The 142,982-nt window shown below is 43.4% G+C and overlaps 2 protein-coding genes and 1 pseudogene across 3 annotated transcripts; 2 read left to right on the top strand and 1 right to left on the bottom strand.

Annotated features, from left to right (window-relative positions):
- Nucleotides 1–9,762: 9,762 nt before the first annotated feature.
- On the top strand, nucleotides 9,763–52,400 carry LOC139159993 (zinc finger protein 84-like). Of its 2 annotated transcripts, XM_070737481.1 has the most exons (3): nucleotides 25,997–26,052; nucleotides 33,957–35,745; nucleotides 49,685–52,400. In XM_070737481.1, the coding sequence occupies exons 2-3, from the start codon at nucleotides 34,738–34,740 to the stop codon at nucleotides 51,521–51,523; spliced, it is 2,847 nt and encodes a 948-aa protein (XP_070593582.1). In that variant the 5' UTR covers nucleotides 25,997–26,052; nucleotides 33,957–34,737; the 3' UTR covers nucleotides 51,524–52,400. The 2 variants fall into 2 exon arrangements, with proteins under 2 accessions (XP_070593581.1, XP_070593582.1); XM_070737480.1 differs by lacking the exons at nucleotides 25,997–26,052; nucleotides 33,957–35,745; nucleotides 49,685–52,400 and adding exons at nucleotides 9,763–9,832; nucleotides 14,560–18,308.
- Nucleotides 52,401–55,992: 3,592 nt separating this feature from the next.
- Nucleotides 55,993–94,544, top strand: LOC139159994 (zinc finger protein 850-like; annotated as a pseudogene).
- A 31,663-nt stretch (nucleotides 94,545–126,207) lies between these two features.
- On the bottom strand, nucleotides 126,208–129,773 carry LOC139159260 (BOLA class I histocompatibility antigen, alpha chain BL3-6-like). Its single transcript, XM_070736598.1, has 2 exons — nucleotides 129,650–129,773; nucleotides 126,208–127,358 (listed from the first exon to the last, which is right to left on the bottom strand). Exons 1-2 carry the CDS (start codon nucleotides 129,771–129,773, stop codon nucleotides 126,832–126,834), a joined length of 651 nt encoding a protein of 216 aa, XP_070592699.1. The 3' UTR covers nucleotides 126,208–126,831.
- Between the last annotated feature and the right edge of the window lie 13,209 nt (nucleotides 129,774–142,982).

Below are 142,982 nucleotides of genomic sequence, written 5' to 3' on the forward strand. Positions count from 1 at the left end.
CTTTCCCTCCGCCTCTTTCTCCTCATGCAGCCTGAGCCCGCCTTTGTGAGTCCGCCCTGGCTTTCGCTTCGCCCCATGATTTCCCCGCAATTTCATCCAGGCCACCTCTTGCGGGAAAATCTGCGGGCGAAGCAAAAGCCAGGGCAGGAGAGAAGCGCGGGGGTGGGGAAGGAGGAGAGCCCCTCAGCGCTTCCCCTCCGCCAAGCTGCCTGCTTGTCCTCGCGCCTCGTTGCTACCTCCTGCCTTTTTCCAGGGGCCTTTGGAAGGCACCCAGGGAAGGGGGGGATTGGGGTGGCTGCAGCGGCTTCTCGTCCTCCTCATCCGGCTGCTAACGCCCGCCCGGCCCCTCTTGCAGTCCCTTCACCGAGCGCTTTTGTCCCAGGCTGTCAGCGAAAGGGCTACAGGACAGGCGGGGCAGGCGTTCTTCTCACAGCTGAGGCAGGATTTGGAATGTCGGGGGTCTGTGCGTGCGGGCTCCGCATCCCCCTGCCACCCGGAACGTTTAAAATAAGAAAAACCTTCGCCGGCCTCCGCAGAGAAGAAAGGAAGAGAGAGAAAGAGAGAGAGAGCAAGAGAGATAGAGAAAGAGAGACAGAGAAAGAGAGACAGAGAAAGAGAGGCAGAGAAAGAGAGGCAGAGAGAGAAAGAGAGACATAGCAAGAGAGAGAGAGAGAGACAGAGAAAGAGAGAAAGAAAGAGAGCTAGCAAGAGAGAGAAAGAGAGACAGAGAGAGAGAGAAAGAGATAGCAAGAGAGACAGAGAAAGAGAATGAAAGAGAGATAGCAAGAGAGGCAGAGAGAGCAAGGGAGAGAGAAAGACATATAGGGAGGGAAGGAGGGAGAGAGAAAGAGAGCAAAAAAGAGAGGAAGAAAGAAAGAGGGATGGAGAGAGAGAAAGAAGGGAAGGAAGGAAGAGAGAGAAAGAGTGAGGGAGAAATAGAGCAAAATGGAGGAAGATTTTTTTTTGTCAACACTTTTCTTTAGCCGCCCCTCTCCCCCCTCCCCCCCCCCCCCGGTTCAGTGTTCCCCAGGATTTTGAAAATATGAATAAGGTTGGGAAACACTGGTTTAGTTGATGGGACCCGGAGAAGGCCCACTCTGTGGGACCTAATCGGTCGCTGGGATTCGTGCGGCAGAAGGCGGTCTTGGAGATATTCTGGTCCGATGCCATGAAGGGCTTTATAGGTCATAACCAACACTTTGAATTGTGACCGGAAATTGATCGGCAACCAATGCAGACTGCGGAGTGTTGGTGTAACATGGGCATACCTTGGGAAGCCCATGACTGCCCATGTATTCAGGGATGAATAAGAGGGGAAAAGAGGAAGTAGGAAGGGAGAGAGAGAGGAGGGAAGTCAGAAAGAGGTAGAGAGGGAGAAAGAAGGTAGAGGGAAGAGAGAGAGATAGAGGGAGGGGAGTACCAAATATAGAAGGAAAGCAGACTGGAGATAAAAGTATAAAATGAGAAAACCAAGGACATATGTTTATGATATTTTGGCTGTATAACTATGGATGTCTCGATAATATGGAATATTTATTTATTTGTTTGTTTGTTTGTTTTGTCAAGTATATATTGGTGGTATACAAAGATATAACAGTGTTTATATACATGATACTGGTAAGAGAGAAATATTAGGATAGGGAACAGAAGCCACGCTGGTGCACTTATGCATGCCCCTTACTGACCTCTTAGGAATCAGGAGAGGTCAACAGTGGATAGTCTAAGGGAAAGGTTTTGGGGATTAGGTGATGATAACACAGAGTCAGGTAAAGAATTCCATGCATCAACTAATTGGTTACTGAAGTTGTATTTCCTGCAATTGAGTTAAGAGCGGTTTACTTTAAGTTTGTATCTGTTATGTGCTCGTGTGTTGTTGTGGTTGAAGCTGAAGAAGTCGTTTACAGGAAGGACTTTGTAGCAGATGATTTTATGGGCTATGGTTAGGTTGTGTTTAAGGTGTCGTAGTTTTAAGCTTTTTAAACCTAGGATTATAAGTCTAGTTGCGGAGGATATACTGTTGCGAGTGGAGGAGTGGAGTGCTCTTCTAGTAAAGTATCACTGGACATTTTCTAGAGTGTCGGTTCCGGACAGATGAGCTGTATTTGAGGATTGGTCTGGCAAACATTTTTTATGCTCTGGTTAGTAGTGTGAGATTACTGGAGCAGAAGCCATGTAGGATTAGGTTAACAACTCTTGAAGCCTTTTTGGCAATGTTGTTGCAGTGTGCTTTGGCACTTAGGTCATTTGATATGAGTATTTCATTTATTCGATTTGTATGCCGCCCCTCTCCGGAGACTCGGATTCGATTCCAGGGTCTTTTACGCAGTGGGGGTTGTCTGTAAGGTCTTGTTTGTTCAGCTTGTATTTGGTGTTCTGATTCTTTTAGCCAATGTGTAGGACGGAGCATTTCTTGGTTGAGATTTGGAGTTGCCAGATGTTTGACCATTCAGACACAAAGTCAAGCTGTTTTTGGAGAGTAGTTGTGTTATTGCTGGTATTGAAAAGTTATACATTATCTGCGAAAAGAATGCAGTTGCTTGTAATGTGATCACAAATGTCATTTATATAGAGTATGAATAGTGTTGGTCCAAGAATAGGAATGCAGTTATCCAGTTATGGAGGCATCCTAAGATGCCGTAGGATTTTGAGTTTTAGAAGTAGTTTGTCGTGAACCACTGAATCGAAGGCTTTTACTTCTGAAATGTAAATTGAATCTATTGATTTGCCCTGATCGAGATGTGTAGTTCATATATTTTTGCAGTGAAGGAGCTGCTGGTTACAGGATAATTTTTTTTCTGCAACCAAATTGAATGTTAGAGAGTAGGTTGTTAGTTTCTAGGTGGAGGGTAATCGATTGGTTAAATGATAGATTCCATGACTTTGCATGTGACATAGCATAGAGAGATTGGTCCGTAGTTTTCAACTAGACTGGGATCTCCTTTTTTGAAGATGGGGATGACCGTTGCTTGCAACCATAGCTTTGGTAGTGAGCTGGTCCTGAATGATTTTTAAATATTATGCTTAGTGGTTTGGCTAGGGTTGTTGAGAGCTTTTTTAGGAAGATTGCACATAGACCATCAGGCCCACAAGAATGTCCAGATTGTGTGAAACTTTCATTGGAAGGTCCCACTTCATGAGATAACAGAGGATTCAAATACGAGAGGGGGGGGGAGGGACATTTGAAGGAGAAAAACTTTTTGAATGTCCTGATTTTGGAAAAAGTTTCATTAGCAATTCCCATCTGATTAGCCATCAGAAGATTCACACAGAATGGATATCCTTTGAATGTCCTGATTGTGGAAAATGTTTCAGTGAGCATTCTAGCCTGTTGAAACACCAGATGACTCACACAGTAAAGAACCACCCCTGTCCCACTCTGCTCCAAACCTCCCATGCTACCACCCCCAAATTACACTAAACGTCTGTCTACCTGTATTATTTTTGCGGAAGCACAATAAATATAATAATAATAATAACAACAACAACAACAATAACAACAACAACAACAACAACAACAACTTATTAGATTTGTATGCCGCCCCTCTCCAAAGACTCGGGGCGGCATAATTATATACTGCTCAAAAAAATAAAGGGAACACTCTGAATGAATTACATATTCTCACTGAATACTTTGCTCTGTACAAAGTTGAAAGTGCACAATGGCATGTGAAATTGATTGTCCATCTATGTTGCTTCCTAAGTGGACAGTTTGATTTCACAAAAGTTTGATTGACTTGGAGTCATATTGTGTTATTTAACTCTTCCCTTTATTTTTTTGAGCAGTGTATAATCTATCCCCAGCACTTCAAGATATATTTGATTAAAGTCTTTTGTATTGCTAAGAATTCTTGATTGACCCAATTAAACAACTGAATTTGAATGGATATTTCAACATGCATCTCGGTAGTCTTCTATGAATTATAAATAATGTAAGTGATCAGCATTGGCGCATATTTGCTTTTTCATTATACAGTGGTACCTTTACTTAAGAACTTAATTCGTTCCGTGACCAGGTTCTTAAATAGAAAAGTTTGTAAGTAGAAGCAATTTTTCCCATAAGAATCAATGTAAAAGCAAATAATGCGTGCAAACCCATTAGGAAAGAAATGAAAGCTCGGAATTTGGGTGGTAGGAGGAGGAAGAAGAAGAGGAGGAAGACAGTCGCTGCCCAGAGTGAAGGGAGCATTTCTTTTCTCTGGGCGCTGGCCGAGGTTTATTCCCTCTCCAAGCACCTAGAGAAAGGAAAATGCTTTGTTCGCTCTGGACTGCCAAAGCCTCTTTAAGCACCACTGAAAGGCTTCTCTGACAGCCCAGAAAAGCCTGAGATGGCCGGGATTAAAGTGGGAATGGCAAGAAACTGGCCTGGCCTTCATGCCACTCTCAAATTTCCTGGGAAATTTTTCCGGGCTTGGGTTCTTAGAAAATGGTTCTTACGAAGAGGCAAAACAATCTTGAAAACCCGGTTCTAAGCAGAGGCGTTCTTAAGTAGAGGTACCACTGTATATACCTTTTTTTCTTTTTTCACATCATCTCTAACTACTTTATAAACAATTACATTTCTACTTTTCTTTGAATCTTACAGACAAAGAAGATGGCAATAAGAGCAGTTGGGAAAATTGTAAATAAGAACCAACGTTGAAAAGGGAAGAAAAACGAGCGAAAATTCAAAATATTTTCCATTTCTTTGAGAAAACCACGCAATTCTCCTCCACTTCCAGCAGCTGATGGACAAGAGAGAGAAAATCAAGAAAGATTTCAAGCTTGAATAAGCAGATTATGAAGAACTCAAGGAAAGGTTACATGAAAAGTCAAACGATATTATTTTTCAATCAGGAAAAAAAGGGAAATATCTGGAAGTCAGTGGGGAGGAAAAGGTCAATAGTAAACTCCCGTAGAGTAGGCAGGAATGCAGGAGTCCCACTTAAAGGAAGAAAATGGTTTGAATGAAAGCATCACTAAACAAGGCATTTTCCATATTTTTTTGTGACCTCAGCTGTGGAAAAGCGACATAAATTTGCCTACTGTGGGAAAAGAAGAGATTGCAAATCACAGAGGGAAGCCACAAAAGTTCTCCCAAATACAAAGTGCTTAGAGAAGCTAGACAGGAGAAAAGCCATACACACTATTTCAATGTAGCAAAAAACTTGTCAGAACAGCTGCCTTGTGATTCATGGAAGCAACCACACAAGAGGGAAGTCACAACACTGCTCCCAATGTCCTTTAGTCAGCATAGCAACATGGTGGTACACCAGAAGGCATACACAAGGGAGAAAACATATGATTGTACAGATTGTGTAAATGTTTCACAAAAATTCTAAGGTCATGTTCCAAAGAGAATTCTAATCTGGTGAAGCAGCCAAGACTCGCAAAGAAGGGAAAACATTTGAATGTGCTGACTGAAAAAATTCTATCACAATTTCAGTCATGAAACACCAGAGTATTCACACAGGAGGGAAACCCTTTCAATCTCCTGACCATGGGGAAGGTTTTAGTCATAATTCCCTCCTGGTGAGACACAAGAGGACTCACACAGGAGAGAAACCATTTGAATGTCGTGATTGCGGGAAAGGTTTCAGTTGTAATTCCCATCTCGTAATACACCAGAGGACTCACACAGGAGAGAAACCCTTTGAATGTCCTGACTGTGGGAAAAGTTTTAGCCAGAGTTCCAGCCTGGTGCAACACCAGAGGACTCACACAGGAGAGAAACCCTTTGAATGTCGTGATTGCGGGATAGGTTTCAGTTGTAATTCCCATCTCGTAATACACCAGAGGACTCACACAGGAGAGAAACCTTTTGAATGTCCTGACTGTGGGAAAAGCTTTAGCCAAAGTTCCAGCCTGGTGAGACACCAGAGGACTCACACAGGAGAGAAACCCTTTGAATGTCTTGACTGTGGGAAAAGTTTCAGTGATAGTTCCAGCCTAGTGAAACACCAGAGGAGTCACACAGGAGAGAAACCCTTTGAATGTCCTGATTGTGGGAAAGGTTTCAGTGATAGTTCCAGCCTAGTGAAGCACCAGAGGATTCATACAGGAGAGAAACCCTTTGAATGTCTTCACTGTGGGAAAAGTTTCAGTGATAGTTCCAGCCTAGTGTGGCACCAGAGGAGTCACACAGGAGAGAAACCCTTTGAATGTCCTGATTGTGGGAAAGGTTTCAGTGATAGTTCCAGCCTAGTGAAACACCAGAGGACTCATACAAGAGAGAAACCCTTTGAATGTCCTGATTGTGGGAAATGTTATGGTCAGAATTCCAGCCTGGTGCAACACCAAAGGACTCACACAGGAGAAAAACCCTTTGAATGTCCAGACTGTGGGAAAAGTTTTAGTCGGAATTTCCAGCTGGTGCGACACCAGAGGACTCACACAGGAGAGAAACCCTTTGAATGCCCTGATTGTGGGAAACGTTTCAGTCATAATTCCAGTCTTGTGATACACCAGAGGACTCACACAGGAGAGAAACCCTTTGAATGTCCTGATTGTGGGAAACGTTTCAGTCATAATTCCTGTCTTGTGATACACCAGAGGACTCACACAGGAGAGAAACCCTTTGAATGTCCTGAATGTGGGAATGATTTTAGTGATTATTCCAGCCTGGCGGCACACCAGAGGACTCACACAGGAGAGAAGCCCTTTGAATGCCCTGATTGTGGGAAATGTTTCAGTCATAATTCCAGTCTTGTGATACACCAGAGGACACACACAGGAGAGAAACCCTTTGAATGCCCTGATTGTGGGAAATGTTTCAGTCATAATTCCAGTCTTGTGATACACCAGAGGACTCACACAGGAGAGAAACCCTTTGAATGTCCTGAATGTGGGAAAACATTTAGTCAAAATTCCAGCCTTGTGCAACACCACAGGATTCATACAGGAGAGAAACCCTTTCAATGTCCTGAATGTGGGAAATTTTTTAGGAAGAATTCCAGCCTGGTGCAACACCAGAGAATTCATACAGGAGAGAAAACCTTTGAATGTCCTGACTGTGGGAAAAGTTTTAGACATAATTCCCACCTGGTGGAACACCAGAAGATTCATACAGGAGAGAAACCCTTTGAATGTCCTGACTGTGGGAAAGGTTTTAGTCGGAATTTCTACCTTATGAAACACCAGAGGACTCATACAGGAGAGAAACCCTTTAAATGTCCTGACTGTGGGAAAACCTTTAGTTGTAATTCCGCCATGGTGACACACCTGAGGACTCACACAAGAGAGAAACCCTTTGAATGTCCTGACTGTGGGAAAGGTTTTAGTCAGAGTTCCAGCCTAGTGAGACACCAGAGGACTCACACAGGAGAAAAACCCTTTGAATGTTCTGACTCTGAGAAAAGGTTTAGTCGGAATTTCCACCTTGTGAGACACCAAAGGGAAAATATATAAGAAATGTAATTTGGGAGAGTTCAAAAGAGAATGGGTGATGGATCATTGATATATTTTTTCTTTTCCTTCCTAGAATTAGAATAATTGTGCTATTATAATTGTTTTAACAATATTAGTGTACATAAGTACATATAATTAATCAACATAATTATGTCAAGAGATGTTTGATAAATTAATAAATTTAGATTAAATGGGTATATATTGGATTGAGTAAAATTTTGATGCTCTTTATAAGATTGGCTCTCTATATGAGATATGCATAATTTATAAATTGAGTTAATGTTGAAAAAGGTTTAGAAAACTATAGATGTAATTTGGAATATGATAAGACTTGTATAACTATTAATTGTAATGGGTTGTATATAGGAGTATATATTTTAAATGTTGGTTTGAATTAAGTTTTGATGAATAGAGATATGAAGAGAAATTAAACAGATTGAAAAGGATTTAGAAAATTGTTGACATTGTTGGTATGTTATAAGATTTGTGTAATTATTACTTATAAAGGTCTCCATATAAGACTATTTTACAATGAACATTGCATTGTAAGTTACATTCCTGCGATTCCCCAGAGCAATTCGTCCCCTAATAAGTGAGTAGTTCCCTGGTGAAAAAGACTAATTCCGGATGCCAATTGAGTCCTCCCCTACCAAGAGATTCTTCCCGGAGCCAAGACAGCAAACTCCTGATGCCCAGCCAAGTTCTGCCCCAGGAAGAAATTTTCCCCGGACCCCAGCATACGAATTCCCGATACCTGATCCCCCTGCACCCAGCAGATTGCCCCGATGGCTACCAATAAATAGATACAAACCTTGGGATTCAAGATAATAAATCTTACCTGGATGAATATTTACAATTGATGTATTGTGAAAGAACATAGGACCATTAATTATTACTTCATTAAGATTTGATTGTTTAGTTGATAGAGCAGTGTTTCCCAACCTTGCCCACTTGAAGATATTTGGACTTCAACTCCCAGAATTCCCTGGCCAGGGAATGCTGGCTGGGGAATTCTGGGAGTTGAAGTCCAGATCTCTTCAAGTGGCCATGGTTGGGAAACACTGGTCTGGAGGACAGAAAGAAAAGGGGGGACATGATCGAAACATTTAAATATGTTAAAGGGTTAAATAAGGTTCAGGAGGGAAGTGTTTTAATAGGAAAGTGAACACAAGAACAAGGGGACACAAGTTAATTGGGGGAAAGATCAAAAGCAACATGAGAAAATATTATTTTACTGAAAGAGTAGTAGATCCTTGGAACAAACTTCCAGCAGACATGGTTGGTAAATCCACAGTAACTGAATTTAAACATGCCTGGGATAAACATCTATCCATCCTAAGATAAAATACAGGAAATAGTATAAGGGCAGACTACATGGACCATGAAGTCTTTTTTCTGCCATCAATCTTCTATGTTTCTATGTTTCTAACTGTAATTCATAAAATCATCTGATACAATGTTTTCCTGTCAATAAATACAACACATGAGCACACAAGAGATTCCAACTCAATGTAAACGGCTCAAAAGTTGACAGCAGAAAATACGACCTCAGCAACAGATTGATCATTGCCTGGAATACACTACCTGACTCTGTGGTTTCTTCTCCAAACCACAAAAACTTTAACTTTAGACTGTCTACAGTCGACCTCACCCCTTTCTTAAGAGGTCTGTAAGGGGCATGCATAAGTGCACCATAGTGCCTACCATCCCTGTCCTACTGTCCAAATTTATTTATACCTATTTTGCTTGTTTCTGTTTATACCTGTTACCGTGTACACATTTTGATAAATAAAATAAAAATTCCTATAAAAAATAAATTTAGGGGAAAGTATTTCCCCACCCCACCCCCTTTTTGTATGTTGGTCTGGTAGATATGTATATTTTTCTTTTTTGCATTTTGGTTTGTTTTAAATTCAATTTTAAAAATCATTAAAAAATAAATTGAGGGGAAAATATTTTCCCATCCTTCCCATTTTTTGCATGTTGGTCTGGTAGATATGTATATTTTTCTTTTTTGCATTTTGGTTTGTTTTAAATTCAATAAAATATCATTTAAAAAAATAAATCTAGGGCTCAGTACATATCTAATCTTGGTAAGCCAAGTAGCATCACATTTCAGTGTTTCACTAGGCTCACTTATAAAGGTCAGTTGCTAGAAGTGAAAAACGATTTGATAGCATTTATGCAGTGAAATCATCTTGCAAACGCCTTAGATAGAGACGGGACAAGAGTGGTTTTTAATCGCTATCAGGTGACGGCAGTCAAATAAGCAACGACTGTGCCTGAAACGTGCCTAATGGAGGAGTAAAAACCATCGAGTACTCAATTGCTAGAAAAGATCAGAGAGAAGAAACGCAGAGGGACTTCCTCTTCCGGAAGACTCATGGGTGGAAGGTGGGGTGCAGAGCGGCTCTTGTGTTCTTTCCAGAATCGAAGCAGCAGCTGGACGGTGAGTTGAGAGCAGGTGGTAGGAGACTCCGGGAGCAAATCGGGCTGTTTGGTTCCCTCCACGGCCTGGAAACAGAGAAGCAACTGGGCTGAAGCGTGTCAGCTGCACCTGCTCCTGCAGATTCCTCCCCTGCCCAAATTTAAGCCCACTGGTGCTGCACGCTGTGAAAGTGGGGGCTGCAATTTTCTACAGGTGGGAAGGTTGAAAATGTCTCTTTCAAGTTAAGGTTGATTCTTTGGGAATGGCTTCCCTGCAGAGGTTGTGGGTGCTCCATCACTGGGGGTTTGTGAGAGAGATGGAAGGGACCTTGTGGGTCTTCTATTCCGACGCCCTGCTCAAGCAGGAAACACAATACAATTTCAGACAATTGGTTGATTGTTCTCAGTATCAGGAAAATTCTCCTTAGTTGTGGGCTGCTTCTCTCACTGATTAGTTTCCATCCACTGCTTCTTGTCTTGCCTTCTGGTACATTGCAAAATAAGTTGGCCCCCTTCTTGAGTGTTGGAAGAGAGCTACCATAACGTACCTAGTGTTGGAGGGTGGCTACCATGTCATACCTAATCCTTCCTTTCACTGGACTAGACATAACTAATTACAGCAACCCTTCTTTATATCTTTTAGCCTCCAACCCCCTAATCATCCCTACTTCTCTTATCTGTGCTCTTTATACTGAGAGCATATGCACCAAAGAGAAATACCTTCTGTGTGTAATCAGACTTGGGCAGTAAAGAATTCTATACTATTCTATTCCATAGAATGTGTTCTACACCTTTTTAAAAAATATTGTGGCGATCCAAACTAGTTGCAGTAATCCAAATGTAATCTTACCAAAGCATTATAAATTGATACTAACACTTCACGTTGTCTTAATTGTATCCCTCAGTTAAGGCAGCCTAGGATTGCATTAGCTTTTTTTAGCCACAAAAGCTAATGCAATCTTAGGCTACAATCATACTGTTGGCTCTTTTTAGGTGATTGTTCACTATGGTAGGACTTCAAGATCTATCTCACAGTTACTACTATTGAGCCAGGTTATATCTATTCTGTACCTTGCAATTTGGTTTTTCTTGGCTAAGTGTACAACCTACTTTCCCCCCTCTATTTAATTTCATTTTGTTGGATAGGGCCCAGTGTTCAAGTCTATAGCTACTTAAGTCCAAAGTCCACAAGGAAAGTCTGAGGTTTACAGTTCAAAAGCAAACCACAGTTCAAAAGATAGGATCCAGCAAAGCTGGGAAGTTACACACCAAAATAGCTCTTTCTTGTGTGGAGGAGTGTAGCTGCTTCCTCTCAAGCAGCCTCACTGACATCTGTGCTTCCCTCTATTGTGCTTTCTTCACACAAGAGCCTATATGGATTTGTGATACTGCTATTGAGCCAGGTTGTACAGTATCTATTTTGTACCTTGCAATTTTGTACAACCTACTATTTTTCCTCTATTTAATTTCATTTTGTTGGAGAGAGCCCAGTGTTCAAGTCTATATCTACTTAAGTCCAAAATCCTACCCTCAAAACGTCGCTACAGAGCACTGCACACCAAGACAACTAGACACAAGAACAGTTTTTTCCCAAACGCCATCACTCCACTAAACAAATAATTCCCTCAACACTGTCAGACTTTTTACTAAATCTGCACTTCTATTCTACTAGTTTTTCTCATCATTCCTATCATCCTTTTCCTTCCACTTTGGACTGTATGACTGTAACTTGTTGCTTGTATCCTAATATTTTTATTAATATTGATTGTTTCTTCCTTGCTTATTTGACAATTATTAAGTGTTGTACCACATGATTTTTGACAAATGTATCTTTTTCTTTTATGTACTCTGAGAGCATATGCACCCAGACAAATTCCTTGTGTGTCCAATCACACTTGGCCAATAAAGTTCAATTCTATTCTATTTTAAAGTTTGTGTAATTTATAAATTGGATTTTCTGTATTGGGAATTTTAAAAGTTATCAAGCAATGGATGGAATAGTAATGATAAGAATTGTATTTGTTTAAATATAAGAAAATAAGTTAAAATAATTTTTTAAAAAGTTAGAATGTTGGAAGGGAGATATGAAAGGGGAGAAGAAATGAAAAATTTAGGGCATCTATAAATGATAGAACTGAAAAAAATGATGAGTAAAGATACCAATTGAGGGGAGGGAGAAATACAGCCTAAAATCAAGAGGCATAGGAGAATGACTATTTTTGGAAGTTAAGTTATAGCGATTAATTAGGAAGAAAGTTCAAAATTAGAGGTGGTAGACCCAGGCGACAAAAATAGGAGGAAGAAGGCAGCGTTAGAGCATTAGGAAATATACCTGGAAGAATATATTAAAAATAAAAATATATAATATATATATTAATATAGATAAGAGGAAAGATATAAGTTTAAGAAATAGCCCCAGTGTTGAAAAGAAATTAAGGCTTCTGAATTGCTAGTCTGCTAACGATAAAATGGATTATGATTAGATGTATTCAGGGATGAATAAGAGGGAAAAAGAGGAAGTAGGAAGGGAGAGAGAGAGGAGGGAAGTCAGAAAGAGGTAGAGAGGGAGAAAGAAGGTAGATGGAAGAGAGGGAGATAGAGGGAGGGGAGTACCAAATATAGAAGGAAAGCAGACTGGAGATAAAAGTATAAAATGAGAAAACCAAGGACATATGTTTATGATATTTTGGCTGTATAACTATGGATGTCTCGATAATATGGAATATTTATTTGTTTGTTTGTTTTGTCAAGTATATATTGGTAGTATACAAAAATATAACAGTGTTTATATACATGATAATAGTAAGAGAGAAACATTAGGATAGGGAACGGAAGCCACGCTGGTGCACTTATGCATGCCCCTTACTGACCTCTTAGGAATCAGGAGAGGTCAACAGTGGATAGTCTAAGGGAAAAGTTTTGGGGATTAGGTGATGATACCACAGAGTCAGGTAAAGAATTCCATGCATCAACTAATTGGTTACTGAAGTTGTATTTCCTGCAATCGAGTTAAGAGCGGTTTACTTTAAGTTTGTATCTGTTATGTGCTCATGTGTTGTTGTGGTTGAAGTTGAAGAAGTCGTTTACAGGATGGATGTTGTAGCAGATGATTTTATGGGCTACGGTTAGGTCGTGTTTAAGGTGTTGTAGTTTTAAGCTTTTTAAACCTAGGATTATAAGTCTAGTTGCGGAGGATATACTGTTGCGAGTGGAGGAGTGGGGTGCTCTTCTAGTAAAGTATCACTGGACATTTTCTAGAGTGTCGGTTCCGGACAGATGAGCTGTATTTGAGGATTGGTCTGGCAAACATTTTTTATGCTCTGGTTAGTAGTGTGAGATTACTGGAGCAGAAGCTATATAGGATTAGGTTAACAACTCTTGAAGCCTTTTTGGCAATGTCATTGCAGTGTGCTTTGGCACTTAGGTCATTTGATATGAGTATTTCATTTATTCGATTTGTATGCCGCCCCTCTCCGGACACTCGGATTCGATTCCAGGGTCTTTTACGCAGTGGGGGTTGTCTGTAAGGTTTGTTTGTTCAGCTTGTATTTGGTGTTCTGATTCTTTTAGCCAATGTGTAGGACGGAGCATTTCTTGGTTGAGATTTGGAGTTGCCAGATGTTTGACCATTCAGACACAAAGTCAAGCTGTTTTTGGAGAGTAGTTGTGTTATTGCTGGTATTGAAAAGTTTTACATCATCTGCGAAAAGAATGCAGTTGCTTGTAATGTGATCACAAATGTCATTTATATAGAGTATGAATAGTGTTGGTCCAAGAACGCTGCTTTGGGATACGCCGCTGTTAACCAGAATGGGATTATATATGGCGCTCCCTATTTTGACAACTTGTTGTTTGTTTGATAGGAATGCAGTTATCCAGTTATGGAGGCATCCTAAGATGCTGTAGGATTTTGAGTTTTAGAAGTAGTTTGTCGTGAACCACTGAATCGAAGGCTTTTACTTCTAAAATATAAATTGAGTCTATTGATTTGCTCTGATCGAGATGTATAGTTCATATATTTTTGCAGTGAAGGAGTTGCAGATTACAGGATTTTTTTTCTGAAACCAAATTGTTTGTTAGAGAGTAGGTTGTTAGTTTTTAGGTGGAGGGTAATTGATTGATTAAATGATTGATTCCATGACTTTGCATGTCACATAGCATAAAGAGATTGGTCTGTAGTTTTCAACTAGACTGGGATCTCCTTTTTTGAAGATGGGGGATGACCGTTGCTTGCAACCATAGCTTTGGTACTTTTCTACTTAAGAACTTAATTCGTTCTGTGACAGGTTCTTAAATAGAAAAGTTTGTAGAGGAGGCGGACAGTCACTGCCCAGAGTGAAGGGAGTGTTTCTTTTCTCTGGGCACTGGCCGAGGTTTATTCCATCTCCAAGCACCTAGAGAAAGGAAAATGCTTTGTTCGCTCTGGACTGCCAAACCCTCTTTAAGTACCACCGAACGGCTCCTCTGACAGCCCAGAAAAGCCTGAGATGGCCGGGATTAAAGTGGGAATGGCAAGAAACTGGCCTGGCCTTCATGCCACTCTCAAATTTCCTAGGAAATTTTTCCGGGCTTGGGTTCTTAACTAGAAAATGGTTCTTAAGAAGAGGCAAAACAATCTTCAAAACCCGGTTCTAAGTAGAGGCGTTCTTAAGTAGAGGTATCACTGTATATACCTTTTTTTTCTTTTTTCACATCATCTCTAACTACTTTATAAACAATTACATTTCTACTTTTCTTTGAATCTTACAGACAAAGAAGATGGCAATAAGAGCAGTTGGGAAAATTGTAAATAAGAACCAACGTTGAATAGGGAAGAAAAACGAGCGAAAATTCAAAATATTTTCCATTTCTTTGAGAAAACCACGCAATTCTCCTCCACTTCCAGCAGCTGATGGACAAGAGAGAGAAAATCAAAAAAGATTTCAAGCTTGAATAAGCAGATTATGAAGAACTCAAGGAAAGGTTACATGAAAAGTCAAACAATATTATTTTTCAATCAGGAAAAAAAGGGAAATATCTGGAAGTCAGTGGGGAGGAAAAGGTCAATAGTAAACTCCCGTAGAGTAGACAGGAATGCCGGAGTCCCACTTAAAGGAAGAAAATGGTGTGAATGAAAGCACCACTAAACAAGGCATTTTCCATATTTTTTTGTGACCTCAGCTGTGGAAAAGCGACATAAATTTGCCTACTGTGGGAAACAAAGAGATTGCAAATCACAGAGGGAAGCCACAAAAGTTCTCCCAAATGCAAAGTGCTTAGAGAAGCTAGACAGGAGAAAAGCCATACACACTATCTCAATGTAGCAAAAAAACTTGTCAGAACAGCTCCCTTGTCATTCATGGAAGCAACCACACAAGAGGGAAGTCACAACACTGCTCCCAATGTCCTTTAGTCAGCATAGCAACATGGTGGTACACCAGAAGGCATACACAAGGGAGAAAACATATGATTGTACAGATTGTGTAAATGTTTCACAAAAATTCTAAGGTCATGTTCCAAAGAGAATTCTAATCTGGTGAAGCAGCCAAGACTCGCAAAGAAGGCAAAACATTTGAATGTGCTGACTGAAAAAAATTCTGTCACGATTTCAGTCATGAAACACCAGAGTATTCACACAGGAGAGAAACCCCTTGAATATCCTGACTGTGGAAAAGATTTTAGTGGTGAATCCAACCAGAGGACTCACACAAGAGAGAAAACCTTTGAATGTCCTGATTATGGGAAAATATTTTGTCATAATTCCAGCCTGGTGAAACACCAGAGGACCCACACAGGAGAGAAATCATTTGGATGTCCTGATTGTGGGAAAGGTTTCAGCAATAATTCCCATCTCGTGATACACCGGAGGACTCATACCGGAGAAAAACCTTTTGAATGTCCTGACTGTGGGAAAAGCTTTAGTCAGAATTCCAGCCTGGTGAAACACCAGAGGACCCACACAGGAGAGAAACCCTTTGAATGTCCTGACTGTGGGAAAAGTTTTAGCGATAGTTCAAACCTGGTGAAACACCAGAGGACTCATACAGGAGAGAAACCCTTTGAATGTCCTGATTGTGGAAAAAGTTTTACTCAGAGTTCAGACCTGGTGCAACACCAGAGGATACACACAGGAGAGAAACCCTTTGAATGTCCTGACTGTGGGAAAACTTTTAGTCATAATTCTAGCTTTTTGAAACACCAGAGGACTCACACAGGAGAGAAACCCTTTGAATGTTCTGATTGTGGGAAATGTTATGGTCAGAATTCCAGCCTTTTGAAGCACCAGAGGACTCATACAGGAGAGAAACCCTTTGAATGCCCTGACTGTGGGAAAAGTTTTAGTGATAATTCCAGCCTGGTGACACACCAGAGGACTCACACAGGAGAGAAACCGTTTGAATGTCCTGATTGTGGGAAATGTTTTAGTCATAATTCCAGTCTTTTGAAACATCAGACGACTCATACAGGAGAGAAACCCTTTGAATGTCTTGACTGTGGGAAATGTTTCAGTCAGAGTTCCAACTTGATGAAACACCAGAAGACTCATACAGGAGATAAACAATTTGAGTGCCCTGACTGTGGAAAAGCTTTTAGTGATAATTCCAGTCTGGTGACACACCAGAGGACTCATACAGGAGAGAAACCCTTTGAATGTCCTGACTGTGGGAAAAATTTTAGTCATAATTTCAGCCTGGTGCGACACCAGAGGACTCACACAGGAGAGAAACCCTTTGAATGTCCTGACTGTGGGAAACGTTATGGTCAGAATTGCCACCTGGTGATACATCAGAGGACTCATACAGGAGAGAAACCCTTTGAATGTCCTGACTGTGGGAAAAGTTTTAGCGATCATTCCAGTCTGGTAACACACAGGAGGACACACACAGGAGAGAAGCCCTTTGAATGTCCGGATTGTGGGAAAAGTTTTAGTCATAATTCCAGCCTGGTGCAACACCAGAGGACTCACACAGGAGAGAAACCCTTTACGTGTCCTGATTGTGGGAAAAATTTTAGTCAGAATTCCAGCCTGAGGAAACATCAGAGGAGTCACATAGAAGAGAAACCATTTGAATGTCCTGATTATTGGAAAGTTTTCAATTGTAATTCCCGTCTCGTGATACACCAGAGATATTTTAAAAATTGATGAGGAGATTAAAAATTATCTCCTGGAAACCACTGGTGAAAAGAAAGTAGAAATGATGTTGGTATATAAGATTATACTAAACATAATGAGGAAAAATGAAGATGAAGAAATGAAAACCAAGGAGGCTGCACAGATTAAAAGGAAACAGAAAAGAGAACAGACTGATAACGATTTTAAGATTTATAGTGACATGAAAAATAAAAATAAAATTGAAAATTATGGACAAACTGATGATTACACTGGTATTTACAATGACAAGAATAATGAAAAGAGAACTGATAATAATAAACTGATGATTACACTGGGATTTACAGTGAAATGAAAAGAGCAAGAGGGGATAATTGGTTTCAGAGGAAGCAATTTAAAAATAAGAGGGTTAATAGGGAAAAGAGATGAGGAAAAACTATGTTAAAATTATGCAAACAAGTTACATAAAAGGAAGGCAAGAAATTCAAAAGAAAATTAATTATTCATATAGCAACAATAGAAAGAAAAAAATAAGAGTAGAGGGGGGAAAGGAAAAATATATAAGAAATGGAATTTGGAAGAGTTCAAAAGAGAATGGACGATTGATGGTTGATAAGATTTCTCTTATCAGATTTCTTTTCCTTCCTAGAATTAGAATAATTGTACTATTGTAATTCTGTTAACAATATTAGTGTAGATGTATATATAATTAATCAACATAATTATATCAAGAGGTGTTTTATAAATTTAGTTTGAATTGGTGTATAATTTATATATTGAGTTAATCTTGAAAAAAAATAGAAAACTATTGATATAATTTGGAATATGATAAGACTTGCATAACTATTATTTGTAAAGGGTTGCATATAAGGGTATATATTTTATATGTTGGTTTGAATTAAGTTTTGATGAATAGAAATATGAAGAGAAATGAAACAGATTGAAAAGGATTTAGATAATTATTGATATTGTTGGTGTTATAAGATTTGTGTAATTATGACTTATAAAGGTCTCTATATAAGTCTATTCTACAGTGAACATCGCATTGTAAGTAAGGTGAGCAATTCCCCAGTGAAAAGGACTAATTCCTGACGCCCAGCTGAGTCCTTCCTTACCAAGAGATTCTTTCTGGATCCCAGCCACTGAATTCCTGATGTCCAGCCAAGTTCTGCCCTAGCAAGAGATTTACCTGGACCCCAGCATGCGAATTCTTGATACCTGATCCCCCTGCAGCCAGCAGATTGCCCGATGGCTACCAATAAATAGATACAAACCTTGGGACTCAAGATAAGAAATCCTCCTTGGATGATAAATTGGGACTAATAGATTGGAACTAATCACAGACTGTTTAATTGACTATTTTAATTGACTGAAAGATTGGGAAATGTGACAATAAAAAGAAAATAAAGTTGGAAAGGAGATATAAAAAGGGGAAAGATATTAGAAAGTTAGGGCATTTGGTAAGGACACAATTAAAAAAGAATCAGTTAAGATATAAACTGACGAAAGGAAGGAGTAAGGTCTAAAATTAAGAAGTGAAAAGTAAAGTAAAGGTGGCAGCATTAGATAATACAGTGATACCTTGTCTTACAAACTTAATTGGTTCCGGGACGAGGTTCTTAAGGTAAAAAGTTTGTAAGACGAAACAATGTTTCCCATAGGAATCAATGGAAAAGTGATTAATGCGTGCAAGCCCAAAACTCACCCCTTTTGCCAGCCAAAGCACCCGTTTTTGCGCTGCTGGGATTCTCCTGAGGCTCCCCTCCATGGGAAACCCCACCTCTGGACTTCTGTTTTTTTGCGATGCTACAGGGGAATCCCAGCAGGGGAATCCCAGCATCGCAAAAACAAGCGCTTCGCTGGCAACGGAAGTCCAGAGGTGGGGTTTCCCAGTGAAGGGAGCATCAGTGAAATCGCAGCATTGCAAAAACACCGAAGTCCTCGAAACCCCACCTCTGGACCTCTGTGTTTTTGCAATGTTGCGATTTCACTGAGGCTCCCCTCACTGGGAAACCCCACCTCCGGACTTCCGTTGCCAGTGAAGCGCCCGTTTTTGCATTGCTGGGATTCCCCTGCAGCATCACAAAAACACAGAAGTCCAGAGGTGGGGTTTTCCATGGAGGGGAGCCTCGGGGGAATCCCAGCAGTGCAAAAACGGGTGCTTCGCTGGCAACGGAAGTCCGGAGGCAGGGCATCCCAGCGGCGGCGGTGGGTTTGTAAGGTGAAAATAGTTTGTAAGAAGAGGCAAAAAAATCTTAAACCCCAGGTTTGTATCTCGAAAAGTCTGTATGACGTGGCGTTTGTAGGACGAGGTATCACTGCATTTGTTATATCTAGAAGAATATATTACACACTTAAATATACTTAAATATAGATAAGGGGGAAATCTTTATGAATAGCACCGATGTTGGAATTAATTTAGGGTTCTGAAATAGGAAAGGAGAAGGAGGAGGAAGAGGAAGCAGGAAGGGGAGAGAGGTAGGAGGGAAGAATGTTAAGAGGGAGAGAGGGAGAAAGAAGGTAAAGGGAAGAGAGGGAGATAGGGGAAGAAGAAGAAGAAGAAGAGAGTAACAGATATACAAAGAAAACATGGAAGATAAAATTAATGATGCAAATTTAGGATATTTGTTTATTATATATTGGAAAAATGTATGTTTATCATGTTGATATGGTATATGTATAAATAAATGTATGGGTTGATGAAAAAAATAAAGGAAACACATGAATGTTCTATCTGTGGGAAAGGTTTCAGTTGGAATTTCAACTTCATGGTACACCAGAGGATTCACACGGGAAAGAAACCATTTGAATGTCATTTTTGTGTGAAAGGTTTTTAGTTATAATTCCAGTTTGGTGAGACACCAGAGGACTCACACCATGGAGAAAGTTCTCCAGTGTCCAATCTGTGGACATTACTTCAAGCATAAATCATCCCTTTTTGCACACAAGGAAATTCACACGAGGAAACATTTCAAGAGTTTGGAGAAGTCTTGAAATTCATTTGTGATCTCCCATTGAAAGTGTAGGTGAGAATTTTGGAATTTTGGCCTGATTCATTTTTACGCATTTCTCAGGATTAAACTTGTAGGTGGAGAAAAAAATGAAAGTGGAAAATGGCCTGATTCCTATCTCAACAGATCTCACACCCTCCTATCCTTACCTGTTGAAGATCTCTGCTCTTCATCAGTGATGGGCTGCTACTGTTATGGTCCAGTGCGGCGCACCTGCTGATTAAATCACTGACTCCCATGCCGACCCCAGGGAGCCGTCAATTTTTTTGCGTATTGTTTGAATATTTTTCAAACTTGGGGGAATTATTTTAGCTTTTCTTCTTCTGAGCATGTGCAGAAGCTGAGTTTTTGGCACTGTGCATGTGTTGCTATTTTGGGGGGAGAGAGGTTTTTTTTTTTTTTTCATTTTGAGCATGTGCAGAAGCCGCATTATACTTGTGGCAGCTATCTGTTTTTTGGTTTCGTGGTGTGCAGGAGCAATGTTCCCTCTAAGCTGCGTGAGCGCGCGCCTGCGCAGCTATCAGGAACCCCCCCACTCACTAACTTTTGAAGTGGCGCAAAGCCACGCTGTCCCAGATCGCTCGCTCGCCTCTAAGATCTGCAGCTAAGATCGAAGAGGAAGAAGATCCAGATTGAGTGTGAGGGGGGAAGTGACGGAGAGGAGAGGTGGTGGGGATCCCAGGCTAGGGATGGCACGCGCGGGGAGGGTTGTTTGGGTTTAAAAGGCTAATTGGTTAAAAACATGGGCTCTCCCCCCACGTTGCTGGGAGTCCCGCGGGGGCAGAGCCTGGCCAGAGAGAGATTTCACAGAAGCAAAAGACCTCTCTGGCTGGGCTCTGCCCCTGCAGGACTCCCAAGATGTGCCGAGGGGACACCTTGGCCCCAGGATCCCTGGCCACTACTCCAAGTGCCTTGGACTCCCTTTGCAAGCCAACCCTCAGCAAAGCCCCAGCTGCATGGGGGTGAAGGGGTGGGGGAGGGGATCTCATCCCCAGCCAGGCGACGGCGAGGTCCTCCTGCTGCTCGCCCGCCGTCCAGGCCCCACCACCGGCTTGCTGCGTTCCTCCCGCTGCTCGCCCATCGCAAAGGCCCCGCTGCCAGCTCGCTGAGTTCCTCCCGCTGCTCGCCCATCGCAAAGGCCCCACTGCCGGCTCGCTGCGTTCCTCCCGCTGCTCGCCCATCGCAAAGGCCCCACCGCTGGCTCACTGCGTTCCTCCCCCTGCTTGCCCACCGCCCAGGCCCCACTGCCGGCTCGCTGCGTTCCTCCCGCTGCTCGCCCATCGCAAAGCCCCCGCTGCCGGCTCGCTGCATTCCTCCCGCTGCTTGCCCATCGCAAAGGCCCCACTGCCGGCTCGCTGCGTTCCTCCCGCTGCTCGCCCATCGCAAAGGCCCCACCGCTGGCTCGCTGCGTTCCTCCCCCTGCTTGCCCACCGCCCAGGCCCCACTGCCGGCTCGCTGCGTTCCTCCCGCTGCTCGCCCATCGCAAAGCCCCCGCTGCCGCCTCGCTGCATTCCTCCCGCTGCTTGCCCATCGCAAAGGCCCCACTGCCGGCTCGCTGCGTTCCTCCCGCTGCTCGCCCATCGCAAAGGCTCCACCGCTGGCTCGCTGCGTTCCTCCCCCTGCTTGCCCACCGCCCAGGCCCCACTGCCGGCTCGCTGCGTTCCTCCCGCTGCTCGCCCATCGCAAAGCCCCCGCTGCCGGCTCGCTGCATTCCTCCCGCTGCTTGCCCATCGCAAAGGCCCCACTGCCGTCTCGCTGCGTTCCTCCCGCTGCTCGCCCATCGCAAAGGCCCCACCGCTGGCTCGCTGCGTTCCTCCCCCTGCTTGCCCACCGCCCAGGCCCCACTGCCAGCTCGCTGAGTTCCTCCCGCTGCTCGCCCATCGCAAAGGCCCCACTGCCGGCTCGCTGCGTTCCTCCCGCTGCTCGCCCATCGCAAAGGCCCCACCGCTGGCTCACTGCGTTCCTCCCCCTGCTTGCCCACCGCCCAGGCCCCACTGCCGGCTCGCTGCGTTCCTCCCGCTGCTCGCCCATCGCAAAGCCCCCGCTGCCGGCTCGCTGCATTCCTCCCGCTGCTTGCCCATCGCAAAGGCCCCACTGCCGGCTCGCTGCGTTCCTCCCGCTGCTCGCCCATCGCAAAGGCCCCACCGCTGGCTCGCTGCGTTCCTCCCCCTGCTTGCCCACCGCCCAGGCCCCACTGCCGGCTCGCTGCGTTCCTCCCGCTGCTCGCCCATAGCAAAGGCCCCACCGCTGGCTCGCTGCGTTCCTCCCCCTGCTTGCCCACCGCCCAGGCCCCACTGCCGGCTCACTGCGTTCCTCCCGCTGCTCGCCCATCGCAAAGGCCCCCGCCGCCGGCTCGCTGCGTTCCTCCCGCTGCTCGCCCATCGCAAAGGCCCCGCCGCCGGCTCGCTGCGTTCCTCCCGCTGCTCGCCCGCCGCCCAGGTCCCGCTGCTGTCCAATCACACTTGGCCAATAAATTTCTATTCTATTCTATTCTATTCTATTCTATAGTAAATGCATATTTTTGTGTGTCTCTGTGTAATATGTATGTACACATATGGTATATATACATAGAATTAAATAGTATATTTTAGATGTTTAATAATAGTAAATAGAGAGGGAAATTGTATCTCTTTGAGATGAGGAGAGGCCAGGCAGCCTAACCCAAACCCTTGACGTGAATGATGTCAAGTTGACCACCTTTAATCCTGTCACATAACCTTTAAGCCACCCCATAGTCACATGATAGTCAAGCCACTCCCACAAAATAATCTACGCCCACCGAGTGGTAGTAAAAAATTTTGCAGCCCTTCACTAATCTTCATGTTGGGGAGAGAGGGAAGGACACTCATCCTTGGGCATCATGACACTGTCCTGGAATCAACCACCATTTTCAATGAGCCCTGGATTTGTCCCTGGGCCATGCAGTGGAGTTTTGGAAGTGGCTGCCATTTTGCCACACTGTCACATAGAAAAGGGACAAACCTCTCTGTTTTGCTACCTTAATATGAGGGGGGAGGGGAAGTATAATAGAAAATGTCTCATTAGAATTATCAGAAGCATTCGACCTATTAAAATGGGTATTGTCAGTGTTGCTATGAACATTATGGCAAACCAAGAAACTCAGAGTTGCCTCAAACTGAAAAACGAGCAGTGATGAAGTTTAATAATAAATGAATTTAATAATAAAAACATAATATAAAGGCTCATTTCCCAACTCTTGCTCAGTGGTGAGGACTCCACACATGCAGTGGATTTCTAACACGCTACGATTGTTAACTTGTAATCTCTCTCTCCTGCATTTTGCATCTCTATGACCAATATGTCTTCCTCAGCCTCCCTTCCCTCCTCATTATAAATTTAGAATTTCAGTTTCAGTCATATATCAATCCATACATTCTGTAACTCTGATGATATGAGCTGCAATTAAGCTCCTGCCTCTTTAATCTATTTGTTATGTTGCTGCTTGTTCCAGTCCTATATTCTATGAAATAATGACATTTCATTAGGCACAATTAAGTTAGAATGGCTAAACTGGATCTGTTTTGATTGGCATTCTTCTCAGATACTATATATAGAGCGCTGGTGAGACCACATTTGGAATACTGTGTTCAGTTCTGGAGACCTCACCTACAAAAAGATATTGACAAAATTGAACGGGTCCAAAGACGGGCTACAAGAATGGTGGAAGGTCTTAAGCATAAAACGTATCAGGAAAGACTTCATGAACTCAATCTGTATAGTCTGGAGGACAGAAGGGAAAGGGGGGACATGATCGAAACATTTAAATATGTCAAAGGGTTAAATAAGGTCCAGGAGGGAAGTGTTTTTAATAGGAAAGTGAACACAAGAACAAGGGGACACAATCTGAAGTTAGTTGGGGGAAAGATCAAAAGCAACGTGAGAAAATATTATTTTACTGAAAGAGTAGTAGATCCTTGGAACAAATGTCCAGCAGACGTGGTTGGTAAATCCACAGTAACTGAATTTAAACATGCCTGGGATAAACATATATCCATCCTAAGATAAAATACAGGAAATAGTATAAGGGCAGACTAGATGGACTACGAGGTCTTTTTCTGCCGTCAGTCTTCTATGTTTCTATACAGGGTTGGCTTTCTCCATCACTGCCAGTCTGAGAGAAGGAAGTTCAAACTGGACAACTAAGCTACAGTCCCCCTTGTAAATTTTACAGCCTTTAAAGCAGCCATTGGTTGTGACAGTGGGTTTGTAGGCTTTTGAAAATCACATGATTACAAAGGATCTATCTGGCTTCCCTGATGACTCCCCCCTTTATGAATCAAATTCAACAGACATCATAAATGTTGAGTTCCCCATGATGGAGTAGACACAAATGTTTTGAGAAGCCAACGAGACGTAATAGTACTGCATCATGCTATGCCAGTGAGACTACAATTAATACCTCAGCTTCAACCGCAACAACACACGAGCACACAATAGATTTCAACTCAATGTAAACTGCCAGAAACTCCACTGCTGAAAAGATAACTTCAGCAACAGAGTGATCAATGCGTGGAATGTACCATCTAACTCTCTCTCTTCCCCAAACCCCCAAAACCTTAACCTTAGACTGTCTACTGTTGACCTCACCCCTTTCCTAAAGGGTCTCTAAGGGGAATGCATTAAGTGCACTATCGTGCCGACCATCCCTGTCCTACTGTCCTATTGTCCAAATTTACCTATATCTATTCTGCTTGTTTGTGTCTATACCTGTTATCATATGTACGTTTTGACAAATAAATAAAATGAAAGTGTTTCCTATAAAAAATAAATTTAGGGGAAAATATTTCCCTATCCCCCCCTTTTTTTTTGTATGTTGGTCTGGTAGATATGTATATTTTCTATTTTGAATGCTGGTTTGTTTTAAATTCATTAAAAATCATTTTAAAAAATAAAATAAATTTAGTGCTCAGCACATATTTATTCTATTTATTTATTTATTTTTTCCAATACACAATGAGAGTTTTAGTGTGTATATATATATATACACACACATAGTAAAATACATGATGAAGGTTATAGAGGAGATACTCAGTAAAATATATCTATGAAAGAATAGAAGAGAAGATATAGGAATAAAACATATCAATGAAAGAATAGAAGAAGAGAATATAGGAATAGAAGAAAGGCATAGGAGATATAGGAGAGCAATAGGACAGGGGACGGAAGGCATGTTACACCAACACTCCACAGTCTGCATTGGTTGCCGATCAATTTCCGGTCACAATTCAAAGTGTTGGTTATGACCTATAAAGCCCTTCATGGCATCGGACCAGAATATCTCCGGGACCGCCTTCTGCCGCACGAATCCCAGCGACCGGTTAGGTCCCACAAAGTTGGCCTTCTCTGGGTCCCATCGACTAAGCAATGTCGTTTGGCGGGACCCAGGAGAAGAGCCTTCTCTGTGGCGGCCCCGACCCTCTGGAACCAGCTCTCCCCGGATATCAGAGTTGCCCCCACCCTCCTTGCCTTTCCCAAGCTCCTTAAAACCCACCTCTGTCATCAGGCATAGGGGAATTGACATGTTCCCTCCCCCTAGGCTTATAGAATGTATGAGTGGTTCTTTAAATTGGGTTTTTTTAGATTGTTTTAATATTAGATTTGTTTACATTGTCTTTTTATATTGTTGTTAGCCGCCCCGAGTCTTTGGAGATGGGCGGCATACAAATCTAATAAATACAAATACAAATAGTGCACTTGCACTCGCCCCTTACTGTGACCTCTTAGGAATCTGGATAGGTCAACCGTAGATAATCTAAGAGTATCTACTTTTGGTAAGCCAAGTAGCATCACATTTTACTATTTAACTAGGCTCACTTGCAAAGGTGTGTTGCTAGAAGAGAAAAACGTTTTGACAGCATTTATACATTGAAATCATCTTGCCTTAGGTAGAGACAAGAGTGGGGTTTTTTTTACCGCTATCAGGAGATGGCAATCAAATAGGCAGCATCTGTGCCTGAAATGTGCATAATAAAAGAGTTAAAACCATCGAGTACTGAATTGCTAGAAAAAATCGGATGGAAAAAACGCGGAGGAACTTCCTCTTCCGAAAGATTCATGGGAAGACGGTAGGGTGCGGAGCGGCTTTTGTGCTCTTTCGAGGATCGAAGCAGCAGCTGGAAGGTGAGTGGAGGGCAGGTGGGAGGAGAGTCCGGGAGCAAGTCGGGCTGTTTGTGTTAACTCCACGGCCTGGAAGCAGAGAAGCAACCGGGCTGAAGCTGCACGTTCCCCTCCTGCCCAAATTTAAGCCCACAGGTGCTGCACGCTGTGAAACTGGTGGCTGCAATTTTCTGCTGGTGGGAAGATTGAAAATGTCTCTTTCAAGTTAAGGCTGATTCTCTGGGAATGGCTTCCCTGCAGAGGTTGTGGGTGCTCCATCACTGGGGGTTTGTGACAGAGTTGGAAGGGAACTTGCGGGTCTTCTATTCCGACGCCCTGCACAAGCAGGAGACTCAATACCATTTCAGACAATTGGTTAATTGTTCTCAGTATCAGGAAAATTCTCCTTAGTTGTGGGCTGCTTCTCTCATTGATTAGTTTTCATCCACTGCTTCTTCTCTTGTCCTCTAGTACATTGCAAAATAAGTTGACCCCCTTTTTCTTGAGGGAAGTGTTGGAGGATGGCTACCATGTCATACCTAGTCCTTCCTTTCACTGGACTAGACATACCCAATTCCCGCAAATCTTCTTTATATCTTTTAGCCTCCAACCCCCTAATCACCCTACTTCTCTTCTCTGTGCTATTTACAGAGTCTCTACTGAAAGAGTAGTAGATCCTTGGAACAAACTTCCAGCATATGTGTTTGGTAAATCCACAGTAACTGAATTTAAACATGCCTGGGATAAACATAGATCCATTGTAAGATAAAATACAGGAAATAGTATAAGGGCAGACTAGATGGACCATGAGGTCTTTTTCTGTTGTCAGTCTTCTATGTTTCTATTGTGGCAATCAAAACTAGTTGCAGTAATCCAAGTGTGATCTTACTAAAGCATTATAAATTGATACCAACACTTCACATGATCTTAATTCTAGCCTTCAGTTAAGGCAGCCTAGGATTGCATTAGCTTTTGTTAGCCACAAAAGCTAATGCAATCTTAGGCTACAATCATACTGTTGGCTCTTTTTAGGTGATTGTTCACTACAGTAGAACTTCAAGATCCGTCTCACAGTTACTGTTATTTAGCCAGGTTGTATCTATTCTGTACCTTGCAATTTGGTTTTTCTTGGCTAAGTGTACAACCTACTTTTCCCCCTCTATTTAATTTCTTTTTGTTGGAAAGGGCCCAGTGTTCAAATCTATAGATAGTCAAGGGCAAAGTGTACAAGGAGTGCAGTTATCCAGCTATGGAGGGATCCTAAGATGCCATAGGATTTGAGTTTTAGAAGTACCAAGTACCAAATACAAGCTGAGTTGAAGTCAATGCAAATTGTGTCTATTGATTTGCCCTGATTGAGATGTGTAGTCCATATGTTTTTGCAGTAAAGATTTGCAGGTTCCAAGATAATTTTTTTCTGAAACCAAATTATTTGTTAGAGAGTAGGTTGTTAGTTTCTAGGTGAAGGGTAATTGATTGGTTAATGTTTGATTCCATGACTTTGCAGGTGACACAGCATAGAGAGATTGGTCTGTAGATTTCAACTAGACTGGGATCTCCTTTTTTGAAGATGGGGATGACCGTTGCTTGCGACCATAGCTTTGGTAGTGAGCTGGTCCTGAATGATTTTTTGAAGATTATGCTTAGTGGTTCGGCTATGGCTGTTGATAGCTTTTTTAGGAAGTATGCACATAGACAATCAGGTCCAATTGATAAAGATGGTTCAAGGTCGCATAGTGCCTTTCAACATTGTGTTCTGTTAAGTCTATTTGTGTTAAGTCATTATGGGGAAATACAGAAATTGCAAATCGCAGCTGATTATGCACAAGAAGATCCATGCAGGAGAAAAATCTTAAAAATGTTCCCAATGTGGTAAATATTTTAGTGAGCATGGCAACATGATGATACATCAGGGGAACCATATAATTGATATAAGAGTGTCCAGATTGTGTAAAACTTTCTTTTTAAAAAAAAATTTTTTTTTTATTATTCAATACTGAGCAGAGCTACAATTGCTCTGCTCAGTATTGAAGTCTTCTTAATACAAAAAGGAAAAACTAATTATAGTTTAGATCAGAAACGTAAACATTTCTATAAAATATCTTTATATAATATATTCTGTCTAATAAATTTAACTATTAAACTCTTTGTTTTAACATCTTTAAACATTTCTTTTATTCCACCAACTATAAACCTTTTGCCAAGTTTTATAAAATTCTGTTTCTGCTTGGTTATTCAACCGCCTCGTCATCATATCTAATTCTGCACATTCCATAAACTTACTAAAGACCTCCTCATCCTTGGGGACTTCCATTTCTTTCCATGTATGTGCAAAAACAATCCTTGCAGCTACTAAAATATGAATTATTAAATAATATATTTCTTTTTTATATTTAGTATTTGTGATACCTAATAAAAAAAAATTGGAGTCTTCCTAATTTCTTGTTCTGTTATTTCTCTTAGCCATCTTTCCACCTTATTCCAATAATTCTTTGCTTTCGGATTTGCTTTTGGATCCAGATTTCAAAAAAATGTGAGAACATATATATTTAAGATTGTGTGACACTTTCATTGGAAGGTCCCACTTCATGAGACAAAAGAGGACTCATAGATGGGGGAGGACATTTGAAGGAGAAAAACTTTTTGAATGTAAAAAACTGTGGTTTTGAAGGTGCAGGAAAATGAGTTATGCGAACTTGGGTTTTGCCAATAGTTGCACATTTATGATGAACAATAGTGGTCCTTCAAAGCTTACAAAGTCTTTCAGCATCATTTCATCGGTTAAAGACCCCCACATGTGTAAATTTAGCTCAGAAGGTTTCACATTAACCATTTTCTGGCATTTTATTAGGCTTGGAAGACATAGTTTTTCTCCATATATAGATGTGTGGGTGTTTATGTGTAGGTGGATGTATTTGTTTTTCCTCTCAATGCGTATACTGTGTTTCCCCGAAAATAAGATGTATCCTGAAAATAAGCCCAACAGGGCTTTACAGGACATGCTTTGAAATGTTTGTGTTTGTGAGTGACATAGGTGAAGGTTTAATAGGGTTGATATTCCTGAAGGCCTCTGTAATATGGTAAATGATTTAGCTTTACTAGATAAATGGTCAAAGCAATGGAAACTACAGTTTAATGTTTCCAAATGTAAAATAATGCACTTGGGGAAAAGAAATCCTCAATCTGAGTATTGTATTGGCAGTTCCGTGTTAGCAAAAACTTCAGAAGAAAAGGATTTAGGGGTAGTGATTTCTGACAGTCTCAAAATGGGTGAACAGTGCAGTCAGGTGGTAGGGAAAGCAAGTAGGATGCTTGGCTGCATAGCTGGAGGTATAACAAGCAGGAAGAGGGAGATTATGATCCCGCTATATAGAGTGCTGGTGACACCATATTTGGAATACTGTGTTCAGTTCTGTAGACCTCACCTACAAAAAGATATTGACAAAATTGAACGGGTCCAAAGACGGGCTACAAGAATGGTGGAAGGTCTTAAGCATAAAACGTATCAGGAAAGACTTAATGAACTCAACCTGTATAGTCTGGAGGATAGAAGGAAAAGGGGGGACATGATCGAAACATTTAAATATGTTAAAGGGTTAAATAAGGTCCAGGAGGGAAGTGTTTTTAATAGGAAAGTGAACACAAGAAGAAGGGGACACAATCTGAGGTTAGTTGGGGGAAAGATCAAAAGCAACATGAGAAAATATTATTTTACTGAAAGAATAGTAGATCCTTGGAACAAACTTCCAGCAGACGTGGTAGATAAATCCACAGTAACTGAATTTAAACATGCCTGGGATAAACATATATCCATCCTAAGATAAAATACAGAAAATAGTATAAGGGAGGACTAGATGGACCATAAGGTCTTTTTCTGCCGTCTATGTTTCTAAATAAGCCATGAACCAAAAGTACTCCTCCCCCAAATACTTTCCAGGAAAAGGGAGGGACATATCAGGAGCCACTCTTTCTCCAGCAGGCACTCTTTTGGCTGGGAGAGCAAGAGGCAGATGGACAGAGCCCCCCCCCCCCCCCCAGGGGACCAATTAAGCTCATCTGAGCACTGCCTACATCAGTTTGAAACATGTCCTGCTTGCTTGCTGGCTTGGGCATCTTCATTCTTCATCTCCCTCCCTTCAGACAGGTGATGCGGGCAAGGGCAGTTTGAAAAACCTCCTGCTCTCTCGCTGGCTCAGGCCTCTTCGTTCTCCACCTCCCTTCCTTCAGATGGGGGATGCAGGCAAGGGAGGTGCATTTGAATGCCCTGCAGGACACGGATCCTCCTCCAACTCTGGAGCAAAGCAGGAGGGAGAAGACACTCTTGCAGGCTGTGTAAGAAAGCCGAACTGACAGCTGTTCTGTCGGGCTCTCTGGTAGACTCCTCCCAAAAATTCAGATACAAATTTCAGACAGACACACGTTTGAAAATTCAAAACAATATTCTTTATAACGAAAATTCACTTAAACCATGCCCTCTTTTGGTATAGCAAAGAGCACTCGTCTCCAAACAGACTGGTAATTGGTACAAGTCCCTTATCAGTTCTGAGATAATTAGCTTGCAGCTGTGAGGCAATTCACAGTCCTTCTTCTTTCACAAAGTGAAACACCCTTTGCTCTGCTTTAGTTTCAAAACGGGGAAAAAGCAACACACCAAGGTCGAAGTCAGCAAGACAGGCATGAAACACAATGATCAGATAATCCTCCACAATGGCCAAACCCACACGCTGCTCTTTATAGCAGCCTCACTAATTACCACAGCCCCACCCAACCACAGGTGGCCTCATTTTCTTTGATAATAATCTCTCAGTTGTCGCTGCCTATGCATCGCTCTCCGCATGCGTGGCTGTATCATTAACTCTTGTTCTGAATCCAAGGAGGAGCTGGATAATTGATCTCCTTCTGAGCTGTCTGCCACACTCTCCTCCTCCCTGTCACTCATGTCTTCTTGGTCAGAGGAGCCTTCATCAGCAGATTCCACCGGGGGCAAAACAGGCCTGCAGCATGTGGATGTCTCCCCACAGCCACGCATGCGGAGAGCAACAACTGAGAGATTATTATCAAAGAAAATGAGGCCACCTGTGGTTGGGTGGGGCTGTGGTAATTAGTGAGGCTGCTATAAAGAGCAGTCTGTGGGTTTGGCCATTGTGGAGGATTATCTGATCGTTGTGTTTCCTGACTGCTGTACTGACTTTGACTTTTTGTGTGCTGATTTTTCCCGCTTTGAAACTAAACCAGAGCAAAGTGTGTTTCACTTTGTGAAAGAAGAAGGACTGTGAATTGCCTCACAGCTGCAAGCTAAGTATCACAGAACTGATAAGGGACTTGTACAAATTACCAGTTTGTTTGGAGACGAGTGCTCTTTGCTATACGAAAAGAGGGCTTGGTTTAAGTAAATTTTCATTGTAAAGAACATTGTTTTGAATTTTCAAACGTGGGTGTGTCTGAAATTTGTACCTGTGAACAAGGTTCGACAAACCCAGGCGCCTGGTCGCCAGTGGCGCCTAGAAAATGTTGTCTGGCGCCTAGAAAATGTTGCCTGCTGTACTGTATGTCAGCGTTTCCCAACCGGTGTGCCGCCTGGGCAGGGCGCTGCTGTGCCTCTGACCTCTCCGCTCCTGCCCGATGCCGGGGTTTCTGGCGCTCTCCTGCTGGGTCCCAAAGAAGGCAGGCAGGAAGGAGAGCTCCATTCTTCGCGCCTTTTTCCCGCCTTCCTTCTTTGGAGCCCAGCAGGAGAGCGCCAGAAACCGCGGCATCGAGCAGGAACCGGGAGGTCGGAGGCACCGGCACGGCAGCGCCCGCCCAGCTGAAGGTTCCCTGTCGTCATCGGCAAGTGTCCTTTGGGGCCCGGCGGGAGGGCACTGGCGGTGGGAGCGGGGGGGGGGGCCGCGGCTGCAGCGGCACAGGCAGTCGTGGGGAGATGGCGGGGGGAGCGGGGGGCGGCTAAAGCGGCCCCGGGCACCGTTCCCTGTACGCTTTTCCAGGGGCGCGCAGGGAGCCGCGGCCACCCGCCCGCCTACCGGATTTCCCTCCGCGCGGCTGGGGAGGTGGATTCGCCGCCCCCGCCAGCCCGATCTCCCTCCAGTGGCTGGTGACGTAGTTCTACCGCCCTCGCCAGCCTGATCTCCCTCCGTGGGGGGGGGGGGGCGACGAACCGACGACCGGGGGCTGTCCGTCCGTGTTGGGTGGTGCAGGGCAGGCACAGGCAGCCCCAGGGGAGAACAAGGGAGGGAGAGAAAGGAAAGAGAGAGTAAGGGAGGGAGAGAAAATTGAATGAAGGAGGGAGAGAAAGAAAGAGTAAGAAGCAGAAAGGATAGAGAAAAAGGAAGAGAAAGGGAGGGGGAGAAAGGAAAGAGGGAGGAAGGGGGGGAGAGAAAATTGAATGAAGGAGGGAGAGAAAGAAAGAGTAAGAAGTAGAAAGGATAGAGAAAAAGGAAGAGAAAGGGAGGGAGAGAAAGGAAAGAGGGAGGAAGGGGGGGAGAGAAAATTGAATGAAGGAGGGAGAGAAAGAAAGAGTAAGAAGTAGAAAGGATAGAGAAAAAGGAAGAGAAAGGGAGGGAGAGAAAGGAAAGAGAGAGAAAGGGAGAGAAAGGGAGGGAGAGAAAATTGAATGAAGGAGGGAGAGAAAGAAAGAGTAAGAAGTAGAAAGGATAGAGAAAAAGGAAGAGAAAGGGAGGGAGAGAAAGGAAAGAGAGAGAAAGGGAGAGAAAGGGAGGGAGAGAAAATTGAATGAAGGAGGGAGAGAAAGAAAGAGTAAGAAGTAGAAAGGATAGAGAAAAAGGAAGAGAAAGGGAGGGAGAGAAAGGAAAGAGGGAGGAAGGGGGGGAGAGAAAATTGAATGAAGGAGGGAGAGAAAGAAAGAGTAAGAAGTAGAAAGGATAGAGAAAAAGGAAGAGAAAGGGAGGGAGAGAAAGGAAAGAGGGAGGAAGGGGGGGAGAGAAAATTGAATGAAGGAGGGAGAGAAAGAAAGAGTAAGAGGTAGAAAGGATAGAGAAAAAGGAAGAGAAAGGGAGGGGGAGAAAGGAAAGAGGGAGGAAGGGGGAGAGAAAGAAGATATGAAGGAGGGAGAAAAAGAAAGAGAGATAGGAAGGAAAGAGGGAGAGAAAGGAATGAGAGAGAAAGGGAGGGAGAGAAAGGGAATGAAAGAGGGAGAAGGGGTGAGAGATAGAAAGGATAGACAGAAAGGGAGAGAAAGGAAAGAGAGAAAGGGAGGGAGAGGAAGGAAAGAGATGAGAGAGGAAGGAGGAGACAGAGGGCGTGAAAGCGATGTCAGGTGGAGACTCGGCAAAAAACCAAGTTTGCTTAAAAAAAATTCTGGCTCCTAAATTTTTTGGCTGGCTCCTAGATTCTGAACAACTTTGTCGACCCCTGCCTGTGAATTTTCGGGAGAAGTCTACCAGAGAGCCCTGTGAGGAAGAAAATGGTTTGAACACCACTAAACAAGGCATTGCTCATATTTCTGTACCGTGCAAGTTTTTTTTCTGTAAAGAGACCAGCTGAGAGACACACTGAGCTGCCAAACTCCAGTACCAGTAAGATGCCCGTCTCATGCCCACCCCCACCCCCGCCCCACTCTGCTCCACCTCCCCTATGCTGCCACCCCCAAAATGCATCCTACCACTCGACGGGCCCTTGTCTCATTTTCGGAGAAACATGATATCTACAATTATATAATCTATCCCCAGCACTTCAAGATATATTTGATTATAGTCCTTTCAATTGCTAAGAATTCCTGATTGACCCAAATAAACAACTGAATTTGAATGGATATTTGAACATGGATCTAGGTAGACTTCTATAAATCATAAATAATATACTGTAAATGATTAGCATTGGGGCATGTTTGCTTTTTCACTATACATACTTTTTTTTCTTTTTTCACATCTTCTCTAACTACTTTATAAACAATTACTTTTCTTTTAATCTTACAGACAAAGACAATGGCAATAAGAGCACTCTGGACAATTGTAAATAAGAACCAACGTTGAAAAGGGAAGAAAATCAAGCGAAAAATCAAAATATTTTCCATTTCTTTCTGAAAACCATACAATTCTCTTCCTCCTCCAGCAGCTGTTAGACAAGAGACAGAAAACCAAGAAAGATTTCAAGCTCGAATAAGCAGATTGTGAAGAACTCAAGGAAAGGTTACACAAAAAGTCAAAGGAGAGGGGTTTTTTTCAATCAGCAAAAAAGGGAAATATCTGGAAGTCAGTGGGGAGGAAAAGGCCAATACTAAAGTCACATAGAGCAGACAGGAATGCAGCCCTCTCCCTGTGAGGAATAAAACGGCTTGAATGAAAGCACCACTAAACAAGGCATTGTCCATATTTTTTGGTGACCTCAGCTGTGGAAAAGTGACATAAATTTGCCTATTGTGGAAAACAAAGATATTGCAAATCAGAGAGGGAAGCCACAAAAGTGCTACCAAATGCTAAGAGCTTTAGTGAGCATAGCAACAAAGTAGTATAGCAGAAGACACACATGAGGGATTAAACATATAACTGTGAAGATTGTGTGAACATTTCATTAGAAATTTTCAGGTCATGAGACACTAAGGGACACACACACAAGAATAACACCATTTGAACATCCTTTCTGTGAGAAAGGTTTCAAAGAGAGAATTCCAGTCTGGTGAAGCAGCCAAGACTCGCAAAGAAGAGAAAACATTTGAATGTGCTGACTGTGTAAAAAAATTCAGTCACAATTTCAGTCATGAAACATCAGAGTATTCACACAAAAGATAAACCCTTTGAATGTCCTGACTGTGGGAAAGGTTTTAGTCATAATTCCCCCCTGGTGAGACACCAAAGGACTCACACAAGAGAGAAACCATTTAAATGTTCTGACTGTGAGAAAAAATTTAGTCGAAGTTGTGACCTGGTGCAACACCAGAGGACTCACACAGGAGAGAAACCCTTTGAATGTCCTGACTGTGGGAAAAGTTTTAGTCAGAATTCCAGCTTGGTGAAACACCAGAGGATTCACACAGGAGAGAAACCCTTTGAATGTCTTGACTGTGGGAAATGTTTTAGTGATAGTTCAAACTTGGTGAAACACCAGAGGACTCACACAGGAGAGAAGCCCTTTGAATGTCCTGACTGTGGGAAAAGTTTTTGTCAGAATTCCGGTTTGGTGAAACACCAGAGGACTCACACAGGAGAGAAACCCTTTGAATGTCCTGACTGTGGGAAAAGTTTCAGTTATAATTCCAGCCTGGTTCAACACAAGAGGACTCATACAGGAGAGAAACCCTTTGAATGTTCTGACTGTGGGAATGTTTTTAGTGATATTTCCAGCCTGGTGCGACACCAGAGGACTCACACAGGAGAGAAACCCTTTGAATGTCCTGACTGTGGGAAAAGTTTTAGTCATAATTCCAGCCTTTTGAAACACCAGATGACTCACACAGGAGAGAAACCCTTTGAATGCCCAGATTGTGGGAAAGCTTTTAGTGATAATTCCAGCTTGGTGCGACACCAGAGGACTCACACAGGAGAGAAACCCTTTAAGTGTCCTGACTGTGGGAAAAGCTTTAGTCATAGGTCCGACATGGTGCAACACCAGAGGACTCACACAGGAGAGAAACCGTTTGAATGTCCTGACTGTGGGAAAAGTTTCAGTCATAATTCCAGCCTGGTGCAACACCAGAGGACTCACACAGGAGAGAAACCCTTTAAGTGTCCTGACTGTTGGAAAAGTTTTAGTCAGAGTTCCAGCCTGATGAAACACCGGAGGATTCACACAGAAAAGAAACCCTTTGAATATCCTGATTGAAGTAATACCCATCTCGTGATACACCAGAGATATTTTTGAAAATGATGAAGAGATTAAAAATTGTCTCCTGAAAACTACTGGTGAAAAGAAGGTAGAAATGAAGTTGGCATATAAAGGTTATACAGAATACATAATGAGGGAAAAGGAAATTGAAGGGAAAAAACGAAGGAGGCTGCACAGATGAAAAGGAAACAGAAAAGAAAGAACAGCCTGATAACAATGTTGAGATTTATGAAAAATGAAAAGAAAATTTAAAATGATGGAAAAACTGATGATTACATTGGGCTTTACAGTAACATGGAAAAAGCAAGAAGGGATAATTAGTTCCAGAGTAAGCAATTTAAAAATCAGAGGGGTAATAGGGAGAAGAAATTAGGAAAAAACTAAGGTAGATTTATGCAAACAACTTACATAAAAGAAAGGAAAGAAATTTGGAAGAAAAAGAATTATTCGTATAGCAACAATAGAAACAAAAAAAATAAGATTAGAGGGGGGAAAGGAAAAATGTATAAGAAATGGAATTTGGAAGAGTTCAAAAGAGAATGGATGATTGTTGATAAGATTTCTCTTTTCCTTCCTAGAATTAGAATAATTGTTCTATTATAATTATATTAACAATATTAGCGTAGATAAGTATGTATAATTAATCAACATAATTACGTCAAGAGGTTTTTTTATATAAATTTAGTTTAAATTGGTATCTGTTGGATTGAATCAAATTTTGATGCTCTCTATAAAATTGGCTCTTTCTTATATATTGAGTTAATGTTGAAACGATTTAAAAGTATTGATGTAATTTGTAGTATTGATGTAATTGATGATAAAACGTGCATAACTATTATTTGTAAAGGGTTGTATATAAGGGTATATATTTTATATGTTGGCTTGAATTAAGTTTTGATGAATAGAAATATGAAGAGATATGAAACAGAGATTTTCCCTGGAACCCAGCATGCAAATTCCCGATACCTGATCCCCCTGCACCCAGAAGATTGCCCAATGGCTACCAATAAATAGATACAAACCTTGGGATTCCAGATAAGAAATCCTTCCTGGATGATAAATTGGGACTAATAGATTGGAACTGTATCATTGACTATTTTAAGGGACTAAAAGATTGGGGAAGATCATTGGACGAGCAATTATTAGTTGACTAAGTGATTATTTACAATTGATTTATTGTGAAATATCATAGGACCATTGATTATTAATTCATTGAGATTTGATTGTTTAGTTGATAGAGGATTATCTGGACCAGTGATGGCGAACCTATGGCATGGGTGGCACACAGAATCATATCTCCTGGCACACAAGCTGTTGCCTTAGCTCAGTTCCAACATGCATGTCTGTGCCAGCCAGCTGATTTGGCTCACGTGTAGGCTCTGGGAGGACATTTTTTTGCTTCCAGAGAGCCTCGGGGGCGGGGGACGTTTTTACTCTTCCGCAGCTCCAGGGAAGCCTTTGGAGCCTGGGAGGGCGAAACACGAGTCTACTGGGCCCACCAGAAATTGGGAAATAGGCTGTTTCTGACCTCCAGAGGGCCTCCTGTGGAAGCTGTATTTGCCCTCCCCAGGCATTGAATTATGGGCATGGGCACTCACGCATGCGCGATAATGCACGCCCACGCTCTTTTGGCAACCAAGGGAAAAAAGGTTCGCCATCACTGATCTAGACTAACAGCCAGATTAATTGAACAGATAACTCCAATTGATGAAAAACTATCCAACCAATTAACTAATTTGTTGAGTGTCCCACATATTGAATACCTGCAAATAAGGGATTACGGTAACTAGATACAGTTCCACATAAAGAGCTGATAGATAAATTAGTGAAGATTGGACTTAATCCCTGGATAGTTCAGTGGATTTCAAGCTGGCTGAAGCATAGACATCAGAGAGTTATTGTTAATGGTGAGTATTCTGAGCAGAGACAGGTTACAAGCGGTGTGCCACAAGGGTCTGTTCTGGGTCCTATTCTTTTTCATATGTTTGTGAGTGACATAGGGGAAGGTCTGGTAGGGAAGGTTTGCCTATTTGCCGATGACTCTAAAGTGTGCAATAGGGTTGATATTCCTGGAGGTGTCTGTAATATGGTAAATGATTTAGCTTTACTAGATAAATGGTCAAAGCAATGGAAACTGCAGTTTAATGTTTCCAAATGTAAAATAATGCACTTGGGGAAAAGGAATCCTCAATCTGAGTATTGCATTGGCAGTTCTGTGTTAGCAAAAACTTCAGAAGAGAAGGATTTAGGAGTAGTGATTTCTGACAGTCTCAAAATGGGTGAGCAGTGTGGTCGGGCGGTTGGAAAAGCAAGTAGGATGCATAGCTAGAGGTATAACAAGCAGGAAGAGGGAGATTGTGATCCCCTTATATAGAGTGCTGGTGAGACCACGTTTGGAATACTGTGTTCAGTTCTGTAGACCTCACCTACAAAAAGATATTGACAAAATTGAACGGGTCCAAAGACGGGCTACAAGAATGTGGAAGGTCTTAAGCTACCCCACTGCGCCCCCCCCCCCACTCACCCTCATCCGGGCAGTAGCCCACCACTGTTGGTAAAGTGAAAAATGACACGATTGCCTTAATCAGTGAAAACATCTTCCACACTCTAGGTAGATACTGTACAAAATTAAACGGGTCCAAAGACGGGCCACAAGAATGGTGGAAGGTCTTAAGCATAAAACATATCAGGAAGGACTTAATGAACTCAATCTGTATAGTCTGGAGGACAGAAGGAGAAGGGGGGCCAGGATCGAAACATTTAAATATGTTAAAGGGTTAAATAAGGTTCAGGAGGGAAGTGTTTTTAATAGGAAAGTGAACACAAGAACAAGGGGACACAATCTGAAGTTAGTTGAGGGAAATATTAAAGGCAACATGAGAAAATATTATTTTACTGAAAGAGTAGTAGATCCTTGGAACAAACTTCCAGCAGATGTGGTTGGTAAATCCACAGTAACTGAATTTAAACATGCCTGGGATAAACATATATCCATTGTAAGATAAAATGCAGAAAATAGTACAAGGGCAGACTAGATGGACCATGAGGTCTTTTTCTGCCGTCAGTCTTCTGTTTCTAGAAACCAAAGCTTCAAATGGAATTATAGTACTTGAAAACCTGATACTTGGTGCTCGTTAGTCACTTAAACTTTAAACTTTAACTAGGCTAGGGTTCCCCAAATTCCAAATCTCGACTGAACTGGGGGAACACTTGAATCCCCAATTGGACAACCCTCCCTTACAAAACCAGGATAAAACACGCGACACCCCACTCCCCCACTCTTAACTAAAATCATACATGGCAGATAGCACAGACACCACTGTGATCTGCAGAACATGTTCCATGTATATGTTTATGCTCACAGAATAACAAAACTACATATGCACCAAATGCAATTTAAACTAGTAGAAGAAAAAGTAGAAGACCTAGAGAAAACTAAGCACCGTGAAATGTAACAAAATGAGAAACCCCAAACCTCACGAAAAGACCACATACAAAATTTAACACACACATGAACAACTTCTACTAGAGCTAATCCCTTGGAGGAAGAAAATAGATGGAAACATATCCATAGAAAAAAACACAAACCAAATACAGAACCACTGTTCAAACCAACCCACCCAGATCCAACTTCACTGGCTCTAAGCAGCCAATACCACACACTTCCAATAGAGGATAACACAGAGACACACAAAAAAAAGCAAACACCAGGAAGAACACTCAACAAAGCAGCACTACCAAACACCACTACGAGAAAGATAGAAACTCCCCAAATAACCCTAGGCAAAAAGAAAAGGTGAATAACCATAATAGGAGATTCAATCCTCAGAGGAACCGAACCCATCATCTGTAGCTCAGACAACCAACCCAAGGAGGTATGCTGCCTCCCTGGATCCAAAATCATAGATGAAGCAGAGAAAGTAACTGAAATAATAAAACCCACAGATGATTACCCCCTACTGTTACTCTATGTAGGAACAAACAACAGAAAACATTGGACCAGAGTACCTCCGGAACCGCCTGCTACCGCACGAATCCCAGCGACCGATAAGGTCCCACAGAGTTGGCCTTCTCCGGGTCCCATCGACCAAACAATGTCGTTTGGCGGGCCCCAGGGGAAGAGCCTTCTCTGGCAGCCCCGGCCCTCTGGAATCAACTCCCCCCGGAGATTAGAACTGCCCCCACACTCCTTGTCTTTCGTAAATTACTCAAGACCCATCTATACCGACAGGCATGGGGGAGTTGAGACACCTTTCCTCCAGGCTTTTTTATATTGATGTTTGGGTATGTATATGTTGTTTGCTTTTTAAAAATATGATAGGGTTTTATGTGCTTTTTCATATTAGATTTGTTTTTCGCTGGAATATTGTTTTTATTATTGTTGTGAGCCGCCCCGAGTCTTCGGAGAGGGGCGGCATACAAATCTAAGAAATTGAAATTGAAAAAAGGACTTGAAAAGAGTTTTTTTAATGGCGAGTATTCTGAGCAGAGTCAGGTTACAAGCGGTGTGCCACAAGGGTCTGTTCTGGGTCCTATTCTTTTTAATATGTTTGTGAGTGACATAGGGGAAGGTTTGGTAGGGAAGGTTTGCCTATTTGTTGATGACTCTAAAGTGTGCAATAGGGTTGATATTCCTGGAGGCTTCTGTAATATGGTAAATGATTTAGCTTTACTAGATAAATGGTCAAAGCAATGGAAACTGCAGTTTAATGTTTCCAAATGTAAAATAATGCACTTGGGGAAAAGGAATCCTCAATCTGAGTATTGTATTGGCAGTTCTGTGTTAGCAAATACTTCAAAAGAAAAGGATTTAGGGGTAGTGATTTCTGACAGTCTCAAAATGGGTGAACAGTGCAGTCAGGCGGTAGGGAAAGCAAGTAGGATGCTTGGCTGCATAGCTAGAGGTATAACAAGCAGGAAGAGGGAGATTATGATCCCGCTATATAGAATGCTGGTGAGACCACATTTGGAATACTGTATTCAGTTCTGGAGACCTCACCTACAAAAAGATATTGACAAAATTGAACGGGTCCAAAGACGGGCTACAAGAATGGTGGAAGGTCTTAAGCATAAAACGTATCAGGAAAGACTTAATGAACTCAATCTGTATAGTCTGGAGGACAGAAGGAAAAGGGGGGCCAGGATCGAAACATTTAAATATATTAAAGGGTTAAATAAGGTCCAGGAGGGAAGTGTTTTTAATAGGAAAGTGAACACAAGAACAAGGGGACACAATCTGAAGTTAGTTGGGGGAAAGATCAAAAGCAACATGAGAAAATATTATTTTACTGAAAGAGTAGTAGATCCTTGGAACAAACTTCCAGCAGACGTGGTAGATAAATCCACAGTAACTGAATTTAAACATGCCTGGGATAAACATATATCCATCCTAAGATAAAATACAGAAAATAGTATAAGGGCAGACTAGATGGACCATGAGGTCTTTTTCTGCCGTCAGACTTCTATGTTTCTATGTTTCTAAAATTATAATGGGGGACTATGACCAGCTGGGCAAGAAAATCTAAGACATAGGTGCACAAGTAGTTTTTTGTCTATATTACCAACGAGAGGACAACATCTGGCAAGACAGCAAAGAATTCTACAAGTGAACCATTAATTAAAGCATTGGTTTCGCTAAAAAACTTTAGAATCCTGGACCAGAGTGTACTACCTCCAAGATGGACTTTTGGCAAGGTATGTGTTATACCTTACTAAGACTGGGAAGAATGTCCTTGGAAAATGAATGGCCCAAGTTATCAGGAGGGCTTTAAAATAAAATCTAGTGGGGAAGGTGACCAAATTACAGGATCTCCAGGACCTAACTCCAAGCAAGGACTTTGGTAAACAAGGAAAATAATGAATTAAAGAGGGATGGGGAAGAAGACAAACTCAAACGCCAATCAGGAGACACAGAAAGCACACCCACAATCAGCCACAAAGAACTCAAATGGTGAGGTCTCCAGAACTGAACACAGTATTCCAAATGTGGTCTCACCAGCACTCTATATAGCGGGATCATAATCTCCCTCTCCCTGCTTGTTATACTTCTAGCTATGCAGCCAAGCATTCTACTCGCTTTCCCTACCGCCTGACCGCACTATTCACCCATTTTGAGATTGTCAAAAATCACTACCCCTAAATTCTTCTCTTTTGAAGTTTTTGCTAACACAGAACTGCCAATACAATACAGTGTTCCCTCGATTTTCGCGGGTTCGAACTTCGCGAAAAGTCTATACCACGGTTTTTCAAAAATATTAATTAAAAAATACTTTGCGGGTTTTTCCCCTCTACCACGGTTTTTCCCACCCGATGATGTCATATATCATCACCAAACTTTTGTCCACCTTTAATAAATATTTTTTTAATAAACTTTAATAAATAAACATGGTGAGTAATAATCTAAATGGTTGCTAATGGAATGGGAAATTGCAATTTAGGGGTTTAAAGTGTTAAGGGAAAGCTTGTGATACTGTTAATAGCCAAAAATAGTGTATTTACTTCCGCATCTCTACTTCGCGGAAATTCAACTTTTGCGGGTGATCTCGGAACGCATCCCCCACGAAAATTGAGGGAACACTGTACTCAGATTGAGGATTCCTTTTCCCCAAATGCATTGTTTTACATTTGGAAACATTAAACTGCAGTTTCCATTGCTTTGACCACTTATAGTAAAGCTAAATCATTTGCCATATTACAGAGGCCTCCAGGAATATCAACCCTATTGCACACTTTAGAGTCATCGGCAAATAGGCAAACCTTCCCTACCAAACCTTCCCCTATGTCACTCACAAACATATTAAAAAGAATAGTAACATGAGATATACAAGAAAGAAAAACATGGGAGATAAAATTAACGGTGCAAATTTAAGATATTTGTTTATGGTATATTGGAAAAATGTATGCTTATAACATTGACATGGTATACTGTATATATAAATGTAAAGTTGAAAAAAATAAAGGAAACCAATGAACTATCTGTGGGAAAGGTTTCAGTTGGTATTGCAACTTCATGGTAAGCCTGCTGCGAGCTCTCTTACCTCCTTCACTTGTTCCAGCCCCTTTCACCAAGATTGTGGCGCTTTTGAGAAGTCACAGGAGGGGAAGGGAAGGGAGGCAAGGAAGGAAAAGAAAGAAAGGGGAAGGAAGGGGAGGAGGAAAGGACTGGAACAAAGGAAAAGAAAGGAAAGAAGGAAAGGGGAGGAGAAAGGAAGGAAGGAAAGGAAAGGAATGGAACAGGAAATGAAAGGAGTGGAAAGGAAGGAAGAGATAGAAAGAACTGATCCAGTTCTACAGAGGAATCATTGAATCTGTCATCTGCACCTCTATAACTGTGTGGTTTGGTGCTGCAACCCAACAGAACCAACACAGACTTCAGAGGATAATCAGAACTGCAGAAAAAACAATTGCTGCCAACCTGCCTTCCATTGACGACCTGTATATGGCACGAGTCAAAAAGAGGGCAGGAAAAATATTTACTGACCCCTCGCATCCTGGACATAAACTGTTTCAACTCCTCTCAAAACGTCGCTACAGAGCACTGCACGCCAAGACAACTAGACCCAAGAACAGTTTTTTTCCCGAACTCCATCACTCTACTAAATAATTCCCTCAACACTGTCATACTCTTTTTACTAAATCTGCACTTCTATTCTAGTTTTTTTCTTCATAATTCCTATCCTATCCTTTTCCTCCCACTCAGGATTGTATTACTGTAACTTGTTGCTTGTATTTTTTTCCCATCTGTTCCATTTATTGTAGAAAAAAAGCAGTTACGAAAACATTTTAATATACAAATGATTTTCAAAACAAGAAGTTCCAAATCAGACACTTAGAAAGCAGAATGCCAATTATTTTTGGAAGGCAAAATAGGTTTGATTCAGCTACATGTAACTGCTACTTAGCAAAAATGTAGATGTATCTGATGCTAAGAATTTACAATATGATATTGTAACCATTAACCATATTTTTTGTTCCTTGTTATGTTTACACAAGCAACTACTATCCTGATTGATTGTTTGGTTGTTTGTCAAACAAGTATAGGAATAGTAGTAATTTGTAAAAACATAAATAAAAAGTAACGATAAAAGAGGACAATAGGATAGGGACATTAGGCACAGTGATGTACTTATGCATCACGGTGCATTATACATGTTGGACTAAACAAACAAACAAACAAATAAAAATATTTCACTTGGCTCAGTTGCAAAAGTTGGTTGCTAAACAGTGAAGGGCTACCAATATTTTTACCACTATACTGTGGGCGTGGCTTATGCAGGATGCCCTGCATTTTCTTTCAACATCTTTCAATGCAAATTTTCGCTACCCCACTGCGCCCCCCCCCCCATCCGGGCAGTAGCCCACCCCTGTTGGTAAAGTGAAAAATGACATGATTGCCTTTAATCAGTGAAAACATCTTCCACACTCTAGGTAGATACAAAATTGAACGGTCCAAAGACGGGCTACAAGAATGGTGGAAGGTCTTAAGCATAAAACGTATCAGGAAAGACTTAATGAACTCAATCTGTATAGTCTGGAGGATAGAAGGGAAAGGGGGGACATGATCGAAACATTTAAATGTGTTAAAGGGTTAAAATAAGGTCCAGGAGGGAAGTGTTTTTAATAGGAAAGTGATCACAAGAACAAGGGGACACAATCTGAAGTTAGTTGGGGGAAAGATCAAAAGCAACATGAGAAAATATTATTTTACTGAAAGACTAGTAGATCCTTGGAACAAACTTCCAGCAGACATGGTAGATAAATCCACAGTAACTGAATTTAAACATGCCTGGGATAAACATAGATCCATCCTGATAAAATACAGAAAATAGTTTAAGGGCAGACTAGATGGATCATGAGGTCTTTTTCTGCCGACAGTCTTTCTATACGGCACGTTTTCTATCCGGAGATAGAAGTCAACGGGGAAAAACAGCTTATCCCCTTATCTCATTTATCTTTTCTTCCTTTCAAATATGTTCACCTATACTTTTATATCTTTTCTTCTATTCTTTTCTTTACTTATATTATTACATGTCTATTCTCTTCAGTGTATTATGTATTGGGCAAAATAAATAAATAAGTCAATGGGGAAAAACAGCTGTGCTTATAAAGCTGACAGTACAGTAGGCAAGCTCTGTGTTTAAACTCTTTAAAGAGTTAAAAGCATCAAGTACTGTACTGCTAGAAAGGACGGGAGGTTGGAGGGGAAGCGCAGATCAACTTCCTCTTCCGGAAGACTCATGGGAGGAAGGTGGAGCGCAGAGCTGCTTTTCTATTCTTCCGAGCATCGAAGCAACGGCTGGAAGGTGAGTTGAGGGCAGGTGGGGGGAGAGTCCGGGAGCAAACCGGGCTGTTTGGTTTTCCTCCACGGCCTGGAAGCAGAGAAGCAACCGGGCTGAAGCATGTCAGCTGCTGCAGGATCCTTCCCTCCCCGAATTTAAGCCCACTGGTGCTGCACGCTGTGAAACCGATGGCTGTAATTTTCTGCTAGTGGGAAGATTTAAAACGTCTTTTTAAAATTAAGGTTGATTATTTGGGAATAGCTTCCCTCCAGAGGTTGTAGATATTGAATGAGCCGAATCACCTACTCGTTTTAGATAAATGGCTGTGCTGTCTCTTCTAAAACCCACCAGTGATGGAGCACCTACAACTTCTGAAAGTAAGGTGTTCAGTTGGTTAAGTCACTGTTTCCCAACCTTGGCAACTTGAAGATATTTGGACTTCAACTCCCAGAATTCCCCAGCCAGCGAATGCTGGCTGGGGAATTCTGGGAGTTGAAGTCCAAATATCTTCAAGTTGTCAAGGTTGGGAAACACTGGGTTAAGTGATCTCACTTTTAGGAAGTTTCTTTAAAGTTCTAGGTTGCTTCTCTCCTTGGTTCGTTCCATTCATTGCTTCTTGTATTGCTTTCTGGTGCTTTGGAAACTAAGCTGACACCCTCTTCGTCAATTCCTCCAGCAACTCTTCAACAGTTCAATGTTTTGTTTTTTAATTTCTATGTCTTGCCAATAAGTATGATATTATCCTATCCATGTAGTAACCAGGTTCAATTGTGCTTAATCCGGCACTTTCTAAGAAATAGCTATTGAGCACCTTCTAGCATCTTTGGTTGCACAGGTAATCCCCACTTACCTCTTATTCCCTGAGCCTTCAATGTTACTATGGCACAGTAGAAGAAGAGGTACACCTGATGCACAAAATTTGTAGCAATCCTAGCAATTTATTTATTTGTTTGTTTGATTTCTATGCCTCCCTTCTCTTTGGACTCAGGGCGGCTCACAACAAAGTCAATACAAACCGTGTAAGAAATCTAAATTAAAATACACTCTAGAAACCCCAACACTTAACATTAATCAATCACATTTCATCCAATCTTGCAGCATACATTCAGTCATTGATTGGCCAGGGCTAGATGTTACGACTCAGTCACCTCTGTCGGCAGCTCATTCCAAAGGGCTGGGGCTGCCACAGAGAAGGCTCTTCCCCTAGGCAGACGGCATTGCCTGGCTGACAGGACCTGGAGAAGGCCAACTCTGTGAGATGTGACCGGCCGCTGGGACACATGAGGCATTGTTCAGTGGCCACACTTCAGCACTGACTGTGGTTTTGAAGGTGCAGGAAAAGGAGGTGCACCAACTCGGTTTTGCCAATAGTTGCACATTTATGATGGTGGCAGCCTACCACACTCATGATCTCCATTTGTGACCTCCCCAGCTAGCTTCTTACAAGCAGAATCAGTGGATATACTGGCAGGAAATTTCAAGTCAGGGTCATATGAAATTGCCTTTAACAACCCACAGTACAGTGGTACCTCTACATAAGAATGCCACCATTTAAGAACTTTTCTTGATAAGAACTGGGTTGTTCAAGATTTTTTTTTGCTTCGTCTTAAGAACTGTTTTCTACTTAAGAACCCAAGCCCAGGAAAATTTCCCAGGAAATTTGAGAGCGGCACAAAGGCCTGACCAGTTTCTTGCCATTCCCCCTGGGTTTCTATCTCTGGTGCAGTGTATGGGAGGCAGCCTCGCGCCTGGTATATGGGAGGCGTATGCTACTCCTCGCCGCCTCAGAGTCCCTCTTTTTTTTTTAAAGCCTTAAAGTTTTGGATTTTTTTGATTCCCATTACCTCACCTTCTTCCTTTTTTTAACAAAAAATTTTTTTAATTGGTTTTGCACATAAAGTTACATAAACAAACATAAAACAGTGCAGTGCATGTGCCCATCACCCGACTGACAATCCCACCACCACCACCACCAATTGCGGGGGGTTCAAATATTTACTAGTTTATTTTTATTATTATTATTTCCTTAGCTCTACTTTGCATTTGTTATTAGTAAAAGAGTGATTGCAGTTTATTTTTCACATTTTCGTCACAGATTCTACTCAGCATATAACCTTTCACCTTATTTCATCGTGCCATCAGCGTCTCCAATTTATTTTCATCAAAGTTGTTTAATCTTGTTTCCATGATTTCAAAATGAATGTGATCCACCATGTACCAGTACCAGTTCTGTAGTGTCCATTTTATAGACTCTTTCCAACCCAATACCACTACCGCTTGAGCGCTTTCCAGTGCTGCAGTTTTTATTTCTTTAAAATCTCTTAGTTCTCTTTGTTTAATTAATATCGCTATTTATTTTGTAATTATCCAGTTAATATTTAGCATTTTATTTATTTCGTTCTGCACTTCCTCACCTTCTTCCTTCGGCAGCGACTGTCCTCCTCCTCTTCTTCCTCCTCCTCCTCCCACCCAAATTCCTTTTATTTCTTTCCTAATGGGTTTGCACGCATTATTTGCTTTCACATTGATTCCTTTATGAAAAATTGCTTCTACTTACAAGCTTTTCTACTTAAGAACCTGGTCACGGAACAAATTAAGTTCTTAAGTACAGGTACCACTGTAATTTGCTTAATAATTCCAGAGGATCAGATGTAAGTTGGCACTGTCATGTTATCCCCAAAACTTCAATATATATTTGATGATAGTCCCTTGCACTACTAAGAATTCTTGATTGACCCAATTATACAACTGAATTTGAATGGATATTTGAACATGGATCTTAGTAGTCCACTATGAATCATAAATAATGTAAGTGATTAGTATTGGGGCATGTTTGCTTTTTTTATAATATATATATATATATACAGTGGTACCTCATCATACAAACTTAATTGGTTCCAGGAGGAGGTTCATAAGGTGAAAAGTTTGTAAGATGAAACAATGTTTCCCATAGGAATCAATGTAAAAGCAAATAATGCGTGCAAATCCTTCAGGAAAATCCCAAACTTTAGAAGGGAGGCGAACAGAGGGCAGGGAGGAGCAGCTAAAGGGGGCGGGTGGAAGAAGCAAGGCTAGGCTAAAGGGTGAGTGGGAAGGAAGAAAGGCAAGGGGGCGCCCCTCCCTTTTCTTTCTTCAAAAGACACCCTTTCAGTGCCTGTGCAAGCACGTTGTTCTCTGCAAAATCTTTCCTCCCCCAAGCTGCCCCTCCCTCCTCCCTTTCCTTTCTTAAAAAGACACCCTTTCAGTGCCTTTGCAAGCACGTTGTTCTCTGCAAAATCTTTCCTACTCCAAGCAGCCCCTCCCTTTTCTTTCTTCAAAAAAGGGGAAAAAAGAAACCCCTTCATCCCAGCAGCAGCGGCTTGGGTTCGTAAGGTGAAAATAGTTCGGAAGAAGAGGCAAAAAAATCTTAAACACTGGGTTCGTATCTTGAAAAGTTCGTTAGAAGAGGCGTTCATAAGATGAGGTACCACTGTATTTGTAAATTTTCACGGGTACAGGTATGAAGGTCTTGGCATATTCGGGTATCTTCCTGTGTAGGTTTCAGAGATTTCTGGCACAAGGACTAAAGCACCAGCCTGAAGATGACGAGTAGGACCTCGTCGAAATGTCACCAGAAATCTCTGAAACCTACATGGGAAGAAACCTGAATATGCCAAGACCTTCATATATATATGAACCTTCATACTTGTACCTGTGAAAATCTATGAAAACAAATATATATACATCTCTAACTCTTTTATAAACAATTAAAGTTCTATTTTTCTTTGTATCTTACAGATGAAGAGGATGGCAATAAAAGCACTTGGGACAATTGAAAATAAGAATCAACGTTAAAAAAGGAAGAAAATCAAGCGAATAATCAAAATATTTTCCATTTCTTTCAGAAAACCATGCAATTCTCCTCCACTTCCAGCAGCTGATGGACAAGAGAGAGAAAATCAAGAAAGATTTCAAGCTCGAATGAGCAGATTATGAAGAACTCAAGGAAAGGTGACATGAAAAGTCAAAGGAGATTATTTTTCAATCAGGAAAAAAGGGAAATATCTGGAAGTCAGTGTGGAAAAAAAGATCAATAATAAAGTCACGTAGAGCAGACAGGAATGCAGGCCTCTCCCTGTGAGGAAGAAAATGGCTTGAATGAAAACACCACTAAACAAGGCATTGTCCATATTTTTGGTGACCTCAGCTGTGGAAAAGCGACATAAATTTGCCTATTGTGGAAAAAGAAGAGATTGCAACGAGGAGCTAAACAGAGGAAAAGCAATAAACACTATCTCAATGTAGCAAAAACTGGTCAGAACATCTCCCTTGTGATTCATGGAAGCAACCACACAAGAGGGAAGCCACAAAAGTGCTCCCAATGTGCTACATGCTTTAGTGAGCATGGCAACATGGTGGAATACCAGAAGACACACAATTTCATTAGAATTCTCAGGTCATGAGACACTAAAGAAAACACACAAGAAAAAAAGGTATTGAATATCCTTTCTGTGAGGAAGGTTTCAAAGAGAGAATTCCAGTCTAGTGAAGCACCCAAGACTCGCAAAGAAGAGGAAACATTTGAATGTGCTGACTGTGTAAAAAATGTAGTCATCATTTCAGACATGAAACACCAGAGGACTCACACAGGAGAGAAACCCTTTGAATGTCCTGACTGTGGGAAATGTTTTAGTTGGAGTTCCAACCTGGTGCGACACCAGAGGACTCACACAGGAGAGAAACCCTTTGAATGTGCTGTCTGTGGGAAATGTTTTAGTCATAATTTCAGCCTGGTAACCCACCAGAGGACTCACACAGGAGAGAAACCATATGAATGTCCAGACTGTGGGAAAGGTTTTAGTCAGCGTTCCAACCTGGTGGAACACCAGAGGACTCACACAGGAGAGAAACCCTTTGAATGTGCTGTCTGTGGGAAAGGTTTTAGTCTGAGTTCCAACTTGGTGACACACCAGAGGACTCACACAAGAGAGAAACCCTTTGAATGTCCTCTCTGTGGGAAATGTTTTAGTCAGAATTTCAACCTGGTGAAACACAAGAGGACTCACACAAGAGAGAAACTCTTTGAATGTCCTGTCTGTGGGAAAGGTTTTAGTGATAATTTCAGCCTGGTAACCCACCAGAGGACTCACACAGGAGAGAAACCATATGAATGTCCAGACTGTGGGAAAGGTTTTAGTCAGCGTTCCCACCTGTTTCAACACCAGAGGACTCACACAGGAGAGAAACCCTTTGAATGTCTTGACTGTGGGAAATGTTTTAGTCAGAGTTCCCACCTGTTTCAACACCAGGGGACTCACACAGGAGAGAAACCCTTTGAATGTCCTGTCTGTGGGAAATGTTTTAGTCAGAATTCTAGCCTGGTGAAACACCAGGGGACTCACACAGGAGAGAAACCCTTTGAATGTCCTGAGTGTGGGAAATGTTTTAGTCAGAATTCCACCCTCGTGACACACCAGAGGACTCACACAGGAGAGAAACCCTTTGAATGTCCTGTCTGTGGGAAAAGTTTTAGTCGGAGTTCCAACTTGGTGACACACCAGAGGACTCACACAGGAGAGAAACCCTTTGAATGTGCTGAGTGTGGGAAATGTTTTAGTCAGAATTCCACCCTGGTGACACACCAGAGGACTCACACAGGAGAGAAACCCTTTGAATGTCCTGTCTGTGGGAAAAGTTTTAGTCGGAGTTCCAAACTGGTGACACACCAGAGGACTCACACAGGAGAGAAACCCTTTGAATGTCCTGTCTGTGGGAAAAGTTTTAGTCAGAATTCTAGCCTGGTGAAACACCAGGAGACTCACACAGGAGAGAAACCCTTTGAATGTCCTGTCTGTGGGAAAAGTTTTAGTCAGAATTCTAGCCTGGTGAAACACCAGAGGACTCACACAGGAGAGAAACCCTTTGAATGTCCTGTCTGTGGGAAAAGTTTTAGTCAGAATTCTAGCCTGGTGAAACACCAGAGGACTCACACAGGAGAGAAACCCTTTGAATGTTCTGTCTGTGGGAAAAGTTTTAGTCGGAGTTCCAACCTGGTGACACACCAGAGGACTCACACAGGAGAGAAACCCTTTGAATGTGCTGAGTGTGGGAAATGTTTTAGTCAGAATTCCACCCTGGTGACACACCAGAGGACTCACACAGGAGAGAAACCCTTTGAATGTCCTGTCTGTGGGAAAAGTTTTAATCGGAGTTCCAAACTGGTGACACACCAGAGGACTCACACAAGAGAGAAACCCTTTGAATGTCCTCAATGTGGGAAAAGCTTTAGTGAGAGTTTCCACCTGGGGCAACACCAAAGGTCTCACACAGGAGAGAAACCCTTTGAATGTCCTGACTGTGAGAAAACCTTTAGTTGTAATTCTAAACTAGTGATGACCTACCAGAGGACTCACACAGGAGAGAAACCCTTTGAATATCCTGACTCAGAAAAGTTTTTGTCATAATCCCCTCCTGGTGCAACACCAGATGTAGCCTTCGCACTCAAGTATGTGACCCGACTGATCGCCCACTGAAGTCGAGCCTTTGCTCTGAGAATGCCGCGCACCCTCTATTTTCCAGAGCTGGGGGCACGAAAAGCACTTCCTGCTTCTCCTCTATCTGCATGCTTTTTCCAACTCTACCTGGGTAGATCCAGCCCCTACCTGGGTGGATCCTGGGCAAAGCGGCACTGCAACAACAGTCCCGGCTATGTTCTGCCAGCCAGCCAGGCATACCGCCCCAACCCTGTGATAGGGTGGCCTCAGATAGCGACATCTTGTTGGCAGAAAATGTTCCCTCTATTTTATTGTGCGGGTTGTTTGTGCAAAAGTACAGTAGTACCTCTAGATACGAGTTAAATTCATTCCAGAATGGAGCTCGTATGTCGAACAACTCGTATCTGGAACAAATGGCTTTAGACTTTGTTTTTCCCCTCCGAGATAACCAGAAGCAAGGATTCTTGCACCACCTAGTGGACGCTCGGCTCGTATCCCGAATTTGAGATCGGGTCTTGGAAAGAAATTTCTCTCCCTTCCTGGCTCGTAACTTGGAATACTCGCATGTGGAGCAGCTCGTATCTAGAGGTACTACTGTATAGTGTTTGAGCAGCACATTTTCATGCCTGAGTACCTGAATTTTTTGGATGAGGGGCTCATCAGGTTTCCATTGGGTTGGCGTGGCGGGACACAAAAATTTCCATTGACTGTCATAGGGTACAAATAAGCAATCAGGAAACAAGGAGTAAAGTTTATTTTCTGCATGAGTTACTGTACTTATGAGAAATAGAGGTGAGATAAAGTGATTGTAAAATGTAATACTATCAAATAAAACTCCTTAAGCAAGAGGTCTTTCTCAAATTGAATATTACACTGTACTTTTTTTGTCTTTATTTCGGAATCCAATGGCATTTGTCTTCCTTGTAAGACTAATTTTAGGTTTCTGAGTCTTCGGAGGGTGACGGCATACAAATCTAATAAATTATTATTATTATTATTAATTATTATTATTATTCCCCCTTTAAAAGGTTATTAGTGAGAAGACACAGGGGTAGATAATGGAAAAAAATTCTCCCCACCTGCAGATCGGCTTGAACAATTCCCATGTTCCTCTGCTGGCATAGTTGTACACGCAAGCATGTAGACAGGTACATATAAATTAAGCACAGATGCAGTGTAACCAGAGTTTTTAATGACTGAATTACAAACATGCTTTATAGTTGCCTTCACAAAAGCAATAAGGAAGGTTAACCCTTTACTGACTAGCCAATATATAGTTGAGTTCATGGAGTTGAATCAAAATGAATGTTTAATAATAATAATAATAATAATATTTGTATGCCGCCCCTCTCCAAAGTTTAGCCCACTGAAATACCTGCAGCTCTGATTTCTTGTACTCCCCCCCCCATAAGAATAACCTCACTGACCTTAACTTTTCCCAGCAGATTTTCCCAACAGACACTTCAAATTCCTGTTTTACATTGTTCACAATGTTGTGTTGTCCTACACCCCATTTTCTACATCCTGCTGCATATTTTTCCTCTCTCTCTGACAGTGGTGGGCTCCTACGGTTATGGTCAGGTATGCAGTGACGGTAGTTTTTTTTCCCTTTTTTTCCCTTTTGGGCTCTGGGTAGGTTTTTCCTACCACAGTAAATGAGGTTGAACGTGTATAATTTTAGAAGAGCTGTGCGTGCGTGTATGTACATACATTTTATATAGTAGATAATCAGGCTTGAGCTACTGCCCGGATGGGAGAGAATTCAGTGGGGTAGCGAAAATGGAGCTCCACCCCAGAACACCCAATTTGCACTGAAAGGTGTTGAAACAAAATGCATAAGCTACGGCCACAGTGTGGTAGTAAAAATTTTGGTAGCCCATCACTGCTCTCTGACCAAATGAAGCCTTCCTTGCAGACCAATTTACAGAGGAACATGGCATTTAGCAGTTATAAAATTTCCTCCTTCAGGAGTGGACATGGCATGCTGGTTGCTCTTGGATGCAGCCCACAGGAGTGAAGCTGGCCTGATGGTGCTCCCATGTAATAAATCCTTGGGAGCCATGGGAAATCAGTCTTGAAGTCTTCGGATATAGAGGCTTTGATGTCCACTGAGAGTGACCCTTAACAAGGATGATTGTGTCATTCTTCAAATCTTCTTGAACTTTTAGGGCTCAGCATATATGTAATCTTCGTAAGTATCACATCTGGCTATTTCACTAGGCTCATTTGCAAAGGTCAGTTGCTAGAAGTGAAAAACGATTTGGTAGCATTTATATACTGAAAACATTGCAAACCTCCTAGTAAGAGATGGGATAAAAGTATGTGTGTGTATGTATGTATGTATGTATGTATGTATGTATGTATGTACCCCCAACAATTTACCCTTAGATTATCTACGGTTGACCTATCCAGATTCCTAAGAGGTCAGTAAGGGGCGAGTACAAGTGCACTAGAGTGCCTTCCGTCCCCTGTCCTATTGCTCTCCTGTATCTCCTATTCCTTTCTTCTATTCCTATATCTATTCTTCTATTCTTTCATCGATATGTTATTACTATATCTTCTTTTCTATTATTTCATAGATATATTTTACTATGAGTATCTCCTCTATAACCTTCATCATGTATTTTACTATGTGTATATGTGTGTGTGTGTGTGTGTGTGTGTGTGTATGTGTATATATATACCCACTAAAACCCTCATTGTGTATTGGACTAACTAACTAATAACTAAATAAATAAACAAACAAACAAACAAACCAATCAATAAAATAAAATAAATAAGTACTGTATTTACTTCTTACTTAGTTACTTACTTATTTATTGGACTTCTATGCCACCCAATCCCAAAGGGCTCAGGGCGGCTTACAACAACAGTATAAGTACAATATAGATACAAAACAGTAAAAGACGTCGGACATTATTTAAAGCTAAAACATTAACAAAATTAAAACCCCATAAAAAATGTTACTATAGGAAATGGCAGTCACACTCACATACATACACACCATTCATGCAATAGGCCATTGAGGATGTAAATTTATGACCCCCAGGCTTGCCGACAAAACCAGGTCTTCGTGGCCTTGCGAAAGGCCAGCAGGGTGGAAGTACAGTGATCCCCCGGGTATCACGATCCCGATCATTGCGAACGGCTATATGGCGATTTTTCAACCCGGAAGTAAAAACACCATCTGCGCATGCGCGCCCTTTTTTCTATGGCCACGCATGCGTAGATGGCGCCGGGCAGATCAGCTGCTGGGCGGCTTCCCTGGGTCTTCCCCCTCTTGCTGGCGGGAGGGCGAGCGGCGGGCATCAGCGAGGAGTTTCCCCACCGCCCACACAAACTCCTCGCTGCTGCCAGGCCCGCCGCTTGTCTTGTCCGCCCGCCGCTTGTCCGCCGCCTGCCTGCCCACGCGCCCGCCGCTCGCCCGCCCTTCGCCCGCCCACGCCGTTCGCTCGCGCCGCTTCCCAGCTGAGTCCTGAAGCCAGAAGGCAAAGGCGAACTTCCGCGTTTGGCTTCGGGACTCAGCTGGGAAGCGGCGCTGGGGTTTCCCCACCGCCCACGCAAACTCCTCGCTGCCGCTCGCCCGCCCTTCGCCCGCCCACGCCGTTCGCTCGCGCCGCTTCCCAGCTGAGTCCTGAAGCGAACTTCCGCGTTTGGCTTCAGGACTCAGCTGGGAAGCGGCGCGAGCGAACGGCGTGGGCGGGTGAAGGGCGGGCGAAGGGCGGGCAAGCGGCGGGCGCACGGGCAGGCAGGTGGCGGACAAGCGGCGGGCGGACAAGACAAGCGGCGGGCGGACAAGACAAGCGGCGGGCGCGGCAGCAGCGAGGAGTTTGCGTGGGCGGTGGGGAAACCCCAATCTTCGGCTCCTCGCTGCTGCGGCGGAAGTAAAAACACCATCTGCGCCTGCGCAGATGGTGTTTTTACTTCCGCACCGCTACTTCGCGAAAAACCGATCATTGCGAGGGGTCCTGGAACGGAACCCTCGCAATAATCGGGGGGCCACTGTAGTACGGATATGGGTGGGCGGGTTCCATAGATTTTCTGCCACTATCAGGAAATGGCAGTCAAACAGGCAACGTCTGTGTCTGAAACGTGCATAATAGAGGAGTTAAAACCATAGAGTACTAAATTTCTAGAAAGGGTTGGAGGAGAGAAGAAATGCAGAAGAACTTCCTCTTCCGGAAGACTCATGGGAGGAAGGTGTCCTGTAGAGCGGCTTTTGTGCTCTTCCCAGGATCGAAGCAGCAGCTGGAAGGTGAGTTGAAGGCAGGTGGGAGGAGAGTCCGGGACAAAGTCGGGCTGTTTGTTTCTCCCCCACAGCCTGGAAGCAGAGAAGCAACTGGGCTGAAGCGTGTCAGCTGCTGCTGCTTCAGGTTCCTCTCCTGACCAACTTTAAGCCCACAGATACTGCACGCTGTGAAACTGGTGGCTGCAATTTTCTGCTGGTGGGAAGATTGAAAAATGTTTTTAAAAGTATGGCAGTCAAAACTAGTTGCAGTAATCTTACCAAGGTATTAAACTAACACTTCACATGATCTTCATTCTAGCCCTCTGTTAAGGCAGCCTAGGATTTGCATTAACTTTTGTGGCTGCTGTATCACACTGTTGGCTTTTTTTAGTTGATTGTTCACTAAACTGTTCCATCTCACAGTTACTGCTATTGAGCCAGTTTGTACCTATTCTGTACCTTGCCATTTGTTTTTTCTTGACTAAGTGTACAACCTCTTTTTTTCCCCTCCACAAAATTTCATTTTGTTGGCTAAAGCCCAGTGTTCAACTCTATCAAGATTCTTCTCTATCTTGAATTTGTCTCTTGGGGTGTTGGCTATTCCTACCAACTTGGTGTTTTCTCCCAATTGTTCTCTGGGAAATGGGAGGCATATACTGCAAGTCCAAACAAGGAAATGAACAAACAAACAATGAGTTTCCCCTTCTACTCATTCACTGAAATTGTTCATGAAGATACTGAAGAATACTGAGACATAGAGCCTTGGAGTACTTCACTGCTTACTTCCTCCATATAGATGTAGTTCCGTTGACTTATGGTTGACTGCTTAGTGATGCAGATGCCAGTCTATATTAGGTGAGGTGAGGGGATCAGGTTCTGGTGCAACTCACTCTGGGGACAGCGTCAGGTGGGGAGATTGACCAAGGCAGTACACTTGTCAAACCAATGTGTCCTAATGCGAGTTCAAGGAGGACAGAAACTTCCTTTGGAGGTTCCAGCCAGAAATAAAAATATTTTCCATTTCTTTCATAAAACCACATAAAATCTTCTTGCCAATCAGGTGAAAGTTAAAAGGAGAGGAAAATTAAGAGTTTGGACTGGAAAAAAATATTTTAAAAAAATATCGATAATTTTCCCTAATCTATATATAATCTTCCACTGTTGTTCTTAGTGTAATTATCTTCCCTAATCTGTAGGTTCCACTGCCAAGCCCAGTGTAATTATCTTCCCTATTCTATGTGTCACTGTCATAGCAGTGCAATAATCTTCCCTATTCTAATTGCTTTCACTGCCAATTGCAGTGCGATAATCTTCCGTAATCTATATATTTCCCTAATCTATGTATTTTCCCTATTCTATGTCCTTCCACTATCAAACTCAGTGTAAATAATCTTCCCTAATCTACTAGATTCATCTTTCCCTTACTCCATCAATTTTTACTATCATACCCAACATAATAAAGATTGATATCCCATATTAATCCTCCTTTAATAATCCTTTTTTCCTTTCCTCTTATTGTTTATCAGTGTAAATCACATAATGAATTTATAATTCAAATAATCAATAAATAATCAATTCATAGTTCAAATAATCAATAGAGACTGTCAAAAGTGGAATCTATAATCACAACCACTTTTGAATTTCTCATCCATAATAATCATAATCATGACCTTTTTCAATTTTCTTATTCATAGCCATTCTTAGAAACATAGAAACATAGAAGTCTGACGGCAGAAAAAGACCTCATGGTCCATCTAGTCTGCCCTTATACTATTTTCTGTATTTTATCTTAGGATGGATATATGTTTATCCCAGGCATGTTTAAATTCAGTTACTGTGGATTTATCTACCACATCTGCTGGAAGTTTGTTCCAAGGATCTACTACTCTTTCAGTAAAATAATACTTTCTCATGTTGCTTTTGATCTTTCACCCAACTAACTTCAGATTGTGTCCCCTTGTTCTTGTGTTCACTTTCCTATTAAAAACACTTCCCTCCTGGACCTTATTTAACCCTTTAATATATTTAAATGTTTCGATCATGTCCCCCCTTAACCATTTAAATTACCCCTCCTTATTCCTTCATTCCATTTTAACTTTTTTTTAATCTCTAATTTTCTTTTTGGTAAATAACTCCAATAAAATTAAATCATGAATAATTCCAATTCATTTAGTTCCATAGTCAAGTCTTTTTATAATTTATAGCTTTATAGGAAAAAAACTCAGTCCTTTCCTCTTCTTTGGAGTACTAGTATCTTCTGCAATCTTCTGAGTTTTCAATGTCAATGTTCTTAAAATGTCTCAAACCTCCTTTCAAATTGCATTATCCAATATGTTTTCAAACAATTAAACCAATTCCATCTTGAATAGTTTTTTCCTTCCAGGCCACAGCTGATAACCCCTCTTTTCATATAGAAAAACAACCAATGTGAAAGCCAAACAAGCGTTTCCAAGCCATATACACAGGTTAGCTGCTATATTTCCTCCGACCACTAGATGGCACTAAATAACAGGTTTGTTCAAATCTTCCGTTATTTTTGCATTTCTGCTTCCTCTTTCATATATGTAAATGGGGGGGAAATTAAGAAAAACAGAATAGCCCGCAGAGCAAAAATTTAAAAGGTCCCAATTAAAAAAAAACCAAATTTTAAAATGATTAAGAATCTTGAAAATCCAGTCCTGGACAATTGCTACTTTCAAAACCCATCACCCTTTGCCTCCTTGCAAGAGCAGCTGCTTCCTGCCTCCATTTTGGGCTATTTTAGCTCCGTTGGAATCAAATTGTGCAGGAAAAAAAAATCCAAAATCCCTTCGGCAGCCTCAACTGACCAGCACAGCTTTAAATCCCTCCTTTCTCTGAAAGTTAAGTTATAGCGATTAATTAGGAAGAAAGTTGAAAATTAGAGGTGATAGACCCTGTCAACAAAATTAGGAGGAAGGAGGCAGAAATACAGAAACTCTTCTCGTGAGGGCAAGCAATTAACAACTTCTATATAGCGAGAAGAGTTTTTGTGGTGTGCAAGGTTTTTTTTCTGTAAAGAGACCAGCCGAGAGATACACAGAGGTGTCAAACTCCAGTATTGGTAAGACGCCAATCACGCGCCTCCCCCCCCCCCCCCCCGCTCTCGCCTCTCTACCACCCCAAATTGGGTCCCACCACGAGACGGGCCCCTATCTTGTTTTCGGGGAAACATATCAAGAGCTTGCATTTGCGAAATCTAGTCTGTTTGTGCCCAAGCAGCAAACCAGGCCAGCCAGCCAAACACAGACCAGTAGAAATGGAGTTGAAGTCTTCAGTGAAACACAGCAGCAGTAGGAAGTTGTGGAAAAATATATTTACTTCTTTATACTACTACTACTACTGTCTATACTATACATACAATAAACCAGTCTCTTACTAGTACCTTGCTACAACTATCTTAGTTCAGTACCTCACAGGAACCAACTTGTACAGCATTTCAGCTGTAATGCCCTTGGGGAAAAGGAATCCTCAATCTGAGTATTGTATTGGCACTTCTGTGTTAGCAAAAACTTCAGAAGAAAAGGATTTAGGGGTAGTGATTTCTGACAGTCTCAAAATGGGTGAACAGTGCAGTCAGGCGGTAGGGCAAGCAAGTAGGATGCTTGGCTCCATAGCTAGAGGTATAACAAGCAGGAAGAGGGAGATTATGATCCCGCTATATAGAGTGCTGGTAAGACCATATTTGGAATACTGTGTTCAGTTCTGGAGACCTCACCTACAAAAAGATATTGACAAAATTGAACGGGTCCAAAGACGGGCTACAAGAATGGCGGAAGGTCTTAAGCATAAAACGTATCAGGAAAGACTTAATGAACTCAATCTGTATAGTCTGGAGGACAGACGGAAAAGGGGGGACATGATCGAAACATTTAAATATGTTAAAGGGTTAAATAAGGTCCAGGAGGGAAGTGTTTTTAATAGGAAAGTGAACACAAGAACAAGGGGACACATTCTGAAGTTAGTTGGGGGAAAGATCAAAAGCAACATGAGAAAATATCATTTTACTGGAAGAGTAGTAGATCCTTGGAACAAACTTCCAGAAGACGTGGTTGATAAATCCACAGTAACTGAATTTAAATATGCCTGGGATAAACACATATCCATCCTAAGATAAAATACAGAAAATAGTATAAGGGCAGACTAGATGGACCATGAGGTCTTTTTCTGCCGTCAGACTTCTATGTTTCTATGTTCTTCAAAGCATTCTTCCATCAACAGCTACAGCACACAAGCAGGCAGAGAGAACAGACAGAGAGCAAGAGCAGGGAGCTCTTACCTAGCTAAATACTTTACAGATAATTACTAGGTTGCTGCAGGCTGAACTGCCTCTGAATGACTCAGCATTCTTAACAGAGGCCTACTTTCTACATTAAGATATTACCCAGGGATTTTTAATTCCTGACAAAACACGGAATTATATAATCTATCCCCAGCACTTCAAGATATACAGTATTTGATGATAGTCCCTTGCATTACTAAGAATTCTTGATTGACCCAATTATACAACTGAATTTGAATGGATATTTGAACATGGATCTCGATAGTCTTATATGGATCATAAATAATGTAATTGATTAGTATTGGGGCATATTTGCTGTTTCTTTTTAATATATACTATTTCTCTTTTTTCATATCTATTTTATGAACAATGAAAGTTCTATTTTTCTTTGTATCTTACAGACAAAGCGGATGGCAATAAAAGCACTTGGGACAATTGAAAATAAGAATCAACGTTAAAAAAGGAAGAAAATCAAGTGAAAAATCAAAATATTTTCCATTTCTTTCAGAAAATCATACAATTCTCCTCCTTCTCCAGCAGCTGTTAGACAAGAGAGAGAAAACCAAGAAAGATTTCAAACTCGAATAAGCAGATTGTGAAGAACTCAAGGAAAGGTTACACGAAAAGTCAAAGGAGAATTTTTTTCAATCAGCAAAAACGGCAACTCTCTGGAAGTCAATGGGGAGGAAAAAGTCAATAGTAAAGTCATGAGACACTAAAGGAGGCACACAAAGGAATACTGTAATGTCATTTGAACATCCTTTCTGTGAGAAAAGTTTCAAAGAGAGAATTCCAGTCTGGTGAAGCATGCAAGACTTGCAAAGATTAGGAAATATTTGAATGTGCTGACTGTGTAAAAAATATAGTCATAATTTAAGACATGAAACACCAGAGTATTCACACAGGTGAGAAACCCCTTGAATGTCCTGACTGTGGGAAATGTTTTAGTAATAATTCTAGCCTGATGACATACCAGAGGACTCGCAAAGGAGAGAAATCCTATGAATGTCCTGACTGTGGGAAACGTTTCAGTCAGAATTTCAATCTTGTGCAACCTCAGAGGACTCACACAGGAGAGAAACCCTTTGATTGTCCTGACTGTGGGAAAGCTTTTAGTGATACTTCCACCTTGGTGAGACACCAGAGGACTCACAGAGGAGAGAAATTTTTTGAATGTACTGACTGTGGGAAAAGATTTAGTCAGAGTTCCGACCTTGTTAAACACCAGAGGACTCACACAGGAGAGAAACCCTTTGAATGTCCTGAATGTGGGAAAAGCTTTAGTTGGAATTCTAGCCTAGTGATCCACCAGAGGACTCACACAGGAGAGAAACCCTTTGAATGTCATGACTGTGGGAAAAGCTTTCGTCAGAATTCTAGCCTAGTGATCCACCAGAGGACTCACACAGGAGAGAAACCCTTTGATTGTCCTGACTGTGGGAAAGCTTTTAGTGATATTTCCACCTTGGTGAGACACCAGAGAACTCACACTGGAGGGAAACCCTTTGAATGTCCTGACTGTGGGAAAAGCTTTAGTCGGAGTTCCCACCTGGTGACACACCAGAAGACTCACACAGGAGAGAAACCATTTGAATGTTCTGTCTGTGGGAAAGGTTTTAGTGATAAGTTCAACCTGGTGACACACCAGAGGACTCACACAGGCGAGAAACCCTTTGAATGTCCTGACTGTGGGAAAAGCTTTAGTCGGAGTTCCGACCTTGTTAAACACCAGAGGACTCACACAGGAGAGAAACCCTTTGAATGTCCTGAATGTGGGAAAAGCTTTAGTTGGAATTCTAGCCTAGTGATCCACCAGAGGACTCACACAGGAGAGAAACCCTTTGAATGTCATGACTGTGGGAAAAGCTTTCGTCAGAATTCTAGCCTAGTGATCCACCAGAGGACTCACACAGGAGAGAAACCCTTTGATTGTCCTGACTGTGGGAAAGCTTTTAGTGATATTTCCACCTTGGTGAGACACCAGAGAACTCACACTGGAGGGAAACCCTTTGAATGTCCTGACTGTGGGAAAAGCTTTAGTCGGAGTTCCCACCTGGTGACACACCAGAGGACTCACACAGGAGAGAAACCATTTGAATGTTCTGTCTGTGGGAAAGGTTTTAGTGATAAGTTCAACCTGGTGACACACCAGAGGACTCACACAGGCGAGAAACCCTTTGAATGTCCTGACTGTGGGAAAAGCTTTAGTCGGAGTTCCTACCTGGTGACACACCAGAGGACTCACACAGGAGAGAAACCCTTTGAATGTCCTGACTGTGGGAAAAGCTTTAGTCGGAGTTCCCACCTGGTGACACACCAGAGGACTCACACAGGAGAGAAATCATTTGAATGTCCTGTCTGTGGGAAAAGTTTTCGTCATAATTCCACCCTGGTGCAACACCAGAGGACTCACACAGGAGAGAAACCATTTGAATGTCCTGACTGTGGGAAAAGCTTTAGTTGGAATTCTAACCTCGTGATCCACCAGAGAACTCACGCAGGAGAGAAATCCTTTGAATGTCCTGACCAATGTTCCCTCTAATTTTTTTTCAGTGTGGGCGGAAAAATATAGTGTCTGAGCGGCAGTTCCTTCGGGACTTGGCGGCATAGCAGTATAAATAAATAAATAAATAAATCGAGTAGGAAAAGGTTTCCCTTCTTTTTTATTAAAAGAAATTAATAATAAAACAAAACCAAAATTTATTACTATTAAAACTAAAACAACCAGCAAAATCAAAAATGCTTTAAAATCTTCATTTCTTAAATATTTATCATAGTATTATAGTAATCCAGTAATACTATGAAAATCTGAACACCAAGGCATCAATTAATATATTTCTATAACTTATACTTTTCTATAATTTCATTCAATATTTCCAAGCTCAATTAATTGTCAGGCACTTAGCATTTACTATTATTAACTTTCATCAATCTTCTACATTTCCAAGTATATTTTAAATTCATAATGCAAACTCATAAAATCATACAGTACATATCATAACCCCCTTATTTATCATATGTATCTTCCATTAATTTTACCTATGTAATTCTATATACAGTGATCCCTCGAGTTTCGCGATCTCGATCTTCGCGAAAACGCTATATCGCGATTTTTCAGCAATTGTTACCATCTCGATCTTCGCTAACACTATATCGCGATTTTCCCCACCTTTCTCTTCCTTCCTTTCTCATCTTTCTTTCTCTCTCTCTATGTTGCTTCTTCCTCTCTCACACTCTCTTCCTCCCTCTCTCATCTCTTTCTTTCCTTCTCTCTCTTTCTCTCCCCCTCTTGCTCTCGAGCGGCCGCCTAGCAGCTGATCTGCTCGGCAGCGCAGCAGCAGCGAGGAGCCGAAGATCTTCGGCTCCTCGCTGGTGCTGCGCTGCCGAGCAGATCAGCTGCTAGGCGGCCGAAGGAACGTTCCCTGGGTCTTCCCCGCCACCTCGGATCCTCGCTGATGCCCGCCCGCCGTTTGCCGCTCGCCCCGTTCGGCGGCCGCACGTCCCGTTCGCCCGCCGCTCGCCCCGTTCGCCCGCCGCTATCGAACTTGCTATCGAGCCTGCTAATGAAATCCAACCCGCAGCGGCCCTTTCCCTCTCCAGGCTGCGGGAGGGGTCCGGAGAACAATGCCTGGCGCCGCGCTCCCGGCTGGGCTTTTTTCCCCCATTTCCCCTCGGGTGGAATTTCAGACCCTCCGCCGGTTGGATTTCATTAGCAGGCTCGATAGCAAGTTCTTCCTCCCTTTAGAAAGCCCCGCAGCCTCCTCCGCCCGGCGAGGCCGCCAGCGAGGACCCGCAAAGCCGCCGCCGCCGCAGCGAGGCCAAGCCGCCCGCTCCCACGGCACGGGCTCCCAACACAGCGCCGCTCAGCCCGCCCTCGGCGATGCCTCCGCGGATCTGCAAGCCCAGCCGAGCGACGCCTCTGGTCTGGGCGAAGGCAGTGGGCAGGCCCCGCCGCAGCAGTCCCCGCGGGCACCGCGCGCCAAGGGCCGGCCAGGCCGCCGGCCAACAAAGGGGCTCCCTCGCCTCCCTCGGGCAGGTTTACAAAGGCAGCGCGGCAACTTGGAGCCCGGCACGCCCCGCAGCCCTCGCCTCGCCCGCCCCTGCCTGGCCGGCGCTCCGGCTACCCCCGGCTGAGGAAGAACCGAGTAGCCCCCGCCATCCCCCGCCCGGCTCCCTTCAGCCCCCCGGGGCCAAGCGGGCGGGGGGGCGGGCGGGACTTCGCCTGTCTCCGCCGCCCGCATCGCCCCTCCGGCGGGCCGGCCTCCCCCGCCCGCCTCTGCTGCAGCCGCCGCCGCCTCCCCGACTGGCACAAAAGGGCCCCGCCCGCCCCGCCCCGAAGCTTACCTTGCGAGTTTTTGGCTGCGGGGGGAGAAGTAGGACTTTCCTAAGTCCCTCCCCCCGGTCGCCGTTTGCTGCTCGCCCGTTCACCTGCCCGCCATCAGGACCGCCGCGCACTAACTTGATGACGGCCAAGCCGTCCCAGATCGTGGGGAGGGGAGCTCTTCTCCAGCCAGGGGACGGCGAGGCCCTCCCAATGCCCCGCGCTTGGAGCCGGAGTGAGGCCACTTCCGCCTCCGGATGAAGGAATCTCCTCAAACTCAAAGGCTGTATCCTGCCGCCCGGTTTACCCAGGACACGAGCGGCGAAGTGACTTGGAGGAATGGAAAGTCCAAACCGCCCCGCCCGGTTTCAGTGGGGTTTCCCCGTTGCCCAGGGATTCCTTCGCCCGAACGGAGGTGGCTGTGGTGGGTTCAGGAAAGAGTGGCTCCTCGTGCTGTGAAGTCAACACAACAGCAATGCACGCTGTGCATCTGGCAGGATGGGGGACTCCCAAAATAGATTGGTCGCTTTCGTTTAATCTGGCATGCTTGAGGGTTATGCGGTGGCCCACAAGAATTTGGGATGACACATCGACTGAGTGCCTCAAGGAAAGGATTTGGGAGGTGTCATTTTCCCCCAAGGGGAGGATATTTTCAGGGTTTTATCTTCCCTCTCTTCTTTCTTTCCTTCCTTCTTTCCTTCCCTCCCTTCCCCTTCCTTCCTATGTACTTTCCCCTTCCCTTCTTTCTCATTCCTCCTTCCTTTCCTCTTCCTTCCTTCCTCTGTTCCTTTCTTTCCTTCCCTCTTTCCCTTTCCTTCCTTCTTTCCCCCCTCCTCTTCCTTTCCTTCCTTCCTCCATTCCTTTCCCCTTCCAGCCCTCCTTTCCTTCCCTCCTTCCCTTATCCCTTCCTTCCTTACTTTGTTCCTCTGTTCCCTTCCCCTCCTTTCTCCTTCCCTTTCTCTTCCTTTCTTCCTCCCTCCCTCTGTTCCTTTCCTTTCCCTCCCTTCCCTTCCTTCCTTCCTCTCTTTTTATTTCCTCCCTCCCTCCCTCAGTTCCTTTCCTTCTCTCCCTTTTCTTTTCCTTCCTTCCTCCCTTCCTTCTTTTCTCTTTCTCCTTTCTCCTGTCTCTCTCCCGTTTCCATCCCCTCCTGAGATAGGACCCTTTCCATTGGGGAAAATCTCTTCCCTGTTATCTGTTGGGTTGATGCTCAGGAGTGACAAAAAATGAGCCTTTGAGTTTCTCCTTCTTCCTCCTTGCCCGGAAGATAGATTTTCACCCTGGGGAGGGCCCCTATATCGGCCTATCTCTGCACACACACCCTCCTCCCCTTCTCCCTATGAATTCCCCTGTGCTGATGGCTGGGCATGCTTCCCTCCCTCCCACCTCTCGGCTGTCTCTCAAAATGACGCCACCTGTTGCGGCTGTCCGTGCTGTGTTACATTCAGATGCCAGGCTTAGTTTCCCTGGTCCTCGCCCACCCCCCACTCCCTCTCTGCTGCTACCCCCAACTAATAAAAACAGGCTTGGGAAGGACGGCTGGGGCTGTGGGAAAATCCGAGGGTGTGGGAAGACGGTGAGGAAGTGGGGAACGGAGGGGAGGGGAAGGGAGGGAGGGAGGGAGCGATACATCTTCTGGTTAAATTGTGGTGAGGGAGGGAGTTAGGAAAGTCCTACTTATCCCCCTGCAGCCAAAAACTCAAAGCCTGTATCCTGCCGCCCGGTTTACCCAGGTTTGGACTTTCCATTCCTCCAAGTCACTTCGCCGCTCGTGTCCTGGGTAAACCGGGCGGCAGGATACAGCCTTTGAGTTTGAGGAGATTCCTTCATCCGGAGGCGGAAGTGGCCTCACTCCGGCTCCAAGCGCGGGGCATTGGGAGGGCCTCGCCGTCCCCTGGCTGGAGAAGAGCTCCCCTCCCCACGATCTGGGACGGCTTGGCCGTCATCAAGTTAGTGCGCGGCGGTCCTGATGGCGGGCAGGTGAACGGGCGAGCAGCAAACGGCGACCGGGGGGAGGGACTTAGGAAAGTCCTACTTCTCCCCCCGCAGCCAAAAACTCGCAAGGTAAGCTTCGGGGCGGGGTGGGCGGGGCCCTTTTGTGCCAGTCGGGGAGGCGGCGGCGGCTGCAGCAGAGGCGGGCGGGGGAGGCCGGCCCGCCGGAGGGGCGATGCGGGCGGCGGAGACAGGCGAAGTCCCGCCCGCCCCCCGCCCGCTTGGCCCCGGGGGGCTGAAGGGAGCCGGGCGGGGGATGGCGGGGGCTACTCGGTTCTTCCTCAGCCGGGGGTAGCCGGAGCGCCGGCCAGGCAGGGGCGGGCGAGGCGAGGGCTGCGGGGCGTGCCGGGCTCCAAGTTGCCGCGCTGCCTTTGTAAACCTGCCCGAGGGAGGCGAGGGAGCCCCTTTGTTGGCCGGCGGCCTGGCCGGCCCTTGGCGCGCGGTGCCCGCGGGGACTGCTGCGGCGGGGCCTGCCCACTGCCTTCGCCCAGACCAGAGGCGTCGCTCGGCTGGGCTTGCAGATCCGCGGAGGCATCGCCGAGGGCGGGCTGAGCGGCGCTGTGTTGGGAGCCCGTGCCGTGGGAGCGGGCGGCTTGGCCTCGCTGCGGCGGCGGCGGCTTTGCGGGTCCTCGCTGGCGGCCTCGCCGGGTGGAGGAGGCTGCGGGGCTTTCTAAAGGGAGGAAGAACTTGCTATCGAGCCTGCTAATGAAATCCAACCGGCGGAGGGTCTGAAATTCCACCCGAGGGGAAATGGGGGAAAAAAGCCCAGCCGGGAGCGCGGCGCCAGGCATTGTTCTCCGGACCCCTCCCGCAGCCTGGAGAGGGAAAGGGCCGCTGCGGGTTGGATTTCATTAGCAGGCTCGATAGCAAGTTCGATAGCGGCGGGCGAACGGGACGTGCGGCCGCCGAACGGGGCGAGCGGCAAACGGCGGGCGGGCATCAGTGAGGATCCGAGGCGGCGGGGAAGACCCAGGGAACGTTCCTTCGGCCGCCCAACAGCTGATCTGCTCGGTAGCGCGGCAGCAGCGAGGAGCCGAAGATGAGGTTTCCCCGTTGCCCAGGCAAAGGGGAAACCCCATCTTCGGCTGCTCGCTGCTGCCGCGCTACCGAGCAGATTAGCTGTTGGGCGGCTGAAGGAACCTTCCCTTGGTCTTCCCCACCGCCCACACGCAAACTTCACCATCTGCGCATGTGCGGCCATGAAAAAATGGCCGCACATGCGCAGATGGTGTTTTTACTTCCGCACCGCTATATCGCGAAAAATCGAGTTTCGCGAGGGGTCTTGGAACGGAACCCTCGCGAAACTCGAGGGATCACTGTAGTTCTAAAATTCTAATCCAATTTTTAAAATTAATACAACCTAATATTAAACAACACCTAAATATATCTTTTACCAATATTCCGTAATCAATCCATATTTAATAATTATCCCTCCTCAAATTTCTACCACTCTTCAGATTTCTGGGTCTCTCTCCTGTCTCTCCCCCTTTTCTATCTCATTTGTTTCTCATTTCTCTCTCTTCCTCCCATTTTGTCTCATTCCTTCCCCCTCTCACTTCTCTCTTTTTCCATCCCTGTCTCCTCCCCCCTTGTGTGTGTGAACTCTTGAACCATTTCCAAAAACAGGTGAGGGCTGGGGGTTTTTTTCTCTGTTATTATTTAGGTGCTTTTTACCATATGCTTTAAATCAAGAATCACTTCTCTCTGTGTATCTCTCTCTTTCCTCTCATTCTCTGCCTCAATCATTTTCTCATTTCTCTTTTTTTCTCCCCTTTTTTCTATCATTTCTTTCTCTCTCTTCTCTCTCGCTCGCTTTCTCTCTCTTGCTTTTTTCCTCTCTCACTCTCTCTCCCTTCCTCTCTTCTCTCTCTCTTTCTCTCTTTCTCACGCTTTCTTTCTCTCTCCCCCCCTCTTTCTCTCTCTTTCTCTCTATGTTGCTCTGTCTGTTGCTCTCTCTTTCTCTCTCTCTCTCTCTCTTTCTCTTCCTTCTCTGGAGGCCGGGGAAGGTTTTTCTTATTTTGAATTTTCCGGGCGGGTATTCCGGAAGCACTCAGTGAAAGCGCCCCGCCTCTTTTGCAGCCCCTTCGCTGACAGCCCGGGATGAAAGCGCTCCCAGGAAAGGGGCTGCGACTCAAGAGGGGCGAGGCGGGCGTTCCCAAAGCGCTTGGAGTAAACCCTTCAGTGGGAGCGCTTTCGCTGAGCTCTTCGAGAGCGCCTACCCCACCTCTCTCACAGCCCCTTTGCTAGCGGCCAGATGAGGAGAAGCTGCAGCTGCAGCCACTGCTGCAGCCACCGCTGCAGGAGGAACCACGCCCCAAGGCGGGAGGCGGAGAAAACTGGGGAGAGGGGCGGATTGGGCGGGCAGGGGCAACGGCGGGAGGCCAGGGGCATGAGAGGGCCGGAGGTGCCTGGGGGGCAAGGGTCACAAGGGGGCCGGCGGTGCCTGGGGGGGCAGGGAGGCTCAGCACCAGCACATCCGCAGTGGGTGGGGGTGTGGACAGCTCCCTTCTCCCACTATCTATGCTTATTGCCAGTGCCTCCCATTGCACGGCCTTGGAAAAGGCTGCACGGGAAGTTGTTTTTGGGCACGCGGATGCGCAGGCGCGCGCCTTAGAGGGAACATTGATGGGAAAAGATTTAGTCAGAGTTCCGACCTGGTTAAATACCAGAGGACTCACATGGGAGAGAAACCCTTTGAGTGTCCTCACTGTGGGAAAGGTTTTAGTGATATTTCCACCCTCATAAAACATCAGAGGATTCACACACGAGAGAAACTCTTTGAATGTCCTGACTGCGGGAAAAGTTTTAGTCAGAGTTCCCACCTGGTACAACATTGGAGGATTGATATAGAAGAAAAACCCTTTGAATATCCTGACTCTGAGAAAATCTTTAGTCATAATTCCTACCTGGTGCAACACCAAAGGTAGCCTCCACACTGAAGTATGCGACCTGACTGTGGTCGCCTACTGAAGTGGAGCCTGTGCTCTCAAATTTCCGTAGTGTTTGAGCAGCATATTTTCATGCCTGAGCACCTGAATTTTTTGAATGAAGGGCTCATCAGGTTTCCATTGGGTTGGCGTGGTGGGACACAAAAATTTCCATTGACTGTCATAGGGTACAAATAAGCAATCAGGAAACTAGGAGTAAAGTTTGTTTGCTGCATGAGTTACTGTACATATGAGAAATAAAGGTGAGATAAAGTGATTGTAAAATGTAATACTATCAAATAAAACCCCGTAAGCAAGAGGTGTTTCTCAGATTGAATATTATACTGTACTTTTTTGTCTTCATTTCAGAATCCAATGGCATTTGTGTTCCTTGTAAAATTAAGTTTAGGTTTCCCCCTTTAAAAGGTTATTGGTGAGAAGACACAGGGATACATGATGGAAAATTTTTTCCCTTCACCTGCAGATCGGCTTGAACAATTCCCATGATCCTGTGCTGGCATAGTTGTACACGCAAGCACGTAGATAGGTACATATAAATTAAGCACAGATGCGGTGTTACCAGAATTTTTAATGACTGTATTACAAGCATGCTTTATGATTACCTTCACAAAAGCAATAAGAAAGGTTAACTCCTTACTGACTAGCCAATTCAGTGATACCTCGTCTTACAAACGCCTCGTCATACAAACTTTTCAAGATACAAACCCAGGGTTTAAGATTTTTTTGCCTCTTCTTACAAACTATTTTCACCTTACAAACCTACCGCCGTCGCTGGGATGCCCCGCCTCTGGACTTTTGTTGCCAGCGAAGCACCTGTTTTTGTGCTGCTGGGATTTCCCTGAGGCTCCCCTCCATGGGAAACACCACCTCCGGACTTCTGTGTTTTTGTGACGCTGCAGGGGAATCCCAGCAGCACAAAAACAGGCGCTTTGCTGGCAACGGAAGTCCGGAGGTGGGGTTTCCCAGCAAAGGGAGCCTCAGTGAAATCACAACATTGCAAAAACACAGAGGTCCAGAGGTGGGGTTTTGAGGACTTAGGTGTTTTTGCGATGCTGCGATTTCACTGATGCTCCCTTCGCTGGGAAACCCCACCTCCGGACTTCCGTTGCCAGCAAAGCACTCATTTTTGCGATGCTGGGGTTCTCCTGCTGGGATTCCCCTGCAGCATCGCAAAAACACAGAAGTCCGGAGGTGGGGTTTCCCATGGAAGGGAGCCTCAGGGAAATCCCAGCAGTGCAAAAACGGGCGCTTCGGCTGGCAAAAGGGGTGAATTTTGGGCTTGTACGCATTAATCGCTTTTCCATTGATTCCTATGGGAAATATTGTTTCGTCTTACAAACTTTTCACCTTAAAAACCTCATTCCGGAACCAATTAAGACAAGGTATCACTGTATATAGTTGGGTTCATGGAGTTGAACCAAAATGAATGTTTAGCCCACTGAAATACCTGTGGCTCTGATTTCTTGTACTCCGCCTCCCATAAGAATAACCTCACTGACCTTAACATAACTTTTCCCAGCAGATATACACGGACACTTGAAATTCCTGTTTTACATAGTTCACAGTACATGGAAACTCTGGGAACTGTAATCCGGAGGCTTCGAGAGGAACACAGTTGGTGGTGGATTCTGGAGGCAAATTGGAATAAAGGGGACGAGGAAAGCTAAAAAGCCAATCCATTTGGCTTTAACTCTCCAAGAGCTCATTTCAGTTTCTGCCCAATCCCTTCCCTCTTTTACGAAGCAAGGAAACTTTATTGATTGATTGATTGGACTTTTATGCCGCCCCTCTCCGAGGACTCTTTCTATCCATCAACATTGTTTAAAAAATATATATATATTTTTATTGATTTTTTTAGCAAGTTTAATATACACACAACATAAAACAGTGCATAGTGAAAAATGCCCACTCCCCCGACACACACACACACACACACACACACATACCCCACCATCGAATCGGGGGTGTTTCTTGTATAGTCCACTTGACCCAAGAGCAATATATCTATTTATATATTATAGAGTGATTCCAATTTATTTCTTGTAGCTTGGTCTCGGATTCTGCTCGCCATATATCGTCTTACCTTGTCCCACCGTCCCATCAGTTGTCTCAATTCAGTTTCATTATCCAAATTTATCCTTTTATCCATCATTTCAAATTGAATATGGTCCACCATGTACCTATACCAATTTTGCATTGTCCATTTTGTCGCATCCTTCCAACCCAAAGTTATTGCCGCCTGAGCGCTTTCTACTGCTGCTTTTTTTTTATTTCTCTAAATTCTCCCATCGCATTGCTTTTAACTAATACTGCCATTTCCTTAGTGATTGTCCATTGTATATTTAACATTCTATTTAGGTCCTCTTGCACTTTTTGCCAAAATTCCTGCACTATGGGGCATTCTCAATTTATATGCATAAACACTCCTTCTGCTGCACGAATCCCAGCGACCAGTTAGGTCCCACAGAGTGGGTCTTCTCTGGGTCCCGTCAACCAAACAATGTCGCTTGGCGGGACCCAGGGGAAGAGCCTTCTCTGTGGTGGCCCCGGCCCTCTGGAACCAACTCCCCCCAGAGATTAGAATTGCCCCCACCCTCCTTGCCTTTCGTAAGCTGCTTAAAACCCACCTCTGCCGCCAGGCATGGGAGAATTGAGATATACTTTCCCCCTAGGCCTTTACAATTTTATGCATGGTATGTCTGTATGTATGATTGGTTTTTATATAATGGGTTTTTAACTGTTTTTAGTATTGGATCATTGTCATATACTGTTTTATTTCTGTTGTTAGCCGACCCGAGTCTGCGGAGAGGGGTGGCATACAAATCCAATAAATAAATAAATAAAATCAATAAATAAATCTTGACAACCATGCCAACAATTACCCCTGACCTTCTGCTGAAAGTGTGCGAGTTGAACGGGAGTATAATACCACTTATGTAATATCAACATTGCTTGAGCCCAAAAGACAAGTTTCTCTCCTGCACACACCTCTTCCCCGCTGCCATAGGCTTTCATCCATTTGCCAGGATGCTACTTCTAAGGCACAACTTTTTTTTTTTGCAAATTTGGTTACACCCACCCCTTTTGGGAAAATGCCCACATTTTTTCACTTTTTACACAAGGCAGTTCCTACTCTTCCTACGTGCCAAAAGACTTAGGGCATTTTTCGCAGAGAATGACAATGAAAGAGCCTGGGTACATTAATAGCCCCTGGATAGGGTTGGAAAGAAACATTTGGACCCAAATCAGCATGGCTTTACTGAAGGCAAATCATGTCAGACTAATCTCATTGATTTCTTTGACTATGTCACAAAGGTGTTGGATGAAGGTGGTGCCGTGGATATTGCCTACCTGGACTTCAGCAAAGCCTTTGATACGGTTCCACATAAAGAGCTGATAGATAAATTAGTGAAGATTGGACTTAATCCCTGGATAGTTCAATGGATTTGCAGCTGGCTGAAGCATAGACATCAGAGAGTTATTGTTAATGGCGAGTATTCTGAGCAGAGACAGGTTACAAGCGGTGTGCCACAAGGGTCTGTTCTGGGTCCTATTCTTTTTAATATGTTTGTGAGTGACATAGGGGAAGGTTTGGTAGGGAAAGTTTGCCTATTTGCCGATGACTCTAAAGTGTGCAATAGGGTTGATATTCCTGGAGGGGTCTGTAATATGGTAAATGATTTAGCTTTACTAGATAAATGGTCAAAGCAATGGAAACTGCAGTTTAATGTTTCCAAATATGTAAAATAATGCACTTGGGGAAAAGGAATCCTCAGTCTGAGTATTGTACTGGCAGTTCTGTGTTAGCAAATACTTCAAAAGAAAAGGATTTAGGGGTAATGATTTCTGACAGTCTCAAAATGGGTGAACAGTGCAGTCAGGCGGTAGGGAAAGCAAGTAGGATGCTTGGCTGCATAGCTACAGGCATAACAAGCAGGAAGAGGGAGATTATGATCCCGCTATATAGAATGCTGGTGAGACCACCGTGCCGTTCTCCGCTGACTCCTAGCGAACTTCCCCGCTTTAGAAGTCAGCGGATGGGGGTTCGGGGGGTGCTAGCGAGCCCCCCATGTCGGCGGCGACGTTGTAAAACACCCGCGCTGCCCCCAATCTTCGGCTCCTCGCTAGCGCTGCGGAAGTTAAAAACACCATCTGCACATGCGCAGATGGTGTTTTTACTTCCGCAGCGCTACTTCGCGAAAACCCGCTCGTTGCGGGGGGTCCTGGAACGGAACCCTCGCAACGAGCGGGGGATCACTGTACTTTCCTCAATCCCCCACTGCTCCCGCTGGTTTGGGTTAGGGTTAGGGTACCTGGCCTCTCCTTGCCTCAAAGAGATACAATTTCCCTCTCTATTTACTATTACTGAACATCTAAAATATACTATTTAATTCTATGTATATATGCCATATGTGTACATACATATTACACACAGGCACACAAAAATATACTGTACATTATCTACTATATAAACTGTATGTGTATATACACAGAGAGAGAGAGAGAGAGAGAGAGAGCACTTGTAAAATTATATACATTCAATCTCACTTACTATAATAGGAAAAACAAACCCAGAGTCCACTTTCTGCCACACATTTAACCATAACTAGAACATTACAAATGCCTTCAGATGTACCAGTACTTCCCTAGCTTGCACATCACTGGAAATGTCATGGATTGAGCAAAATGTGGTGATTCTCACTTAACGCTTTTGCTTAACAACAAATTTTGGGCTCAATTGTGGTCATAGGTCTGTCTGTTTTTTTTTCTTAGAAACATAGAAACATAGAAGACTGACGGCAGAAAAAGACCTCATGGTCCATCTAGTCTGCCCTTATACTATTTTCTGTATTTTATCTTAGGATGGATGGATGTTTATCCCAGGCATGTTTAAATTCAGTTACTGTGGATTTATCTACCACGTCTGCTGGAAGTTTGTTCCAAGGATCTACTACTCTTTCAGTAAAATAATATTTTCTCATGTTGCTTTTGATCTTTCCCCCAATTAACTTCAGATTGTGTCCCCTTGTTCTTGTGTTCACTTTCCTATTAAAAACACTTCCCTTCTGGACCTTATTTAACCCTTTAATATATTTAAATGTTTCGATCATGTCCCCCCTTTTCCTTCTGTCCTCCAGACATTCTTCCTTTCTTTCTCCTCTTCCTTCCTTCCCTGTCTGTCTATCTGTCATGCCTTCAGATGTACTGGTACTTCCCTAACTTGCACATCACTGTTAGAGCTAGGAAATGTCATGGATTAGTAAAATGTGGTGATTCTCACTTAACAACGCTTTGGCTTAACAACAAACTTTGGACTCAATTGTGGTCATAGGTCTTTCTTTCTTTCTTCCCTTTCTTCCTTCCTTCCGTCCTTCCTTTCCTGTCTGTCTGTCTGTCTTTCTTCCTTCTTCCTTCCTAGCATCTTTCTTTCTCCCCACCACCTCCCCAGGTAAATTACACAGTCAATACTGTACTGGTTTTTTATTTAAGGCTACAAAGCAAATGAAGAATCATTTTGAGTACTGTATTCTCTAAAATTTCTTCAGTGGGATCCACAGCTTACATGGCAAAAGATTTTTCACCTGGCAGGAGGTGAAAAATTTTGCACTCAGGATTTAAACAAGCAGAGAAAGCAGTTCCCAAGTGCACATAATTAGGGTGCCTTAGAAGTTCATCCTTTCCAAGCCTCGAGTAAAAGATTATACTATGTAAATGGCAAAAAAAAGAAAGAGGATTACCTAAAGTTCAGAAATAGATCAGAGTTATATACTATATGAGTGCAACACTCAACCTATTAATTTAGGCTTGGGTGAGAACAAACGTTCTAGCTGAACAAAGGAATTTAGAGAAAAAACCTTTTTAGTGTTGACATTGGGCACAGCCAGACAGATGTCTTAAAAGGCAGGCAAACTGTCAAAAAAGTATGTTTTTTTAAAAATGTAATATTTTTTATTACATGTAACAAGAGCATGCAACAGATTCAAACTTAATATTAACTGCTCCAAACTTGACTGTAAAAAATATGACTTCAGCAATCGAGTTGTCGAAGCGTGGAACTCATTACCTGACTCAGTAGTGTCAACCCCTAACCCCCAACATTTCTCCCTTAGACTCTCCACAATTGACCTCTCCAGGTTCCTAAGAGGTCAGTAAGGGGCGTGCATAAGTGCACCAGGGTGCCTTCCATCCCCTGTCCAATTGTCTCTCCTTATCTCATTTATCTTTTCTTCCTTTCAAATATGTTCACCTATAGTTTTATATCTTTTCTTCTGTTCTTTTCTTTATTTATATTATTACATATCTATTCTCTTCAATGTGTATTATGCATTGGACTAACTAACTAACTAACTAACTAACTAACTAACTAACTAACTAACTAACTAACTAACTAAATCTTGGTTGCTGAATTTAATTCTGCCTTGGCACGGGGCAGGCTCCGTCCACGACCGTCAGAAGAAAAAAACCCCCGTCTTTCCTGCAAATCCAAAAGTGAAATTAAAAGCCCTCGTTTTCTCTTGTGTCTAAACAAAATTACCGGAGCGCGCGTTTTGGGATGTAGAGAGGTTTTGATTTCTACTGAGAGTCACCCCTTAATAAAGATGATTCTGTCATTCTTCAAATCTTCTTGAACGTTTAGGGCTCAGAACATATCTAATCTTGGTAAGCTAAGTAGCATCACGTTTCACTATTTCACTAGGCTCACTTGCAAAGGTCAGTTGCTAGAATTGAGAAACGATTTGGTAGCATTTATACAGTGAAAACATTGGAAACCCCTTAGGAAGAAACGGGACAAGAGTGTTTTTCTGCCGCTATCAGGAGATGGCAATCAGACAGGCAACATCTGTGCCTGAAACGTGCCTAATAGAAGAATTAAAACCACCGAGTACTGAATTGCTAGAAAACATCGGAGGATATAAGAAACTCAGAGGAACTTCCTCTTCCGGATGACTCATTCGAGGAAGGTGTCCTGTAGAGCGGCTTTTGTGCTCTTCCAAAGATCGAAGCAGCAGCTGGAAGGTGAGTTGAGGGCAGGTGGGAGGAGAGTCCGGGAGCAAGTCGGGCTGTTTGTTTTTCCTCCACGGCCTGGAAGCAGAGAAGCAACCGGGCTGAAGCGTGTCAGCTGCTGCTGCTGCAGGTTCCCCTCCTGCCCATATTTAAACCCACAGGTGCTGCACGCTGTGAAACTGGTGGCTGCAATTTTCTGCTAGTGCGAGGATTGAAAAAGTCTTTGGGATTGGCTTCCCTTCAAAGGTTGTGGTTAGTCCATCACTTGGGGTTTGTGACAGAGTTGGAAGGGACCTTGTGGGTCTTCTATTTTTACATCCTGCTCAAGCAGGAGACCCAATACCACTTCAGACAATTTGTCAATTGTTCTCAGTGTCAGGGAACTTCTCATTAGTTTTAGGCTGCTTCTCTCCTGGATTAGTTTCCATCCATTGCTTCTTATCTTGCCTTCTGGTTCTTTGCAAAATAAATTGACTCCCCACCCTTTTTTTTATTCCTCAACAATTGGAACATTGCTATCATGTCACCCCTAGCCCTTCCTTTCACTAGACTAGACATACTCAATTCCTGCAACCCTTCTTTATATGTTTTAGCCTCCATCCCCCTGTTGCTCTTCTCTGCACTCTTTATAGTATCTCTACACTTTGTTAAAAAATATGGCAGTCAAAACCAGTTGCAGTAATCCAAGTGTGATCTTACCAAGGCATTAAACTAACACTTCACATGATCTTCATTCTAGCCCTCTGTTCAGGCAGCCTAGGATTTCATTAGCACTTGTGGCCACTGCATCACACTGTTGGCTTTTTTTAGTTGATTGTTCACTATGGTATCCATCTCACAATTACTACTATTGAGACAGGTTCTACCTATTCTATACCTTGCTATTTGGTTTTTCTTGACTAAGTATAACTAGAAACACAGAAACATAGAAGTCTGACGGCAGAAAAAGACCTCATGGTCCATCTAGTCTGCCCTTATACTATTTTCTGTATTTTATCTTAGGATGGATATATGTTTATCCCAGGCATGTTTAAATTCAGTTACTGTGGATTTACCAACCACATCTGCTGGAAGTTTGTTCCAAGGATCTACTACTCTTTCAGTAAAATAATATTTTCTCATGTTGCTTTGTTCACTTTCCTATTAAAAACACTTTCCTCATGGACCTTATTTAACCCTTTAACATATATAAATGTTTGGATCATGTCCCCCCTTTTCTTTCTGTCCTCCAGACTATACAGATTGAGTTCATTAAAATTTTCCTGATACATTTTATGCTTAAGACCTTCCACCATTTTTGCAGCCCGTCTTTGGACCCGTTCAATTTTGTCAATATCTTTTTGTAGGTGAGGTCTCCAGAACTGAACACAGTATTCCAAATGTGGTCTCACCAGCATTCTATATAGCGGGATCATAATCTCCCTCTTCCTGCTTGTTATACCTCTAGCTATGCAGCCAAGCATCCTACTTGCTTTCCCTACCGCCTGACTGCACTGTTCACCCATTTTGAGACTGTCAGAAATCACTACCCCTAAATCCTTTTCTTTTGAAGTACAGTATTTGCTAACACAGAACTGCCAATACAATACTCAGATTGAGGATTCCTTTTCCCCAAGTGCATTATTTTACATTTGGAAACATTGACCATTTATCTAGTAAAGCTAAATCATTTACCATATTACAGACGCCTCCAGGAATATCAGCCCTATTGCACACTTTAGAGTCATCGGCAAATAGGCAAACCTTCCCTACCAAACCTTCCCCTATGTCACTCACAAACATATTAAAAAGAATAGGACACAGAACAGACCCTTGTGGCATACCGCTTGTAACCTGTCTCTGCTCAGAATACTCTTTGATATCTACGCTTCAGCCAGCTGCAAATCCATTGAACTATCCAGGGATTAAGTCCAATCTTCACTAATTTATCTATCAGCTCTTTATGTGGAACCGTATCAAAGGCTTTGCTGAAGTCCAGGTAGGCAATATGCACGGCACCGCCTGGATCCAAAGAAATCAATGAGATTAGTCTGACATGATTTGCCTTCAGTAAAGCCATGCTGATTTGGGTCCAATAAGTTATTGTTTTTTAGGTGCTGATATATCCTCTTTTTGAGTAGAGTCTCCATCATTTTAACTACAACTGATGTCAAGCTAACTGGCCTGTAGTTACCAGCTTCTTCTCTACTGCCCTTCTTGTGGATAGGCACAACACTGGCCATTCTCCAATCCTTTGGAACATCTCCTGTTAACAGGGATTGGTTAAACAAATCAGTCGGGGGTAGCAATGACAGATCTGAGTTCTTTAAGAACTCTGGGGTGGATGCCATCTGGACCCATTGCCTTATTTATCTTTAATCGTACAACCTCCACTGAATTTCATTTTCTTAGATAGGGCCCAGTGTTCAAATCTATCAAGATTCTTCTATATCTTGAGTTTGACTCTTGGGGTGTTGGCTATTCCTACCAACTTATTGTTTTCTTAATTTGTCCTCTGGGAGTTGGGCGGCATATATGTCCAAACAATAATGAGTTCCCTTTCTACTCATTCATTGAAATTGTTTATGAAGATACTGAAGAATACTGAGACTAAGATAGAGCCTTGGGGTACTTCACTGCTTACTTCCCTCCATATAGATGTAGTTCCATTGAGTAATGGTTGAGTGTGGTTTGTCAGCCAGTTACAAATCCATCGGATGGTGATCTTATCCATACCACATTTTCTTCATTTACCAAGAAATAGATTGTTCTCCACTTTATCAAATGCCTTTTTGAAATGCCAACATACTGTCTCCACAGCATTTTGCTGGTCTACTAACCTAGAAACTTTTTCAAAGAAGGAAATAAGATTTGTTTAGCATGATCTTCTATCAACAAACCCATGCTGGCTTCTAGTTATAAGTTTGCTTGGTTCTAGATGTTTGTATTGCTTGGTTATCTTTTTCAGGATCTTCTCAGGCATTGATGTCAGGCTAATTGACCTGTAATTTTGTGGACCCATTTCCCCCCTTTTTTTGAACTGGATTGGAACTGGATAAGTCATGCTGGCAAGGCAAGGTTTAAATAGTGTCTGTTTGCTCTCTTATCACTTTGTCAAATGAAGCACCAATGGTGCCACCGAAGCTAGGCCCATGCGTATACAGGTAGTCCCCGGGTTACGTCGTCCCTGACATACGACGTTTTGTCGTTACAATGACCCGGGGACAGCTTTGAAGGGATCTCCGTGGTGGGCGGCGGCTTCGGAGACCCCGCGGAGATCCCCTCACCCGAACGGAGGTGGCGGCGGCTCCAAGGGACCAACAGCCAGTCCTTCTTGGCATTGTGTTGCTGCAGCCTCCAAGGCTGCCGCCGCCACCGCCTCCATTCAGGTGAGGGGATCTCCGCGGTGGGCAGCCTCGGAGGCTACAGAAACGCAGCGCTGAGAAGGACTGGTTTCAAGGAACCAACAGTCGGTCCTTCTTGGTGCTGCGTTGCTGTAGCCTTCGAGGCTGCCCACCATGGAGATCCCCTCACCCGAACAGAGGTGGTGGTGGCGGCGGCAGCCTTGGAGGCTGCAGCAACGCAGCACCAAGATGGACCAGCTGTTGGTTCCTTGAAGAAGCTGCCACCGCCGCCGTCTAAGTTGGAATATTCATGTAAATCGGAATATTCCGATTTACACCAAACTCGGCTTACGACGGGCCGTGGGAACAAATCTCCGTCGTAAGTCGGGGACTACCTGTATTGTGTTTCCCTGTGTATTCCTTGATCCACAGCTGACTCTAGAACACCATATTTCGGCTGTGGTGAGGGAGGCGTTTGCACAGGTTCACCTGGTGCACCAGTTGCAGCCCTATTTGGACAGGGAGTATTAGATCACGGTCACTCACGCCCTTATCACCTCGAGGTTCGACTACTGCAATGCTCTCTACATGGGGCTACCTTTGAAGAAACATAGAAGAATGTTCGGAAACTTCAAATCATCCAAAATGCAGCTGCGCGAGAGATTATGGGCCTACCAAGGTATACCAATATTTCAACATCACTCCGTGGACTGCACTGACTGCCGATTAGTTTCCGGACACAATTCAAAATGTTGGTTATGACCTATAAAGCCCCACATGGCTTCAGGGCAGATTACCTCCGAGACCACCTTCTGCCGCACGAATCCCAGTGCCTGTTCAGGTGCCAAAGAGTTGGCCTCCTCAGCAATGTTCCCTCTATTTTTTTTCCGGTGTGGGCAGAAAAGTATAGTGTAAATAAATAAATAAGTGTAAAGTGTAAATAAATAAATAAGAAAAAAATTCCCTTCTTTTTTTATTAAAAGAAATTAATAATAAAACAAAACCAAAATCTATTACTATTATTATCTTCTCTTTTTCCATCCCTGTCTCCTCTCCCCTTGTGTGTGTGTGTGTGTGTATGAACTCTTGAACCATTTCCAATTAGAGGTGAGCTATTGGAAATGGTTCAAGAGTTCACACACACACACACACACACACACACACACACACACACATACACAAACGGCTAGGGGTATTTTTCTCTGTTATTATTTGGGTGCTTTTTACCATATGCTTTAAATCAAGAGTCATTTCTCTCTCTTTCTCTCTCCCCCTCTCTCTCTCTCTCTCTCTCTCTTTCTCTCCCTCTATTGCTTTCTTTCTCTCTCACTCTTTCTTTCTATCTCTCTTGCTTTCTTTCTCTTTTCCCTCTTGCTATCTCTCTTTCCCCCCTTTCATCTCTCTCTCTCTTTCTCTCTTGTTTTCTTTCTCTCTCTCTATTGCTTTCTTTCTCTTCTCTCTCTTGCTATCTCTCTCTCTCCCCCCCTTTCTCTCTTTCTCTCAGCAGCGGCATTGGGCAGTAGCCGTGGGGCGGCGGCAGGGTGATCAGCTGTGAGGCGGAACTCCGGAACAGAGGCACTGATGGCGAGGGGGCTGTGAAAGCGCTTTCTCCGAGCGCTTCGGAAACGCCTGCCCTGCCTTTACTGCAGCCCCCTTGCTGGAAGTCTGGGATGAAAGCGCTCCCAGCGAAGGGGCTGCGAGAGGGGTGGGGCGGGCAGTCCTGAAGCCCGCGGAGAAAGCCCTCTCGCAGCCCCCTGGCTGGCAGCGCTTTCGTCTCGCAGCCGCCACCGCCGCGGGAGAAGTCGCGCGCCAAGGCAGGAGGCGGCGGAGGAGGAGAGGGGGCGGATCGGGCGGGCGGGGGGCAGGGCCAAGAAGCCAGGGGCGCGTTTGGGCGGAGGCACCGTGGGGAGGCAGGGGCGGCCACGGCTCCCTTTCCTCCTACTGCCGCACCTCCCCGCCCCCACCCCCGCGGGCTGGCAGGGGGATGGGGAGCACGCGCCCATGGAAAAGGGTGCGTGGGGGGTATTTGGGGGACACGCGCATGCGTGCAGCTTACAAGGAACAGTGCTCCTCAGGGACCTGTCAACCAGACAATGTTGTTTGGCGGGGCCCAGGGGAAGAGCCTTCTCTGTGGGGGGGCTGGCTTTCTGGAATCAGCTCCCTCCGGAGATTCACATTTTCCCCACCCTCTTTGCCTTCCGAAAAAGTTTAAAAACCTATTTATGCCGCCAGGCCTGGGGCCATTAGATCCGAGCCCCCTGACCAACGAGTGTTTTAGTGTATCTCCTCCCCCTCCCCAGTCCTTTCCGGGGAAAGTGAGGGACATGCCAGGAGCCCCTCTTTCTCTGGCGGGCACTCTTTTGGCCGGGAAGGTGAGAGCAAACAAGAGGCAAATGCACACACACACACACACACACACACTTATTTATTTTATTTATTTTATTTTATTTTAATTTATTTTATTATTTTATTTTATTTTATTATTTTATTTTAATTTATTTATTTATTTTTATTTTATTTTTTTGATTTGATTTGATTTGATTTGTATGCCGCCCCTTTCCGTAGACTCGGGGCGGCTCACAACATAATAAAAATAGTTCATGACAAATCTAATAATTTACAATTTAAAATATTTTAAAAACCCCATTATTAAGCAGACATACACGCAAGCATACCATACATAAATTGTATAGGCCCCGGGGAGATATCTCAGTTCCCCCATGCCTGACGACAAAGGAGTTTGCGAAAGGCAAGGAGGGTAGGGGCAGTTCTAATCTCTGGGTGGAGCTGGTTCCAGAGAGTCGGGGCCGCCACAGAGAAGGCTCTTCCCCTGGGGCCCGCCAACCAACATTGTTTAATTGATGGGACCCGGAGAAGGCCCACTCTGTGGGACCTAATCGGTCGCTGGGATTTGTGCGGCAGAAGGCGGTCTCGGAGATATTCTGGTTCCTTCAGATGGGGGATATAGGCAAGGGCGGTACATTTAAATGCCCTGAAGGACACGGATTCTCCCCCGCCTCAGCTTCTTTCACAGGATGCAAAAGAAATCCCAGCTGACAGCCAAACCTCTACCTGGGCTGAGCTGCGCTTCCTTGACTTTTCCAAACATGCTGAATGCAAGAAATCTTTCTCTCTTCAAAACGTGGCCAGAAATGAGTGTTCATGAGAGTTTTGGAGTGAGAGGGGAAAGATTTCTTGTGTTCAGCCAAAGGGTGCTTTGTGTTACATACACTGTTGCCCTCTGCTCACTGCCAAGAAAGAGGGGGGCAAGAAGGTGTGAACCCGGCTGCTTCTGCTACTGAACTTGGCTAGAAGTTTGGCTGTCAGCTTTTCCTCAGGCAGCCCTCAAGAGTTTATTCCTCCTACCACCAGAGGGGGTCAGTGGACACACCAGGAACATGATGAAACTACACGGCTCATGTAGAACATGTGGCCTACCCCACCCTGTTCCCTTCTGCCCTGCCCAACTTGCTACCCCCAAACTGCCTCCCACCGCTGTTGTGAGTGCTCCTTCTCCACCTCAGGTGATGTCAGATTCGGAAGAGGATGAGCCAGGCCTCTCTGGATACCTTGGGCCAGGGGAGGTTGCCAGCTGATGCAGAGAGTGAGAGTGAGGGAGAAAGTGACCTGCGTGAACCCGAGGAGCCACTAGAGGGGGCTGATATGACAATGGGGGAGTGATCCCACTCAGAGGATGAGGAAGACATTAGAGTGGATAATCCGTGGATAGATCTCGATATAGGAGATTGCTGAGAAGGCAAGAGGAATGGCATAGTAAAAGGTATTAGTTTAGAGCCTTAGCTCTTTGGGGTGTGATGTCACTTCCAGGCAGTATAAAAGCAAAGGACTTTGGGTAATTGGGTGTGGTGTTTCAACGCTGTTCAACGGAACAGGTTTTAGAGAGGGGGGCTGCATGAAAAAGGCTTCAAACCCATGATTCCTAACTCATTAAAAGGCATTGTCTCCTGGATTATGTCTCTCCAAGATTTCGGTGAGCTGATTTATACTCTTGAATGATAAATGGACTTTATTATCTAAGGAATGCCCATTAGGCCGAGTTTAGCGCCTTTCCCAGACTTTGTTGGTGTTTCACTCCAGAAACAGAAATAACTCCCTTTTCCTTGCCATTCAAATCTGGTTTTCTCTGTGTGTGATTTTATCAATGAAGACTGTGATTTTTACCATGAAATAAGGGACATTTGAGTCAGTGGGTTTGCTCCGAGTGGCCATGGACAGAACAATCACGAGATGGGCATCTTACCGGTTCTGGAGTTTGGCAACTCTGTGTGTCTGCCAGCTGGTCTCTTTAGGGAAAAAAAGCTTGCAAAATACAGAAATTCTTCTTGCAAGGGCAAGCAATTAACAACTCACAGCGAGAAGAGCAGCGGCCCCCAAACTACGGCCCGCTAGCCGCTTGCGGCCTGTTGAGGCCATTTATCCGGCCCACGGATGAGTGACAGGAGCACAGGATGCTGCCTTTCCTTCTCCCACCACCTGTGTCTACCACCGGCACCTCCTGCTAAGCTGGTGGCCATTGGGTGGGAACTGCCACTTCCCTCCTGGCAGCCCAGCAGGCGGCCATAGAAAGTGCAGAGATTATTGCCGCCACCTCTGCCTCCACTCAGGGAGCCACCGTGGTCACTGTGCCTTTTCCTCTTGCTCAGCTCGACCACTGTGTCTCCCTGAGTGGAAGCAGAGGCGGTGACAATAATCTCTGCACTTTCTACGGCCGCCTGGCTTTGCTGTCCAGAGAGAAGTGGCAGCTCCTGCCTGAGGAACCCACGGCCAGGGCCGCCGACACAGGCAGTGGGAGAAGGAAAGGGAGATGCGGCCACCCCGCCCGCCACGGATGGGCTGCTGCCGAGCCTCCCCGCCATCCCCCCCCCAGGCGGGCTGGCAGAACCAGAAAAACCTTCGCCAGCCTCCGCACTTTCCTTGTCGCTCCCCGACACAGGCAGTGGGAGGAGGAGAGGGAGCAGCGGCTGCTCCCGCGGCCGAGCCTCCCAGTTGCGGTTTCTGGGAGAGACTCTCACCCTCCCCCCAGGCGCATGGCAGGCTGGCAATGGGAGCGTTCTCCCCGGTGCCAACAATGGAGCGACTGAGCGCGCTCTTCTTCCTCTGGGTCGGCGCCGCCTCGGAAGCAGGTGAGAGAGGCAGTGCAGGTGCCCGCCACCAACAGAGAGAGAGAGAGAAGAAAGGAAGAGAGAAAGAGAGAACAAGAGAGAGAGAGAAAGAGAGAGAGAGAGAGCCAGAGCAAAAGAGAGAGAGCAAGGAAGAGAAAGAAAGCAAGAGAAAGAGAGCAAGAGAGAGAGAGCAAGAGAGAGAGAGAAAAAAAACAAGGGAGAGAAAGAGAGTGAGAGAGAAAGAAAGAGACAGGGATATATATATATATATATATATGTTTTTCTTATGTCGGATCACCCTGGTATATTTACAATGCAGAGTTCACCAGATCGAATCCCAGTAAAGAAAGGGTGTGGCTAGCTGATGAGGCCTAATAAGGCCGAAATGGGACCATCCTAGTCTCCCTTAATTTTAAAATTCCAGCTAAAAAAACATTTAACATATATATATATATATATATATATATATATATATATCTCACATGTTTAAGCTGAATTTGAAAATTATACAAATATATATATTTGTAGATTTTCACGGGTACAGGTAGGACGGTCTTGGTATATTCGGGTTTCTTCCCGTGTAGGATTCCTGTATATATATTTTCCTATTTTTTTTGCCTAAGCTTTTTTTAAAAAAAATTCTCTCAACCTACATTCAAACAATACAGTGTACAGTGATCCCCCGATCATTGCGAGGGTTCCGTTCCAGGACCCCTGGCAATGATCGGGTTTTCGCGAAGTAGCGCTGCGGAAGTAAAAACATCTGCGCATGCGCAGATGGTGTTTTTACTTCCGCAGCGCTAGCGAGGAGCCGGACTCAGCTGGGAAGCGGCGCTGGGGTTTCCCCACCGCCCACGCAAACTCCTCGCTACCGCTCGCCCGCCCTTCACCCGCTCACCCCGCTCACTCGCGCCGCTTCCCAGCTGAGTCCTGAAGCGAATTCTCAGCTGGGAAGCGGCTCGAGCGAACGGCGTGGGCGGGAGAAGGGCGGGCGAGCCGCGGGCGCGCGGGCAGGCAGGCTGCGGACAAGCCGTTCGCTCGGGCCACTTCCCAGCTGAGTACTCAGCTGGGAAGCGGCCCGAGCGAAGTGGCAGCAGCGAGGAGTTTGCGTGGGCGGTGGGGAAACTCCTCGCTGATGCCCGCCAAGAGGGGGAAGACCTAGGGAAGCCGCCCAGCAGCTGATCTGCCCGGCGCCATCTACGCATGCGTGCCCATAGAAAAAAAAGGGTGCGCATGCGCAGATGGTGTTTTTACTTCCGGGTTGCAAAATTGCCATATAGCCATTTCGCAATGATCGGGGTCGCAATACCCGGGGGATCACTGTACCATCTAATTTTCCATGAACAAAATGAGGTATTTTGTTAGTAACTAATATCAATTATCAAAAAAGTTGCAAACGGTTTTTTTTCTAATGTTGTCTTCCAGGTACCTACTTTTCCCTCCTTATTGTTCCTTCAAAAAGTACAACACCAATTATATTTCTAACTTATTAATCATTATACCAAAGTGCTTCCTTCTTTCTTTATACATTTTTCTATAAACCAAGAAAACCCTGTATAGCAATCAGTTAAGAAAAGAAAATGAAAAACAAAACATAAACACATATGAATTTCAGACTTCTTCCCACCCCTCTAAATAGTACGTTCCCATTTTGTTTTTTACTTTAAAATAAGGTATGTGCAGTGTGCATAGGGATTCGTTCATAGTTTTTTTTTTTATAGTCCGGCCCTCCAACAGTCCAAGGGACAGTGAACTGGCCGCCTGTGTAAAAAGTTTGGGGACCCCTGGAGAAGAGTTTCTGTACTGTGCAAGGTGTTTTTTCTGTAAAGAGACCAGCCAAGAGACAGACAGAGCTGTCAAACTTCAGTACTGATAAGATGCCCACCTCGCACCCTACCCCCACCCCACTATGCCTGCCCTACCACCCCAAATTGCATTCTATCATGCAACGGGCCCCTGTCTTATTTTCAGGGAAACACGGTATTTACAATTATATAATCTACCGTATATACTCGAGTATAAGCCGACCCGAGTATAAGCCGAGGCACCACTTTTTGGCACAAAAACTGGGAAAACTTATTGACCCGAGTATAAGCCGAGGTTAGAAAATGCAGTGGTTACTGGTAACTTATAAAAATGGAAACCAATAAAATTACATTAAATGAGACATCAGTAGATTAAATGTTTTAGAATATTTATTTTAAAGAGGGTAAACAATATTTATTTCAAAGTGGGTAAATAAAAGCAATCTGATATTTACAATAAATTAAATTAAATTAAATAAATTAAAAAGTAAAAAAAGTAGTTCAATCAGCAACCAAGCTAAAACCTATGAGTCAAAATCCCTCAAAACAGTATTTTAGAGACTTAATTTTTCTCTCTATAATCCAATGATAAAGTAGAGAGAAGAACAAAACAATATTTTTTCAAATTCAAATTGCACAATAATTTCACAAAATTCTTTTTCCCATCTAAGAATAAAAGATTTTCAGAGACATAAAAATTGCATAACATTCTACCAAACTACCCCAAGCCATGCAGCCAAGTTAATTACTGAGTAAATTTATGTACAGGATTGCATATTAAATCAACTCTTTATTCTGAGTTAAGCCTTACAGATTTCAATAGGACTTACTTACAGGCAACTGCACAGATGGACTGCAGTTTTAAGCATATCTATCAGCAAGTTCCCAAAAAACTGAGACTTATTCTGAGGTAAATCCACACAGAAATAACAATAGATTTAAATCCAAGAGGTAAATATTAATATTATTTTAACACTAAAACAATGCTAAGTGAGTACAGAAATGCTAAACATCTTAAGTATTCATGAATCTCTATGGGGTAGAAGAAAGCAGCATAATGTATCTTATTTTTACAATCTACTGGCAGGCTAAAATTAGTACGATTGTATATTGCTTGTACCATAACAAATCTACAGAATGAATCCAACAAAGCCCTTAAAAAGTACTCAATTCCTTTTTCTTTTTCTTCTACCCTTCTTCCTTCTCTCTCTCTCTCTCTGTCTCGCTCTCTGTGTCTCTTGAGAGAGAGGGGGGAGGGAGGGGGGAACTTTATCAAAGTTCTATAGAAAGGAGACTTTGAAAAAAAGCAGAGAGAGAACTTACCTCAAAATCTAATCAGGGAATTAGTGCAGTAATTGTACGAGCTGGAAACTTTGCTGGACCCGGGGAAGGGAAGGCAGCTGCAAGATGCCGACAGGAGCTCCAAGAGGGAAGTAAAAGGGGGCTCCGAGTGACGCGGCTGTGGGAAGGGTAGGGCAAAGTTGCCAGCCAACTGCTCCGACGGCGTGTGAGAGAGGAACAGACGATGCGAAGGTGGGGGGGGGACTCATGAAGCAGGAATCCCCTCCCCCCTGACTTCGCATCGTCTGTTCCTCTCTCACACGCCGTCGGAGCAGTTGGCTGGCAACTTTGCTGCGTCACTCGGAGCCCCGTTTTACTTCTCTCTTGGAGCTCCTGTCGGCGCCTTGCAGCTACCTTCCCTTCTCCGATCCAGCAAAGTTGCCAGCTAACTGCTCCGACGGCGTGCGAGAGAGGAACAGACGATGCGAAGGTGGGGGGGGGACTCATGAAGCAGGAATTCCCCCCCCCCACCTTCGCATCGTCTGTTCCTCTCTCCCACGCCATCGGAGCAGTTGGCTGGCAACTTTGCTGGACCGGAGAAGGGAAGGTAGCTGCAAGGCGCCGACAGGAGCTCCAAGCAGGAAGTAAAAGGGGGCTCCGAGTGACGCGGCTGTGGGAAGGGTAGGGCAGCTGCCTTCCCTTCTCCGGTCCAGCAAAGTTGCCAGCCAACTGCTCCGACGGCGTGGGAGAGAGGAACAGACGATGGGAAGTCAGGGGGGAGGGGATTCCTGCTTCATGAGTCCCCCCCCACCTTCGCATCGTCTGTTCCTCTCTCCCACGCCGTCGGAGCAGTTGGCTGGCAACTTTGCTGGACCAGAGAAGAGAAGGTAGCTGCCCTACCCTTCCCACAGCCGCGTCACTCGGAGCCCCCTTTTACTTCCTGCTTGGAGCTCCTGTCGGCGCCTTGCAGCTACCTTCCCTTCTCCGGTCCAGCAAAGTTGCCAGCCAACTGCTCCGACGGCGTGCAAGAGAGGAACAGACGATGCGAAGGTGGTGGGGGGGGACTCATGAAGCAGGAATCCCCTCCCCCCTGACTTCCCATTGTCTGTTCCTCTCTCCCACGCCGTCGGAGCAGTTGGCTGGCAACTTTGCTGGACCGGAGAAGGGAAGGTAGCTGCAAGGCGCCGACAGGAGCTCCAAGCAGGAAGTAAAAGGGGGCTCCGAGTGACGCGGCTGTGGGAAGGTAGGGCAGCTGCTGGGCTCCCGCGGTGCGCCCTCTTGTGGTCACCCGGCGCCCTCTTGTGGTGACCCGAGTATAAGCCGAGGTCGGGTTTTTCAGCCCATTTTTGGGGCTGAAAAACTCGGCTTATACTCGTGTATATAAGGTATTCCCAGCACTTCAAGATATATTTGATGATAGTCCTTTGCATTCCGAGGAATACTTGATTGGTCCAATTAAACAACTGAATTTGAATGGATATTTGAACATGAACCTTGGTAGTCTTCTATGATCATAAAAAATGCAAGTGATTAGTATTGGGGCATGCTTGTATTTTCATTGTAAAATCTGTACATTTTCTTTTTTTACATCATCTCTAACTATTTTGTAAACTTTGACTCTTACAGACAAAAGATGGCAATAAGAGCACTCGGGACAATTGTAAATAAGAAGCAACATTGAAAAGGGAAGAAAATCAAGGAAAAAATCAAAATATTTTCCATTTCCTTCATTCATTTCTCCTCCACCTCCAGCAGCTGTTAGACAAGAGAGAGAAAATCAAGAAAGATTTCAAGCTTGAATAAGCAGATTATCCAGAACTCAAGGAAAAGTTACAAGAAAAGTAAAAGGAGATTATTTTTCAATCAGCAAAAAAAAGAGGAAATATCTGGAAGTCAGTGGGGAGGAACAGATCAATAGTAAAGCCACGTAGAGCAGACAGGAATGCAGGCCTCTCCCTGCGAGGAAGAAAATGGCTTGAATGAAAACAGCACCAAACAAGGCATTGTCCATATTTTTGATAATCTCACCAGTAGAAAAGCGAAATGGATTTGCATATTGTGGAAAAATAAGAGATTACAAATCACAGTTGTTTCTGCAACGAGGAGCTAGACAGGAGAAAAGCCATACACACTGGTCAGAACATCTCCCTTGTGATTCTTGGGAGCAACCACACAAGAGGGAAGCCACAAAAGTGCTCTCAATATGACTGTGGGAAAAGTTTTAGTGATATTTCCAACCTGTTGAAACACCAGAGGACTCACACACGAGAGAAACTCTTTGAATGTCCTGACTCTGAGAAATCTTTTAGTCATAATTCCACCCTGGTGAGACACCAGATGACTCACACAGGAGGGAAATCATTTGAATGTCCTGACTGTGGAAAAAGTTTTAGTCAGAGTTCCAGCCTAGTGAAACACCAAAGGATTCATACAGGAGAGAAACCCTTTGAGTGTTCTGACTGTGGGAAAAGTTTTAGTGATAATTCCAACCTGGTGAGACACCAGAGGATTCACACAGGAGAGAAACCCTTTGATTGTCCTGAATGTGGGAAATGTTTTAGTCGTAATTCCAGCCTAGTGAAACACCAGAGGACTCATACAGGAGATAAACCCTTTGAATGTCCTGAATGTGGGAAAAGTTTTAGTCAAAGTTCCAACCTGGTGCAACACCAGAGGACTCACACAGGAGAGAAACCCTTTGAATGTCCTGAATGTGGAAAAAGTTTCAGTCATAGTTGCCACCTGGTGAAACACCAGAGGACTCACACAAGAGAGAAACCCTTTTATTGTTCTGACTGTGGGAAAGGATTTATTGATAATTCTACCCTTGTGAGACACCAGAGGACTCACACAGGAGTGAAACCCTATGAATGTCCTGTCTGTGGGAAAAGTTTTAGTCAGAATTCCGGCCTGGTGAAACACCAGAGGACTCACACAGGAGAGAAACCCTATGAATGTCCTGACTGTGGGAAAGGTTTTATTGATAATTCTACCCTTGTGAGACACCAAAGGACTCACACAGGAGGGAAACCCTTTGAATGTTCTGATTGTGGGAAACGTTTTAGTGATATTTCCAACCTGGTGCAACACCAGAGGACTCACACAGGAGTGAAACCCTATGAATGTCCTGTCTGTGGAAAAAGTTTTAGTCAGAATTCCAGCCTGGTGAAACACCAGAGGACTCACACAGGAGAGAAACCCTTTGAATGTCCTGACTGTGGGAAACGTTTTACCCAGAATTCCATCCCGGTGCAACACCAGAGGACCCACACAGGAATTTATCCCTTAGAATGTCCTGACTGTGGAAAAGGTTTTAGTCAGAATTCCAGCCTGGAGAAACACCAGAGGACTCACACAGGAGAGAAACCCTTTGAATGTCCTGACTGTGGGAAAAGCTTTAGTTGTAATTCCATACTTGTGACCCACCAGATTATTCACACAGGAGAGAAACCCTTTGAATGTCCTGACTGCGGGAAAAGATTTTGTCAGCGGTCCGACCTGGTTAAACACCATAGGACTCACACAGGGGAGAAACCCTTTGAATGTCCTGACTGTGGGAAAAGATTTTGTCAGCGGTCTGACCTGGTTAAACACCAGAGGACTCACACAGGAGTGAAACCCTATGAATGTCCTGTCTGTGGGAAACATTTTAGTCAGAATTCCATCTTGGTTAAACACCGGAGGATTCACACAGGAGAGAAACCCTTTGATTGTCCTGACTGCGGGAAAAGATTTTGTCAGAGGTCCGACCTGGTTAAACACCAGAGGACTCACACAGGAGAGAAACCCTTTGATTGTCCTGACTGCGGGAAAATATTTTGTCAGAGGTCCGACCTGGTTAAACACGAGATGACTCACACAGGAGAGAAACCCTTTGAATGTCCTGTCTGTGGGAAAGCCTTTATTGATAATTCCACCCTTCTAAGACACCAGAGGACTCACACAGGAGAGAAACAGTTTGAATGTCCTGACTGTGGGAAATGTTTTAGTCAGAGTTCCAACCTGGTGCAACACCAGAGGACTCACACAGGAGTGAAACCCTATGAATGTCCTGTCTGTGGAAAAAGCTTTAGTCAGAATTCCAGCCTGGTGAAACACCAGATAACTCACACAGGAGAGAAACCCTTTGAATGTCCTGACTGTGGGAAAAGCTTTAGTCAGAATTCCAGCCTGGTGAAACACCAGAGGACTCACACAGGAGAGAAACCCTTTGAATGTCCTGACTGTGGGAAACGCTTTAGTCAGAATTCCATACTTGTGACCCACCAGAGGATTCACACAGGAGAGAAACCCTTTGAATGTCCTGACTGTGGGAAACGTTTTAGTCATAATTCCAGCCTTAGGAAACACCAGACTACTCACACAGGAGAGAAACCATTTGAATGTCTTGACTGCGGGAAAAGATTTTGTCAGCGGTCCGACCTGGTTAAACACCAGAGGACTCACACAGGAGAGAAACCCTTTGAATGTCCTGACTGTGGGAAAAGGTTTAGTGATAATCCCAACCTGGTGCAACACCAGGGGACTCACACATGAGAGAAACCCTTTGAATGTCCTGACTGAAAAGCTTTAGTCACAGTTCTCACCTGGTGCAACACCAGAGGAGTCACACAGGAGAGTACCTGTTAGAATGTCCTGATTGTGGTGAACCTTTTAGTCATTATTCCCATCTCATTATAGAGCAGAGATGTTTTTAAAAAATTATGAAGAGATTAAAAATTATCTCCGGGAAACTACTGGTGAAAAAAAAAGTAGAAATGAAGTTGGCATATAAAGATTATACAGAATACATGATGAGAAAAAAGGAAATTGAAGAAAAAGAAAACAAAGAATGAAAAGGAAACAGAAAAGAAAGAACAGACTGATAATGTTGGGATTCATAGTGACAAGAAAAATGAAAAGAAAATTGAAAATAATGAACAGATGATTGAACTGGGATTTACAGTGACATGAAAAGAAGAATAAGGGATAATTGTTTCCAGTAGAAGCAATTTAAAAATAAGAGGGGTAATAGGGAGAAGAGATTAGGAAAAACTAAGAATAGATTTACACCAACATCTTACATAAAAGGAAGGAAAAATTTTTGGAAGAAAAGGAATTATTCATATAGCAACAGTAGAAAGAAAAAGAATAAGTTAAGAAAAGAGGAGGGAAAGGGAAAATAGATAAGAAATGGAATTTGGGAGAGTTGAAAACAGAATGAATGATTGATAAGAGTTCTTTTTTCCTTCCCAGAATTAGAATAATTGTGCTATTACAATTGTGTCAACAATATTAGTTGCAGCCCTATTTGGACAGGGAGTCACTTCTCACAGTCACTCACGGCCTTATCACCTCGAGGTTCGATTACTGCAATGCTCTCTACAAGAGTGAAGAGTGTTTGAAGAGTGTTCAGAGACTGCAAATAGTGCAAAATGCAGCCACGCGAGCTATTCTGGGGCTCCCAAAATCTGCCCACATTTCAACAACACTCCATGAGCTACATCGGTTGCCAATTGGTCTCCGGGCACAATTCAAAGTGCTGGTTAAGATCTATAAAGCCCTACATGGGTCAGGACCAGACTATATACCTGGGATGCATGAGTCTTCTGCCTCATGCATCCCAGCGGCCGGCTAGGTCCACAGAGTTATCTTTTTTCAGGTCCCGTCAGCCAAACAATGTCATCTAGCAGGGCCTAGGGGAAGAGCCATCTCTGTGGCAGCCCCGGCCCTCTGGAATGAACTCCCCCCGTAGATATGTACCACTCCCTCTCACCTGGTCTTTCATATAGCTGTAAAGATCTTCTGGCAGAGGGCATGGGAACCGTGAGCCACGAGATTGTCCCAGTATTAAATTGAATTGGATGAATGTGGACGACTGCATAAGGGGTTTAAGATTTTTATTAATTTTGTATATGTTTTTTAAATAATTAGATTAGTTTTTAAAATAATTAGATTTCTCATATATATTGTTGTATTCACAATGTTGTACGCCACCTTGAATCGTTTCAAGAAGGGTGACATAGAAATCTAATGAATAAATAAAAGGCAAGTACTCATAATAGGAAATTTAATCCTTAAAGTAACCGATCCCACCATCTGTAGACCAGACAACCAATCCAGACAGGTATGCTGCCTCCCGGAGCCAAAATCCTAGGCATAGCGGAGAAAGTAACTGAAATAATAAAACCCACAGACTATTGCCCCCTACTATTACTCCATGTAGGAACGAATGATACAAAAAAGGTCATGAAAACAATGAGGGACTATGACCAGCTGGGCAAGAAAGTCAAAGACATAGGTGCACAAGTAGTTTTTTTGTCTATATTACCAATGAGAGGACAACATCCGGCAAGAGAACAAAGAATTCTACAAATGAACCACTGGTTAAAGGGTTGATGTTGCCAAAAATCTTTGGATTCCTGGACCACAGACTGCACTACCTCCAAGATGGGCTTTTGGCAAGGGATGGGTTACACCTTACTAAGACTGGGAAGAATGTCTTTGGAAAAAGATTGGCCCAACTTGTCAAGAGGCCTTTAAACTAAAATCAAGTGGTGAGGCTGACCAAACTACATGATCTCCAGGACCTAATACCAAGCAAGGACCTTTAGTAAGCCATGCAGATAACAAATTAAAGAGGGATGGGAAACAATGCAATTGTACAATAATAAATAACTTCCAGCAGACGAGGTTGGTAAATCCACAGTAACTGAATTTAAACATTCCTGGTATAAACATATCCATCCTAAGATAAAAATACAGGAAATAGTATAAGGGCAGACTAGAGATCTTTTTATGCCGTCAGTCTTCTATGTTTCTATAAAAAAGAATTCAAAAAATAACAATAAATAAAATCCCGTGACCCTAACAAAACCAATTATAACCCCCCCCCCCCCCCCAGAAAAAAACCCCAATCTAACAAACATCCATACCAAACAAACATGATTCGGGCACATCTGGTGTTAAAGTTCACAATCCCCAGGCCTGTCGACAAAGCCAGGTTTTAGCAGCTTTTCGAAAAACTAGTAGAGTGGGTATAGTGCGAACATTGGGGGGAGTTGGTTCCATAGAGTTGGGGAGGCAACAGAAAAGGCCCTCCCTCGTGGTCCCACCAACTTACATTGTTTAGTCGATGGGACCTGGAGGAGCCTGATTCTGTGTCATCCAATAGGCCTCTGGGAGGTATATGACAGGAGATGGTACTGCAAATAGTCAGGCCCTAAGCCACGTAGGGTTCTATAGTGATAACCAACACCTTGAACTGTGACCTGAGACTAACTGGTACCTAGTGCAGCAAGTAGAGTGTCGGTGTTATATGGACGTACCAAGGTACACCCATAAAAGCTAGCGTAGCTGCATTCTGGACTATCTGCAGTCTCCAAACATTCTTCAAGGTTAGCCCCGTATTGCAATAATCAAGACGGGAGGTAATGAGGGCCTTAGTGACTTTGCAGAAGGCCTCCTGGTCCAAATAGGGCTGTAACTGGTACACCAGGTGAACCTGGGCAAAGGTACCCCTGATCACAGCCGAAAGATTTTATTCAAGGTTTAGTTGTGGATCCAGGAGGACACCAAGTTATGAACCCTGTCTGAGGGGGATCAGAACCTCCGGCCCCCAGAGCAATGTGGATGGACAGATAGAACAGTTCTTCGGAGGAAATGCCCAGAGTCACTCGGTCTTGTCTAGGTTGAGTTTGAGCCTGCTAGCTCCCAGCCAGACCCTAATAGCTTCCAGGTACCGGCACATCACATCAACTGCTTCACTGAATTGGCGTGGGGTAGAAATATATAACTGGGTATTATCAGTGTAATGATGATACCTCACCCCATGCCAACGGATGATCTCACCCAGCGGTGTCATGTAGATGTTAAATATTAGAGGAGAGAGGACAGATCTCTGTGACATCCCACAAAGGAGAGGCCCAGGGGTGGATCTCTGCCCCCCCCCCTAACAACGACTGCAAGCAATTGGAGAGATAGGAGGAGAACCACCATAAAACGATGCCTTCCACTCCCAATCCCTGCAGCTATCACAGAAGGATACCATGGTCGATGGTATCGAAGGCCGCTGAGAGGTCAAGGAGCACCAGGATACAGGAATATCCCCTATCCTGGGCCTGCCAGAGATCATCCATCAGCGTGACCAAAGCGGTTTCCGTGCTTTGACCAATCCTGAAACCAGACTGAAAGTAGTCCAGATAATCAGCTTCGTCCAAGGACCATCAGAGCTGGAGTGCCACCACCTTCTCAACAACCTAGATGAAACCAACCAGGAGGGACACAGGTCCAGTATGCAGGTGGAGGAACTGACAGCTTCCAGCCCCTTAACATAAAAGAAAAATTATGACTACAATTTATAAATGGGCTTTTCAATGTGGACATTTTAGAATGTTATTAAGCGATGAATGGAAATGTAGTGATAAGATCAGAAATTGTTAAAATGTGGAAAACATGACAATAAAAAGAAAATAATGTTGGAAAGGCGATATAAAAAGGGGAAAGATATTAAAAAGTTAGGGCATTTGGAAAGGGCAGAATAAAAAAAGATATAAATTGAGGGAAGGAAATTAGGGCTATGGAAATCTCTACTGTGAACCACATAACAGATTAAGATTAGAAGAACTCAGGAAAGGACGCGGAGGAAGAGGAAGTAGGTAGGGAAGGGAGAGAGGTAGGGAAGAAGGTAAGAGGGAGAGAGGGAGAAAAGGTAGAGGGAAGAGTGGGAGATAGAAGGAGGGGAGTAACATGAAATATAGAAGAAAACAGATGGGAGATAAAAGTAACGGTGCAAATTTAGTATATTTATTATATATTGGAAAAATGTAAACATTTGTCAAATGATGATATAGTATATGTATAAATGTAAGGTTGGTGAAAAAAATAAGAAAAATAAATACATGTCCTATATGTGGGAAAGGTTTCAGTCGCATTTGCAACCTCGTGGCACACCAGAGGATTAACACAGGAAAGAAACCATCTGACTGTCATTTTGGTGGAAAAGATTTGAGTTATAATTCCAGCCTGCTGAAACACCAGAGGTCTCACACAGGAGAGAATCTCTTTGAATGTCCTGACTGTGGGAAATGTTTCAGTCAAAATTCCCACCTGTTGACACACCAGAGGACTCGCACCATGGAAAAATCTTTGAAATGTCCAATCTGTGGACATTAGTTCAAGCATTAATAGCACATTTACCTAATCCCAAATTTAAAAATTATTTCAACCCCTCTAACATTTAGCCAATTAATACTTACCTACACTTCTTACTTAATCATTAATCTTAAATTTCAGTCAATTTGAGAAAAGAAAAAAAGGAAAAATTCTAAATATTATCTATTTTCAATCAATTAAAAATCATTAACATCATTAATCTTCCCAACAATTCTAAATGCAATTCCATTTATGCATTAATCCAAATCAGTATCACCTACTACATATTATAATCAATACTTCCAACTTTATTAAAACTGATAAGCAATTCCTAAATTCATATATCTAAATAGAAAAAATAAAGTTAAAAAAGAGCAAACAAAACAATACAAGCTTAATCAACCCTTCTCAAACTCCAATTTCTTTAATCTGAGCAGAACTTTGAACCAAACCCTTTTATTTTTTTTGTATCCCCTGCTGGTTGCAGTTCATCATCTCATCATTAAATAATTATGTAATTAGGTCCTCCATATTTTCATTGTATTGTAAATCTTTGCATTGTTTAACATACTGTTTGTTTATGAAAATATAGCATATGTATACTATACAGTATTCCCTTCAATTTTCGTGGGGGATGCATTCCGAGACTGCCCGCGAAAGTCGAATTTCCGCAAAGTAGAGATGCGGAAGTAAATACATTATTTTTTGCTATGAACAGTATCACAAGCCTTCCCTTAACACTTTAAACCCCTAAATTACAATTTCCCATTGCCTTAGCAACCATTTAGATTATTACTCACCATGTTTATTTATTAAAGTTTATTTAAAAAAATATTTATTAAAGGCGGATGAAAGTTTGGCGATGACGTATGACGTCATCGGGCGGGGAAAAACGTGGTATAGGTAAAAAACCCGCAAACTATTTTTTAATTAATATTTTTGAAAAACCGTGGTATAGACGTTTCGCGAAGTTTGAACCTGTGAAAATCGAGGGACCACTGTATACAGTATTGAGTAGAACTGAGTTAATTATATTAGTCTGGCCCTCTAAAACATCCCAATTTCACATGCGGCCCCATGGCAAAATTAATTGCTTGCCTTAGAGTGTTTGGCCTGATGGTGCTCCCATGCAGGGCCGCCGATAGGCCGGTACTACTGGTAGTGGCGTCAGGGGCCCGGCCAAATTGACAAATGGGGGGTCCCGGACGGTTTTGCCAGCCCCCTGGCGCCCGCAGTAATTTGTGCCCAGTGAGCAACGCTGACGCCGAGCTCCAGCTCCTTGCTCGCACAGGCGCAGTACCGGCCCTCTCTTGAAGCGTGCGGCGAAGGTAGGAGCCCCTTTGGGGTGGCGGCGTTGGGGAACGAGGCTTGGGCGGCCAGGGCGTTCCCTATAGCTGTAGGCTGCGCATGCCTTAGCCAGCGCACCCCAAAACGCCCCCCGGCCCCGCACACCCTTTTCAAAGGGCGCGCACGCCGCGGCCGCCTCCAGCCCCCTGTGCCTCTAGCCCCCTCGTGCCCCTGGCTACTTGCCGCTGCCCCCTGCATGCCCGCCCGCCCACCCGATCCGCCTCTCTTTCTCCTCCGCCGGCAAAGGTTTTTCTTGCCGAAAAAGAAAGAAAGCCTTTGCCGGCTTTCCCCCCCCCCCCTTAATTTGAATGTTCCAGGCGGGCTGGCAGGGACATTGAAAATCACTTTTGTCAGCGTCCAGAGAACGAGAGAGAGTGAGAGCGACAGAGCAATATAGAGAGAGAGAGAGAAAGAGGGGGGGGGGAGAAACAGATAGCAAGAGAGAGAGAACGAGAGAGAGAAAGAATGAGAAAGAAAACGAGAGAGAAAGTGAGAAAAAAAGAGAGAGCAAGAGGTGGAGAGATAGAGAAAGAGTGGGAGAGAGAGAAAGAGAAAGAAAGAAAAAGATGAGAGAGGAAGGAAGAGAGAGAGGAAGAAAGCAAGATAGAGAAAGAAAGAAAGAGATGAGAGAGGAAGGAAAAGTGAGAGGAAGGAAGATAGTGAGAGAGAGAGGAAGAAAGCAAGATAGAGATGAGAGAGGAAGGAAGCAAGATAGAGAAAGAGAAAGAAAGAGATGAGAGAGGAAGGAAGAGAGAGGAAGAAAGAGAGAGAGAAGAGTGGAAGGAAGACAGAGAGAAATGATAGAATAAAGGGGAGAAAAAAGAGAAATGAGAAAATGATTGAGGCAGAGAATGACAGGAAAAAGAGAGGTGACTCTTGAACATCCAGGTTCTAATTGGACTTGAAAATCAGAAGTAGGGGAAGTGTTCTCATTCAGAACAAGCAACTTGAGAGGGCAAAACATCCAGGTTCTAATTGTACTTGAAAATCAGAAGTAGGGGAAGTGTTCTCACTCAGAACAAGCAACTTGAGAGGGCAAAACATCCAGATTCTAATGGGACTTGAAAATCAGAAGTAGGGGAAGTATTCTCATTCAGAACAAGCAACTTGAGAGGGCAAAACATTAAGATTCTAATTGTACTTGAAAATCAGAAGTAGGGGAAGTATTCTCATTCAGAACAAGCAACCTGAGAGGGCAAAACATCCAGGTTCTAATTGTACTTGAAAATCAGAAGTAGAGGAAGTGTTCTCACTCAGAACAAGCAACTTGAGAAGGCAAAACATCCAGGTTCTAATTGGACTTGAATATCGGAAGTAGGGGAAGTATTCTCATTCAGAACTAGCAACTTGAGAGGGCAAAACATCCAGCGTCTAATTGGACTTTAATATCAGAAGTAGGGGAGGTGTTCTCACTCAGAAGTAGCAACTTGAGAGGGCAAAATATCCAGGTTCTAATTGTACTTGAAAATCAGAAGTAGGCGAAGTATTCTCATTCAGAACTTGCAACTTGAGAAGGCAAAACATCCAGGTTCTAATTGGACTTGAAAATCAGAAGTGGGGGAGGTGTTCTCACTCAGAACAAGCAACTTGAGAGTGCAAAATATCCAGGTTCTAATTGGACTTGAAAATCAGAAGTAGGGGAAGTGTTCTCATTCAGAACTAGCAACTTGAGAGGGCAAAACATCCAGCGTCTAATTGGACTTGAATATCAGAAGTAGGGGAGGTGTTCTCACTCAGAACTAGCCACTTGAGAGGGCAAAACATCCAGGTTCTAATTGTACTTGAAAATCATAAGTGGGGGAAGTGTTCTCATTCAGAACAAGCAACTTGAGAGGGCAAAACATCCAGGTTCTAATTGTACTTGAAAATCATAAGTGGGGGAGGTGTTCTCACTCAGAACTAGCCACTTGAGAGGGCAAAACATCCAGGTTCTAATTGGACTTGAAAATCAGAAGTAGGGGAAGTGTTCTCATTCAGAACTAGCAACTTGAGAGGGCAAAACATCCCGCGTCTAATTGGACTTGAATATCAGAAGTGGGGGAAGTGTTCTCATTCAGAACTAGCCACTTGAGAGGGCAAAACATCCAGGTTCTAATTGGACTTGAAAATCATAAGTGGGGGAGGTGTTCTCACTCAGAACTAGCCACTTGAGAGGGCAAAACATCCAGGTTCTAATTGGACTTGAAAATCAGAAGTAGGGGAAGTGTTCTCATTCAGAACTAGCAGCCTGAGAGGGCAAAACATCCCGGTTCTAATTGGACTTGAAAATCAGAAGTAGGGGAAGTGTTCTCATTCAGAACTTGCAACTTGAGAAGGCAAAACATCCAGGTTCTAATTGGACTTGAAAATCAGAAGTGGGGGAGGTTTTCTCACTCAGAACTAGCAACTTGAGAGGGCAAAACATCCAGGTTCTAATTGGACTTGAAAATCAGAAGTAGGGGAAGTATTCTCATTCAGAACTAGCAACTTGAGAGGGCAAAACATCTAGGTTCTAATTGGATTTGAAAATCAGAAGTAGGGGAAGTGTTCTCATTCAGAACTAGCAACTTGAGAAGGCAAAACATCCAGGTTCTAATTGGACTTGAATATCAGAAGTGGGGGAGGTGTTCTCATTCAGAACTAGCAACTTGAGAGGGCAAAACATCCAGGTTCTAATTGTACTTGAAAATCAGAAGTAGGGGAAGTATTCTCATTCAGAACTAGCAACTTGAGAGGGCAAAATATCCAGGTTCTAATTGGACTTGAAAATCAGAAGTAGGGGAAGTGTTCTCATTCAGAACTAGCAACTTGAGAGGGCAAAACATCCAGCGTCTAATTGGACTTGAATATCAGAAGTAGGGGAGGTGTTCTCACTCAGAACTAGCCACTTGAGAGGGCAAAACATCCAGGTTCTAATTGTACTTGAAAATCATAAGTGGGGGAAGTGTTCTCATTCAGAACAAGCAACTTGAGAGGGCAAAACATCCAGGTTCTAATTGGACTTGAAAATCAGAAGTAGGGGAAGTGTTCTCATTCAGAACTAGCAACTTGAGAGGGCAAAACATCCCGCGTCTAATTGGACTTGAATATCAGAAGTGGGGGAAGTGTTCTCATTCAGAACTAGCCACTTGAGAGGGCAAAACATCCAGGTTCTAATTGGACTTGAAAATCATAAGTCGGGGAGGTGTTCTCATTCAGAACTTGCAACTTGAGAAGGCAAAACATCCAGGTTCTAATTGGACTTGAAAATCAGAAGTGGGGGAGGTTTTCTCACTCAGAACTAGCAACTTGAGAGGGCAAAACATCCAGGTTCTAATTGGACTTGAAAATCAGAAGTAGGGGAAGTATTCTCATTCAGAACTAGCAACTTGAGAGGGCAAAACATCTAGGTTCTAATTGGATTTGAAAATCAGAAGTAGGGGAAGTGTTCTCATTCAGAACTAGCAACTTGAGAAGGCAAAACATCCAGGTTCTAATTGGACTTGAATATCAGAAGTGGGGGAGGTGTTCTCATTCAGAACTAGCAACTTGAGAGGGCAAAACATCCAGGTTCTAATTGTACTTGAAAATCAGAAGTAGGGGAAGTATTCTCATTCAGAACTAGCAACTTGAGAGGGCAAAACATCCAGGTTCTAATTGGACTTGAAAATCAGAATTAGGGGAAGTGTTCTCATTCAGAACTAGCAACCTGAGAGGGCAAAACATCCCGGTTCTAATTGGACTTGAAAATCAGAAGTAGGGGAAGTGTTCTCATTCAGAACTTGCAACTTGAGAAGGCAAAACATCCAGGTTCTAATTGGACTTGAAAATCAGAAGTGGGGGAGGTTTTCTCACTCAGAACTAGCAACTTGAGAGGGCAAAACATCCAGGTTCTAATTGGACTTGAAAATCAGAAGTAGGGGAAGTATTCTCATTCAGAACTAGCAACTTGAGAGGGCAAAACATCTAGGTTCTAATTGGATTTGAAAATCAGAAGTAGGGGAAGTGTTCTCATTCAGAACTAGCAACTTGAGAAGGCAAAACATCCAGGTTCTAATTGGACTTGAATATCAGAAGTGGGGGAGGTGTTCTCATTCAGAACTAGCAACTTGAGAGGGCAAAACATCCAGGTTCTAATTGTACTTGAAAATCAGAAGTAGGGGAAGTATTCTCATTCAGAACTAGCAACTTGAGAGGGCAAAACATCCAGGTTCTAATTGGACTTGAAAATCAGAAGTAGGGGAAGTGTTCTCATTCAGAACTAGCAACCTGAGAGGGCAAAACATCCAGGTTCTAATTGGACTTGAAAATCAGATGTAGGGGAAGTGTTCTCATTCAGAACTTGCAACTTGAGAAGGCAAAACATCCAGGTTCTAATTGGACTTGAAAATCAGAAGTGGGGGATGTGTTCTCACTCAGAACTAGCCACTTGAAAGGGCAAAACATCCAGGTTCTAATTGGACTTGAAAATCAGAATTAGGGGAAGTGTTCTCATTCAGAACTAGCAACCTGAGAGGGCAAAACATCCCGGTTCTAATTGGACTTGAAAATCAGAAGTAGGGGAAGTATTCTCATTCAGAACTAGCAACCTGAGAGGGCAAAACATCCCGGTTCTAATTGGACTTGAAAATCAGAAGTAGGGGAAGTATTCTCATTCAGAACTAGCAACCTGAGAGGGCAAAACATCCAGGTTCTAATTGGACTTGAAAATCAGAAGTAGGGGAAGTATTCTCATTCAGAACTAGCAACCTGAGAGGGCAAAACATCCCGGTTCTAATTGGACTTGAAAATCAGAAGTAGGGGAAGTGTTCTCATTCAGAACTTGCAACTTGAGAAGGCAAAACATCCAGGTTCTAATTGGACTTGAAAATCAGAAGTGGGGGAGGTTTTCTCACTCAGAACTAGCAACTTGAGAGGGCAAAACATCCAGGTTCTAATTGGACTTGAATATCAGAAGTGGGGGAGGTGTTCTCATTCAGAACTAGCAACTTGAGAGGGCAAAACATCCAGGTTCTAATTGTACTTGAAAATCAGAAGTAGGGGAAGTATTCTCATTCAGAACTAGCAACTTGAGAGGGCAAAACATCCAGGTTCTAATTGGACTTGAAAATCAGAATTAGGGGAAGTGTTCTCATTCAGAACTAGCAACCTGAGAGGGCAAAACATCCAGGTTCTAATTGGACTTGAAAATCAGATGTAGGGGAAGTGTTCTCATTCAGAACTTGCAACTTGAGAAGGCAAAACATCCAGGTTCTAATTGGACTTGAAAATCAGAAGTGGGGGATGTGTTCTCACTCAGAACTAGCCACTTGAAAGGGCAAAACATCCAGGTTCTAATTGGACTTGAAAATCAGAAGTGGGGGAGGTGTTCTCACTCAGAACTCTCTCTTTCTCCCCCCTCTCCCTCTCTCTTTCTCCCTCTCCCTCCACTCACCCATCCCGGGGGTCTTTTTCGGACTTCCCAATCCAAGTCAGGCAGCCTTGCGGAACTCCTGCTGGTCTCTCATCCCCGAATCAGACAGGTAAACACGGCCCCCTCTTCCCTGGCCCGAAACCAGCGAAGGTCGGGGGAATTTCTGCGCAACCCCGGCCACTTTCAGGGTTAAATTCCTCTCCCCGCCCTCTCCGCACCTCCGAAGGGAGCAGGGCAGCGTTGCTGGGCTGGCCAATTCTGGGCGGGGGGCGAATTCCTCCCGGGGGGGTGGAGGTGTGGATGTGTGCGTGCGCCCGGAAGGCGTCCGAACTTTGCCCGGCGGAGCTCTGCAAACACGAGGCAGGGAGGGAGGGAGGCCGTTGCCCGGCCAGCGGGCACCAAACAGGGCAGGGCTCCATGGGAGGGGAGGGGGCCCCCCGTGTGGGTCCCCCCCGGCGGGCTCCGTCCGGTCGCGAAAAAGGGGGGCAGGGGTCTCTCGGCTGGGGCGGCGCTGGGGGCGCTCTGCACACACTCAGGGGGCCCGAAGCTGCGTGTGAAAGGGAAGGGGAGGGGGCACCTCGCGTGTGACCCCCGACGGGCTCGCCTGCCTGCCCTGCCTGCTGCTAGCCCCCAGGATTGGGCCATTCTCAGGCGGCATATTCGGCTGTGGCTACGTGGCCGGCTTTGTCCCGCGGGCTGGCACTGGCAGAGGCGACAGTGACGAATTTAGGGGGGAACGGGGGCGGATAGACAGGTTTGGCTACCTCCCCCCCTCGCCTTTCTTTTCCTCAGCCAGTTCCGCGGCACCGCTGAGCAGCCCCCGGGATCGGGTTGTTCCCGGGTGCGCCTTTTTTTTTTGGTAGCCCCCATAAACGGGCGTCCCCTGGGGCTAGGGGGCGTCTGTTCGGCAGTCCACCCGTTTTTCTCGCGGAGTGCCCCCCTCCCCGATACTCTGTCTCCTTACCTGGCCAAATTGGCGCCTCCCTCCCTTGCCGGAAGAGCTGCCCATCTAGCAGTCCCGCTGCCCCATTGCCCGGCAGGGGATGATTGGCAAGGGATGCCTCGGGGAAGGAGGGTGGGAAGGGAAGGAGGGAGCTGGTGGGGGTTTAGGAAAGGGGAGCCCCCCGGGCACGAGGGAACGCTGGCCGCGCGAGGCTCCGAGGCCAGCCTTGCAGCTCCTCGGCGGGAGGAGCCAAAAGCCACCGGGAGAGGACTGGGCTCAGCAGGAGAAGCGCCGGGCCCCCCCCCCATTATTCAATTTTCCCGGGCCCGGTACGCCCCTCCCAGTAATACCCGTCTATCGGCAGCCCTGACTGCCCTCTTTGCATTAGGACATCTAGTTTATATGGCGAGATCTCTAGATTGCAGTCCTTAGTTTGTAGCTTGCAGGCAGAAGTGGAAAGATTGTCCCAGCCACGTGCTGTAATGCAGCCATGTGTGCAGCCTCCACTTCCACAGCGCCCCCCGAGGAGGAGGGCTGTTTGGACAACTGTTGGTTCAGGAAGATTACGTGCAGTTGAACAAAAACATAACAATTTTGGTCTCTCTGTATCCAATTCCTATATGGTTCTTGCGGATTTAAATAGTAAGGATGTTGTAGATATTAGCAAGGCCCCTCAGGCGGAGAATGAGGGGATGTTCAAAGGAGAAGTTGTTGTAAATGAGGAGCATAGTGTCACCAAACCAAGTCCAGTTAGTAGAAATAAAGAGAGGACACATGTTCTTTCCCCCCCCCATATTTTTTTATTAATTTTCTTAAAATAACACACAGACTTACAAACATTCAACATAAAATTTGGGGATGTATCTTCCCCACTTTTCTCAAAAGTTTACGTGCAGATACAGAAAAAGGAATACATGGTTAAATGCGTAGTTCAATACTACTAATACAAAATATCTAATAAGGAAAAAGTGATATTATAATAATAATTTTAAAAAAATAGTTATACCTAATATAAAACCAAACAATCTTGTCAATTCTACATATATAAGCTAATTCTAATATTATTAATCTTACATAGAAACATAGAAGACTGACGGCAGAAAAAGACCTCAGGGTCCATCTAGTCTGCCCTTATACTATTTCCTGTATTTTATTTTACAATGGATATATGTTTATCCCAGGCATGTTTAAATTCGGTTACTGTGGATTTACCGACCACGTCTGCTGGAAGTTTGTTCCAAGGATCTACTACTCTTTCAGTAAAATAATATTTTCTCATGTTGCCCTTGATCTTTCCCCCAACTAACTTCAGATTGTGTCCCCTTGTTCTTGTGTTCACTTTCCTATTAAAAACACTTCCCTCCTGAACCCTATTTAACCCTTTGACATATTTAAATGTTTCGATCATGTCCCCCCTTTTCCTTCTGTCTTCCAGACTATACAGATTGAGTTCATTAAGTCTTGCCTGATACGTTTTATACTTAAGACCTTCCACCATTCTTGTAGCCCGTCTTTGGACCCGTTCAATTTTGTCAATATCTTTTTGTAGGTGAGGTCTCCAGAACTGAACACAGTACTCCACAGTACTCCAAATCTTCTGTTGTTGTTTTTTTCTTGTCTATCCATAGATAAACTTTGTTCCATGTTTCGTAATATTTCGTTTCTTCTTGATCATTTAAGCGTCTTGTCATCATATCCATTTCCGCGCAATCTAATATTTTTGTAATAACTTCCTCTTCTTTGGGGATATTTTCCCCTTTCCAGTTTTGCGCGTAACTAATCCTTGCCGCTGTAAAAATATGTATAATTAAGTACAAAATTTCTTTTTTATAATTTTGGTTAGTAATTCCTAGTAAGCAGAACTCCGGGGTAATTTCTATGTTTTGCTTTATAATCTCTTTTGTCATTTTCTCTATCATTCTCCAGTACGTTTTAGCTTTGTTACATGTCCACCATTGGTGGTAGTAGGATCCTATTTCTTTCTTACATTTCCAACACAAAGGTGATGTCTTGGGAAACATTTTTGCTATTCTACTTGGTGGGAGATGCCATCTATAAAACATTTTAATTTGATTCTCTTTTAAGGAAACTGATTTTGTCATTTTCCAATTATGCATCCAAACTTTCTCCCAGAGAGGACACATGTTCTTGTGGGTGACTCGATTGTCAGACGTGTTGATTTGGGACAGAGGAAGGATGTGGTGAAGGTGATGAGGTGTCTTCCAGGAGCAACTGCCCACAGGGACAGGAGGCGGATTACAAACATTGTCAAGGCTGTGAGTAAAGGTAATAAAGTTGATGTGGTGGTGCATCTTGGCACAAACGATTTGTCCCAGAGAAATGTTAATGTAGTAAAAAGAGATTTTCAATGTCTAAGTGTGGAGCTGGGTAAAATAACTGATTCAGTGACTTTCTCAGAGGTGTTACCGGTTTGTGGCCAGGAGGGTAAAACAAGTTGTATCCGAGAGTTTAATGTGTGGTTAAGGCAGTGGTGTAAAGCTGAAGGTTTTGGCTATGTAAGTCATCATGTCAGTAGGTGGTCTTATAGAGAGTTGTTTAAGAGGGATGGTTTGCATCCATCATACAGAGGTACCCAGGTGCTCGGTGAGGAATTCAGAACTTTTTTGGACAGGCATTTAAACTAGGTAAAGGGGACAGAGATGTACCAGATGTGGAGGATTTCTGTCCCCGACCAATGAGGATAAATCAGTTTCTGGAAGCTTATGAAAAGGGAGCTGTAAATAAAATAGATGTAGTTGTTGATGATAAGGGGCAAACTAATAATGAAAATAATGTTCTTCGGGTAATGTACACGAATGCTCGAAGCTTGAGCAACAAGCTCTGTGAATTAATGGCCATAATATCTAGAGATAATTTGGATCTGGTTGCCATAACTGAGACATGGTTTAAGGATTCTAATGAATGGGAAATATCCATACCAGGATATACACTGTATAGGAAGGATAGAATAGAGAGAAGGGGAGGTGGAGTAGCCATTTATGTTAAAGAAAGTCTAAAAACAATACTAATTCAAAATACATGTAAAGATCTGGAGACCCTCTGGATTTGCATGCAAAATATTGTGGTTATGGGTGATTTCAACATGCCTGATGTTGACTGGAATATCCCCAGTGCCCTTACATGCAAAAGTAAGAATATAGTAGAGGCCTTTACAGGAGCAGCTCTGGCACAGATGGTTAAGACACCAACTAGAGGGGAGAATATTCTAGATTTAGTTTTTACGAATGGGAATTGGGTTTCAGAGGTCAAGGTGGGAGAAAATTTAGGTTGCAGTGACCATCTATGTTTGTGGTTTGATGTAAAAACTGATGGTGAGCAATCCTATACTGCAACCAAAGTATTGGATTTCAGAAAAACAAATTTTAATGCAATGGGGGAATATTTAAATAATGAATTAAAGGGGAGGGATAAAATGGCAGGAGCGAGCACCCAGTGGACTGTATTAAAAAAGGCCATCTTAAAAGCCACAGGACTGTATGTAAGGCAAATAACTAAAGGTAAAAGGAAGAAGAAACCGCTATGGTTTAGCAATGATGTAAGGGCTATAGTCAATGAAAAAAAGGCTGCCTATAGGAGGTAAAAAGAGTCTGGAAGTATAGCTGATAGAGAGGTGTATAAAATGAGACAGAAGGAGGCAAAACAGATAATACATGCTGCTAAAGCCTCAAAAGAGGAAGAAATTGCCAAATCTGTGAAGAAGGGGGATAAAACCTTCTTCAGATATATTAGTGATAGGAAGAAGAAAAACTGCAGCATCACGAAGCTTAGTACCGGGAATAATACATGCATTGATGGGAATAAGGAGATCGCTGACCATTTCAATAGCTACTTCTGTTCAGTTTTCTCAAAAGACACCTTACAAAATAATACTATAGAGGGATATAGCATTGCTTCCAGCTGTACGGATTCAGCTCCAGTGATCTTAGAAGCCGATGTCTTAGAAGAACTTGAACGATTAAAGATAAATAAGGCAATGGGTCCAGATGGCATCCATCCCAGAGTTCTTAAAGAACTCAGATCTGTCATTACTACCCCCCTGACTGATTTGTTTAACCAATCCCTGTTAACAGGAGATGTTCCGGAGGATTGGAGAATGGCCAGTGTTGTGCCTATCCACAAGAAGGGCAGTAGAGAAGAAGCTGGTAACTACAGGCCAGTTAGCTTGACATCAGTTATAGTTAAAATGATGGAGACTCTACTCAAAAAGAGGATAAATCAGCACCTAAAAAACAATAACTTATTGGATCCAAATCAGCATGGCTTTACTGAAGGCAAATCATGTCAGACTAATCTCATTGATTTCTTTGACTATGTTACAAAGGTGTTGGATCAAGGTGGTGCCGTGGATATTGCCTATCTGGACTTCAGCAAAGCCTTTGATACGGTTCCACATAAAGAGCTGATAGATAAATTAGTGAAGATTGGACTTAATCCCTGGATAGTTCAGTGGATTTCAAGCTGGCTGAAACATAGACATCAGAGAGTTATTGTTAATGGCGAGTATTCTGAGCAGTCAGGTTACAAGCGGTGTGCCACAAGGGTCTGTTCTGGGTCCTATTCTTTTTAATATGTTTGTGAGTGACATAGGGGAAGGTTTGGTAGGGAAGGTTTGCCTATTTGCCGATGACTCTAAAGTGTGCAATAGGGTTGATATTCCTGGAGGCGTCTGTAATATGGTAAATGATTTAGCTTTACTAGATAAATGGTCAAAGCAATGGAAACTGCAATTTAATGTTTCCAAATGTAAAATAATGCCCTTGGGGAAAAGGAATCCTCAATCTGAGTATTGCATTGGCAGTTCTATGTTAGCAAAAACTTCAGAAGAAAAGGATTTAGGGGTAGTGAACAGTAGAAATTTTTAAGAAGATGCTGGATAACCATCTGTCTGAAGTGGTGGAGGGTTTCCTGCCTAAGCAGGGAATTGGACTAAAAGACCTCCAAGGTCCCTTCCAACTCTGTTATTCTGTTCTGTTCTATTCTGTTCTGTTTATTCTGTTCTGTTCTATCCTATTCTATTATTCTATTCTACTTCTATTGTAACGAAGCAGAAAGACTAATAACAACTGTTTCCCAAAGAGCCGGGGTGATCCTATGCTCTGTCCTACACATCGGCAAAAATCCCAGCGACCGGTTAGGTCCCACAGAGTTGGCCTTCTCCGGGTCCCGTCGACTAAACAATGTCATTTGGCAGGACCCAGGGGAAGAGCCTTCTCTGTGGCAGCCCCGGCCCTCTGGAACCAACTCCCCTCAGAGATCAGAATTGCCCCCACCCTCCTTGCCTTTCGTAAACTTCTCAAAACCCACCTCTGCCGTCAGGCATGGGGGAATTGAAATATCTTCCACAGGCCTATATAATTTATGTATGGTGTGTTGTGTGCATGTTTTTTAAATTATGGGTTTTTAACTTCGTATTATTAGATTTGTATTGTACATTGTTTCTATCACTGCTGTGAGCCGCCCAAGTCTACGGAGAGGGGTGTAATACAAATTTAATAAATAAATAAATAAATAAAAAGAATCAGAACTTCAAATACAAAGTGAATAAACAAATTATCACAGATAATCCCCACTCGGTCAATGACCTTGGAATACTAATAACTAAAGACCTAAGTGCCAAAGCCCACTGCAACAACGTTGCTAAGGCGGCCTCAATAGTTGTTAATCTAATCCTATGTAGCTTCTGCTCTGGAAATCTCACACTACTTACCAGAGCTTACAAAACTTTCACCAGACCCATCCTCGAATACAGCTCATCTGGTTGGAACCCATATTGTATCTCAGATATTAACACCCTTGAAAATGTCCAGAGATACTTCACCAGAAGAGCCCTTCACTCCTCTACCCATAACAGAATACCCTACGAAACTAGATTTACAATCCTGGGTCTTGGAAGCTTAGAACTACGACGCCTTAAACCAGACTCAGAACACATATTGCAAAACAACCAAGTAGCCTGCAAGCTCCATCTACTCAGGATATCACGCCTAATCCACAATCATTAAGTAATCAGCTTACCTCAGTTACATCAACCCCAGGTGTTACACCACTGACTCACCAGGAAGTTTCTACACAGCAGGCAATTGCTGAGCCATCAAACCACACCCAGCCACCAGTATTTATAGAAGGAAGGCAGCTCAGGTCTCGCTGTGTTCGCCCTAGAACAAAGACAGAAGCACCAACCTGAAGATGACGAGTGGGACCTCGTCAAAACGTCGCCAGAAATTTCCAAATCCTACACGGGAAGAAACCCGAATATGCCAAGACCATCATATATATATATATATATGTCACATTTTTTTTGCTGAATTTGAAAATTAAGGGAGACTAGGATAGATCTATTTCGGTCTTATTTTGGCCTCATCAGCTAGCCATACCCAACTGGGACTTGAACCTGCAACCTTTGCCTTGTAAGGCAGAGAATTATGCTCTAGGCCAGAGGTCCCCAACCGCCGGTCCGTGGACCGGGACCGGGCCGTTGGGGTTTTCCAGCCGGTCCGCGGCGCCGCTGCCCTCCCGGCAGAGTACATTATGCAGGACAGGGTGGGGCGTCGGGCAGGGCGGGGAGAATCAGGAGGCTCCTTTGGCGGCTGGGGGCTGCCTGGCTTTGTGATTTTGGCTGGGGGGGAGTTAGGAAGGTCCTACTTCTCCCCCCCCAGCCAAAAACTCAAAGCCTATCTGCTGGATACGGGCGATGAGCGGGACGAGCGGTGCCGAAGCCGGTGGCTGTGGCAGCTGCTGCAAGAGGCTTCCGCGCCGCTCTGTCCCACTCATCGCCCGTATCCAGCAGATAGGCTTTGAGTTTTTGGCTGGGGGGGGGACTTAGGAAGGTCCTACTTCTCCCCCCCCCAGCCAAAACCTCAAAGCCTATCTGCTGGATACGGGCGATGAGTGGGACAGAGCGGCGTGGAAGCCTCTTGCAGCAGCTGCCATAGCCACCGGCTTCGGCGCCGCTCGTCCCGCTCATTCCCCGTGTCTGGCAGAAGCTGCTGCCCGAGTGCTCTTGGCCGGCGGGATTCAAAGTGCTGGGGTGGGGGGTGTCCTGACAGCCCCCCCACCCAAGTGCTTCGCCTCCCGCTGGGACACCCCCCACCCCAGCACTTTGAATCCCGCCGGCCAAGAGCACTCGGGCAGCAGCTTCTGCCAGACACGGACAATGAGCGGGACGAGCGGCGCCGAAGCCGGTGGCTGTGGCAGCTGCTGCAAGAGGCTTCCGCGCCGCTCGTCTCACCCATTGCCCGTATCCAGCAGAAGCTGCTGCCCGAGTGCTCTTGGCCGGTGGGATTCAAAGTGCTGGGGTGGGGGTAGTCCCAGCGGGAGGCGAAGCACTGGGGTGGGGGGGCTGTCGGGACACCCCCCACCCCAGCACTTTGAATCCCGCCGTCCAAGAGCACTCAGGCAGCAGCTTCTGCTGGATACGGGCGATGGGTGGGACGAGCGGCGCAGAAGCCGGTGGCTGTAGCAGCTGCTGCAAGAGGCTTCCGCGCCGCTCTGTCCCACTCATCGCCCGTATCCAGCAGATAGGCTTTGAATTTTTGGCTGGGGGGTGGAGAAGTAGGACCTTCCTAACTCCCCCCCCAGCCAAAATCACAAAGCCAGGCAGCCCCCAGCTGCCAAAGGAGCCTCCTGATTCTCCCCGCCCTGTGGAGAAGTGTGGAGGGCTGCGTCACTAAGCTCCACCCCTCCATAACCCCACCCCCATATGACCAAAGCCCCCCCCCCCACCGGGCCGTGGAAAATTGGTCTAGCTTAAAGCCGGTCCCTGGTGCAAAAAAGGTTGGGGACCTCTGCTCTAGGCTACAGTATCCAATCCCTTCAGCTCTGCACCAGGGAAGGGTTACATATTTTTGTGTCGAAACACCCTGGTGTATATATATATGTATGTGCATATGTGTATATACATTTGACACATATATACATACGTTTCGGTGAAATCACATTCACCATCATCAGGCTGAAGTTATGAGCTTCGTGCTACTGTAAATATGGATTCTGTTCATTTTGTAAAACCAAAGACTTTGACCCTCAAAAGCCATGTGTAGCACAGCTCCTATCTTTTCTACAAGAGGGTTTGGACAGAGGATTGGCACCTAATACTTTACGTAGACAGGTTGCGGCCATAGCATCTATTCTTAAATTGGATACAGATCAGATAGAGGCGGTTTCGGGGACAGAAGCAGACAGTTCCAGCAGTCACAATGACCCTTTAGAGGATCTAATTGGGGTGGATATCGCAAAAACAAATGACTTAATTCCTCAGTTTCCCATTGGAGGCCGGCTTCAATATTTCACCGACTCCTGGGAATCCATCTCTACAGACGCCTGGGCACTAGATACCATATCCCAGGGTCTAAAAATAGAATTCTTACACCCACCCCCAAGCAGATTTCTTCGTTGCCCAGCAACACGTCACCAACAAAAGGCAGAGCTGTTGCATCAGGAAATTTACCACCTGTTAGAGATAGGGGCCATCGAGAGGGTCCCACCTCTCCAGGAGGGCAAAGGGTACTACTCAATAGTATTCATTGTTCCCAAGCCCTCAGGAGGATGCCGCCTTATACTCAATTTACGTCAACTCAATTTATACATCAAATATCGCAGATTCAAAATGCACTCCTTGAAAACAATACTGGCAGCAATCTGGCAACGGGACTGGCTCACGTCCATCGACCTCAAGGAGGCATATCTGCACATCCCGGTTCATCCGGAACACAGACAATTCCTGAGGTTCTGTTTCGAGGACCTTCATTTCCAGTACAGGGCCATGCCCTTCGGCCTCTCCTCGGCTCCAAGGGTATTCACGAAACTGCTGGATATCCTGACCGCAGATTTGGGGTCAAGGCCCCTGCGATTGTTGGCATACCTGGACGACATTATAATTTTGTCCAGCAATATATAAGGAACAAATGACAGTTGCAAACATTCCAGAGACGCAAGGAAAAAGAAAATCCAGAAGAAGCACCAACTGGCTAGGCGGAGACAGAAGATTCGCCAGAGGCAGAAGAAACACCACGCTTGCCAGATGAAGCACCCATCTGCCGCAAAGACAAGGGAAATTGGACAGGGGCGCAGAACGGTCACGCAGAAGACGGTGGCCACTCCAAATGTCTTTGGTCGACTGGTTGTTCGGCAGATCCATACCGGGGCAATTAAAGTGAATACAAAAAATGTCGCAACAAATATACTGGCGTACGTAAACAATAATTTTTCTCCCACTGGGAGTAACATCTAAAATATCCCAGAAACTGTAAACAGAGAGAGTTATGTTATGAGCTTCGTGCTACTGTAAATATGGATTGTTCATTTTGTAAAACTAAAGACTTTGACCCTCAAAAGCCATGTGTAGCATAGCTCCTATCTTTTCTACAAGAGGGTTTGGACAGAGGATTGGCACCTAATACTTTACGTAGACAGGTTGCGGCCATAGCATCTATTCTTAAATTGGATACAGATCAGATAGAGGCGGTTTCGGGGACAGAAGCAGACAGTTCCAGCAGTCACAATGACCCTTTAGAGGATCTAATTGGGGTGGATATCGCAAAAACAAATGACTTAATTCCTCAGTTTCCCATTGGAGGCCGGCTTCAATATTTCACCGACTCCTGGGAATCCATCTCTACAGACGCCTGGGCACTAGATACCATATCCCAGGGTCTAAAAATAGAATTCTTACACCCACCCCCAAGCAGATTTCTTCGTTGCCCAGCAACACGTCACCAACAAAAGGCAGAGCTGTTGCATCAGGAAATTTACCACCTGTTAGAGATAGGGGCCATCGAGAGGGTCCCACCTCTCCAGGAGGGCAAAGGGTACTACTCAATAGTATTCATTGTTCCCAAGCCCTCAGGAGGATGCCGCCTTATACTCAATTTACGTCAACTCAATTTATACATCAAATATCGCAGATTCAAAATGCACTCCTTGAAAACAATACTGGCAGCAATCTGGCAACGGGACTGGCTCACGTCCATCGACCTCAAGGAGGCATATCTGCACATCCCGGTTCATCCGGAACACAGACAATTCCTGAGGTTCTGTTTCGAGGACCTTCATTTCCAGTACAGGGCCATGCCCTTCGGCCTCTCCTCGGCTCCAAGGGTATTCACGAAACTGCTGGATATCCTGACCGCAGATTTGGGGTCAAGGCCCCTGCGATTGTTGGCATACCTGGACGACATTATAATTTTGTCCAGCAATATATAAGGAACAAATGACAGTTGCAAACATTCCAGAGACGCAAGGAAAAAGAAAATCCAGAAGAAGCACCAACTGGCTAAGCGGAGACAGAAGATTCGCCAGAGGCAGAAGAAACACCACGCTTGCCAGATGAAGCACCCATCTGCCGCAAAGACAAGGGAAATTGGACAGGGGCGCAGAACGGTCACGCAGAAGACGGTGGCCTCTCCAAATGTCTTTGGTCGACTGGTTGTTTGGCAGATCCATACCGGGGCAATTAAAGTGAATACAAAAAATGTCGCAACAAATATACTGGCGTACGTAAACAATAATTTTTCTCCCACTGGGAGTAACATCTAAAATATCCCAGAAACTGTAAACAGAGAGAGTTATGTTATGAGCTTCGTGCTACTGTAAATATGGATTGTTCATTTTGTAAAACCAAAGACTTTGACCCTCAAAAGCCATGTGTAGCATAGCTCCTATCTTTTCTACAAGAGGGTTTGGACAGAGGATTGGCACCTAATACTTTACGTAGACAGGTTGCGGCCATAGCATCTATTCTTAAATTGGATACAGATCAGATAGAGGCGGTTTCGGGGACAGAAGCAGACAGTTCCAGCAGTCACGACGACCCTTTAGAGGATCTAATTGGGGTGGATATCTGAGAGAATTATCTATAGAATCTATAGAATCTAGACATCTAAGGCCTAGATGGATACAAAACACTCTTATTAGAGTACTAAACTTCTGACCTTTTGGACAGCAGTCCTTGCCAGAAAAACAAACAGTACAATAACATGTTTACATCCTGTATCAAGATGAAGAAATCCTATTGTTTAGGCCAAGGAACATTCATAAACAGGATAAAGGCTTGATGGATTAATCTAGAGAGTTCCAAGGAACTATGATGAAATTGGATTCAAGACAACCCCATATATGGACAGGAGGAAGGGGGTGTAAGCCAGACATTAAAATACTATAAAAGATGGTTCTTGAAGTTAGGTACTTTACCTTTTGAGTACACCTTTTGAGTGTCTTCAATTGGTCCTGATATGATACAGTATTATCATATTGGTGTCTTTATGTTATGTTTGATATATGTTATGTGTTGATATATGTTATGTTTAATAAATGTTTCTATGATATATATATCATGTGGTCTTTTAGCTTTTATTCTCATGGTCTGGGGAATTTTTTTAACAATTGGCGCCCAACGTGGGGCCCGAGAACTTTTTTCCTGGATGGAGGACGAGAGAAACCTGGCAGGGCGCCCTTACTGGAGTTTTTTCCAGTGGCTGGTTTTCTCTTGCTTCCATGTCCAGGAATTAGCTTCTTTTCGAACTGAGAGGCGAAGAGAATAAGAGGTTTCCCGGGGGGAAATTGCAGCTGCCGGCGAAAGCAAGCGTCCTTGGTGAGTAAAGGTGGCCAAGGGGTTTGATCCTGGGTTGGTGATATGTGGTAGCATGATTGAATACATGTGGGCACGCAGAGCATGTGAGAGAAATGTCTCTATATTTGTGCTGGGTTCTTGTGCACGAGAACTAATTTAAAACACATGTTGGGTGGTGACACCGTGGAGTAAATGTTTTAAAGGGATCAGAGTGGATATTTACATAGTTGAATATCGGCTTGCTTATGTTTCACTTCAGGGTGAACGTCTATGACATAATGAAACAGGGGTTTTATTATGGAAGAAAAATATGGGTGTTGACTTTAAATTTAGGACATAGCGTATGCTAGGAATGGGTTTCGTCTAAATTAAAAACTAACAGCGGATGCGGTGGTGGAAGTGTGTGTTTTGTTTTGTTTTTCTTCTTTCTTTTTCTTTCCCCCCCCTCTCTGACAAGGGATGTAGGTTGTTTGTAGGTCTTGCATTGAAGAGCAGAATGGTGCCTTTATGGGGAGATAGCAGCTGTGCTATGTAATATTTTGTCCTTTTGCTGGTATGATTTAAGAAGTGTAATACATATGGTTATAGTTAGATTGCTGGTAGAGCGAAAAGATTATTGCAAGAGGTGTAGGGAAGTCTAACTGATATTCCTGAATTCTTGAGAAATAGAGCTTTTGATAAATGTGATTAATAATCAAAGATAGAGGTTTCGGGTGAGCAGATGGTAAGTACTAAGGGGTTTTTTTGTTTGATGAATTGGATGTGAGGCTGTATGTGTAGGGTTTATAGTATTGCTTGTTTAAGACAAGGAATGTGAGAATGTGAGGCTGTCTTGAAGTTAAGTGGGTTGACAGGCTGTGTTTTCTTTTTGAGGAAGTAAGTTGTTAATTGTTGAGGGGCTATTGTTGTTCCTGGGATTTTTTTTTTGTGCAGTAGGTTTGAAGGAGAATTAATTTATTGCAGCAGGCTTAGTCTATAAGCAGCTGGAGATGAGGGGATTTGTGGATATTTGTTATGTGAGAGAGTAGAGAATTTAAATATTGTATTGGGATGGATGGCATGTGTTTAATACACAGGTGAAAGGTTTGCAGTTCTGTGGCTGAGTTGTTACGTTTATTTGTTATGTATATTAAGAGGTTGAGGATGAGAAAGAGTTATAAAGGGTTTTTTTTAATGACTTTAGGTGGCAGTTGGAGGGAATTCCATGTTGGTGAATTCCAAGATTAGTGTGTAGATGTGGGTATGAAAGAGGTTTTTTTCCATGTATAGTAGTGTGTATGTTTTACATATGATGAACTGGAGTCCAGTATTGAGGAAAATAACTGGCTATTTTTGATGTTTTTTGATATAAGTGTTTATCTTGGTTTGAATCAGTGAACTGAGATGGAATGTCAAGCCTACTAAGTTACTAGTAATTACTTATTAAGTTAAAGGAAAAGCTAACACTGTATCTCTAAAACAACCTAGTCAAGATACATAGCAGGAATTGGATTTTCCTTAACAATTGCCTTTTATATCTGTTGGAGGTAATAGTTTCTTATTGTATACCCATAAGAAACTTGCTAGCTGGGAGATTTTGAAGGATATCTTGAGATTCAAGATGAGGGGAATCATATTTTATTTTATTGTAAAAAGCTTTGATTATGAATTATGAATTGTACACAAATCTGATAAATGGAATAAAGTACTGGTAGGGAGTCTTGTGGTGTTATGAAATGAAAATGTTTAATTGTTGCTGTGACAATTGTTGCTGGATTTTACAATGCTCGTAAGGAAGCTAAACATTTTAGGAAAAATTTCACAATTGAGTAGAATTCAATGATAGACACTTGCTTTCTGGATTAAATCTGTGGCATCATTGAATACAGCTGAGAAGCTCGTGTAGATTTAGATAAATTGGTTCTGTGACAATAGATTTTTGCACTGTATGGTAACGTATTTCTGGATTTGGCTCTGTTTTAAGGGAAGAGAAAGTTGTTTATGAGTGTATGAATGTTGATTGTGCAACATTTTTTTTTTCTTTTACATATTATTTTCTCTGGTTTGTAATGTGGTTTGTAATCTGAGAGAATGCAGGGAAGTGTGGTTGTTTTGTACAGCATGGTATAAGTAGTGTTTATACATATGTTTGGGATTGTGGTTCCGTGTTTTATATTGTTTATTGATGAAGAAATACTTCTATGTAAAGACGGTTAGAAGATATGATGTGGGATGATACGTATGAGGATGCTGGAATGAAGCCAGCGATTACATAGTGGAGCGGTTTGCCTGTTGTCATTTTTATGAGTTGGTAGAGAGCTGTTTGCTGAAGAAAGGGGGTTGGATTAGATGACCTTTGAGGTACCTTCCAACTCTGGCTGTTATAATAGTAGTGTTAGTATTTGGGTTGTTTGTGGTAGTAAATGTTGGGTTAGCTACAGAATGTAATAAAAAGTGTGTAGCTACATTAGATAAACCTGTTGTGATTTAGAAGACAGGTAGTTTTGATAGTTTTGGATTGATGATTTCCTGTGGTGAAGGAAGGTGTTAGAGGCTGAAGGCATTTGAATGGATTAGTATAGACTGGTAGGGTGTCTGTTTATAGTATAATTTTGTTTAGCTCCTAGTAAGTGAACTGGGAAAGGTTTTGTGAAAGGGGGTTGCTTTACAAATGTAACAAAATTGGATAGAAGAGATTTAACAAGCAGTGGTAGTAAGCAATGTATGTGATAAGTAGGGGTTTTTATATGCTGTCTGAGAAAAATAAAGCTGAATGATCGGTGTGACTGATTATAAGAAATGCCTGTATAAGATGTGGATTATTGAGTAAAGATGAGGTGCTGTAAAAGAGGCAGTAGGGAAGAAGAAGGTCAACTAATTTAACTTAGTGTGAGAAATATGTTGGACATATGCATGAAAGGATGCATAACTGTTTTCCATTCATTGTGAAAGAACGTTTGTTTTTGACTGAGTGTGAATGAGTGTATATACTAAAATATGGGTATTGGAATAACATAAATAAGGGAATACAGTGGTTGGGATGAATAACCTGATACTGTTGATAACAAAAGTAAATCTGGTGTACCTGGTGAAGAAGGTACTCCAGGACAAGCTGATATTAGTAGTAGTCAGCCCTGCTGGCTTTAGTGGTGTTGCTGGTTTTTTTTTGTTTTGAATTACTTGGTTTTCCTGTTGACCAGGAACCTCCAGGCAAGCCTGGTGAACCTGGTTAAACAGGGCCTCAAGGTTTTTGTGGTTCAATAGGTTCTTTTTGGAGAATCTGGATCTTGTGATCCAGGGTCTTATGGCAAATATGGTGGTACAAGGTTTAGGTGGTGCTATTAGTCCCCACTGGTGAACCTGGTCTGATGGGTCTATGAGGTCTTCCAGGACAATTTGGAAGCCCAGGTCTAGGTCTTCTTGGTTCAACTGGACCTGATGGTTGCCCTGGTCCAGCTGATCCAGCTGGTCCACAAGGTGAACCTGGTAATATTGAATTCCCAGGACCAAAGGGTCTTTAATGGTGAACTTGGAAAATCTGGAGAGAAGGGTATTTCTGGATCTCAGTGTACTGTTTGAATTCAAAGGAATGAGAGGACTAATTGTAGTAGGTAACCTGCTGGCTGGCAGGTTCAGTGAAGTGAGTGAATTACATTTAAAAAAAAATGCCAGCAGTTGAGATATGTATTTGGGTAAGAATTGAATCCTTTAAGTGGATGGGTGAAAGCATTTTCATTTGTAATGATAAATACTTAAGATGAGAGTGAATATAATAGTGAAATAAATATACCTTGGTATGGAAAAGTATATGTATATTAAAAATGTATATTAATAATGATAGAGGTACACGTTTTATGGTCTATTTAGTAGAATAGGGAACTGAGAAGGATTCCCTTCTGTCTGAGTATATTTGGCAAAGGCTGGGGAGAAAATTGAATCCCAGAAGCAGTATAAAGTTATAACAACTTTGAAACGTTTACCTTTAGCATTTGTATGTGTATAAATGATTGTGCAATGTATATTTAAGTGTATAATACTGGAACGAGATGCACTGAGATGCTAAATTGTCTCTGAAACAACTAAAAAGAACTTGTCCCAGTTTTTTTTCTCATTTAAGGTCTGACGGGCTGGTGGCTTATTTACAAGTGCATAATTTTAAAAGTGGTGACTGATTCCTGAGTGAAAACTTAAAAGGACACAACTGGAAGTTTATTTAGGAATGTCCATTGAAAAGACTGATAATGATTGAAATGACTGTGCACGCCATGGACACATATGAAGGGTCTGATGCATGAAGGAATGTACTTTGTCAGTTTATCAGTGTCTCCCGGAAGCAGAGTGAGAGAAAGAAGGACTAAGAAACCTTTTAATGTTTTTTTTTATAAATGGAATTTTGGAGGGTGGATTTGTGAATCTGGGTATGAATGATTTATTTTGCCATTGTCATTCTCATAGAGAAGAGGATATATCTGAATAAGTCACATTTATGTTGTGTAAATTTGTGGATGTAAGCCCCTGAATTCAGAGTGTTAGTGTATACAATACTGTCACATATACACATGACATGCAACTATACGCTGGGGGGGGCCTAGTACACATAATACATAGCAGCATGAATGTGATAATAAAGTTGGTGATTGTTTTGTGGAATGTTATACTGTACACAAAGGGGATGGGATCAGAGGCTGTGTTATCTAATCACCTGGTGACATGATAGCAGCTCTGTTTCCATACCGGACAAGATCATTGGTATACACAAACATCATCACTAGTATTAATTGATCCAGATTTGAAAACTGGAATATGCCTCAGATCCACTAGCTATGAAGTGGAAGTAATTTATAAGTAATACTTTTAAGGGTATAGATTACACACCTTTATATAAGTAGTGAAGGATTATAGAAGAAGAATCATTATTGCTATATCATGAAACAAAAACACCTTCCAAACTGGTATTTTTATACAATGTAGCCTTAGCAAAACTGTGCAATAAGCTATGTGAATGAAATGAGATGAAGTTAAACAAGGGAGATGGGAGACACATTAAGAAAAGGGGAATTAACATATCCAGATACAATGCATATATGTCCCCTATTGTTTGAAGAAGTCAAGATTGTTATAAAATCTAACTTGCAAGGGTGATTACTTGGGATGTTCTAAATGGACAGAGTAAAATATGCCTGGTGATTGTAGGGAAATATGTTACCAGCCAATTGGTATGTAATATATAGGCAAGAGGTGTGAACACAATTATCCATAGAGTTGCTGGAAAAGGAAAAAGCTGAAGCCCTAGGACAAGTGGGTTTTTAATTTGGTGACTTATATGTTCATGCTTATGCATTCTTGTACCTGGATTAGATGAGCCCTGCACAATAGACAAATCTAACATTTATGGAGGTAACATTTTTTGTAAACAAATGGGTCATTTGTGAAAGGGTAACTGAGCAGAAAAATCATTCTACACTATAACATGATAGTCATGTATTAGTAGGCATTACATAAACATGTCCCAGAAGGTGGAGAAATGGTATATGTACCCCATTATAAGCATATACCAAGATAATGGTTTATTTCGAGGCCTATCTTTACAAATGTTGTTTGATCAAGGCCCAGAGAATAGAATATACTTGGTGACATATTCCACACTCATGAATAAGGTGGGAGTAGTATAAACATATAAGATGATTTGTTGAGTATACGTCCCTGATATGCCTTAAAGAACTCAACTTAAGCAAGTGAGGTATTGTACCTGTGCAATAGAAAGGGAGATAATGAATCTATAATGTAAAATAGAGTGATCATAAAGACATGTGGATATAGCCATGGGAGATGAGTTATTCAAGTAGAGATACGGCACAAGAAACCGCAGTTAGGAGTAGAATCATATAATGCTACATCTAGTGACATATGGAACACTCCAACTCTTGGTTGCCAGACTCATTTGTAGGAGTTATTATACGCATTGTATTAAGTTATGTATTAAGTTCTGTATCTGTATCAAATGTATGCTGGTTTGCTTTATCTGATGGAAGGCCCGCTGACATAAGGATGAATATCCCCGGGAATTGGGTGGTCTGCATTATGATAGACATGTTCTAAGAATTTGAATAAATAATTCTTAGAAGAAAAAGAGGAGGGGTTGAGAGAAGAATCTATAGAATCTATAGAATCTAGGCATCTAAGGCCTAGATGGATACACAACACTCTTATTAGAGTACTAAACTTCCGACCTTTTGGACAGCGGTCCTTGCCAGAAAAACAAACAGTACAATAACATGTTTACATCCTGTATCAAGATGAAGAAATCCTATTGTTTATGCCAAGGAACATTCATAAACAGGATAAAGGCTTGATGGATTAATCTAGAGAGTTCCAAGGAACTATGATGAAATTGGATGCAAGACAACCCCATATATGGACAGGAGGAAGGGGGTGTAAATTAGACATGAAACTACTATAAAAGATGGTTCTTGAAGTTAGGTACTTTACCTTTTTGAGTACACCTTTTGAGTGTCTTCAATTGGTCCTGATATGATACAGTATTATCATATTGGTGTCTTTATGTTATGTTTGATATATGTTATGTGTTGATATATGTTATGTGTTGATATATGTTATGTTTAATAAATGTTTATATGATATATATATCATGTGGTCTTTTAGCTTTTATTCTCATGGTCTGGGGAATTTTTTTAACATTATCCTTTTTAATCGTAGCATAATTCGAGGTCAACCAAATTCCTAAGTATTTAATTTTTTTTGTGGTCTTTATTCTAATTAATTCTTCCAAGGAGAGTATCTCTTTTGGTATCATATTTTTTGTCAAAATTTGGGTTTTGTTTTTGTTCATTTGCAGGCCGGATATTTCACCAAATTTGTGTATTTCATCAAATAGAATGGGTGCTGTTCGAATAGGATCTTGTAGGATGAATACAATGTCATCCGCAAAGGCCTGCAATTTATAATGTTCTTTTTAATCATAATACCGTGAATTTGTGGGTTGTTTCTTATAGTTTTGAGAAAGGTTTCGATGGCCAGAATAAAAATGAGTGGGGACAGAGGGCATCCTTGGCGCACACCTTTAGTTATAGTAATTGTATTGGTGATATCATTGTTGAAAAGGATTTTGACCGATTGAATAGAATAAATGGTTTTAATTAAATTGAGAAATTTGGAGCCGAAATTCATGTACAGTATTCAATTTGATTTATAAGGTAGTCCCATTGAAGACTGTCAAAAGCTTTTTTAAGATCCATAAATACTAATGCAGTTGTCTTGTCATAGTTTTTATCATAGTATTCCAAGGTATTTAGTATGATTCTTGTATTCGTGGAAATGTTTCTTCCCGGAAGGAATCCGTTTTGGTGAGGGTGGATAATTTTGTTTAATATATTTTTTAGTCTGTCCGCAATTATCGATGTAAATATTTTATAGTCAGTATTAAGTAATGCAATTGGTCTGTAATTCTCCAGATGGTGTCTATTTTCAGTGTCTTTAGGGATAAGAGTTATATAGGTTTCAAACCAGGACGTGGGTAATTTTGCATGCGAAAGTGCATTATTGTAAATGTCTAAAAGTATGGGTGCCATTGTATCAATATGATATTTATAAAATTCAGACGGGATTCCGTCTGGTCCTGGGGTTTTATTGTTTTTTTGTTTATTGCAGCCTCAATATCTGAGATGGAGATTGGTTTGTTTAGGAGGGTTCTTTGGTCATCTGTTATGATAGTTGTTTGTTCATTTGTTTGTAAGTATTTCAATAATAAATCGGCATCTAGATTTGAGGCTTGATAGAGTTGTTTTTTATCAAAATTGGTCGTTTTCAATTGTCCGGAGGAGTCAGCTATAGCATCTATGTTTCTATCAGATTTTTGATGGGCTAGTTTAAGAGATAGCCAACGTCCTGGTTTATTGGCAAATTCGAAATGTGTTTGTTTTGCATTTTTGATTTTTTGAGCGATGTGTTGTTGTGTTATTAAATTTATTTCATGTTTAATCGTATTTATTTCTAGTAGGATTATGTTATTTTTAGGGTCATTGTGAAGTGCTTTTTCTGCTTCTTGGAGAGATATGTTTAATTTGTGAAGTTGCGCATATTTTTCTTTATTTTTGTTTGCGGTATATGAGATATAAATACCGCGTATATATGCTTTAGTAGCGTCCCACGCTATTTCGTTGGGTATCTCGCCATTGAAGTTAATTTGGATGAAAGGGGGGATATCATTCTGTATTTTGTGTTGAAATTGTTTTTGATTTATCACTGTTGAGTACATCGACCATCTATGCGGGGTGTTGTGAGTATTGTCTTTTATTGTCAGTAGAAGGGGATTGTGGTCTGCCCAAGTTGCATTAAGTATTTGAACATCAATTATTTGATTTATAGTTTCTATATTGGACCAAACCATGTCAATACGTGAGCAGGTTCGATGGGGAGGCGGAAAAAAAGTATATTGTATGCATTTAGGGTAAAAGTATCTCCAAATGTCTTTTAAAGCATATTCATAAATTATTTGTTTAAAGGTTGAAGGAATAATATTACGAGTACGGTATTTGGAGCTACCTTTATAATCTTTATTTACATCCACTGTTGCGTTGAAGTCTCCAATTATTACAAAATTGTTTAGATCTAATTCTAATATTTTTTTGTGTAAATTTTTAAAGTAGGTAGATTGCCTAACGGATGGTGCATATATTGATATTATATTTATTGTTCTTTTATTTTGTAGAGTTATTTGAACAATTAGTAATTGGCCATTTTCATCGGTATGTATTAATTTTGGAGAGTAAATTTTTTTAACGTATAGAACTATGCCTCTCTTTTTTTCGAGAGCGGAAGCACAAAAAAATTCGAATTCAGGTTTAGATTTAAATTTGGGAATATCTAAAAGAGTAGTATCTTCGTTTTTAATGTGGGTTTCTTGCAATGAAATTATATCATAATTGTTTTCAAACAGTTTGTGAAATATTTTTTGTCTCTTTTTATATGAATTCAGACCGTTTATGTTTGTTGAGAATAATGTGATTTTGGGTTGTTTATTGTTGCAGTATGGGTTCCTTAAATTTCTCCCTTCTTGCCTCAGCTCTTGCCCGGGTAAGTGGTCCATGTTTGATTGACTCGTCATTCTGGTTTTGTGATTCTTGGTCGTTGTTTGTCAAATTGTCATCAGAAGTGGTTTCTTCGTTTAGGGGAGTATCTCTAGTGTCAGATTCTTTGAGGGCAGACTGGTCCATCTTCAAGATGTGAGCATAAAAATCTCTTGCATCTTCAGGTGAGGTAATTTTATATTTTTTATCCAGAAGTGTAATTGTCATACCCTCTGGTATCATCCACCTAAACTGTATGGCTTCTTTATTTAACTTAGTAGCTAGCGTTTGGTATGGTTTGCGCTTCTCCCTTACTCGCTTTGGGATTTGGCGTAGAATTACTATGTCACGACCTTGATGGGTAGCTGGATTATCCTTAGAGGCATTGTAGATTTCATCTCTAATTTTCCTTTTGAGGAAGCGTACATGGACCTCTCGTGGGAGCCTATTTCGTCTGGCATATGAAGTTGTATATATATTACTTAATGCCTACTCTCTTCCATATATATTGTATATTGGACAAAGAATAAATAAAATAAAATAAATAAATAAAATACTGGGAGTCTCTTCGTTTTTGAGGAACATCTCACGTAAGCACAGGAACCAATAAACTTATGACCTGCAGCTCTTCTGACTCTTCCTTCCCCCGCTCTCCCCCCCAGTGAACTGTTGCTGACAGTTCTAAATATCTTAGATTGCTGATTGAGCGGCGTATGGTTGCCGCGGTTTTTCCAGTGATTTTTTAGTCTACACTTGAGTTAAGATCCGGTTGAATTGAGAAAGATGTTAATAACAGTCCGATAAAAATATTCAGAGTTTTATATTTTGTCAGTGTCAAAACTTCTCCCTTGTCTGTTAGCCTATATTTGATTTACATTTTATCTTGTTTCTTTTTCTTTTCTTTTTTCTTTATTTTTTATTTTTTACCCAATCATAACATTTTTCCCAAGTCTCGTAATATCTTGAATCCTCTTTATTTTTAACTTTTTGGGTGAGCCTGTCCATTTCTGCGCAATCATATATTTTCTTAATAATCTCTCTTTTGCTTGGTGTGTTCTCTTTTTTCCAATTCTGCGCCACTGTGATTCTCGTAGCTGTGATTATGTGTTGTATTAAATAGAAGTCCTCTTTTTTACCTTTCAAATCTATTATGCCCAAAAGAAAAATTTCTGGCCTAAATTTTAATGTGATTGCCGTAATCTCTTGAATCCATATTTGAATTTTCTTCCACAGTTTTTTTATGTGTGGACATGTCCACCATAAGTGGTAAAAGGATCCGATTTTGTTGTTACATCTCTTTTTAATGGTAGAAGTGGAGCCCTCTAGTGGCGGGGGTAGGAGGTACACTCAGGTTTAAGGCAGGGAGGGAGCCCCCTATGGGATGTGGGGAGCAGAGTTAATTGGGGCGAAATGAAGGCTGCCCACCACTTTCGACTACAGTTTGGCTAAGGGGGGTTTCACTGAATGGCCTCAAATGGTTCCCTCCTTGTGGGCAGTGAACTGGACACCCTCAAGGGCTTTTCCTGCCTGACCCACCCAGACACCTGCCAGGCAGAGGCTGCATTTCTTGGTCCACTGAATGGCTGCCTGGTAGTGAGAACCAATCAGGGCTTCCCGTGTCCTGGAGAGAAGCTGAAGGGGGGGGGGAGAGACTCCCACCAGGGAGAAAACAGGCTGCAGACCAGGGACTCAAAGGGGCTGAATGTGTCCAAGAGATCCGGCCATAAAGGAGGAAAGTCCAGTCTCCATTCAGATGCTCACCTGTCCTCAGCAGCGTCTCATTCCCATAGGACAGGTACTTCTTCATCCAGTCAATGCATTCCTCCTCCAGGTAGGCCTTCCTTCCCTGATTCCATCCTGGATCAGCATCCCATTTCCTCTGGGTGATCTGCGCCTGGGGGTCGGGAGCCACCCAAGTGAGGGTCTCCTTGTTGAAGGTGAGGAAGGTCCTCCCATCATAGCCATCCTGATAAAACCCTCCTTTGCTCCCATCTTTCCGGAGCTCACAGCCATACATCCTCTGCAATGTGTGCAGGCCTAAAAGAGAGACAGGAGGATGGTTTCCGTAGTCCTGAAGATAGACAGAGCTGCCCCCCTTCCTGCAGGAACTTTGACAGAAGTACCCCATCACTAACCTCCCTTCCCCCCTCCCTCCCTCCCCCTCCCTCCCTGCATTCCCCTCCCCCCAGGACGGAGTCCCTGAACCTTCCCAGGAAAAGGGAATCTGGAAAAGGCAGCAGAGGATCCCAAGGGAGACGGAGAGAAGGAGGAGGGGAAAAAGAAGCAGAGGGACGGAGATCCTTCCATCTTTCTTTCTGCTGTTCCTCTGGGGGGAAAGGAAGGGATCCCAGAGAGGGAACAGGAGCCTGGATCTGCGGCTGCAAAGAGGGACTGAGAATCTGGTGGTCTCAAAGAGGATCTGATTGATCTACATAAAAGCCTGCAGGGATCCCTGTGACCATAAATCTTGGTCTGTGTTCACAAATAGTATCAAGTCACAAGGGTCTGGTTCCCACTTTGGGCTAACCAGAAACAAACCATGGTTTAGTCCAAAGTGGGAATGGAGCCATGAAGGGCCACAAAGGAATATTTTCCTCAGCAACAGCAGCAAGTGGCCCAGTCTGATCTGGACAACTGAAGGGTTATTGGCCTTTGAAATGAGCTTGAAGTCCACAGTCTTTGCAAGGCCCTGGAGAAGATATTTAGACTTCAAGTGACCAGATTCTTGGATTTAAAAGAAAACTGAATGTTTGAAAAAAGCAAAAGGAAATCCTGAAATGTTTCTACTCCTGTTTGGGCTTGAGAGGGAGGAAGGACGCCAGGAACTCTCAAATCAGAGGGAAAAACCACCTGGAAGGACAGTTGAACTAAACTGACCAGTGTTTTCCCTCCCTTTCCCCACCCAGGAATGTCGGGTGAGGGGATCCTTTCTCTGCATCTTCTGCTCAGCCAGAGATCTTCCCTTTGGAGGAAGAGGAAGATCCTCGTGAGCTCCAGCCTGATCCTTCCCCCGAGAGGATATTCCCTGATCTCCCCAGGGCAAAAATGGACTTTTATTTATTTTTCTTTGATTAGTTTCCTTTTGCTCCTTTACTTTATGTTACCTTCTATTAGTTTTTATCTTTTGTTCAAAAGGTTTAATGCAAATTATATTTAAAAGTTTGAAAGGCAAACAAGGTATCATTAAAATTGTATTGAAAACACAAGAGAGGTTGATGTCCCAAAGCCTTTACATGAATCAAGGCAGAGCAACCACATCTGGAATACTGGGAGCAGTGGTGGCCCAAAGACCCCCAAAAGGAGAGGAGGGAGCTGGAGAAGGTCCAGAGGAGGCGACTCAGGCGAGGGGAGGGGGGAAGCAGCCTCCCTTTGAGGGAAGCAGCCTCCCTTTGAGGGAAGGTTGGGACATTTGGGGCTCTTTAGCCTGGAAAGGAGGCTCCCACTGGACCCACAGGTGCTTTCAGCCCCTGCCCCCAAACAAGGTTCCTTGAAGGTGAATCTTGTCACCCAAAGATGGCAGAAGGGGGGGGTGCTGAAGAAGGCCTCCCCCCCTCCAGGGCAGCCCCACCAAGAGGGCAGGGCAGGAGTTCAGCCTGAGGAACCAAGGATGGGAAGCCACGAAGGCTCTGAGAGACTCTGGAAGGGCCCCAAATGGAGGATCCTTTCTTCTCTGTCTTTCCCTCTCAGGATTGGGAGGATCCTGGCCCTGTGCCCCCCCTCAAGAGCCCCCACCCCATTTGGGTCTTCCTGGCCCCTCCTTCCAACTGGAGGATGAGCAGAAGCTCCCGGCATTTGGGTCCCTCTCGTCCCTCCAAAAAGGGGGTGAAGGAAAGAGGGATCTAGTCATCCCAGGTGGATCTGCACTTGATCCCTTATTTCTCTAGGGTGGAAACAGAGAGGAGGGGGAGGACCTGCTTGCCCCAGAATTTAATTAGGATCCACTGCCTTTTTTGGGGGGGGAGGGGACCTGTGATTCCCTTCCTCCCCCACAGCAGGACACCCACCAAGATCAGACCCTCCAACTTTCATGGGGGGGGGGGAGATTTCAGTCTCTTTTTATCTCAGTTTATATCAATATCAACATTCAGAAAGACAGATGGATAAATTTAAACAAATTTTCATTAACTGCAATTGGCAGAAAATGTCAGCTATGGAGGCAAGGACAATCTTATATGGACTTTAGAAAAAGAATAAGCATATTAAAAGAAAGACTGTTTAAAAGGTGTGGAAGCAGCCTTTCCCTTTGAAGGGACCCCCCCTTTCTTCCCCCATCTGGTTCCTGGGGAGGGGAATATGGGGCCGGAGGAGCCACCCGACCCATCACTCACCTTCACTCTGATTGTAGCGATTCCTCAGAGTCTCCAGGCCTTCTCTGAATGCCTCCTCATTGGAACGAGCCATCCGGGTGTTTCTGTCCCAGTATTGGGGATCCTCCTTCCCCACCTTCTCCATCTAGGGGACTCGAGGCTGCCTCTCCCGGCTGTGGCTGTCGTAGTAGCTGAAGAGTTGATCATCCACATAACCCACAGAGACTAAGTGGGGCAGCCCCTGACTGGGCTCCGAGATGGTGGTGTAGAAATACTTCAGGGAGTGGGAGGAGGCACCTGGAAGGGACCCAGAGGGGCAGAGTTAGGGGGCTTCAGCCAAGGACCCTGATGCTCTATGGGGCACAGAAGGCCCCATTCCCAGGTCTGGAAAGAAGGAAGAAGAAGAGGAGAAAATGAAGGGGGAGATGATGGAAGAGAGAAATAAAACAGAGGGTGGAAAGAGGGAGTGACCAAGGGGCAAAGGAGCATCTTCTGGAGGGTCTGGAGGGGAGAGAGGGGAGAGAGGGGAAAGGAAGGGAAAGTAGAGCCAAAGAGAGAGCAGGACCCCCAAACTTTTTCTTCTCCCCTCCAATTGTTTCCCCCCCTTCCAGCAAGGCCTCCCTCCACCCCCTCCCCCTTCTGCATTGCTCAGTCTCTGCCCCAAGGAAGCTGCAGGGGCCCCACAGGAAGAAGGGGGCTCCCTCCCCAGAAGCTCAAAACACAGCAGGAAACCCCATCTGGTCCCCCCAAGAGAGAAAATAAACATTGACTTCACTGAGGCCCAACATGGATTGTTAGTAGGTGCAGATTTGGGTGTGTGTGTTATAAAATAGGGGAAGGAAGGGGGGAATTGGGGTGAGACCAGAGGCCCTTTGATCCTTACAGGAAACCCAAACTGCTTCCCTGGGAGATATGGGGAGGCGAAGGGGGGAGCGGAAGGATCAGTAATGATGCCATGTAGCCCCCCTAGATCTTCGTCCTCACCCACCCACCCTGATTGGGAAATTCCCCCTCTCGACCCAGAGTTCAGGCATCCGAACAGGAATTGGCTTTGAACCCAGGACTCAGTGGGGCTCAACCCCATACCTTCGGAACCGTCTTCTGCCGCACGAATCCCATCGGCCGATAAGGTCCCACAGAGTTAGCCTTCTCTGGGTCCCGTCGACTAAACAATGTCATCTGGTGGGCTCCAGGGGAGGAGCCTTTTCTGGGGCGGCCCCAACCCTCTGGAATCAACTCCCCCCAGAGATCAGAACTGTGCCCACCCTCCTTGTCTTTCGCAAATTACTGAAGACCCACCTGTATTGCCAGGCATGGGGGAATTGAGACATCTCCCCCAGGCTTTTATACTTTTATGTGTTGCATGGTTTTTAAATGATGGGTTTTTTAGATGCTTTTTTAATATTTGTTTACATTGTCACACTGTTGTTATTATTGTTGTGAGCCGCTCCGAGTCTTTGGAGAGGGGCGGCATACAAATCTAATTTATTATTATTATTATTATTATTATTATTATTATTATTATTATTATTATTATTATTACCTTCAGCCATGGAGGCCCAGTGGTTAGAATGCAGCATTGCAGGCTAATTCTGCCCACAGCCAGGAGTTCAATCCTGACCTGCTCAAGGTCGATTCCTTCCGAGGTTGATAAAATGAGGAGCCAGATTGTTAGGCTGAGATTTTCAAGTGCTTCCATTGGACCTGAAAGCACTGTACAGGTAGTCCTCCACTTCCAACAGTTCATTTAGTGACTGTTTGAAGTTACATCATCACTGAAAAAAAGTAACTGATGGCCATTTTTCACACTTATGACCATTGTCGCATCCCCATGTTCTTCACATGATCCAAATTCAAACCCTTGCGTTGACTGCAGTGTCCTGGGTCGTGTGATCCCCTCTTGCAACCATCTGACAAGCAAATCATGGGGATGCAGATTCACTTAAAAACCATGTTACTAGTTTAACAACTGCAAGTGATTTGTTTAAGAAGTGTGGCATGGAAAGTCATAAACTGAGGCAAAACTCACGCATTTCTCACCCATAAATTCTGAGCTCAATTGTGGTCACAAGCTGAGGACTAGCAACTTATATAGCTAAGCACTGATGCTATTGCTATGCCACAGAATATCGGTAATTATCCATCCCGAGAGAGAATAAATAAATAATTTCAGCCACCCAATTAGGGTCTGAAGCCATAATTTTTTAATTCCTGAAATCCCAGTCCTTCCCAGTTCAAGGCAAAGGCCTGGGCCTCCTCCTTCCTGCTCCTCCCCACAATCCCAGGGGCTGCTCAGAGCTTTTGGGGATCCCCAGATCCACTTCCTGCTCTGGGGAGATTTCAGAATCCAAATGGATCAGATTGGACCCTCCGTGATCCAGAACCAACTTCTTCCCCTTGTGGGGCTGAGCAATGAGCAAGGCTGAAGTCTGCCTGAGAGGAGAAACGTGTGAATGTTACTCACAACCCTGAATCCTCCTCAAGTCAGAAATGACAGGTGTGACTGTAACACAGGTTTGGCATCTTTACAATTGTGAATGTGCCTCCGGTCAGGAATGGCTGATGAGTTTGGGCCTATCTGTGTCCAAGCAAGTGGCTCATTTCATGGTCCCCACCCAGAGGTGCTTCTCTCCTTTTACCTCCAAGCAGCTTATTTCATCCTTAAATTCCCCCCAACCTTTTAAAATGTCTTTTGAAAAGTTGCTGTATTGATAACATCTCAGAGCAAACAGCCAGGAACACCCCACGTTCCCCATTACCAAAGAATAAATAATACATTGTAAACATTTCTTGATTCTGCAAACTGCCCCATGTTGGGAGCTTCTGCAATGGGAGAAGGAAACTCTTGGGGGGCAAATCTCTGCCTGCCCCATCCCAAAAAAGCTCTGAGGATATTGGGGTTCATTTTAGGACCAAGTGATGGGGGGGGGATCAGGAGAAAGTGACAATCAGGAAGGAGGAAGATTATTAAGAAGAGCGTCTCTCCAGACTCTTATCCTGCTGTATTCACAGGAAGACTTTAACCCGTATTGATCCACTACACCAGCATCTGCCAAGACACGGATCCCATTAGAGAAACCAGCCGGGTTCTTCCAGCACCAGAAGCCCCAAAAGAGCCCCAAAAGAGCCCCAAAGCCCCTCCCAAGGCAGGAAAGAGGATCCAGGCGGACGGGTTGGGTGAAGGCAGCCAGGGAATTCTTGATCTGATCGCTTGCAAACGCCGCTTTCCGACAACCTCCACTTGGGGGAGGGCAAGAACTGCTCTCGGGCGCCCAGATAGACTTGACTGACATCTGGAGGGGCCACTTTGTCCTGTTCCCAGAGGGGCTCTCTGGGGACGGGTGGGGGCAGAGGCAACGGAATCCCCTCGAGGCCTCAACTCTTTGGGACCGAATCTCAAAGTGGCCAGAGGGGGAGCGGACTAGAAAGAGGACCGAATCAGGATTTTATTTCTGGGAATCAACTTTTTTAGGGGTGGAAGAAAAAGGGGCCGGAACCCCCGAAGGTCCCAGAGGGACTCACCGTCGCAGCTGTCCCGGAGGGCAACCGCCAGCAGCACCAGAAGGCAGAAGGGCGCAGAGCGCAGAGCCATCCTGCCCCGATCCTCAACCCCACTCCGCTCTCCGGTAAAGTCGCAGGCAAACAAGGACTCGGCCCGTGTGACCAGCAACGCAACAATCCAGGAAAACGCGGCGATTGGGCAAGCTCAGCCAGTAGAGAAAATGTATCCCTGTCGTCATTGTTGCTAGGCAGACGTCCAGGCGCAACCGGCCAGAGAGGAAAGCGAAAGTTCTACCAGGAAATCTCCGCCTCTTGGGGGGAGGGGCAGAATGGGAGGGGGGAGGGGCTAGGAAAAGCAAGCGGGTTCTCTGGCCCTGTGGGGGAGGGGCGCAGGCGAGGGGGAGGGAAGACCCTCGCAGTGGGGAATCAGGTGGAGCTGCCAAAAAGCAACGCAGTCTTGGTGTCTACAGAGGAGCAACAACATCAAAAGAAGCAGAGAAAGGATCATCCTGGTTTATCCTGCACTAGTGAGGCTCCTCTTTGCCTGCTGGTCCAGTTCTGGTCTCCACAATCCAAAAAAGATGCTGAGACCCTGGAAAGAGTGCAGAGAGGAGCCACAAAGATGATGAAGGGAGGTTGAAAGGGATGGAGAACCATTGAGAGAACTAGGGAGGCCCAGCCTAGCCAACAGAGGAATTTGGGGAAGGGGGTGTATGTGTCATAATAACTGTCTCCCAGCACTCGAGGGTCTTCCCCAGAGAAGAAGGGATCGACCTCTTCTCCAAAGCACAAGGCAGCAGAACAGGAAGTGAAGGGTGGACGTTTGTGAAAGAGAGATCCAACCTAGAAGAAAGGAGAAATTTCCTAACAGTGAGAACAGTCAATCAGTGGAATAACTGACATCCAGGAATTGTGAGAGCTCCCTCACTGGAAGTTTTCCAAAACAGATTGGAGAACTGTTAGACTGGGATGGTATTAGGTCTCCTGCCTGGATCTGAGGGTTGGACTAGATGACCTCTGAGGTCCTTCCCAGTCCTGTGATTCTGTGTTTTACCTCAGACACCCCAAATAATCTTCTCTCTGGCTAAAAATGCTCAAAGGCTTTTTTGTGGCATCTTCAAAGAGAAAATATGTCGTTCTATGGGAATATGTCAGTGGTATCCAATACAGTGTATAAATTCCCTATTTCCTTTTATTTTCTAGTGTAATGAATCTTTTGGAAGGTTCAAACTCTTCTCTTTTCCCACCATAAACTAAGGTGGCTGCTCGCTCCTTTGCCGGTTCTTCTGGAGACTCCTTGGACAAAAAATTAACAAATTTATTTTATTTATTATTTTATTATTATTTTATTTTATTTTATTTTATTATTTTATTATTTTATTTTATTTTATTTTATTTTATTTTATTTTATTTTATTTTATTTTATTTTATTTTATTTTATTTTATTTTTTTATTCATTCATTCATTTATTTATTTATTGGACTTGTATGCCACCCCTCTCGCTGGACTCCCTCTTCCGATCACACTTATTATTATGATTACCAAATTCAGTTGATTTTACATTTCCTATGCAGTCACCTTTCCACAAAGCATGTACAGAGTGGAAACTAGGTCCTCTCTGTGGAGAAGAAGGGGGGAGTATAGCTTGATAGCTCGAGAATATAAAATATAGAACGTAAAAGAATATCAATCTTTGAAAATCTTTCAAAAGGTGGGAGAGTCTCAACAAGGCCCTAAGAATTTCCAGAAACTCAAATGAGTTTGAGATTAGCGCCCCCTGCTGGTTTGCAGCTTTGCAGTTTCTCCTCTCACTTAGAATGCTGGAGGGAGGGGGTGTGGGGGAAGAGGAAAAACCATCCCACTAGTCTCAAATACTGTTGATGCACTGAGCCAGTGATGGCTAACCTTTTTCTTTCCTTGGGTGCCGAAAGAGCATGTGTGCATGCTATCGCACATGCATGAGTGCCCCCACCCATAATTCAATGCCTGGGGAGGGCAAAAACAGCTTCCCCCACCCCTGTTGCTGATGCTGTTTTGGCCTTTAAAGCTTTTGGTGGAATGAGATCTCCTCTTCTGGATTACATCCATCTCCCCCATCCGCTCTAGCAGAAGAGGTATGGTGTGGCTACGTTAAGGACTCCCATGTGGTGAGATCCAGGAGATGGGCCTTTTCTAGCCACCTTTGATGTCCTCCCAGAAGTCCTTTAAAATATGGTTGTGTGGATGAGCTTGAGGAGTTCAAGGAACTGGTGAACTTGCAATTGGACAACATTAAAGTGTCAAATGGTTCCTTCTAGTTGATTAGTAATAAAATGCTTTGTTCACAATTGCACATTTAAAAAAATATTAAAATAAGATTTATATTTTAATATAGAAGATTCTCGAAATAAATATAAAAAGTAAACCAGAGTATTTTCTTTTAGGAGTAATGGAGAAAGATCTTGAAAAGACCAATATAATTTCATTGTTATTATTGACAGTAGTGAGAGTAGCCAGATTAAGGGCTTTAATCAAAGAAAATGATACATCCAACTTTGTTTCCGCTTGGAAACCACTTCCGGATTTTGTGCTGAAGCTAGAAAAATATGATACATTGACTTTGAATTTTGCTGATCAGAAATATTTCTTGTTCTAGAAATGGCTAATACATATTAAGTTTGCAAAAGTAAAAGATTGAGGCTGTTAGGTTATTATTTGTATCCCATATTGTTGAAAAGAACAGACAATATTATTCCTTGGGAGGTGATAGACAAGTGGCATTTGCTTTTGTAGCCAATAAGGGATATTATCTCCCAACCCACATTGATTTTTTTCAGCCAAGAAGGCACCAAGTGCTGCCATCTTCCTTCCACCTTCCAAAGACCACCACTGATGAAGAAGGGATGTAGTTGATTTTAATACTACATTTTTCCTTTTTCTGAGTTTTCACTTTGGAGGCAACGTAAATAGAGAACAATGGGAACACGACAGGACTCAACATGCTGGATGGTTTTTCTCCTTCCTTGAGCAGAGGAGCTGCTGAAGCTGCACAATGTTTTCACAAATTGCTGAACACGGGTTGCAAATGCATGCATGACTTTGTGACACTCCTGGAGGCATTGAGGGACTGGCATTTTGTCAGCTTCAGATGGGGGGAGAGAACCATGGGCCACGTTGCCTTGGATCCCATTGGCAGTCAGCCATTTTAAGTCGACTGTAGGGAGCCTTCCGCCATTTTAGGGACTGCAGGCAGCATTTGTAACTCTGCACAGTCTGTCAACGAGAGATTCTTTAGACAGGCCCTGCGGTTGCCTCCAAACTCAGGCACTCGGACTTTGGCCTGGAGTGGACAAGAAATTGGGCCCTGAATTTGAGAGAGATGCTTTTCCCTTCACAAAGGGGCTTCTTTGCCCACCTGAAAATTGGAGGCTCCAAGAAATTCATAGAAATCCAATCAATCAATCAATCAATCAATCAATTCAGGCAAAGCAAAGAGGGCTGAGGGAGAGAGAGCAGTCTGTCCAGAAAGTTGCTTCCAGCTGTATTGTTTTTGTCCTGTCTGTTCAAAGCCTCTCCTCGGGCACATCACAACAACATTGCCTGTTAGACTGACAATGGGATCAAAGGCAACATGGCACATGGTTCTCTCCCCCCATCTGAAGTTGTGGTTGTGAAATAACTGAGGGTGTGTATTTTTGTGTGAAAGTAATGCAGTTAGAAGGGGATTTTTTTCTCTAACATTATTTACAAGGAGTATTATAGGTAGGAGTAGCTGTGGAAAAGCATGAGTAGTAACAATATTGGGTGGGTGTGGGTGTATCTGTGTGTTGTCTAAGGAACTATGTTGTTAGCTTTTACAGAATAACAGCATTGGAAGAGAACGTGGAGGTCTTCTAGTCCAACCCTTTGCTCAGGCAGGAAACCTTATGCCGTTTCTTATGCATCTCCAGTCCACCAAACTGAGTAAATAGTTAAAAGAACCTGCAACAGGAGCCCAAATTTTTTAAAAACAATATTCAAACAACAATAAAATCTAAGTATTGCCCACAAGATCGTATGCTGCAATGTCTTGCCTGTCAAAGACTACTTCAGCTTCAACCACAACAACACAAGGGCCCACAACAGATTCAAGCTTAATATTAACAGCTCCAAACTTGACTGTAAAAAATATGACTTTAGTAATCAGGTTGTCGAAGATGGAACTCATTACCGGACTCTGTAGTACCATCCCCTAACCCCCAACATTTTACCCTTAGACTGTCCACGGTTGTCCTCTCCAGATTCCTAAGAGGTCAGTAAGGGGCGTCCATAAGCGCACTAGAGTGCCTTCCGTCCCCTGTCCTATAGTCTCTCTTATATCTTGTATTTCTTCTCTACTATATCCTCTATAACCTTCATTGTGTGTTATTGTGTATTGGACAAAATAAAAAAAGTGGATTAAATGCGAAGCTTGAACAATACAGAACAACGATTCTAGATGGCATTTCACAACTGGCAAACCATATGGTCTACGTATTCCCTTTTCCAGATAAATGTGTATCTTGCTTAATGCTTGCAAATGTATCCCAGGTCTTCCGGAAGACACTTTCTGTTGTGTAGCTGCTGAGAAAGAAAGTTCTCCCTTACGTAAAGAAACAGCCTTGACTAAGGAGAGAAGAACACACTTCCTTAATTTTTTTTAAAAGGAGACCCAGCCTCTCTTCTTAAAAACTCAAAATCCCCCTTTAAAATGCTGCTCATGAAGCCCAGAATCCCAGGCAGCCCCGACTGCACTTAAACTGAAGTCCTATAATATCAGATTTATTTTCTGGTCACAGAGTCAGCAATGTCCCCAAGAACATCAACCAAAATAAAACCTTGCCTTCAAAGTGTGTGTGCGTGTGTTTTTTAAAGAAGACCATACAAGAGTTGTTAATTTGCCATAAAACAGTCATGGGTTTCACTTTACCATTGGTTCGGAGGAGAGTCTCCTGCCTCTGCCGGTTCACTCGCCAGTTCAAGGTCTTCAGCAGGTCCAAGAGTGAAACTCAGACACTCCTGAGGTAAACTCTGTTTCCAGCAAAGAGAAGGAAGCCAGGCCAATCTCTTAAACAGGCTGCAGTCAAGTCACCAGAATGTTTCCTCTGTTGCTAGGCAACGACCAATGGGACCTCTCTTAGAATAGAATAGAATAGAATTTTATTGGCCAAGTGTGATTGGACACAGAAGGAATTTGTCTTGGTGCATATGCTCTCAACGTACATAAAATAAAATATACATTTGTCAAGAATCATGTGGTATAACACTTAATGATTGTCATAGGGGTCAAATAAGCAATGAAGAAGCAATATTAATAAAAATCTTAGGATATACGCAACAAGTTATAGTCATACAGTCAACATGGGAGGAAATGGGTGATAGGAATGATGAGAAAAACTAGTAGAATAGAAGTGCAGATTTAGTAGAAAGTCTGACAGTGTTGAGGGAATTATTTGTTTAGTAGAGTGATGGCGTTCGGGGAAAAACTGTTCTTGTGTCTAGTTGTCTTGGTGTGCAGTGCTCTGTAGCGACGTTTTGAGGGTAGGAGTTGAAACAATTTGTGTCCAGGATGTGAGGGGTCAGTAAATATTCTGCCCTCCTTTTGAAAGGACTTTATAGTTTCATTTGAGGCCAGGCTGTTTGGGGTCTCCTCTCTCCCTGGGGGGGGTATCTCCCATTAGACTGGATAGGGGGACCCCCTCCCCTCCTTGAAATAAGACCATCTTCTCCAGCCTTGGAAGTGTCCCTCCAGCAGTTCCCCCTCCTCTCAGCCTTCCGGAAGGCCCTCAAAATATGGCTCTATGCCCAGGCATTGAGTTCCATGTCACGTGAATTTCTGGCTGAGAGATTTTTCCTTGGTGCTCATTCATCTTTTGTGTATTGAATTTATGGTCTCCTCTTCTTCTACTGATATTTTTATGGTGTGGGCCCAGACCGCTTGTGTGAGCTGGCCAGTCAGAGGTGTCTAATAATTAAAACACATTTCTAAGACCTGTCAATCAATAGAAGACCCTCATTTTGAATTCTCACAAAAAATGCTTTAAAGCAGCCCTGTCCTATATTTTGGCTTGCCTGGGCAGCATTGAATGAAAAGGAATAGTTTTGGATCCTGGACAAATTATATAGCATAGTTAACTCACTTGCTTCTTATATATTTTTTATTATATCAAAAGTTTTTGTGGGGCTACATTAAAAGCTGTCCAGGGCTGAATGTGGCCTATGAGGTGCAGGATGGGCACACCTGAAGTCCACTTTTTAGGCTCTCTAACATGGCCACCTCTTGAAGGCATCGGGGAAGCCCAAAAGGAATTGGGGCGAAAGTCCAGGTTGTGGTGAAAGAATCTCGTGTGCACGATGCGCAGGTCCACTTCCACCAGTGGAACGGCATTCCACACCATTCCACCTCTGCATAGGTGGTCACTGCAACCTAAAGTTTCTCCCACCTTAAACTTTGAAACCCGATTCCCATTCGTAAACACTACATCTAGAATATTCTCCCCTCTAGTTGGTGTCTTAACCAGCTGTGCCAGAGCTGCTCCTGTAAGGGCCTCTACTGTATTCTTACTTTTGCATGTAAGGGCACTAGCGGTATTCCAGTCAATGACAGGCATAATAGATCACCCCAATTCTTATGACAGAACCCTCTTTATTAAATATTTTGTTTCTTCCTTCACCTTAATTTTAAGTGTTAATCTAGCCATTTCTGCACATTCTAATATTTTTTGAAATTACATTTTCATCTGAAGGGATCTATTCATTCTTTAAATTAAATTTGTATTCTCTTTATTGTATTTTTATGTTAAGATACCAAAAGTATTTCTGATTTTAAATATGTTTGTGTGTGTGTATTCATTCATTATTCATTCATTCATTCATTCATTCAACATATGCAGCTCATTCCTGTGGGACTCATGTTGTTTTACCATTTTTTTCTATTATGTAAATATTTTTGTCCAATTTTTTTTTGCCTTTGGACAAGTACATCACATATGATAATACAAACCCGGTATCTGATTACATTTCCAACATTTACCGGGCATGTTACTTCTTATAAGGCTACCAAAAATATTCCCTTCAAAATCTGGGATCAGGGATTTGAAGCAGCAGCTGTCCAGATGAAGACGGGGTTACTAATACAAATGTGTGTACACATACACAAACACACAAAATTTACAGCCGTCTTTGTCATCACTCAGAAAAATAATATCCAAATAACATCTGGGACATAAATCAGAGTCCAAAACTTGGCTTTCTTCCAAGTTCCAATTTATTATCAGAGTCATGTTGGTTACAATCTGTAGGCACACCTGTACTAAACCTTTCCTACAGTTTGCCACCCACGTTCAGATTCATCCCTCATCCCCACACCCACAAGTTCATCCGCCCGGTTGTCTGCACGTCCATGGACCTCCTCTGTACTTCTTTTTAAAAAAAAAAACATTTTTATTAAATTTCATAGACAAACATGACATGCATAACATGTAACACTTAGTGGAGCTACAATCGCTCTGCTCAGAGTAGAAGTCATCTTTATATTTAAGCATTAAAAACATGGAAAGAAAAAATCTTGTCGTTTAACACGTCTATAAAATATTTTAAAAATATCAATTATAAAGTGGTAAATAAGAACACATCTAAAATATTTAGCAACATATGTAAAATTTTTAAAATTCTAAACTTAAATTGAGCTAAAACAAAAGAAAAAAAAGACGAAAGAATAAGGGTAGAAGAAAAAAGGAGTTCACATTTATATTGTGAATAATCATCATCTACTACAATATAACTACTAAATGCTGATATATTTAAAGTAAAATAACAATAAAATTATCTCTTTTTCTTTGTATCCCACCAAATATATATCTTTTGCCAAACATCATAGAATTCTGATTCTTCTTGGTTATTTAACCTTCTCATCATCATATCAAACTCAGCACATTCTAAATCCTTCTTAAGAATATCTGTTTCTTTTGGAGTCTTGGTTTCTTTCCATTTTTGAGCAAAAGCTATCCTGGCTGCTACTAATATATGAGTTATTAAATAATATATATCTTTTTTGTACTTCTTTTTTGAAATACCCAATAAAAAGAATTCTGGTGTTTTCTTAATTTCTTGTTGTGTTATTTCTTTTAACCATTTTTCTATTAGGTTCCAATATTCTTTTACTTTTGGGCATGTCCACCAAGTATGATAATAAGTGCCTATTCCTATTTTACATTTGCAACAGTTGGGTGAATTGGTTTGAAACATTTTTGAAATTCTACTTGGCGGCAGATGCCATCTATAAAACATTTTAATTTGATTTTCTTTGAAGGAAGTTGACTTTGTTATTTTCCAATTATATGTCCATACCTTTTCCCAAGTATTTAAGTCTATCTCTTTGTTTAAATTTCTACACCAACTAATCATATTATCCTTTAATGTCCATTCCATATTTTTACGATTAATTAAAAATTTATATGTTTTTCCAATCAACTTTCTTTGGTTTGTTATTAATAATTTGCCTAAGATGTTATTGTCCTTTCTGAGTATATATGTTATTTTGTTTTTATGAAACCTAGACTTTATTTGCACATATTGCCACAAGTCTATTACGATGCCTGACTCCAACAAATCCTGGCGTGTTTTTAAATTCCACTGATTATCTATTAAGTCCTTATATTTCCAGATCTTACCCTCTTGTAATAAATTTGGATGGCTTATAGCCTCTATAGGAGATATCCAATCTGGCAAAACTAAAAAATAATCTTTCTTTATATCGATCCACACATCTATAAGTGCCTTTCTAATTATATGTCTCTTAAAGTAAGAATGTGTTCTATACTTTTCATACCATATGAAAGTGTGCCAACCCAGCATTAAATCATGGCCTTCTGGATTTAATAACCTTTTATTTTGTAAAGTCAGCCATTCTTTAATCCAAGTTAAAGAGGCGGCTTGGTAATATAATTTCCAATTCGGAAAGGCGAGACCTCCTCTTTCTTTTATATCTTCTATTGCACACTGTTTTATTCTAGGTTTTTTATCTTGCCATATGATTTTTTTTGTTATTCTTGTTAATTCTTTATAAAAATCTTTTCCAGGGTTTATTGGAATAACTTGGAATAAGAATAAAACTTTGGGTAAAATATTCATCTTAATTGTAGAAATTCTACCTAAAAATGATAGTTGCAAATTCTTCCAAGTTGCTAAATCATTTTTGATTTGCTTTAAAAGCTTATTATAATTGTCTTCTTTTAATGACATAGATTTTGCTGTTATCCAAATATTTTACTTTCTTAGTTATTTTAATGTTTGATTTAGTTTCTAAATGCTTTATCTGGGAGTCTGTCATGTTTTTAGTTAAAATTTCTGTCTTATTTCTATTGACTTTCAGCCCTAGCTTTAAAATAGAGACTACTGGGTCTTCTAATATGAAGACGACATCGTCTGCAAAGGCTTGTAGTTTATATGTACTTCTGCTGGTGCTAAACAAAGGATGATGTTGGATGTTCAAGAAAGGAATTGCTTGGAGCTAGGGTCTTCCCCCTCTTGCAACCACCCACCCCAATTCCCACGGTATTACTCTAGTTGTGGCAGGCCAAAGTCTCTAACTCAAACATTGGCTTCGGCCTGGCAACCATGGTGACACCTCTGTGGGAAACCTGAATCTGAATCTGAGGGTTTCATTCCCTTGTTCCACATCCTCAAGTTCCTCATGTTGATCTCTCGTCTTTTGCCAACGTGTCTGTTACTCCCACCAGCTTCTGGGCAGGTGCTGAACAAAGGACGACCTTGATAATCTAGAAGGAATTTGTTATTTAGCATTTAGACTTATATACCACTTCACAGTGCTTTACAGCCCTCTCTAAGCGGTTTA

The sequence above is a fragment of the Erythrolamprus reginae genome, chromosome 2, assembly GCF_031021105.1.
Source record: "Erythrolamprus reginae isolate rEryReg1 chromosome 2, rEryReg1.hap1, whole genome shotgun sequence".
In the NCBI taxonomy this organism is placed as follows: domain Eukaryota; kingdom Metazoa; phylum Chordata; class Lepidosauria; order Squamata; family Dipsadidae; genus Erythrolamprus; species Erythrolamprus reginae.

Bases quoted from the DNA above. Each gene is read 5' to 3' on its own strand.
- LOC139159260 (XM_070736598.1), bottom strand. From the start codon at position 129,773: ATGGAGAAGGTGGGGAAGGAGGATCCCCAATACTGGGACAGAAACACC. The intron at 127,359-129,649 runs GTGAGTGATGGG...TCTCTCTTTTAG, and splicing joins TCGCTACAATCAGAGTGAAG to GCCTGCACACATTGCAGAGG.
- LOC139159993 (XM_070737481.1), top strand. From the start codon at position 34,738: ATGAAACATCAGAGTATTCACACAAAAGATAAACCCTTTGAATGTCCT. The intron at 35,746-49,684 runs ATGAAACACCGG...ATCATTTCAGAC, and splicing joins TTAGTCAGAGTTCCAGCCTG to ATGAAACACCAGAGGACTCA.